The 101,159-nt window shown below is 46.9% G+C and overlaps 1 protein-coding gene and 1 long non-coding RNA gene across 10 annotated transcripts; both read right to left on the reverse strand.

The window, feature by feature from the left end:
• Positions 1-8,004: 8,004 nt before the first annotated feature.
• PHF2 (PHD finger protein 2) lies at positions 8,005-90,233 on the reverse strand. 5 transcript variants are annotated; one of them, XM_080625370.1, is made up of 22 exons: positions 90,009-90,233; positions 49,855-49,940; positions 44,826-44,940; positions 41,893-42,053; positions 39,198-39,339; positions 36,374-36,560; positions 35,973-36,135; positions 34,070-34,157; positions 33,334-33,440; positions 32,107-32,198; positions 30,721-30,810; positions 29,117-29,488; positions 28,167-28,286; positions 26,805-26,923; positions 25,971-26,149; positions 25,696-25,769; positions 23,763-23,920; positions 15,913-16,190; positions 14,302-14,397; positions 13,300-13,409; positions 11,843-12,104; positions 8,005-9,375 (listed from the first exon to the last, which is right to left on the reverse strand). In XM_080625370.1, exons 1-22 carry the CDS (start codon positions 90,104-90,106, stop codon positions 9,287-9,289), a joined length of 3,186 nt encoding a protein of 1,061 aa, XP_080481496.1. In that variant the 5' UTR covers positions 90,107-90,233; the 3' UTR covers positions 8,005-9,286. The 5 variants fall into 5 exon arrangements, with proteins under 5 accessions (XP_080481496.1, XP_080481495.1, XP_080481497.1 ...); XM_080625369.1 differs by having other exon boundaries at positions 35,955-36,135; XM_080625371.1 differs by lacking the exon at positions 14,302-14,397 and having other exon boundaries at positions 35,955-36,135.
• A 3,674-nt stretch (positions 90,234-93,907) lies between these two features.
• On the reverse strand, positions 93,908-100,055 carry LOC308225197. Of its 5 annotated transcripts, none has more exons than XR_013957684.1 (5): positions 99,629-100,055; positions 98,761-98,873; positions 98,290-98,395; positions 96,895-97,777; positions 93,908-95,956 (listed from the first exon to the last, which is right to left on the reverse strand). It is a non-coding gene; the product is annotated as an uncharacterized lncRNA (long non-coding RNA). The 5 variants fall into 5 exon arrangements; XR_013957685.1 differs by having other exon boundaries at positions 93,908-95,499; positions 95,881-97,777; XR_013957686.1 differs by having other exon boundaries at positions 93,908-94,910; positions 95,207-97,777.
• Positions 100,056-101,159: the final 1,104 nt, after the last annotated feature.

Consider the following 101,159-nt stretch of genomic DNA (forward strand, 5'->3'; position numbering starts at 1 on the left):
AGGCTGTCCAGGGCAGGGCTGCAGTCATCATCCCTGCAAGTGTTCACACACCATGGAGACGAGGCCTCAGTGCCATGGGTTAGTGGTGGCCTTGGCAGTGCTGGGGAATGGTGGGACTTGATCTTAAAGGTCTTTTCCACCCTGGTTGATTCTATGACTCTACGGTTGCAGCTGGAGATTCAGAAAAGCATTAATGAGCCTCATGGATTAAATCTGCTGCATACTAAGAGGGGCAAAAAGTCAGTTTACAGTGGTTTCCAAATGGCTCTCTGATAGACAAGCTACAACGAAAGTGTCTGGCAGCATAACAGTGTCTTGGAGAAACTGAGGCGTGTAGCTAGAGAAAAAGAAAAGTTTCCTTTGTCTCAGGAGCAGAAAAGTCACCTAATGTGATGAAGGTTTAATCCCTGCAGATGGGCTGGAGCCACAAAATCTTTTTTCTCTTCTCACTAGCATCTGTCAAAAAGTTGTCATCGCTGCTTATGCCAAATGCCGGACAGGGAACAATTTGTGTAAAACCTGTTCAAGATAACAAGCTCCTTAATAGCTGTAAGCAGCCAAGGTACACTTAGCTATGACAGTTTTCTTTCAGAGGGCTGGGGAGCTGTTATCAGCTGTGACAGGGCAGAACGGGTGGAATGTGGGGAACAAAAGCCTCACACAAAGGGAGCACTTTAGGGTTGGAGCATGTCTGGCTTCCTAGAGGCCACACAGTGACAGGGCATACGCTGAGATTCTCTAATTAATAATCTCATTCTCAGAGCAAGTTTTAAGTTATCCCTTGAGAGAAGTTAAAGGTTTGCACATTTTGAGGCAAAGTAATGAGGCTGGTGAGATTGAATTAAGAAAGTATGTTGAAAGGAGCTGTTACAGTCTTTAACCTTGGGCAAGGGACATGTAAACTGTACAGTATTAGTGCACTTTTTTATTGTATAACTTGTTCTGTGTCCTATTTTATGGGCTGCTCCAATAAATTTATACATAAATGCTGCTGGGAAATGTTCACCCCTTCTTCCCTTTCTACCTCCTCTGGACTAGGGCATCTGATATTCCATATTCTGCAGAGGTGTTTGTTTTCCAAACCAACCCACCAAATATGTTTTATGACAGCAATAAAATAAAGTGGCTATGTGGCTGGAACTGCTGAGAACAGCTAAGAAAGCAAAAAAAAATGGCCAGTGGAGGAAAGTTTTTGCTGGCAGCAAGTGCAAGGAGTCTAGATAAAGCAGGCTGGTGGGTCATCCAGCCTTCACAGCGAAGGTCTGTGTGATACATGGATGTAGGGACAGACTTGGTGCATTGGGCACTGCAACAACAGGATCACATCAGTCATTATCAGCAAGATTATAACCACCTAAGCAGCTACAGGGTGAAACTGTGTCAGTCATCACAGAGTCATAGAACGGTTTGTGTTGGAAAGGACCTTTAGATCATCCAGTTCCAACCCCCTGCTATGGGCAGGGACACCTTCCACTAGAGCAGCTTGCTCCAAGCCCCTGTGTCCAACCTGGCCTTGAACACTGCCAGGGATGGGGCAGCCACAGCTTCCTCGCGAAACCTGTGCCAGGGCCTCAGAACCATCACAGGGAAGAACTTCCTTTTACCCAACCTAAATCTCTCCTGTTTAAGTTTGAACCCATTCCCCCTTGTCATGGCCTCATCTTTAGGGTTCTCTATCCAAGGGAATGGGAAATAGAAAGGTGGCTTACTGGCAAGAGAGGCAGAAGTGAGTTCTCTGAACTTCCACATAAGATGGTTACAGCAGTGTGTCAAAGCTGAGCAGCTTCATCCAGCATTGTCTATTTGTCTCCACCACAGGTTATTGTTAGGCAGCAGTCTCTTAATCCAGCTGTAATTCCTCAGGATACAGTTTGCCTGAGAGAGCAAAGTAATTACAGATCTCAGACTTGTAAACTAGAGGTACAGTAAGAAAAAGTGTTGAGTGGTTTACCTATAAGCTTATCAGGTGCAGTTTGAAGAAAGCCCTCCCTGGCTGCGCACGGCAAGAAAGAGGCACTTAATCCATCTAACAGCTCTCATGACATTGATACACCAGCTCTTTCACTGCTGTGTTAAGGACCTCTTGAGTGTTCTGCTCATGTGTCACTGGATGCCATTATCCTAGGGTGTTACAGCCACCAGCACATAATGGGGAAACCAGTTAAATTATTACTGTGCATTCACGATGGCAATGCCTGGACCCTTTAGAGATTCTGCTGAGCAAGAAGCCATGCTTATGTTATTTACCCAGTCTATCACAGTGATGCACCTCACCTGCATGAAGTGCTTCACTGTCCCATGTGGTGTAGCGCTGCACCTTCTCCTTTGAGAAGTTCTTGCAGATGTTCCTACACAATAGCATCTTGTTTGTTCAACTCACTAGCAAGTGAGGGGGAGTATTGATCTGTCTGGGGCTGGAGGTACATCATGGTGTGACAAAATAAAGAGAAAGGGTAAAAAAGAGAGGGAGGGAAGGGATTTTTGGGGTCTGGAACTTCTTGGTAGGTCTGTGAGTAGCACCACATTAAAGAGGGGTCCAGCTCTGGGAAAGGGCCATTTGTTTCACAACACAAATGCTCCCTGAGATAGGTGTTCTCTGTAGTGCAAAGTGGACCAAGAATGAAGATGTGTGGGAGAGTCTACACCAATGGCCTCATGCTAGAAGTCCTGCAGCTGTGTTGAAGAAACCAACACCCAGACTTTGTACAACCTTCCTGACTGACCCATGAACAGGCTCTGCACAGCCGCATGGTGCTCACAGACCTCTGTGGCACAACAGTCTTTATGAAGTGATGGCAGGTTTTGTGTGACTATGAAGCAATATCTGCAGAAGAGCTGTGGTCTCAGAAGGGGTCTGGCCCATGATGCCCACTGCCTTCTCCCAGCTAATGGCCAAGAAGAAGTGATGAACACCATCATGGTACGGGCATAAGGCTCGTGTTCAGGCCAGTGTGAGGAGCTGAAGATGCCCTGGTGACCTCAGGAAGAAAGGGTGCATCATGTTTTCCTTGGGCTGCCAAAGAAAGCTTTTTAAAGAGTTAATGAAGGAATAGTGTAAACACAAAGCCTTTTAAGATGTGTCTCCTTGTCACTTAAGTGAGTGCTAAGTATTAATTTGATAAGAGTTGAAGGTGAGAGGAAGACTCACAGGTCTGCAAATGCCTGCCCATGTGCCACAGGGTGAGCCAAGGAGCGAGCCAAGCCCTGCCTGGCAGCTATAGGCTGTTATGTGCCTTTCTCCAAGAAGTGTGTCATGGAGCTAAATGTTTAGTAAATACAGTTAGCTGGGGGAAAGAGGTATGTGAAGTTTGACAGAAGAGTGGCCTGAAAATGGGCCTCAAAGTGCGTCTTCCCAGCAGACTGGAAACAGAAGGAAATCTAATTAATTATAATTATTACACTTTTAGGAGAAGAGGAGAAGCAGACTTGCTCTCATGATATACAGAGAACAACTTCAGAACTGTTTACACAAATGCTGTGAATTCTGCAGGGTGGGTACTACAAATCCATGTCAGATGTTAATGGAACGAACAGTGTCTGCAGTGCAGGATGGCACCGGGCCACTGCTGTAAGTAACAAACCCGCTCGCTGCAGTGCAGGCAGCGTCTGCCCCCACTAGAGATGAAAGATGAACGCAGGGTCTGTGAGACTAACGTAGGACTGTGCCAAATGTCCAGTTTTGAATGATTCTTGTCAGTTTAAAGACAGTAGAAACCCTTTAGACCTCATAGCAGCCCTCCAGTATCTGAAGAGGGCCTATAAGGATGCTGGGGAGGGACTCTTCATCAGGGACTGTAGTGACAGGACAAGGGGTAACGGTTTAAAACTTACACAGGGGAAGTTTAGATTGGATATAAGGAAGAAGTTCTTCACTATGAGGGTGATGAGGCACTGGAATGGGTTGCCCAAGGAAGCTGTGAATGCTCCATCCCTGGTGGTGTTCAAGGCCAGGTTGGACAGAGCCTTGGGTGGCATGGTTTAGTGCGAGGCGTCCCTGCCCATGGCAGGGGGGTAGGAACTGCATGATCTTAAGCTCCGTCCCAACCCCAACTATTCTATGATTCTATAAATGTTGTTAGTAATCATTCACCAGGAGAAGCCAACAGCTTTTTGCATAGATGTTTACAGAAAACACCTCACTAGCAATGGGATCCTTTGTATGCTGAGCATTAGATTTATGAATTTCCAGTTGCCAGCCACTGTAAAAGTAAAATGTAAGGTGTACTCACTGTCCCTCCTGCAGGGAGCTCCACATTGGCAAAAACAGGAATTGCCACTTATCTCACCTGAGTCAGCGGAAGTGCCCAATGCAGGACACTTTGACCATACTGATATAGCCAAAGGTGTTAGATGTCCTCAGCCAGCTTAACAGCAGTAAATGTGGAACACTCTGTGGCCTTTTCAAACACCTGTGGGGCATGTGAAGCATACCCATGCTGCGTGTGGAGCTGGGCAGGCAGAAGGAAGGCAGCAGGATCTCCGCACAGCAATGGTTTGGGGCCAAGCAGAGTAGCCAGGCAGAGGGGGCTAGTAGAGTCCAGGGGCTGCTAAAGGTATCTCACGCTGACTGCGTTGTACAGGCTGTATTCAGTTGTGCTTCCTCTGAGCCCTGCTGCAGAGCTCTCCTGAGGAGCTGGAGAGAGATCACACCTGTGCCAGACATCCTTTGTCTCTGCTGTCAGCATGAGGCTGCTGGGTTGATGGGACACATCAAGGCAGTCAGAGAGTAAGTTGGGCTGACCCCCATTTCCCGCTCTGTTCTCTGGTTTTTATATGACATTGTGTAGGATAAGGACTTGTCCTGCAGACCCTCCAGAGTTGTCCAAGAAGGGCTGGAGGAGCTGCCTGGACAGGGTCAGCAGCCTGTCTAGAGAGACAAAGACACTCATACTTCTACCAGCCATGTTAGTGAATGCCAGGATTATGCTCCACATCCCATCAGGTGGAGCATTAGAATATGACTGAAAGATACAGACTATCTGGGAGCACAGAGGAAGGGCAAAAACCATACAGGCAAAGGAAGCAATAACAATTCAGGAAACAGGCAAGAGCCTGGACAGAATCGCAGACTGAGGAATGACTCGTAACAAGCCCCTACATGTTCTTCCTAGGAATAAGTCTCAAAAAGCCAAGATAAACCAGGAAAAAATGGCAATAAGCTCCTAGCAAGCCAGGAGGCCAGCAAAGCAGTCCCTTCTGCAATGGAAATACCCAAGAAACAGCATCTGCATCAAACCCCGCTACTGGCTGTAAGGAAAGGTAAGAAATGCTTCAGAAAGTGTAATGACACTGTTCAAACTTCTGATGGCCACACTGCATGCACTGGAAACCACGCTGTCCTCCACTTAAAGCTGCTCATCTTGCTGCTATTTGGAGGTGTCGCAGGCACCCCAGGCCAGCAGGAACGACAGGCTGACCAGTGTTCATCAGCAGCAATGCACAGGGGCTGTACTGCCTATGGACAGCCCTGAGCCTGTGTTGCTGGAAAAGCCTCTGTGTGTGTGAACAAGGCCAGCCAGAGTTGTTGGTTAAGATGGAGCATCTGGGCTGTCCTCATCATGTTTTCTAAAGGTGTCAAAAAGGGACTGTGCAAAAGCCAGGATCCTCCCGGGTGAACCCACGTATGTAGGCAGGCAGGTCTTGCTCTGCATCGCCCCATGCCAGCCACTACTCCTGCCCCTACATGCCACTTCTGCTGTCCTCCCTGCTGCTTGAACTGATACCTCGTGTGACAGGATGAGAGCTGCAGCTCCGTGTTGGTTTGCCATAGCATGGTTTCCTCCGGGCTGCAGCAGCTACACTCTGTCATTGCTTTTTTGTGAGTGCTTTCTGCACACGCTGAAACAGAGCCTTGCAGTGACCTCCTCGGAGCGCTGGTACACCGGAATGAGCCACAGGGCATTCTGAGCTGCTGCAATAAGCCCGGTTAACAAAGGCCGTAGGTGTCACCCAGCCTTAGGAGGTGCTAGGCGTTTTATTACAACAGGTCCTGCTTTTTGGGCTGTGGCTGTTTCTGAACTGGGAACTCCCCCAGCTGGTGAACGTTTGCTATTACCATCAGCCACCTCCCCTCGGGTCCAAAATGTCTCTCTGAGGACATATTGCAAGATCAACCCCAAAAACTCACCAGCATCCAGAGATGTCCGGTCAGTCAGAGCGATGGTGTCTGTGGGATGATGTGCTGATGTAGCGTACCAAAGCAAGCGGTGCAGTAGCATAACTGTCTTGTCTGGTGTTTGGGAAAAGCAACAAGGTCAGCATGTGTCCACAGATGTCATACGCTTGGTGTGGTTTGTCCATCTCATGAAGTCTGAGCACTGAGGGATGCTGGATGGGAATGTGAGAAAATCCAAACCCCAGCAGCTGCAGGCACAGCAGTTTCTCCATCAGTGCTCAATCCCTCAATCCATGAGGGACCATCACACTCAAACTGCTTTGAAGTGTGACTTCAAGAGAACATAGCTACAAAACCCCCCCATGCCACACATTACAGGCCACCTACATATTCTTTTGGGCTTTGCACCTGAAAGAATCCATAACAGATCACTGACCACTCTCCACGGAGCCAAAACTCCTTCCGAACAGGAAAATGAAACAGCTTATTTTTTGGCTCTGCGTGAGCTTCTTACAAGGTCAGTGAGCCAGTGCAAGATGCTTGGTGGGAACACAAGGGCAGGAATCGGAAGGCAAAGGTGTGGGATGCAGGCAGGTCACATCCCTGCCTGCAGTGGTTTCCCCACTCTAGCAGGGAACTCACGGGTAGGAACTAGATGTGCCTGCAGCTCACTCTATCCAAGCTTTACCATTTTGGCTTGGGACTTTGTAAGGAGCTATTGGCCAACATCTGACCAAGTTCTGTGCTGGACGGCAGAGAGGATCAAACTGATTGTACTGTGCTGATACATCCACCTGGGGCCTGGTACCCTGTTCCCCACAGAAACATTCCCTGGGCTCCAGTATACACTTGTCATGCTGTCCTTGGCCAAAAGCTTACCCTTGGCTTAAAGTAACTTCTCAGCATTCCTTCAGACTCCTCAATCCAAACGGGTTGCCAGACCATTCCCCTGAGGAACACTCTTCATCCCTTGACCACATCTCACCACAGGGTGCCTGCTTGGAAAGCTGACATTTAACTGGAATAAGTTCTGCAATGCCTCGTACAGCACATAATAAAAGGCAACCACCCCTCCTGCATACACGTAACCTTTGTGCTTGCCTGCAGTGCATCAGAGATCTAGAAACCAGTGTGGATATTTAAGAGGCAGAGGCACCCAAGAAGGCAGCAATCACTTGACAACACACTCGACCTTTGGTCCTTAAAGAATTCCTTACAGTGAAGCTTCATCCAAAGGCAACCTGTTTGAAGAGATGTGGTCAGTGAAAAGTTCTGTATTATCCCATTGTGTCATTGCCACCAACATGACTCAGGTTTGAGGCCACATCACGCATACCTTTAGGCAGAGGACTCTACCAGGCTAACCCTGAGCCTGCTGGGGCTGTCAGCAGGGGTAATGGGTGACTCTCTGCAGGCATAATTGGCTCATGCCTCTTCCAGTATGATGTGGCCAAGAGCCAGGTAGCAGCCTAGGTGTGGGAGATGTGAATGGCTTTGTATTAGGAAAGAGAACTGCAGGAGCAGCAGCAGATGCACACATCTGTGTCCCTCTTGTGATTTACAAGAAGCATTTGGAAAACAGCCCCAGGGACAGGAGGGTCAGTCAGGAGAAATGATTCGAAGTAGATATGAGTGAAAGGTGAGGTATCTGATGTGTCAGTGGGTGAAAAAAAGGGGAAAGGTACCTGGTGACCTCCGAAGTGGAGAAAGGAAGCAGAGGGAAATGTGTGTGTATGCTTGTGAAAGGGAGGTGGATGGTAAGAGCAGTGCTTGGCGGTGGGCAGACGTGTCGGGGTGGCCCATGAGGTCCTACCAGGACACTCGAGGCCATGCCAAATCAGCCAGGGTTTCCTGTGGTGCTACAGCAAGCAGAGGACTCGGGACAGGTTTTGGGTGGCAGACAGGGCTCAGCATCCCGAGATGTGCCTGCAAAGAGGCAGCAGAGCCCCCCACCTGCCTGCTCCTGTGGAGGGAGCGGCCAAGCAGCGCAGGCTGCTATGGGGGCTGCCTGCCCACCCTGCCCACCCCAGGGACCCGGCTGCCTCTCTCCCAGCCACGCACTGCCCGTCGCCCACCCCACAAAAAGGCCAGGCCCAGGCGGTTGTGTACAAAACCTGAAATAGTTTACTTTGCTTTTTTCCCCTTTTTTTTTTTTCCTCTTTTTTTTTAAACTTTGCTCTAGGCTTACTTGAAGATTTTGTGAACTCGATACAAGAGCATTTGATATGAATCGGTAAATAAAACACCGTCATAGATAGATAGCCACGATAAACTTTGTTAGAAATGTACATGTCGCGAAAAAATAATAATACTAATAATAATAATCATAATAAAAAAAGCCGGCGCGACGCCCATGCCGGCGCGGGCCTCACCTCGCCTCCCGCGGGGGGCGCTGGTTCCGCGGGCGCCGCGCCCCGGTAATGTGTGTATATAAACAAAGCCCATAAGAAATGTACAAATATAAAAAGCTACAAACATTAATAAATTACATCGTCACAAAACACGGAAACACTCCACAAGGTGCTAGTAAAATAACTTCGTCTCCCTCCTCGTACAAGAAGTTACGCAAAGAGCTGGTACCGGCGGGCGGCGCCCCGGAGGGACTTTCCCCTTGTAAAAAACCGGCGGCGGTTATTCCAAAAGCTATGTACAAGCTACATTCTAGGAAAAGGGAGCCTCGGGAAGCGCAGCTGCACAGGGCGACGGAGGGGGTGCCTGAGAAACGCGCCCAACGCCTCAGCACAATGGCCGCTATAGCACAACGCCTCAGCACAACGGCCGCCATAGCACAAAGCCTCAGCACGAGGCCTCGGCCCAACTCCGGCCCCCGCCAGCCCCACGGCCCCGACGCGGCCCCGCAGCCCGGCCCGCTGCGCCCGCCCGCCGGGAGGGAAGGGGGGCGGCTTGGCGCGGCGCCTTAGCACCTCCCCCCGGCTCCGCCTGAGGGCCGGGCCCGGGGCCGGGGCCGGCGCCGGCGCTGGGCCGGGCCCGCCCGCTCTCCGCGGCAGGTTAGTATTAACTTTGCGGCTAGTCAGTCTCAGCGCTCTGAGAAAGGACATCTATATTAAAAAATATTTATAGCAGGATTCTGTACAGTCCGACCGCTGAAAGTTAACGGGGTGGTGGTGATGGTGGCCGAGAGCCCGGCGGCGGCTGCCCGCGGCCCCGCCGCTAGAGCAGCAGCTTCCCGTTCCGGTGGATCTTCAGGATCTTGCCGAGCCGCTGCTTGGCCGTGGCCATCCCCTTCTTCGTGCGCTTCCCTGGAAGGAGAGTGGGGCAGCAGCGTGAGGGCCCGCCCCGCACCGCCGCCCGCAACCGCTCCGCAACCAGCCCTGCCCGGCGCCGCCGGGGAGCCACCGTCCCTCCGCCATCGGCCAGCGCACCGCGGCGGGGCACGGACCTGGAGGCGGAGTCCCCCTGCGCGGGGTGGGGGCTCAGCTCATTCCTTCCAGCTGCAGCCCTGAGCCCTGTTGCGGCCCAGCACCCGGCCCAGCTCCCTGCTCATGGGTGACCTGTTTGCCCACAGGGTGACGGTCGGAGCCCAGCCATGCCAGCACCGTCCCGCTCTGCAGGGCTGCATACACACAACAAGGGCACCCTCAGCTCCTCACACCTAGCAGGCCATTACAGTACCCCCCAGGGATCTCTGAGCACCTCTATGGGAAATCTGTAGTCCAGGAATGCTGAGCTCGTGGGTCACCATGAGTCCTGCGCCAAGCACTGCCCTGAGCATGTCTGGTCCCTTGACCACTGCACTGAGACCAACCCACATACCATCGCAGCTCCACATTTCTATTTGCCCTTTCTTCCTCCAGTACTACTGAGACCACCTATGTCCACCCTGCCAGAAGGACACGGAAAAGACACACACACAGACAGGCACGGGCACACACACACTTACTTCCTACAGATTCAGGCTAGCACCAAGGCACTACAATACACCCAAAGCGGACAGTGTTCCTGTCCTCATGCTCATAAGCGGACATCACCACCACGAGCCCAGGCCCTTGCTCACAAGCTGTGTGCTTCAGTGAGGTCTGTGCTCCTTGTGTGCTGGTCCTGGGCAGCTGCTGCAGCTCCTCTCTGCTCACCAGCTGCAACCTTAGGGACAGAAGCTTCCCCGGTCACCAATGCACCCAGGACTGCTGGGCACACACAAACCCATACAGCCTGTTCTCTTCCCACCATGCTGCCATTGGCGCACCTGTGTGCGACACCTACAGGCACTCAGCTCCTCTCTGCTTCCCCATCTGCATTAAGTGCCCCAGCCTTGAAGACCATGACCGTGCGGGTGACACCTTCCATGGGAAGTTTCCTCTTTTCTCATCCTTTTGCCTCACTCGTTAAAACTGACAGACCTTCCCTGAGGAGGCCTTAGAGCCCCCTAATTCCTGCTTCATCCCACCAACTCCTTCCATAGTTCCTTCACTCCTAGTGATGCCCAATCTGGGGCGATCCCAGACTTGGGACTCTCCTGTGCTCCATGCAGAGAGACACCCTGAAGTCCCCTTGGTTCCCCCAGCTGTCCCAAGACTCTGCACAGGAGGCTCTGAAAGTGCTCTGCTCCCTGCAACATCAGCCACTTGCTTTCTTGGCACATGGCTCTTTCCCTCCTTTGAGGACTGAGCTATACCATGGGCAAGGTGTGATCAGGCTCCCTTCACGATGCCCTGACTCACCAACCAGACTGGGGTTTGGCTTCATTCAGCCCTCCTTTTCCCATCACATCTTCCACTGGCTTGGACCTGTTAGACTAATGCCACCATTTCACCACAAAGACATAATTCCAGGCAAATATGTTCATTCCACTCTGGTTCTGCAGACAGCCACAGGTATTACCAGCTCCTGGCAGGACCCTAGCACCTACCATGGGCAATGTACATCCTGTATGGCCTGTTCCAGCTGCTCTGGTGTTCTACAGTTTGTCAGGACACTGCTCTACTTCTGATGTGCCCCACTCAAACAGAGGGGAACACAGGAAACATCTGCCACATCGCCTGGCTCACATCAGGGACTCCCCAGTAGAATCACACCCTTAATCTTCACACTACGCAGTGCCTGTCCCACACCTGTCTCTGTCACGCTCGCTGAGCAAAGTTCAGGCAGAGAATAGGAGGTCCTAGCCCAGACTCCAGCACAGCCTCAGCTTTGTAACAGTTTCCCTACAGCAGACAAGCAGCGACCTCTTCCTCTCTCTTGGCTTTGGTTGTGCAGCTGTGTTACTCCCAGGGTTTGGTATTCCTCTGCTCCCTTGTGGCAACTCTCAAGACAAGTTTGCAGATGTGCACTGCTCTACATGTGCTGGGAGGATGTCCTCACAGGTTCTGGTGTACAACCACCACCCAACCACAGCAGAGCCTGACCTAGCCCTGGCAGAACAGCCTTCATGGATGTATCTTCCCCTGGACAAGCTTCGCCAGACAGGCTGGACTGCGATGTGACCATTGCAGGTGTCCTCAGGAGCCTCAGGGCATGCTCAGGAGTACTTCCTAGCACGGGATGCCTCACACCCTGCAACAAACAGCCCAGAAGCAAACACATATTTGGGCCCACAATGCCAGGACAGCCAAAGCCACGGGCCCTATCTCTGACCAGATCTGACCTACTGAAGCACTTGTACATACCCATGGCAGATACAACATGTGAGGTCCCTGCAAAAGGCATGGATTACACAACCAATTCACCCTTCCCCATTCCTACACGATAACTCCAGGCGTTTCCTGGTACCTTTGGTGGAGGCATTGTTCTGCGAGGATGATGAGGGTCTCCTCTGTGTGAGGAAAACACCGGGTGCCATCGGCTGCGATCCCCTGTTAGGTTGGGCGACCCCAAAGGTGCTGGCCCCTGCGGTGTACTCGTGATCTGTGAGGCTGCTGGCATGTGACTCCAGCTTCAGCTCTGGCGAGCTGCCTTCCTGAGCCGGTTTGTTCACGTTGTTGGCTGACAGCTTCTTTTTGGTATTTTTTTTCTTCTTGCCTTTTTGTTCCTCCTTTAAAATGACAAACATGAAGCTCAGATTAATCCCCAGAAGACCTTTAGCTACGGCAAGGGCCGGCGGCGTTGCTTAAGGTCCTGATACAACGAAAACCCATGAAGCTTGCCATGTACAAACTGCTCAGGGGCTGTTCCAACACCGTCTCGCTCACAGGTCTCTCTGCTGCAGGCAAACATTTGCCTTTATTGTCTTTCTTGACCTACGTGTGTGCTTTGTGCAGAGCCTCCTTGTTTGTCAACTCTGCACACACTGTAGCGAGCGGGAGCCAGCCAGGACCAAAACGACCCTGCCCCGGGAGAGCAGCGGGGTTTTGCATGGACAAATCTTTCGATGTTCCACAAAAACTGTCACCTCCTATCTTCAGGTATCTTCATACATTTTCATAACAGCACGGAGGACATTAAACATCCCACTGATTCCCAGACTCTGCTTCCTGCTAGGACATACATGTTATTTCCACCTGTAACTGCACTTATACATACATACCATGAGAACAGTGCTCTGCCACCATGTTGTTTCCCTTGCCTACTTTCAGTCCACTCCTTTATGAAACCCTGCTGCCATTCTTAAGAGCTCCTCTACTCAGCAGTACACACCACAGAAGCCCAACACCATCAAAACCTGCATCTCCAGCAGCTTGCCAAAGCGTCTCACCAGCCTTGCTCCAGCAGACCTGGTCACCTTCCTGCCTCATTTGTGGGGCCTGTGTGCATTGGGCACTTAGCATCTGAACTCTTCAGAGACCGGACACTCAGCAACACTCAAGAGTTCCTCAGTCGTTGCTAAACTGACCCACAGTTACCCACAGTTCACCAAGTCTTTGGAAGTTAATCCTTATGCTTCTCAGCAGCCAATTTCCACAGACAAGGCAATCACACCAGTCACACCAGATACACATCAATGTGCTGTTCATGCATGCTTCTTTCAGGCAGCCTCCTTCTGTCTTAGCCTGGTAGCTACGCTCGCTCATCCTTCTCTACACTTCCAACACGTCGCCTACTCTGAGCTGCAGCATTGTCATGTTGTGACATTGTTGGACTTTCATCACATCCCTGAGACTGCTAAGCCTTGTGTCACTGGCATGAGTAAACACTGGGGAGGGCTGACACTGCACTGCTACGGCAGCATGGCTGCTGCTAGGGAGAGGGCTTTTGTTTCCTGGTAGCTATGACTTCTGAAGCAGCCTCACCTGCTGTGACAACTTGGCTGCAGCAGCGGCGAGTCCAGTTTCAATGGAGGCGACTCTTGTGCCCTCTCGCACTGGTCTGTCTTGTCGAGGCACCGAGGGGCCAACTCGTGCTACAAGGAAAGCAGATGCAGGTGAGATGCGCAGAAGGTGCCTGTGAGAGCAGCGTTACCACCCACCTCCTGTGCAGGGAGGGCCAGGGATCCCGCAGCCTCTGCCCTTCCTTCCCCAGGACGCGTGCAAAGCCAGGAGGTGCCAACAGCCTCCAGTCACAGTGGCTTGGGGAGAAGCTGCCAATAAGGATGAAACACAGCTGAGCAACTTCACTGGCAGCTGCAGCTAAATGAAGCCAAAGCCATGGAGGTTTCTGCCTACACTACAGATATGAGCGACTCCAGCATCATTTCCAAATGGAAAGTGTTCACTGCCCCACGAGCTGCGGGTGGACATGCGTGCCACAAGCTGATGAGACATGGGCTGCTTGTCACACACACAGCAAGCTGCAGAGACCTCCTCGTTAGTGGGCACATCAAAGAGGTCTAAGGACCCCCTGGCCTGTCACTGACTCTGGTGTGCCGCAACAAAACCATCCCTCCAGACCACCAGCTTTGGCTGAACCTGGAGGACTATTCCCACACTCTCTCTCATTATTCTTTACACAGCCAACCCCTAAAAGCCCTGGTTATTCAGCTGTCCGGGGTTTCATGGCTACACCACTGCTAAGGTGGCCACCAACTGTTCCATCACCAAGAGCGCAAAGAAAAATAAACCAACAACCCACCAAGGAATGACATTTCCTGCCACCTGATTGACAGAGGAAGGCTAACACCGCTCGGCATGAGTCCCAGCACAGGCTGTCACCTCCCACTGTGCGGGGAAGGATTAATCCTTCACATGATAAAGAAATTGCCAGTTACGGTCTTACAATTTCCACACTCCTCGAAAAATGGCTGGTTTATTAGGGACCTGCACAACTTAGCCTGAGTCGGGGCAGGACAGACTTACCAGTTGGACTGTAAGGGGCATCATCTGAGCTTTTCCTTTTCTTTGATCGGGATTTGAAAACTGGATTATCTTCATCTGATTCAAGAGAAGGGTAAACTACAGCGGGAAACAAAGGCAATAGTTTCAGTGTAGGAAACAGCTCTACCCTTGCATCGAGGCCCACTTGTTCTGTGTGGGTGCAGTAACTACAGGCAGCACAGCTACAATAGCAAGGGCCCCAGAAATACCACTGAGTGGTGACACAGCTGCACCACTCAGGGAACTTCTACTCTCATGCACACACTACACCTGGGAGCTGCTGTCATTAAACTGTGACCAAGTACTTTCAGCCTAAACAGTGAAACTTCTCAGACAGCAAAAATCAGCTCTTCCTCTTGTCTGTGGAGCATCAGCACAGCTAGAAGAGACATGAACAGGTTTCCTTATCTCAAGCTAGACTGGTACTGAAGGCACATCAGCCAACCCCTTCATTCAGCACACAGCTTCCTGGCTCCTGTGACTCCTGCACCACGAGGCAGAGACAAATAAGACACAGTGCAAGTATCCAAAAGGTAAATGTGAACCATTCTGCCAAAGGACCCTTTACAGGCCTGTGGGATAAACTCCAACTGATCTCTCTAAATGTTGTCCTAACCTGGACTATGAAGTTTCTGCTTTCCTTTTCTTTTTTTTTCCACACACATTTGATTTTCTTGCTAGCTGCCATTTGTCACCTCACTTGTGATTTTGGCGTTGCTGTGGCACGTTCCAGCACCGCCAGTGCATGCAAGGGCACTCTAAATGGCTGGGCAGCCTTCTGCAACGTCACAGCATCTCCATCTCACCTTGGTGTCTCTGTTAGTAATGTGAAAAGACAAACTCCACTTTTCCAATCGTAACAAATGATTTCTGATGGCCCTGCTTGTCAGGGAGACTCAAACACACACACGGACTCTCCTGTTATGCAGTATAAACCTCTACCAACTTCTTGCTGTCTTTGGGACTTCAGATTTTCCAGCCCTTACCAGTCTTCACATTATTCCTTTTCTTCATTTCCTCACTTCTTTATACTCAAAAACACCCCTCCAGATTATTCTGGCAGAACTGATGTAACTGGTGCAAACTGGCTTTGTGCCCATTTCTGCTTCAGATGCTGGCATTCTCTGCCAGCACTCAAAACACCACTGGATCCCTTTTCCAAGTACAAATTCAACTTCTCACTCAGCTAGATATTTTATTGCCATTGTGTAGACAAAGACATTTCTGTCATAAGTACTAGTACCTGACACACATTTCTGGGACAGTTTCCTGTTTCTTGGCTGACTGCTGTGGTTTCAGTGGGCTTCCATGTTTCTTAAGACCGTCTGATTGTGACATGCCCCAAATACAGTCTGTCTGGATGGCCATGTCACCACTGGCTCTGGGGTCAGCCTACCCATCTTTACAGTGTTTGCTTAATTTTGCCATGCAGGTCTCTTGTTATTTGCACTCCTCCTTCCCAAAACACCCAGTGGATTCCAATGGGACAGAATGTGAGCAAGCGCATCATGAGAAACATGGGTGTATGTGCAAACATGCACAGGTATGTACATGCAGCCCCAGGCACACACTCAGGAGTTCATCTGTACTCACCATAGTCTGAATCTTTAAAACAGGCATCTAAGTGGTCCTGGTCCTCATCATAATCTTCTATGTCGATGTTGTTCTTTGTGCTTTTCTTCAGTAACCGTTTGCCGGTGTTTTTGTTGCTGCCACCACCCGTTTTTTTAGAGTTCTGTGTGGAGATGGAGTTATTCTTCGCCTGGTTGGTTCCCCACGATGGCTGGAGGCAGGACTCTGAGGACTGGAGGTTTGCCATGGATAGCATGCCCTGGATTGCTTCCTGCGTGCTGGGTGAGGCAGGTGGCTGACTGTGGGGAACAGTGAGAAACACAGGAGCTATCAGTGATTGCAGAAACACAGGAACCCCTCTCAAAACAGCTTACTCCATTTCCTGCACAGTGCTGCTAGGAGAGGTTTCCTGATTACTGCCTTTTGAGCAGCCAGACATAACCACAAGTGATTCTTATGCTACCAGCAGTATCCCAGTCATCCCATTAGCTTTTAGGGTGCTGCCCCAGAAGTAAGGAAGCTGGCATGCAATGGGCAGCTCCTGGGGGCTGTTGATGCTGGTGGGTGACAGCATCACCAGGGGTGAGGACAGGGGTCAGGTTGCTTTTCGTAGCCCAAACCAGCATTCATAGGATCACAAAGAATCATGGAATCCTTATGGTTGGAAGGGACCTCTTTAGATCATTCAGTCCAACCCTTTTCAAGGCAGGGCCACCAGGAGAAAGTTACACAGGCACGTGTCCAGGAGGGTTTAGAATGTCTCCAGCGAGGGAGACTCCACAACCCCCCTGGGCAGCCTGTTTAGTGCTCTGCCACCCTCAACAGAAGGAAGTTCTTCATGTTGAGATGAAACTTATGTTTTAGTTTATGGCCAATGCTCCTCGTCCTGTCACCGAAAGCTGGGAGAATAAAACTCCTTACCACCAATGTAGCATTAAGAAGCAGGCAGCAGCGCTGGGTGCTAGGTGGAATTTCCACAAATCAAGCACACCCAATGCTGATTTCATCCTTACATTTATACACAAAAATCACAAGGTAGTACACTCCCAGTTACAATGATTGGTTAGTGATTTACGTACAATTATAATATCTGCAGTGTCATTCTCTTCTGCTACTACGCTTGCGCAGAGGAAGGGTCTTCACTTGGGCAAGGGTCTTCTCGATCTGTGGGTGTGCTTTTTAGTATTATAATGAAGGCAGTTTACTTTAGGTCACCTTAAAAGTAAGTTTTGTTGCCAAGTTGGCCGGCCAGATTTCTGCCTTGCCAGGTTGTCACATAACTCATCCTATATACAATGGACTCTAGGTGCTTTGGTTATGCTCTAGAGAGTAAGGACTAAGGCGAGCATCTCACAGAGAACAGGGACTTGAAGCAACACAGCATCTAATTTCTAAGCTAACACAGCATCCCATGCTAACATAGAGGCTAACTTCTTAAATCAAGATGTTCTTATAGTTAACTGCTTCATAATCAAACACAAAATATAGAAAGATTCAATAAAACTTCAGATAATCTGCAACAGTCCTGTCGCTGGGCACCACTGGAAAGAGTCTGGCAACAACACAGTGTCTCTACAACGAGCTCTAAGGGCTTATGGGTCAGCACTGGAGGGGGATGCTGTGGTGGGCTTCTGTGACATGCTGCCAAGAGAGTAGAGGAAGAATCTGAAAATTGTAAGGAAGCTCATGATCATGGGCAACAGTTCACACTGGGGGATATTACCACTCCAGGATCTGCTGGAAGAGAATATGGTAGGCCAGGTTGGACAGAGCCTTAGGCGACACGGTCTACTGTGAGGTGTCCCTGCCCATCGCAGGGGGTTAGAACTGGATGATCTAAAGGTCCTTTCCAAACCAAACCATTCTATGATTCTATTGTGGGTCACAAACAACTGAAGAAATTTCTACAATGCATTGAGATGGTTTTCTGATGTGGGTGTGGGGGAGATTGATTATGGGAGATGCTGGAGAGACATGGACTGGATGGGGGGGCTGCAGGGTGGGTGAAAACCTTGCTTTCATGGAACTTGCTTTTTGGTATTTCAATGCCAGTCATCAACAGGCATAGCACATCTACTATGGGAAGAAACACATTCCTATGGAGCAGGCTGAGGTCAACAACATGTAAATTCTGACTGGCATCTATGCTTAGTGATGTGGAAAGCAAGCTCCCCACCACAGAGAACATAGAGGAATGATAATCTCCTCAGAGGAAGTCAGACATTAATTCTGTGGCAGGCAGAACACATCATCAAACGCTGCCAGAACTTTGGAGTTTGGGAAAAAAGTGAAATGCAAAATGCAAACACACCCCCCTCCCCCCCTTTGCTGTGGGAATGATATTTTTACAGTTGTGCAGCAGAAGCCACCAAGATACAGCATTTCCCAAGCAAATTAGCAGTACCACATTGCTTTCTCTTACTTGATTTTAACATAATCCACTTTAAACCATTACAGGACTCGGGGTAGAGTAATGTACAAGACATAATGGGAGTTTCTGGGCACTAATTGCATTAATAAATAATCCTGGAAATGAGTTAAGACTGGGGTTAGCAGCTAGAAACTCAATGAATAGAAGAACACTGAAATAGTTAGCAAAGAGACATTTTAATCCCTTCATTATCATGCCAGATGCTTTAACCTTCTCCCTGTCAAAGGCATATTTTGCACCATCTATAAGAAATTAACATATTTTCTTTCCAGATTTCCCCCCAACTGCTTTTGCAAACACCGACCTCTCAAAACACTGCAAACAGACCATCAAGTAGTGACCACTAAATCGGCAAATCAGAGAGGAACCGCCTAAAGCAACACAAACTTCAACAAGTAAATTGTGGAATATGATCAAAACCAGTGGTTCTGAGAGTCAGACCGCAGCCCGAATGTGTGGGAGAAATGTCTGGAAGAGACAGAGCTGTGCATGGGGCAAAGTGTTTCTCATTAGAGCATGTGCTTGTGCGTACTTCCATTAGAAGCACTGCAGCTTTCTAAGCCTGAAAGAATTCAGAAAGACCCAGGAAGCAATTTGTAAGCTCTGGAAGGACACATCCCCTTCCCACCGCTTCAGCAATGACTTCAAAACCAAAATTTTTATGGGAGTAAACTATCTGTGAGTTACAACTCTGACTTAGCAAACACTTGAAATAAATGGGGGAGCAGGAGCAAAGCATCTAGAGCACTTCTCAACGGTCTGTGGCTCTGTGACTTTTGAGCAACCTGCTCTAGTGGAAGGTGTCCCTGCCAGTGGCAGGGGGTTGGAACTGCGTGAGCTTTAAGGTCCCTTCCTACCCAAACCAGTCTGGGATTCTGCATGCCCTCCCTGTTAGGGATTTTATTCTTTCCTTTTACTCTTGTAAAGACAAGGGCACATGATTGACAGATTAGCTTACTGCAATAACTCTTCCCTGCCTAGCAAGCATCTGGTGGTTCTAGCTGCGTACAGTGCAGGAACTGAAGGAAGTTCACACTGGAAGCTGCCAGCTTCCCCTGCAACACCCAGCACTGCATGGTAAACCCCAGTGCAGCTGCTACATGGTCCACAGGTAAAAAAATTCACAGAATCCCAGACTGGTTTGAGTTGGAAGAGACCTTAAAGCTCACCCAGTTCCAACCCCTGCCACAGGCAGGGACACCTTCCACTAGAGCAGCTTGCTCCAAGCCCCTGTGTCCAACCTGGCCTTGAACACTGCCAGGGATGGGGCAGCCACAGCTTCTCTGGGCACCCTGTGCCAGCGCCTCAGCACCCTCACAGGGAAGAGCTTCTGCCTAAGAGCTCATCTCAGTCTCCCCTCTGTCCGGTTAAAGCCATTCCCCTTGTCCTGTCCCTACAGGCCCTTGTCCAAAGCCCCTCTCCAGGTTTCCTGTAGGCCCCCTTAGGTACTGGAAGGCTGCTGTAAGGTGTCCTGAGTCTCCTCTTTCCAAGGTTGATATATATTTTTTTATATATATATATACACAAGTACATACATATGCCTACCTTTTACTGCTTTACAAGTAGAGAAAGATGGAAATCACTGCTGAGAGTCAGACATGACCACATGGCATTACGTTGTGACACGGTAGGTTTGTATATCATATTTCTTCCATTTATTTCTTTTAAAAAGCATGTTATGGCCATTTAAAAAACCCAGCATAATTATGAAATGAAACATAGTCATTTCATTTATTGGGAGCTTTCTTCAATCAAGCTGCAACACACACTGCCAAAGCCTAATTGTTTATACAAGAGCCAAAATTGATATGACACGTTCCCACTGAACTACCACACAGAGTGTAGTAATTCATGCGGACTTTAGTTACGTGACTGCGTTAGTGACTTTGATTTCAGAAACCACAAAGTCTACAAATACACTGGCTCCAGAGCCCAGGCTGGAGGGAGGAAACTGAAAGGCCTGAGTTCTCCTCCATTACTGAGTGGCATTTTTAACCCATTGTAGACAGCAAAAGACACTTCCCAAGCAAGGAAGAGAATGAAGGCTGCATGGAGACCTCAGAGCAGCCTTCCAGTATCTGAAGGGGGTCTACTGAAGGGGGACTGTAGTGATAGGGCAAGGGGTGATGGGTTCAAACTGAAACAGGGGAAGTTCAGGTTAGATGTAAGGCAGAAGTTCTTCACTATGAGGATGGTGAGGCTCTGGTGCAGGGTGCCCAGAGAAGCTGTGGCTGCCCCATCCCTGGCAGTGTTCAAGGCCAGGTTTGACACAGGGGCTTGGAGCAAGCTGCTCTAGTGGAAGGTGCCCCTGCCTGTAGCAGGGCTTGGAACTGGATGAGCTTTAAGGTCCCTTCCAACCCAAACCAGTCTGGGATTCTGTAATATATAGCAACTCTGTTACTTGATTTAAAAATCATTGGCTTTTTCACTCCCATTAGGACTGAAAAGAGAACTCTTAGAGGAGACTCGGCACACACACCTTTGTTCAATACAGAGATGAGAATCCCAGTCACTGTGCTGCAGCGAGTTACAACACCCTGGTGTTGCTGCACAATGGCCAGATTGCCGTCACAGGGCTGCCTGGCACTCCACAACTGATGTACTCTGCACGAAGCCAGTCTGCATAACATGCTTTAATCTCTAAGCTGAGAAAGAGACAACTGCCTAATAAACTGAGAAGATTGAACCAAAAGATGTCTCTGGTTCAGAAACACTCCCTCCTTTTGATTTCTCTATAGCTCTGTCACCACACTGCGACCTTAAAAAATTCTATCTTCTCTCTGAACATCAAAAACCATATATATAAATATATATATATTTAAACTCACTGATAAAATTTGCTTCTATGGTTTCCTCTGGTAACTTATTCCATACGTTCCCCACTGACCACAAGGCACATCTTCTGGAATTCTCAGTTATGGCTTTTAGCTTCTCATCTTTCCCGGGTTTAGATAATATCTTCCTATCTGAGGGAACATTTTCATTCCATTTTAACAGGTCCTTTCATCTTTGCAAGCTGTGCTTTTCCTGGGTCACACCCCCAATAGCCAGCAAAGGCACAGCATGGGTGAGGACAGCACCAGTCTCTTTGTCCAGTTTGGTCTCAGCTCTCAGACCACTCCTACAGCTGTTTCTACTTCCTCCACATGTTCTGTGGCTTTTATAACCAAAGCAGACCTAGACAAAGCAAGGAGGAAACAGATACTGATACCACGGAACGTGGGATCTGGCTTTACTGCTCAAAGCAAACTGGTTTTGCTGTTTTGCACGTATAAAAAGGTGCGACACAACTCTTGCTCTCATGCACCATAGCATCACAATGGTTTGGGTTGGAAGGGACCTTACACCTCATCTAGTTCCAGCCCCCTGCCATGGGCAACATCTACTGTATGAGTCATGAGTAGGATAAATTCTGCCTCAAGCAGCTATCCCGGAAAACCAACACTGCTCGCAGCTCAGAAAGCCAGCTGTGTCCTGGGCTGCATCAAGAGGAGCGTGACCAGCAGGTCGAAGGAGGTGATCCTGCCCCTCTACTCTGCTCTCGTGAGACCTCACTTGGAGCATTGTGTGCAGTTCTGGTGTCCTCAACATAAAAAGGACATGGAACTGTTGGAACAAGTCCAGAGGAGGGCCACGAGGATGATCAGGGGGCTGGAGCACCTCCCATATGGAGACAGGCTGAGAAAGTTGGGGCTGTTCAGCCTGGAGAAGAGAAGGCTGCGTGGAGACCTCATAGCAGCCTTCCAGTATCTGAAGGGGGCCTACAGGGATGATGGAGAGGGACTCTTCATCAGGGACTGTAGCGACAGGACAAGGGTGATGGGTTCAAATTGAAACAGGGGAAGCTTAGATAGATATAAGGAAGAAGTTCTTTACTGTGAGGGTGGTGAGGCACTGGCACAGGTTGCCCAAGGAAGCTGTGAATGCTCCATCCCTGGCAGTGTTCAAGGCCAGGTTGGAAGGAGTCTTGGGGGACATGGTTTAGTGTGTGGTGTCCCTGCCTGTGGCAGGGGGTTGGATCTTGATGATATTAAGGACCTTTCTGACCCCAACCATTCTATGATTCTATGATATGCCTAGCCTGTCTGGTAAAGATGATTTTCAAATGAAGCACAGTCGAGATGGAACTGGCTTATTAAAAGGTCAGACAAGAACAGCCTTGCCACACATTTCACATGCCACATCTCCACCTGACTTGTCATTCTCACCTTCCAGGAGATAACTCCTTTGTTTGCACAACAGGCATAGTTAGAGGCTAGAAACTTGTGCCAGCAATCTACCCAGAGCTTCCAAACATACCAAGGCCGTGGCTCCTAAGGAGCAGTGGAAAATGCTTAGGTGAATACCTTTGGTCTTCTACAGGTGGGGGACAAATCATCCAGTTAAGATTGCAGCAGCAAAGATCTACTTCATTAGCAGACTACTAGGGAGGATAGGGCGTAAGATGTAGCAGTTCATGTCTGTGGTGCACAGAAGCCATAAACTCAGTTCCCAAAAGCCCTTCTTGGGGATTTGTTTGAGTTAAGCAAGACATTTCCATATGTGAAGAGTTCCACTAGCTTTTTTCAAAACAACATGAATGCTTCTGCTACCTAATTCTCTACCAGTAGTTTAAGATCTTAAAAAACTGGAGGTAGTGAACCCATCCATTTGTTTGGAGATGGGCCCAAACAAAATCCATGTTCCAGACGATCCTGCACTGCAGGATATGAGTCTAGGAACCGTATTTTCCAATTCTGTATTGCTTTTCACTCCTCACTGTTTGGATTACTAAGAGGTCTACTTCTGTCCCTTATTAACCACATTCCAAACCATCCAGTGCCAACATCAGTGTCTACCGACAAAGGTCCCATAGAAAACCCAACCAAGGCCAGACAAGCACTTCCATTTTAGGTATAGAAGTATCCATGAAAGAGTTTGGTGTTTTCCAAGCCATGTGTTTTGGTGGGGAGAAGAATGATGACCAGGGTGTGAAGGAGGTTAGACAATTACCTGTTTTCTTCTTGCAAACATTTGACATTGGGGCAACTGCACAGCACCTTATAATGCCTTATGAAGATTGCGAGCCATCTGGATGACTTTATTATTACAACATTACAACATTACTTAATTATTGCTACATTAAAAACCATTATTCATGCCCTCAAGCTGCATCCACTGAGTTCTCCCTTTCTTTTGAATGATTCATCTATTACGGTATTATTGCTAAAATGGATGTTCAACATTTGCAGATGGGAAATGCCTCTACATTACATCACCAAAATCTTTCCCATTCACTTTCCCACCTCTCCCTCCAGATCACAGGATAAAGGAAGAATTTCTGTACTGGATTAAAAAAAAAAAGCAGCTACTGAGGTGCAAAATTCATTCTCACACACAGAGCCACAAAAAAGCCTTTTCTGTTTATGGGTAAGAGGGAACACCATCCCTCGGTGCATACCTGTTGGTGTTATACTCCAAACCCCCAACTTCCTTGCTTGCCTGAAGAAGATCAAGAATTCCTGCTGAACTTCCAGTCTCTTTCTTTACTTTGGAATTGCGCCCTGGCTTTGCCTCTGTGTCAATGTGAAGCAAATCTTCATCTGACGAGTCATCACTCTGCAAAAACAAGGAACAGGTTCAAAAAAGTGGAAGTTACTCCCCAGCCTCCTGCTTCTCCAGAGACACAGGCCTGGCCTTTGCCATGTTCTTCCATTAAATAGAACAAAAGACCGAAAGACAAACAAAATCAGGTGCACAGTAAATGTCAGCTGCCTCGCAGCCCATATGCATGGCAGGATTTCTATCCCCTTCCAACCCTGAAGAACCAGCTGAGATCTGATCCTGCACATGGCATCAAACCACCATAAGGTGGCATTTCCAAGTACTGTGTTGCCTTCTCAGCCCCTGCTCCTGTTCTTGAGACCACGACCCATGTAGCAAGAGAAGTGAATGTGTAGCCATATGTCTGTCAGCCCAGATATGCATCAGGGCACAGGTCTGTATCTTGCAAAACTATTAACAGAGCCAGTTCAGACACAGGGACAGACCCACTTCTGGCATCACTACTGCAAGAGAACAGGGAGAACTGCCAGAGGAATGGGATAGCCACATAGAAACAGTGGCATCTGGGGCCTCTGAAGGAAGCTGCCTGCATCTCCTGTCTTTCTGGGCCTGCTACCTCTATGCACTGTAGTCTAGAGTATAACAGAACAACTTTTTTCCCCATTCCAGCCCTATTTTCAGGCCTCTAAAGAACCAGCCCTTACGCATAGCCTGCTCTGTCCTCTCCAGGGACTGGCCTCCGTCCTTTAGCTTCTGCACAGTGAGATACCAGCAGGTTTTACCCTGTTCTCTGTATACTGGTCTCCAGGCAACAACTACTAACTCAGGCAAGGAGGTCTGCACTTGCTCTTGAGTATCTCTGAGCCAAACCAGGATGAAAAGGGTTCTTAGGGTCAAACATTTCAGTCAGCTACTGTTCTGTGTTAACAATGTATTTTGCTTTTTCTGATTTATTCAGATATTATAATATGAATTTTTATTAATTTTTATTAATCACAGTTGGGCAAAACATAAAATTTAATGTCATTTAATTTCATATATTAAGCTTCCATGCTGATACAGAGCAAACTTCCATGTGTGCTGTTCAACTTCCTGAAGGCAAACTGTCAACAGGCACTTGACATTGCATGTAGAGGGACATGTAAAGTATCACGCTGTGTCCACAGCATTCTAGATGTAAACCCATAATGAGCAGAAGGAGACTCTGCTAGGTGATAGTAAACAAAACCTTTAATTGTCACATAATAGGTATTAAGGGCTTCTAGTAATGTGAAACGAGAGGTGACGTAAGTTCCATTGTATGAGTACTGGCGATTTCATCTGTCAAACATGAACATGGAAATTTAACGACCAGTATTTGAAGTGAGTGGAAACAGGAGAACAGACACAGGTTGAGAGTGCAGCCTGGGACAGCCCCTTGTGTCTATCAATCTGCAACATAACATCAAGCCAGCTATGACAGAAAACTCCTTCTGACCCTTCCAGTTCCTTCTTATGGTAAGGTAAGAAGGAACTTACCTTCTTCCTTCAGGAAAAAGGAAGTTCTTCCTTGCTCCTGTTGTTGTAGTGTTGGACAACTGTCATGGTCCCCACAAGCCTCCCACCAGGCCTGACCATGTACCAGCAGGTCAAGCCACAGCACCACATGACACTTATTCCTGGCAATGTCTGGCTGCCACCTATCCTGTGCAGGCTGTGACTGTGGAGTGAAGGAGGAGATGCCACAGCAGCCATAAGAAGGCTTTCCTCCTGCCATCACAGCCCTGCCGTGTGTACTGTTAGAGACATACAATGAGTGCTTCCTGTGATAGGTACAATAATAACCATACCTTGTATGATACTGACTCCACCTTTGGCTTCTTAACAGGAGTGTGCTGCAGAGTGTCTTTTTTATCTGACAAAACTGAATTAAAAACAAAAAGAGAAAGAAAGTCAGGGTTCTTTCCCCTTCAAAATCCAGCACTCCCAATCCACTTATACTGGACTGACAGTTAAGACACAGCTTATTTTGTTGTAAATCATACAGATTTTAAAACCTAGTTTTGGACAACCAATAACTAAGATTTTGTTGTACAGATACAGATAAAATAGGAAACATTCTTACAGGGCAGTTCTCTTTTTGTAGTGTTTTTCTTCCTCCTGATTGGAAACTCATCAATTTTTAGTTCACCATCATCTGACACATATTCATATTCATCGCGTACAGGTTTTGCTTTGTCTTCCTTAAAATTCTGCAGTGACCCAAACACACTGGTGTTCAGCTGGGGTTTGACTCCCTTTGAACTGAAAGGAAAGTAATTACAAATCAGTGACAACGCTCTGACTGGAAAACACCTTGTCAGTGAACTCGAGAAGACAGTGAGTATCTTTATGCAGAAATCTCAGGACACTTGGGTATGTTCCGAAGTGCCACAGGAACTCGAGTCAGTTTACAGACACATTTCTGAACCTAGAATTTGTATCTCAAAATATAATGCCCACTAGAGTGGCCTTGGCTGGCTTCAAATAAGCACTACATTGTTTAAAGCTGTCTCAAAGAATAGCGTGATTTGCATAATGCACGTGCAGCATGGAATTTTGGAATGCAGAGTTCATTTAACAGTCTCTTAAAATTGTACCATGAAGGATCTGCCCCAAAACCACTTAATATAACTTAACCAGTAAGAACCTGAAGTGCCAAAACTCAATGCTGAATGCTGAAGACACTATTCACAAGCAAACTACCAGCCTCAAAGATAGGTCTTTGGTGTTATGGCACATTAAGCTGGGTTCTAGGTAAAAGTTCTAGAGAAAAGGACTTTTTGTGCAAGTGTATTTTCTACACTGACCACCACAAAAGCAGATTTTCATCTTCTTGTATAAAAAACCATTATAAACCTAAATAATAACTTTTAAATCTGCTTTTTTAGTTGATGTGTATTGTCAGATTTTTACTTACCCAAGCAATTTCTTGTTAGAGAAAGAGAATGTAAATTTGTTGTCTTTATTTCCCAATAAAGGTGTCTTTTCTGATTTGTGTTCCTCTTCCATCTTTAGAAGTGAATCAGGTTTACTGTTCTGAAAGGAGAAAGACCCAAGCCAAAACAGTAAAATCAGTTAAATGCCTTGTTGTTACTTCAGATCCCTAGCTAACCTCAGAATCCACTCATCTGTATGAGGAGAATAATATGTTCCCCCAAATGTGGTGAGTGATAGAGGATTGTAGTCTTCCATAGACTAACATGGGTTTTAGTGAGGAACTTGTCCCCAGTCAGGAAGCACTTCAGCACCAGTTTAAGTAGTGCATGCCAGAAACATGATGGCAAGTATACATATTGCTCTCTTGAACTGGTACAGACTGAGGTCAAACACTAAACACACATTTTGTGGATCAGAGCAGGCACTAAGCATGCTGCTCAGCAGCATCGTGCCTGTGTGGGGAAGGACTGAATCCAGCACAGTGCCTACAACCTCCCAGATACAATTGGTGTTTTTTCCTAGGCTCCACCTGCTTCTTTCACACCTTCAGAAAAGCCTGAATGATGAATTTAATAAGTTAATATCAAAGTCATTCAGTGCAGTGGAAGCCTTTTATTATTTTTTTAAGCATCGCCTAGTACTTTCCTAAGCTGCACTGGCTGTAGAGTTAATTGGTACATATTGATCTGATCACATTAACTGTGACTAGTTTTACACAAAAATTTTAGATGTCTCTAATGTTAATGATTCATGATTCTTAGTAGCTTCCCCAGGTGAAAAAGCATGTGTTTTTGTTTTGTTTGGGGGGATTTGTTTGCACCTCTGTCATTAGAAGTTCAGAAAGCAGCTATTTCTGTAAGAAAGCCTCATGTCACCTTGTTTTAAATAGTACCTAGGGAAAAAATGTATTACTCTATGAATGAATTTTACTCACCCTACATTAGCCCTCCAGGAAGGCAAGCTTTAAATTCATGTGGCATAATTCAGATTTCATTAACTCTACTTATATGCCATCATTAGTTATTGACTTCTCTGGAACTACTCCAGACTGAAAGTAGTACCACTGTGTTAAAGTAAGAATCACAAGAGATCAGCACTGATAAATCTCACTATTTACAGTGTTCCCCCAGGCTTCCCCAAGGATGAGGATGGACAATTCAGCACATGCTTTGAAGAATCTGCCCCCCCCCGCCCCCCCAAGCAATGATTACTTCCCATTTTCTTTGGGAACTGAAAATTCATGCCTCATACTCTCTTGCTTAGTATGATTATTTCTCCACACTTCACCTATCACTTGACTTTCGTGGCAGAATCAGCAGCAGGATTTAACAGGAGACATTACCTTGTACTTCCATTTGGCTTCTGTTTTGCTTTTATTTTGCTCTCGAACTTCAAATTTCTCCACCTCATTCTGCTTAGTAGCAGTTTCCTTACTGGGAGCACTTAGAACGTTCTTTGCAGCCTGGGGAAAAAACCAGCATGCATCTCAATGAGGATGGAGTGCCAGCATGGTACAGAAACACACCTTTTAGCTGGATTAGAACATGAAAACTCCTGATTCGTTCTTTCTGAACCCAAATATGAGATTCAGTCAAAAACGGCTGAATGCAGAAGACTGAATGCATTTCTTCTTGACATACCAATGTACAGGAGTACTGTGATCTCCCTGCCTAGTGCTCCACAGGCAGGTTTCACAAACTGCACACAAACTCCTAGGAAATTCAGACGTGTTTTAGACAAAACTTACAGACACTTTTAACAAACAGTTTGCAACACATCACGCTGTCCGTGACTCAATGAAATCCTGGGCCCTGATGAAGTCAGCAGCAAAATTCAGGTTGAATTAAAGGACATCAAAATGAAACTTGTCTTACATGGGCAAAAATGGAAGAAAACTATTGTTTTATCTTCAGTCACTCATTCTAGACTAAAATCTTATGCAAGTAAGATGCTTTAGAAATTAGTTCCTTCATCTTTGATAACTGGTTATGGAACTGCGTGTGTGCGAATAACACCTGAAATAAGAATATAACGGTTCAAGGGGCAAAAAAAAAAAAGGCCATTAAAAATGTCTTTTCATTTTCACCTCACCTCAGTTTGGGCTGTTAACTGGCAGAAGTTTGCCAGATTCAGTTTGAATCATAGGTTTCTTGGAGGTTCCATTTCAAATGAGTATCATAGAATCCCAGACTGGTTTGGGCTGGAAGGGACTTGAAAACTCATCCAGTTCAAATCCCTAGAATTTATCTTTATTATGGCAGGAGAAAAGGGAGAAGTTAAAATGGGACCCACCTTCCCTTTCTTTGGCGTCTCGATCTTTGTCAAAGCCTCCTTTGTGTGTGCCTCCAGCAAGTCCAGATTGGGGATGGCTGGTGGGGGACTCTCTTTTGCCTTCTTTCCTTTCTTTTTCCCTTCTCCCTTAACTTTTGGTGTTTTGGGAGGCTTGGGGGGCTTGGGGGGTTTGGGGAGTTTGGGGGGTTTGGATGGCTTCAGTTGCTTGGGAGTTTTCACAGTTTTGGGAGTCTTTTTTTTCGGGAGCTTTTCCAGAGGCTGGGGTGGAGGCGTTGTTTGGATGGGTGACGGTGCCTCCTCCTTCTCCACAGGACACATCTCCTCGGCGTTGGTGTTGGCACTCGTGTCTACTTTGCTGGCTTTTGAAGCATTCTGGAGTTCAACACAAAATGGAAAGTCATTCAGACCCACCTGCCTCACTTTAGGTATTCACCTCACCCTGTCTTCCCTGGGGAAACAAACCCCAAAGATCCCATTTCCATAAACGGATAACGGCATTCCCGGGTCAGGCTGGCCAGGGAACAAAGACCACGTCACACAACAACGCACTGCTCACCGCTAATTCCCACCCCATGTTGCTCAAGCACAAGTTTGGCTTGGAGAAACTTGAGCAGCTTTGTAAGGAATGTCACTCTCACCAGGTTTTATGCCCAGGTAGGACTGTTAGATGGACTGCCCATACAAAATGAATGGCCTTTTGTTTAAAATGCTAACCAGCTTGAGTATTTAATTCAGATGTGATAAATGTAGCAGAATCATATTTCATGCCCTCAGGAAAAAGCAGCAGTAAAATAGCTGCCTAATTAAAGTTAATGCTGTCTGACTAATTAAAAAGAAATGATTTTCTGCTTAACTTGCCATTCTGACAATCAGAAAACTTCCATACCACATCAAAGAGGATAAAAGGACAAGATAGATTTCAATTTGCAGGTCTTTGGATACAGTTAGAAGGGGGGGAATGTAACACAATGTCCTCTTAAAACAACTGAACTAGCTATGGCCACCCTGCAATGTCACACAGAGGAGACCCACTTGCATGCAACCTCCTTTTTTGAGGGTTGATTTTTGGGGAGAGGTTGTTGCTATAATTATCACATTTCCCATAGTAATTCTCCTAGAAGCCAGCCAAGAGCTGGCTTCTTATTGGGACAATGTATAGAAGAATAGTTCCAAGTTCAGCCAGTGTCATAGACAAGACCATGAACATAAGGAAAGGGAAATCCTACATAGGGAGCATGATCATGGGGATAGTAACAATGTTCTATGAGTTCTATCATATTTTTGGGTAGGGAATAGCTAAGTGAAAGAATAAAAAAGGATGGAGGAGGGAGTGTGGCCAGTCCAGCTAGGAGAAGGTGGAGGAGAAAGGATGTATGACAGGCAGACACTGCGTAACGCTGAGGAGAAAGCAAACAGGAGCCCACAGCACGTGGCAAGTCAGCCTGAGACATGAGTCCTGAGCCATACATCCCCAGTGTGAAACCTCATATGAATTCCTTTAATGAAGAAAGCGGGGAAGAAGATTCATTTATTTCAATTCACCCATTTCATAGCCTGGGTTATTGAGAGGCCAATATAGTTAATATAATGAAAACAGCACAAACCTCACTTAATCTTATTTCTTTGGCAAGGTCCTTGATAAGTTGTGCTGGTTTGAAGTTTTCTGGTAGCTCATCTTCATGCTCTGCTAAAGCCTAAAACACAACAAAGCCAGATTCCTGTTTCTGTGCATGTTTTTTGCAAAAATATATAAAAAAGCTCTTTAAGTGACATGTGCATATTTTTCCTATGTACTGAAATCAATACTGAGTGCCTCAATAGTCCAGATAAGGAAAAAATACACCTTTTTTCCCCTTTCTGGATGTTAATGTAGTTGTCCTGAGAGAACAACAAAGTCAATAGTCTTTTTCAGATATTACTGCATTTTCACAACTGGAACACCACTTTGTTCACCCCTTAATATCAGATTCTGTGAAAAATTCCTTTTCTGCATCTACAAGGAGAGATTGTCTCAGGTTGGTGTCTTCAGTGAGCATAACAGGCATGTAATTCCTCAGCAGGGCACTTTGGGAGCTCCCTGGCAGGATTAACATTTGCATTCACATGTCGTGTTATAATATTCAAAGTTAAACTTTACCTAAGTGCCAACACAGTCTGACTTCCTTGGACTCACTACTGCTCATCTGCATGGCAAGTGGAAAAATAAACAGGGTGACAGGGAGAAGAGAGCTCGCACACTGGTTAATCCTTCTACTGGAACCAGGGAGCAATCCTGAATTCAGGCTTGAGCACTGTCTTTTTGCAGTAAGGAGCAGCCAAGTCCCAGACTACATTTAAACGTGGGACAGCCACTGAATGACCTAACTGTGTGCAGCAGTGTGTACTCAGCTGCTCATCCCTTCTTGAAATGTACGAAAATCCTGAAGCTGCTATTTCCCCTGGTCACGTTTTACGATTGAATGGCCTGTCTCCTGCAGCTAATTCCCCCAAGCTCGAGGAGCAACACATGCAAGAATAACACTTCTGCAATGGCTGCAGCAAGAAATTTAGCCTGCAAATCCCTTTAAGCCTTCTCTCCAACCCAGATGTATTTCCTGGCTCAGTTAACGTGTTGATTTGCAAGAACTGGGCACCCTGAGCACGCAAAAATGCAGGCATCTCTCTAGGCCCTGCTTGCATAAACAACCTCTGCTTAATTGACTTGGCACATGAAGAGGCTCAGAGTCAGGGGGACATCCATTCAGTATCCCTTGAGCTGTGTGCAGAGGTGACTTTTTAAAATCATCTCTTGTGGTACCATTTTTCATTGCTGTCTCTTCACGTGGCACTATGAAATCCCAGCTGTTGCCCTTCTTCCATGTTCTCCCAGTCCCTTCCCTTTGGGATTTCAGAATTAGCTGTTTTGCTATGGAGATACCATTTGTCCAGGCATTTGCTCTCTGTTCAGCGACTGGCAAATAGACAATATTAAAACAGGCTTCTTCTCCTACCTGTTTTTTAGTCCATGACCTGAAAGCACCATTGAGAATTTTTGCTCCTTGGAGTAAATGAGCAGGAGGCTGTTGCCCAGCTTTATGCAAACCTAAATAGAGGGAGAAAACAATGCCATTCAAGCACTGAGAGCTAAAGGTGTTTTACATAAAGTCTTTCATTTGAAAAAGTTTAACTGCAAAATCTAACTCTTTGAAAGCTGGTCACCACGAATGAATCCCTACTATAACTTGATGGTATATGGAGTATATTTACTGTGTCATAAATCCAACCCAGCCTTCCTACACTGTGTTCCTCTAAATTATGTCTACACTGGCAATCCTCCTGGTTCCTTTCTTGGTGCCGTACTCAAGCTAGCTTCCATGTTCACACATCCTAGGCTGTGGGAATAAAAAGGTACCATCAGTAGTTCTTTTATTCTGGCCAAAAAAGCAAATACCAATATGTGGAAACAAAGGGTATAGTGAGCAAAGCATCTCACTCGGGCATGAGTACAAGCTTGCCTGAACATCTCCCCTCACTCCAGTTTCTGCTGAGTAGGTCATAAAGGGGCCCCTTCCAGGCAGCAAGCAGAGGGACCCTTCACCTTGCTTATTAATTACACACATTTTTCTCATTATAAAAGGATCAGGTGGGTGCCGCAAGACATGTTTTTAGTAAGCAAAACAGAGGCAAAGAGCAAATCTGTGAAGAACACACACACGTGGATGATTTGGAAGATTTTGAATTTCATACGAAACTTTGCTTTAATTCCCAGTGTTTCCACTGGCCACATGGCTGGTGTTCTCCTGGCCCTATGTTTCTGTGACCTGCCCATGTACTTCAAGGGGGATCAGCAGGATGATGGGAGAAGGAAGTGCTGCTCTATGCCTAGGGCTGAAAGAGCCTGTAGTTCATGAGGTTAAAACAAGGAATGAACCCAGACTGGATAGGAAACTAACATCTAAAAAAGTGATATGACACTATTTCCTCTGTTTATAAAGAAGATGAAACCTTCCCTTAGGCACAGGTAAGAGGGACAGTTAAGGTCCTTCCTAGAGTGAGATGACAGTAGGTTAAGGGGAGAGCTGGACCAGACCAGCATGTTCTGCTGGTATGTTAAAAGTGTTTTTCAAGACTGGTTTTGGCCACCATCTTCTATGTGGCACATCAGCAGACATTAAGAGTAACTACTTTCAGGCCCCTAAAGCTAAGCAATTAAGGCAGGCAAAGAAATGCAGTTTTACCTTTGAATGTCTCCAGTAGGTGCTTGCCCATGTACCAACATGCAGTTTCGAAGTTTGGAAACTGGGTCAGACTGACAATTTTCAACCGTCTTTCTACTTCATATGCTCTGTAATACAAAGCCACATGAACTCAGAGCATAGCAGGGCACAAGTATGTCCCTCAGTGACACGCACCGCGCACAAATGCCTGAGGTTCATTTTGCAGTGCTTCATTTCTCTGTGCTGCTACCACGTATTCTGGCTTCAGACCAAAGCAAAACATAAAAGTAACACTGGGAAGAAACTGTGTGATACAGATGTTAGATAGTTTCATTGCATTATTTGTCCAGCATCAGTGAAGTGACTACTTATTGTCTTACAGTGGGCAAAGAGCCCAGCTGAGCTGGTGGGGGCTTATCCAGAGGGCAAATGGCATGTTCTAGGGTAAAACTGACAGGTTTTAACAGTTCTTCCTTCAGGATATGGACACATTGGGCCAAGCACCTCACATATCCTTCCATGAGATACGCAATGGGTGTAAAGACAGCTTGGAATAGCTCAGCACAGGAGAACACAGTCAAAGGGGACAAATGTGGATACACTTTCCAAAACTGCCCAAAAGACCTCCATCAGCGTTACTACCTGTGTAGTAGTAGCTACACAGTAGTAATGGTAGTGTGTAGGTTAATTAACAAGAGAGACAGTGGCCAATGTATTACAAAATGAACCTCCACCTAACTTTAGATACTTAGATTACCTCATCTGCATTTCAACACTTAGACTATGTAGAAAATGTCCTGCAAAGGCCAGGCAGTCTACAGGTGTTAGAGTTGCATAAATCCAACCTAAAAGAGAAAGAGTCCTGAGGGTAAAAACTGGAATGACAGTAACAAAGACTTCATTCACAACATGATGTTTATAACTCAGATTACTTCCTAGGTACCAATGCAGCTCTTCAATCCACAATCTGCACCAGAATCACAGATAGAGAACCACACAAAGTTGCCCCTTGTATGTTTTGCATGACAAAGGCCCAGCCCAGGGAGCTGCTACACACCCCTGCCTCCCAGTTCCAATCCCAGCACTGCCTTCAACTGTCAGATGGTGAGAGGGGACATTCTGCTCACACTGACATTACTTTCTTGTCACTGTGGAAAGCAGCAGCAGCAGCTACATAATGGTAGCTGCTTTCACATCACCATAAAAATCTGTGGCAGTTTCTGACACTAAATTTATTGTAGTGTCAGGAACAGGGTGTTTTTCCAAACATTTATTTTCATATAAAAATACACGCAAATTAATGAATCTTTTATATATTATGCATATAGTGAATCAAGTACAGCGAATCAAATCAGAGAATTAGTGAAAGGACTTTTTACAAGGGCCCGTAGGGACAGGACAAGGGGAATGGCTTTAACCTGCCCGAGGGGAGATTGAGATGAGCTCTTAGGCAGAAGCTCTTCCCTGTGAGGGTGCTGAGGCGCTGGCACAGGGTGCCCAGAGAAGCTGTGGCTGCCCCATCCCTGGCAGTGTTCAAGGCCAGGTTGGACACAGGGGCTTGGAGCAAGCTGCTCTAGTGGAAGGTGTCCCTGCTCATGGCAGGGGTTGGAACTGGGTGAGCTTTAAGGGCTCTTCCAACACAAACCATTCTTTGGTTCTGTGATTCTGTGATTCTGTGAATCCTTATAAATTGCTTGGTGTTTATTCCACCATCTGCTCCACATATGGTCACGAGAAAAATACCTGCTTTCCAGTTTTTTCAGTCAAAGTAAAATTCCAGTGTGTAAAAAGAATATACTCACACATAGACATATGGCACTACTTGATGCTGCCTCCAAATCACAAGTGCTAGTGCTCTTACTTACTCATGCTGCCTGGAAGCCTCTCTCAGGTTATGGATTGAGTGGGCAGTGCATCATTTAAAGGCAAATGCAGGGAAAGAAAATCCCTGTCCCAAACAGATCATAGTTTCAACAGGTAACAGACTGCTGGAAACAGCAATGCTGTTCATGGTCCATGGCGACAGGAAGGTGAGGAACAGGGGCAGGAGTATAAACTCTACATTGTCTTCTGATCAACTCCATATGCTCATAAAGACCCTCCCAGGAACAAAGAAGAACAAAATCCACCACCCCTAACCTGCAATGAAAGCCTGAGTCTACCAAATAATTCATAAAAATCTGTGAGGCCCAGGTTTCCTCTCTCAGGTGAAACCACACATGCACACTCACATTTCTGCAGGCACCTATAGTTCCTTTGTGTCATGAGGAACCAATGACCATGAAAAGGGTTTTGTGGGGGACTGTGGTCAGAAAGTAATTCTACATGAATCCTCTGTTAGACGGCAAAAAGAACCAATGTCATAGTTGGATGCAGAGGGAGAACTCATGAGTTACTGCAGCCCAGCTACACCAAGAGTAGAACACTACTTACTAGCTGTATTTTTTTAAAGGCTGCTGAAATATTCACAGAAAGCAGTAAAAGTTCTGGGGTTTTGTTGTTTTGGCTGGTTTTTTTACAAGCATATGAAATTATATTTCTACTGAGAATCTGAATTCATGCTTTGTCAGAGAAAATCATCAAATCACATCCCTCTAGCACTTTGGACACACCATTTCAGCAGCTTTAAGCAGAAACCTCACCTGCCACAGCCGGCTCACCTGATGGAATGAAGAGTGTCTGTCCTTGTTTAACTGTGCATTTGTAGCATTTATCTACTTGGTCTGCAAAAAACATCTCACTGTGGTTTGCTGCCGATTGCCAGCGTTCATAAAGAGAAATATTTGCAGAGGCTGGTTTGATGAGATAAAATATCTTTTCTCCCTGAATTAGAAAACATAAAATTAGCAACAAGCATCCGAACCAAACAATGCTGGCAGAGATACATGCACACACACAAGGATTAATCTAAATACATATACCTCTCTGCATATTACTTATGGATACAACAGGAATGAAGATTAAAAAGCCTCAGACCTGAAGTTTGAAGAGAATTTTAGGATGGTCTTTGCATATGAAGTTTAGCTCGTTGCTAGATACACTGCAAAAACATGGCCCTCACCTTCAGGACATGGTACCAGGCAGAAGCTCCTCCCGAGTCTATATGGAAATCTGTGTAGCTGTCCTTCACACAGATCAGGCAGTATTTGGTGACTTTTGGTTTAGCCAGAAGAGCATCATCAGGCCAATAGTTTTCCACCCAGGACAACTTCTTAACTATATCTGGAGGCTCTACAAAACTGGACATCCTTTACAGAGAAAATTGAAAACAAATGTGAGTACAAGGACCCTGATAGAACAAAAAGCAGAGTGTGACTCTAATGCTGGCACAGCAATCCTTGCGTGTCAGTGGGACTGCTCTGCCTTTAGAAAAGGTCTCAAATCTCTATTTACAGACAGAGATTTAAGGCTTTTAAAATCTGATAACTTAGCAACGATCCTTTGACCTTCTTTAGTAGCAGCATTTCTAATCAAGTCTATGCTGTTTGTGTTTTCCCAGTCCCTCCCTCTTGCCGTGTAGCTCAGTTACCAACAGGTCTGTGATCATGGTCACTTCTCCACCCCCTTCAGAGGAGGCAGTGAAACGTGTGTACCCCTACATAAATCTTAGAAAGTTTGCAAGTTAAGCTTCATATTAATAACAATAACATTAGCACTTAAGGAATAAATAAGTCTCAATCTGATGCTAGAAATCACAGTGATCTTTTTCATTAGACTGACTAAATTACATTAAAAACTCAGAAGGAAAAGGCCTAATCTGGGTTGATAATTTGAATATATTTAAAATATAACGTGTAATATCTTATCTAATTTATACACACGAACATACTTATTTACATTAAGCATATATTAATATTGTATGAAATTATGTATATAATTTATAAAATAGAAACATACAATTTATGTTTATATTAAATATGTAATATATACTATAAATCACCATTAAGACCATGTAGTGGCATAATGAACAGGCACTGAAAGTGTTTAATCCCAGAAAGTGCTAAATTTTATGTTTAAATAGCCCAAAATCTTGGACTAATATTTGCAGGGGGTGGAGGTTCACTGTTGGATGCTCTAAAATACCACGTCAGGAAGAGTATCTGCACTTCAAACTAAAATTAAATGCTCCCATGTGTCAGTTATGCTCACTGTCAACCACTGATAACAATAGCTCCATTTCAAATGGCAGGGAAAGATGGAGCAGTGCATTCAATTAAAGTGTCAGTGCCTATGTTAAGAAATAAAATATTTGCTCATTAATGTCTAAATCAGCAGGGGCTGAGTGACAGCTCCACCAGTCCTGCAGAACAAAAGACCTCCCAGTATTCTGGGATAATGGCTAAAAAAATCTCAACTGAAGATCTTGGTAATCCTTGAAGCCTGTAATTACAGGAGATGCTTTCTGCAGAAATGGGTGTGCTCTCCTAAAACACTAACTACAGGGCTAAAGGTAATGGCTTTCAAAATATGAGCTAGTCATTATTCATCAGCTTTCTTTTTAAGACCACTTGAAGTCTTTTCAATAAAATGGAATTCTCCCCACAACAACCATTCTTTATTTTTATATTGACTCTCATCATCTTCTGTGTAGCATTTTACATAAAGGAATCTCTTCCTTTTCTGATGCTGCCTTTCCAGAAGCACCAGCTCCCCAGAAGGACTGCAAGCACTGTAAAAATTATCTGCACAGTCGCACAAACTTCAACATGTCACAGATGCATCTCCCTACTTCTGGAATAAAAGCACAGCTCAGGTGATGAATACAGCTCTGTAAGGCATGAAGCAGTAACTTGAACTGTTAGGCATTTACATCAGCTAATTATAATATAAAGCATGAGGAGAATAACGGGCTTCCTATCATTGAGGACTGGTGACATTTTCATCTCCAGCACCACTACCTCTGGCTCACTGCACCAGTAAAGCACCTGGACCTCAAGTTCAGAGCTGATCTGTACTATCATCCCCTAACTGCTCACTGAGATCTCATCATCCCCACTTGTAACCTGCCATACAGGTTGCAGGCCAGCTCACAAAAGCACTGAAACTAAAACTGTAACACACAGTATAGGATTAGTGAACTATAATGATTTCAGTGACATGTTACACTATACCTAAAGCCACACCTCACCTACTTACTCATTCTGCTACTTTAAACGGCAGATTTCAGTAAACAACATCGGATGTACTCAATCCAGTGCTGTACAAGTAGGATGCGCACTGCTGTCCAATGCATTTTAACAAAGAATGCTCTGAGGAGATTGGCTGACCAAAGAATTTGTTGGTTGCCCAGAGAAGCTGTGGCTGCCCCATCCCTGGTGGTGTTCAAGGCCAGGCTGGACACAGGGGCTTGGAGCAACCTGCTCTAGTGGAAGGGGCCCCTGCCCGTTGCAGGGGGTTGGAACTGGATGAGCTTTAAGGCCCCTTCCAACCCAAACCAGTCTGGGATTCTGTGATCATACTTCTGTGGTCATCTCTGACTTCCTTTCTTTGGTCTTACCAGTAACTATCAAGTTTCATCTAAGTCCCTAATATTATCTGAGAAACAGACTCTTGCCATTCACTACCAGGGCAAGGCAGAGAATTCACTCCTGGAGCATCAAGTTACGTTCCAGTATACAGTTGCACTGAAATAACTATACCTATACTACTAGAGTTAAAATGAAACTGAAAAGTAACAGAATGTTCTGTTCTGCTGTGCCTTGTCTGAACTGGTTGCAGATGGATCATGCAGTGGAGAGTCAGAGTGACAAGAAGCCGCCATCCCAAGGTTAAACAGCACTTCCTAAACAAGAAACAACCAGAGATAGCAGAGGCTGCTCAGCCTCTCCCAGCTGAACCCAATCACATGCCCAGACACCACATGGTGCAGCAGGCTGGGCTCTTACCTCGTGTCCGAGAACTCCAGGTTGGTCACGTTGAGGACCCTTTTCCTGTTTGTGCTGTAGTAGTAATCCACAAATTCCTTGAGCTTCATCTTGCAGTCCTTCTGCTTGGTGACATCAGTGACATCAACACTCCTCTCTGGTCCTACAAATGAATTCAGTGAAAAACAGAGACTGAAGGGTAGCCTGACTTGCCCCATTTTGTGTGCTTGGGGGTGAGTTAACATCTCAAGAAACAGATCAATCTTTTGATTTTCTGATCTTCTTTGTATCTTACCTGTATACACGTATACATACATTATATATGTATACAAGCTGACAGAGGGGAGATTGAGATGAGCTCTTAGGCAGAAGCTCTTCCCTGTGAGGGTGCTGAGGCGCTGGCACAGGGTGCCGAGAGAAGCTGTGGCTGCCCCATTCCTGGCAGTGTTCAAGGCCAGGTTGGACACAGGGGCTTGGAGCAAGCTGCTCTAGTGGAAGGTGTCCCTGCCCGTGGCAGGAGGTTGGAACTGGATGAGCTTTAAGGTCCCTTCAACCCAAACCAGTCGGGGATTCTAGGATGTATCTCTAAAAGATGTGTATAAACATAAAACATGTATGCATAAAATAATGCTTTTGTATTCATGCCCCGACATACTTATTTCTGCAGTTTTTATCTTTAAAAGATTAATGTTATTTTGAATCTATTATATTCATTATGGATTTTATTTGCTTGGTGAATATTATATGCAAATAGCTGTATATCCACAGAGTAAGCCCTACCCACCATGCTGTGAAAGTCTTGTCATTGTAGATAGTATGTAACACTGCACAGGACATCTTGTGAAGGTGATTTTCCAAAATTGCAAGTTCTCTAATGCTGTATTTTACATTTTTACTTATGAATCTATAATTCAGAAGGAGTTTTGCAGGAAAATTCCCAATTTTTTTCCTGGTATTTCAGATGTGTCACAAAAAAATTGACTTTTTGTTATTTTACCCCAAATTACACCTATCAAAAATCCATCCTCTCCATATTAGAGTACAGAGAATCCTCTAGTACCTATACATTTCCTCTGACAGACCTTGCTGGATACAAATAACCAGTGTTAATACTAACAGTCGTAGTCAATTAATGAAATTGTACATTGCGCAAACCAGAGAACACATGGAGAAAGTCAGAGCTTTATAAAGAGAGCCCATTTCTAAGCACACTCTCTTATCCTTTTTGCATGAAAAGCATCTCTTCGGTCTTTCCTCCCTTCAGTTTTAATTGGCTGTATTTTTCCTCTCCCAATGTTTCATTCATAGCTTTTTTCACATTAGGAGAGGGAAAGCATTCCATTTGTTTTTCATGGAACACCAGAACAGTAATGATGCACTTGGCAGCCTCCTTTGTGGTGTTTTGTCCTCTGCTACTTTAGGTTGTTTCTAAAAGACATTCTAGGTCCAATGCAATAAACTACAAATCAGTGAGATAAATCCCTGCCTTGGAAATCCCATTCAAGCAAACTAACCCCATGGAGGTTGGACCAGTGCATATTTGTGCCATTCACTTTTAAATCTGGTGCCAGCTTCAGATTAAACAAGCTGTGTCCTTCCCTTCAGCTTTCAACTAACAGTTCTATTGGTAGGGTGGATTATTTCAGCTAGAGGCTAAAAGAAAGCCAGCAGATGCATAAGGAGCACATAGGTCATAAAAGAAAAACTGCTAAGTGTACCAGATGGGCAAGGAAAATATGTTTCTTGTAGAAGCAATGGGATAGAGATAACAATAAAGTCAGGGGTCTTGAATTCTCCTTTATTCGCAGTTATCTCACTGAACATGACTATAGATACAATCAAGAGCAGCAGTGGCTGGTGAGCACCCTCCAGCGTGGGGAACAGGTCAGTGGCAGGAGGATGGGGTGGTTAGCAGAGATAAAGGAGCTGTGAAATACAAACAGATACACTGGAGCTGGAGTCACGGCTCCATATGGATGATGCCTTGCCAGAAGACTGGAAGGAGACAGAATCAGACAGGAAGTGACACACAGGAGAAAGGACAAGAGACGAGATCACACATGCTAAAGGAAGCAGGATGTGGAGATAAAGAGAAGTGAAGAGCACTTCCATGGCTCTTGGCCAAGGGATGTCTTCCGAGGTGGGATGACGTGATGACTTGTGAGAAGATGCAGTACAATACCCTGCTCAGGGTGGAAACAGGAGAATGCCAAAACAAATCCAAATGACCATCAGCAATGAAAATAGCTCTGACATCAGTGTTAAAAACTGGCCTGCTTTTGCAGAGTGAGAGCCTCAGTCTACTAATTCCTTCCATACAAAGCGAAGTGGCAGTAATCAGTTAAGACTTGGCCTGAAGAAACTACTTTTTGATACTACTATGACTGTTTCTTTACTGCAGTGCTATGTACAGTGCAGTCTGGTTTGGTCTCACCATCAAGCTGATACAAGAAACAAGAATGAATCATAGAATCAAAGGACAGTTAGGGTTGGAAAGGACCCTAAGATCATTTAGTTCCAACCCCCCTGCCATGGACAGGGACACCTCACACAATTGATTAATAATTACAAGCTACCACCACATAACAAATATTGACATCAGCACATATCAAGACATAAACAATATTTTAAAGTACATTTTACAATTTTTTATACAAATATATGTATTTCTAAAAGCAGCTGAGCTCCAAACAGCACAATGCCACCAGATACCCACCGACATAGTTTTCAACATCGCTGACGTAGAAGGTGGGAGCAGGTACAGACAAACCCAGGCCATCTTTCTTTGGGACGAGGATGGGCTCTGCAAAGCCATTTTCTTCCAAATACTCTGTTGTTAGCTGGCTGCCTGGCACTTTCACCACTATATCTTCAGCACTGAAAAAGTAAAGACAGATTCCAAGGATGAGGGGTTTGGCATATTCTGCGTTACCTTACTGAAAGAAAGGGTTACAAGTAAGCAATCAGGTGCAAATAAGGTGCGTATGACAAAAGCCCAAAAGCCATTCACTGCAAAGCACACAGAGCACACTAAAATCATCCTGAACTGATTTGCTCAAGCCTCATGCACCAACTACTGGAAATTCCTAAAATAACAGCTTATGGTGAAAGACCATTTTCCTCAATTATCAACTATTGAGTTACCTGCGATGAATCTTAAAGAAATTTGTATTAAATGCTCCACTCTAAAGAAGGCAAAATCAAAAACCTTACAGAAGCTCAAACAAATTGCCCAAGAAATACTTTGCAAATAATTTTTAGGTAGTCAAAAAATTGCTCAGGAAATACTCTGCAGATCATTTTGAAGTAGCTGGGAGGGCTTCAAAGGGACGAAGGAACAGGCCACTCCATCAGTACACCAGCTGTTCGCACCAGCAGCTCGCAAGGGAAAGTCTGATTTCTAGATCTTTTCAAGAGTAAAACTCTTTGAATCCAGAGTGCAAAGTGACTGTCTATGAAGGACCATCAGTCCCAAAAGCACCCAATCCACGTGCTGTTTGACAGCTGGGCTCTAAAAACCAGGTGGCAGGCCATGGCTATGGCTGGGTGTGGTGGGAACAGCAAAACTGTGAGTGTCCACCCCAAAAAACACTACCTCCTGGGCAGGTAAGGCTAATACATGACTGCCATCTCCTGCAGCAGCTCTGAACTACAGCCCACATCTTCACATAGCACTAAAATCCAGCGGGAAAGGGGATGAGGCTGTGAGAGCCACTGTGGTGGCCGGCAAGCTCAGGCCTCTCCACCATCACCACTCTGTGAAGCCCAACCTGTAGTGAAGCCCCTGATGCCCTTTAGCTATAGGGGCTCCTCCTTCAACCCCACCACACAGGAGGAACCCCTCGCCCAGTGCCTGCTCAAGCCGTCCCTGTGGGGTTTGGCCCTGGAAGACAGGGTGGCCGGATGCAAATACGGATAAGCTGTAGAAAACCAACTTATTTCTGGCTCACCCCAGCTACAGTGAATTGGCAATGGCTGATGAGGAGGCAAAATTCATTAAAAGGAGTGTACCCCATTTGTGTGAGCACTGGCACCACACGCCAGCAACATGCATAAGCTGGAGGTTTTAAGGAGCCAGAAGCATACGATGATTTACCACTAAACCTCTGCACTTACTTTACAGTGTCCATGTATACCTTTTGTGCTTGTTTAAGCCTGATGTGCCATAGGATCTAACATGTAGTGGTAAAGAGAGATCAGTACCACAGCATCTAGTAATAATTGTGCTAAAATGGAGAGTTTGGTGCTGACACTGCAGCATGTGAACCATCAATTTAATTATTATTACTACTACTGTTACTACTCTGATGCTATCTTGGTATTAAACATTCAGGAGCGGAATTACATGAATAATATTTCCTGCCTTTTTGCTCTCTCCACTTTCCTTTTGATCCAAGCCTCACCCAGGGACTAACCGTGGGTTGTAATTTACTGTCATGTGCTGGGAATCAGCAATGATGTTTCTGTCTTCAGACTGAGACCCCCTTTTTCTGCTCATCACGTTCCAAGTGACGAGCGATGGGGTTTGCTCTGTGAACATCTGCAGATTTCATTCCTTTTCTTCAGAAGACAAAATATCTCAACAAGACTTTGTCTCACTTATGGCACAACTAAAGATGTCAGAGGCCTGAATCTTGCAGGTGCTCGTTCTGGCTATGGAGCCTTCTGTCTCAGAAACTTGAATTTGGCAGCAGAGTTTTCTTATGTGTATGTTTATGTGAGAAAGAAACAGAAATGGGGTCCACATTGGTGCTTTACAGTCTGGGAGTGACTCAAATGATACTGCAGAGGTGAGGGCAATCTCAGAGGCCACCCCAGGTCAAAGGAAAAGAAGGAAAGGAAATGAAAGGAAATGAAAAGGAAAAGGAAAAGGAAAGGAAAGAAAAAAGGAAAAGGAAAGGAAAGAGGAAAGGAAAGAGGAAAGGAAAGAGGAAAGGAAAGAGGAAAGGAAAGAGGAAAGGAAAGAGGAAAGGAAAAAGGAAAGGAAAAAGGAAAGGAAAAAGGAAAGGAAAAAGGAAAGGAAAAAGGAAAGGAAAAAGGAAAGGAAAAAGGAAAGGAAAAAGAAGGTTTGTGTTTACCAAGCACACTTTACCAGTCTCTAAGGATTCTTCTAAAATAATTAGTCGTTAATAATTCAAGATTTATTTGGCTAAGGCCTACATTAAAGAACCAGAAGAAAATCATCACTCTTACAAATGGCTGTGAAGCAGCCTAATAAAGTGTGGAACATGTCACCTAACAATTAGCACTATTCATTACCCCAAATAAGAGAGCCTTTGTCACTTCAGCAACTGAGGATGTCATTGTTCTTCTTTTCAAGATGGAGACACACTTCAGCACAACCATTAGTATTTCTGAGAACTGGATAATTCTATGCAATAAATTGGCTAATTTCTTATGCAAGCGAATGTTGTAGGGGCCAAACATGTTCTTGTCCTTGTCTTCACAAGTACTAGCTTCTATGGAAATCCACAGGAACGGGGCTCAACCAAGAGTAGATTTGAATATGGCTGCACAGATATAAAAAAGGGAAGAGCCTGGGACATCTGTAATAAAACAGTGTTCATTTAAACTTCTTTGTTCTGTACTGTGCAATGCTTTCAGCAAGGAGCAGCAGCAGCTTCAAAGGAAACGGGCTGAACAACCTACCTTGGAAAAGTACGACTTCGAAGCTCTTTTATGAAGACTTGGCTCCCGTTCTGCACAGGTTTAACCTCTGTCGTCTGTCCAGTATCATGTTTATGCCAATTTCTTTTCTTTTTCACTGAAAAAGAATGAATTGGACAGTGTTGTATGTTCAGGAGAAGATAATTATTAAGACATTTGAAGGAAGAAGTCTTCATTTCCTATGCGAGCAGAGAAGAGTGAACCCCCACTATGTTGCACTGCAAATTTTAATATTGCTCTCAGTTCACCATTAGACAATTATACGGTAGCCTGGAGATCTATTACAGACTGAACAGTGTTCGTTTTGTAACATAAGGGCAACCAGACGGGTAATTACTGAGCTGCACAGCTACCACAGGCTTTATGCAAACACAGGCTCTGGACATTCTGTACTTGCCAGACTACACACTTAATCCTTATCATGAAACTCTTAGAAAGCCACTTTTCTGCCTTCTCAATATGCAGTATAGATCTTTATGAACATATTTATCATGAATTACCTTAGTCTAAAGGCCTGTGCAGCAGTGGCAGATTTGACATCAATTCTGATGGGCTTTGGCTTACGCCCTGCACACGGCGTGCACATAAAGGAAAAAGAAATGAAAGGGAAAAAAAAGATGCAAGGGCACCATAAATGCAATTTTTAGAGCTGCTCTTATTCCTAGGTTTTGAAAGGCAAGCCAGGCTTAGGCCTTGAGGTGATGACAGCAGAAGGCCTCTTGACTGTGCTGCCAGGGGGTGACAGACATACAGGCAAGTTCTCATGGAAAAAGGGTCAGCTGGAATAAGCACAAATAAGTAAGTCAAATGTCAGTGTAGTTCTGCTTTGCCTCTTTGACAACCAGATAACACAGAGCAAGAAAAACTGGTCCAGCTTTTCCTTTTAGTCAGCACTTTCTCCCTCAGCTATTCCTCCTTCCACAGTCTGTCCAGACATGCTCATTTTGGTAGTAAATTGGGTTTTGTCCAAAGCCCGTATTTGTATAATTTCAAACCTCTGTTAGTAGAATTTTCGTGTATCGCATCTGACTTTTATTTTTTGTCCTTGTTTTACATCACATAATTCAGTATTACCTCCAAAATCAAGATTCCTTATGCTTTTCTTACTGTTCTAAACAGCCAGGAAAGAAACTGGACTCCTCAGTTTCCACGCATGGACAGCACACTCCTCACTCTTTGCACAGTCACGCTCAGATGGATCCACATACTTCTTCATTAAGAAAGGAATCTGGAGGCCACAGCTATAAGAAATGAGGTTCGGGAAAAACTTTGTTTTCCCAACCACAACCCTGGAATAACTCAAGTTAACCCATGAATCCATCCCAGGTTTTGCACAAAGCATGTTGGTTTTATTAGTTCCATGCAGCTCTCCAGCCTAGCTGGATATATTCATTAAAGCTGCTAGTTCTTTATCTTAATGACTCTCAGGCTTAGTGTATTAATTCAATGCTCCTGGTAACAAAGGAAACAAGCCCTACATGAATGCCAAACCTTCCTCCTCTCCTTCCCTTTCCAACGGCTGCCTCCTCCCCCCCCTCAGCAGATCCAAGCCAACACTGGGACTCTTAGCACAAGTCGCAGCGAAACAGGTGTCACTTGCCACACTGAAAATTAAAAAGCTTATCATATTAGTGTGTTCTTTTATTGCACTTCAGGTAGCACCAAGTGTCAAGAAATCAAAGTGGCAATTTGGTGCTGAATCGAGAAATTCATTGCAACTCTTCAGAAAGCACCAGAGAGCTATTTCTCAGCACAGAGCACTGGCAGGCTTCCACCTCTCCCATCCACCTCACTTCCACTTCTCACATTCACCTCTGATGCAACAGCAACAACGATGCTTCTGCCACCCAAAGGCTCCCCAGGAGGTGCTATCTCCCAAATGGCAGCAAGCTGTAGTCCATCATGCTACAGCAAACAGTCAATATTTGGCCTGTTTTCAGCCAATCTCTTTATGTTTCATCTTTACCATGAACATCACAGTACTCACTGAAGGCCCATTAACATGTGCAACCAATACAAGCTTTGGCCACAAAGGCCACTTTTTCTTAACTGATTACAGATTTCTTTCTCTGAAGAACTTTCTGATCCAAATCTGACCTTTGGAAAGTATAACCTGGTCCAAAAAAAGGGTTTTCTCCAGAAAACCCTTCAGAGAGGAGAGAGAGTGTATGTTTATGAAAACTGTGTCTCAAAATGACTAATTCTACACTTCAAAAGTATACTTACTATTTGGAATCATTATTCCAATATATTTATGAAGAAGGATACCTAGAAGCACCCTCTTAGTTCTCTATTGGTATATATTAAAGGTTGAAACTACTTATAAACAGTTACGGCCTTCCTTTGGTCTGTTTGCATCTATGTAACTTCACCGATTCCACAGAATGCCTCCTGATTTTCACTGCTGCAAACGAGACAGCAATCCAACTAAAACCACTTCAGATAGTGTTACAGAAATGAGCCAAGTCTGCCTCAACAAAACACATTTTATTTCAATGATGTCAGAAAATTTCACATCAATGTGTATAATTTTTCCCAAAGAGGAGTCCCTACAAATTTCCTTAAACCAAAATGGCTTCAAATGTCATATGACAGGAAGTAATCTTCTGCAATAGTAGTCACTAAGCCACATTGGTGAAGTGGAAAAATGTAAGAGGAGGAAAATGATTTTTAGATTTGACATCTGGAAAACATATATTGCGGAATGCGTGCTCCAGAAATACATGTGTATTTTTAAATCCAGGCGAGTTGCATAACAGACAATTGGTGTCTGTGTTTCCTTTTGCTAATCTTGCAACCATTAAATCCTACCAGTGAACTATTGGCTCTGGAACAACTCTTACTCATTTATTACAAAACTGATTGTGCTAGATAACTGGTTTAAATAGATATTGTACCAGTTAAGAAGCAAACGAAAGTGATCATCTTACAGGAGCCCCAATGGTGGGGAGCAAGATGCCCTGTATACAAATGCCTGATGATGAATTCATTAAGCCAAGCTGTTCCTGCCGTCGTTGAATCAGTCAACTTCCCTGGCCTATTGCACTCCGCAAGGAGGGGCTGCAGGATAACAGCCTCATTTGTCAACAGGATCCATAACTCTACAAATACGGATAAAGAGAACTGGATAGTGAAAAACCTTCTTAAAGTATCAGAACACAGTTGTAGATTCAATTCTCCTCATCTTAACTGGTGCAGTAAACTTGTGATCTTATTACTGAAACATCCATTTCTTGAATTCTAAGATACTGCAACACAGTTTTCACAGAACTGATATTCCTAATTATAAACTTTTGCTGCTTCTGTTTTTTTTCCCCTTCACACTGAAAAGTAGGTGCCTTGCATCATCCTTAATTCAAACCAAAGTGAAAGAAATCAAAGCATCAGACACATCTCAATGTTACACAAAACACGGGCTGGAAATCCTGCGCTGCTGCTTCTGCACCAGGTCAGTCACAGCCTGTGAGTATCTGCAGTTATATCCCCCTTGTCAACACAACCCATTCTAATTCCAAATAGGTCACTTGAAGATGATTTGTGGTTATTTTTTTGACGAATTTCCAGTGTTTGACAGAAATCTTCTAATAAAACATTGGAAAAACTGTCTTTTAAATCAGGGCCATATTGATTTTGTTAAGCCTCCCAAGGGTTTTTTGCAGCTTGCCCAATCTGTGGGTGCCCCTGCTTGGGTCCCACACCATCTGGGAGGCAGGAACTGCTGCAGGTCATTCAGGTTCCCAGTTCACACTTGATTTTGAGAAAGCCTTAGTGGAAAAATCATTCCTATTTTTGCCCCCCCAAATGAACATTTCTGACTCCTTCCCTTTTCCCCCAGAAATCTCTCACACTGTAACTTATAAGGCAGTGCACAAATACTTGCTTGGTTTTCAAATGACTGAATTTTAACACAGCAGAAGCCAGTTTCCAGCCATCCCTTATTTCACACTAACAAAGGAGCAATGTGATTTGTTTGGCTCCTGGAAGACGAGCACAGTGCTGCTCCTCGCTGTGTTGCTGTCAGGTTGCACAGCAGCGAGAACCTCTGCATCATTGTTGCTTATTTACAAGACATGGCTTTCAAGTAAAACATTTCATCTTTTACAGGGATTGTTCCCCACACACACACTCTATAATAGAAAGAATTACTGAATTAATCTGACCAAAGCAAACATCTTGCAGTTCTTTCCCAGACAAAACTTCCACTGAGATCAACTGTCACTTTTACTCAGGAGAACTTTTTCCTGTGAAAGAACTGCAAGAATTGGCACTCTCAGCGTATCCACAATTTTGACTGCCACTGAAATCACTACAGTTTTATATCCAGGCCAAGCATAACACACTATTTCTTACTCTTCTCATCCAAAGACAAAAACACCATGTAGTTCCCAAAGCTCACTGTATTACAATGAGATGTCCCTGTACAATTTTTCTAGTCCACAGTACTAAGTGCCTTCACAATTCTTCACCCATGTGAGGAAAGAAGCATCCTTAGGTTCAGAGGAGACATTAGAAAGAAGCTCTTCCCTGTGAGGGTGCTGAGGCGCTGGCACAGGGTGCCCAGAGAAGATGTGGCTGCCCCATCCCTGGCAGTGTTCAAGGCCAGGTTGGACACAGGGGCTTGGAGCAAGCTGCTCTAGTGGAAGGTGCCCCTGCCTGTAGCAGGGGTTGGAACTGGATGAGCTTTAAGGTCCCTCCGAACCCAAACCAGTCGGGGATTCTGTGAGCATTTTCATTGCTGGGACTAGGGACCAAAACTCGCCCAGGAAGGTGCCTTGCATCAGCTCACACACGCTGCCTGAGACCAGGCAGGGAGCCGCATCCAAAGCTCCACAATCCAGCCCATGGTTTTCTCCCCTTAACATCTTTTTTCACCTTACGGTTTGAATTCCATTATTTATGACACGCGATATTTAGGTGTGTCTTTCTGTAATGGGAAAAAAAAAACAACTCTATTGTTTAAACACAGAGAACCTGAACTGTGCCTGAGGACCAGCTGGGTTGCTGTACTTACAGGTAGACTTCCCGTGGGTTTTCTCACAATTTGGACAATGATAGATGTCGATATCTGGTGCCTCTTCTTCTTCAACACCCACACAGCTGGAATACATAAAGGCAAATATTACATTAGCTTGAGTCCACCTCCAAACATGCAAGCATAAAACTAATAGTGAATAAACCCAAAACCCAATAAGCACCTACTATGAAGCTATGCTGACTGCTCATGGCTATCTCAAAGAAAAGCTTAGGTGCTTTTCACACTAGTACAGTCAGACTGGAATTTTTGCATCCAGCATTCCTGATGTGATGCTAAAATAGCTGTCAGTCAGAAGCCCACTTCCAGCTCAGTGTGGACCTCCATTAAAATGTGGCAGAGAGTCATAAAGAATCTTTTTACCCAGGGAGACCATTTTGTACCTACATAAAGCTCTCCAAGCACCATCCCATGGAAACCTGATTAAGAAAACATCTTCCCCAAGCATGTACAGACAGATGCTAGGTATCAGAGCCTCCTGGCAAGGTATAGCATACGCAAGACTTCCATGGGTTCCATATGGAACCTCCATGGGAGGAGAAGAAGACACATAGCTCATAGCGCTTCTGGCTGCTAAGAAGATGGGTTGTACCATGGCAGCTGCTTGGAACACCCACCGAGATGATTCTGGATGGCACAAGATATGCAACAATACAGAGCAGCCCGCAGGCATGCCGATGAATGCCTCCAGAAACAGCACTGGGAAAAACAAAACCAAACTGCAAAGGAATGGAAGACCCAAGATAAGAAGTTGTTGTACAGCCAAAGCACCAAGCAGCCGGCCAAATAAACTCCAGCACAGCACTGCTCCTTTCAATGGGATTCAAAGAATTACAGAACCCCAGACTGGTTGGGTTGGAAGGGACCTTAAAGCTCATCCAGCTCCAACCCCTGCCACGGGCAGGGACACCTTCCACTAGAGCAGCTTGCTCCAAGCCCCTGTGTCCAACCTGGCCTTGAACACTGCCAGGGATGGGGCAGCCACAGCTTCTCTGGGCACCCTGTGCCAGCGCCTCAGCACCCTCACAGGGAAGATTCTGTTCCTGCTTGCTCAGTCTGACACAGCCCAGGCTGCAAGGCACATTTGCAGCACAGAGAAAGAGTTTCAGCTGGGTGCTGTGAGATACAGCCCTGGTGCCACAGCTCCATGAGAGCTCAACCAGGTGAGAGGATCCATGAGAGGCAATATAGGCAGCCTCACCTTAACCACCTGCACAAACAAGGGTAGATCTCACCGCAATAAGAGCTCTCCTGGAGTTTCTCTGCTTCACCACCTGAAATGCCTCTCAGTGCTCCTCAGATGACAGAAAACACCACTCCATCTCTTCTGCCAGAGAAGGGCTTTGGGCACTGGGCATGGCAATGCCACCTCCATGCATACGGTACTGTTCAGTCTCCTTGCATCCCGCCAGCAGCAAGAGTGGGAACTGGTGTGGGAAGATGAATTCAGGGTTTTTACCTGCTGGTTCTGACCCACAGGAAGCAGAGGAGAGGAATTCTGCTCCTCTCCCACTGGCAAGGCAACAGGGTAGGTCAGTTCTGCCAACATCTGACAGAATCTGTCAAACCCGTCTCACTGTGTTCAAGCTCCTTAGGACAATACCAAGTATCCAAGATTACAAACAAGATAAATAACTGGAGAAATTCATGGAGGTCAGATACACCAGCAATTGTTAAATATGATGGTCTAGATGCAGGAAGGCCCTAACCTCCCGGCTGCTGGCAGGCAGGAAGGTGTATGTTCACCTCCTCCCTGTTTCTTTAAGCCTTGTAAATCACTGCTGCCATGAACCTGCTTCCAGCTCCATGGAGCTCACAGCAATCTCGATGCCTGTACATGAGCATACACACAAACACGTGCATGTTTGGAACAGGAGGAGTAACTGTTAAAATAAACTGTGACCCCCTGTTTACAGAGGTGGGTCTTCTGAATCCAAGGCACACAGTGAAGTGTAACTGTACACATCAGGGCTACAAACCACAGATTGACTTGCTTTTAGAAAACAGCATCAACAAAATCCATGCTGAGTCTGCAACCAAGCTGGAAAAAGCCAAAAGCTCAGATATGGAAACAAATCTTTGTTATAACCATTGAAAATGTTTTGTCAAATGAGATTCTGCCAGAAACCTTTGTGGATATTTTCATCCCGTTGCAGCTGCCAGTGTGTGTATGCGACCCAGCTCCCTCCAAACCAAAGAGGACAGGGTGAGAGAAGCTCTGCAACCAAAGCCAGGGGAATTCTCATTTTCAGTGAGCTCAGGCTGTGAACAGGCTGGTAAACAGGACGTTATGCTGGAATTGTGTAAAAGCAACTGCAGATTCGGCTGGTGGCTTCTTTTATTCAACATTTACTTGAAAGAAGACAAAACAATTGGGTGTCCCTGGGCAGACAGCATGGAAAACTGAAGAGTAAGTCTGCAGACAGGAAAAATCATCCCAGAGACCCAGTCCTCAGCGTCAAGCACATACAGGCAGTAAAATACCAGATTAGAAAACTTAAACCCTGGCAGATCAGAGAGAGTGTAAGAAAACGTAGAGGATTCCTCTGCCCATAAAGCTGCGTCAGCTGCTTATGCCACTGGATTCAGCTTGTTGAGCTTCGTAAAGGTATGGATTAGGCTCTATACAAGGGCTTGAAAAGCCTATATTTAGCTAAAGTACAGGAGATGAGACCCTTGGGCGCTGCATGGGTTGCCATAGGAGGAGGGCTGAAGAGCCTGAGCAAAGGCTGCAGTGCGGTGGGAGCTATTGTCTGAGAGCAGGAACAAACATTCACCAGAACAAAATGGAAAAGTAAAAATAACTGACCTCAGACTCAAGTGGCCCTCTAAGAGATGCAGTCAACGTTTCCAACTGCCACATGGCTTCTGGATGAGGTTTGGCCATTTGCAGCTACTTGTAAGCAGAAGCTGCTACGCATATATGAAACTGCAATTACAAACTGTCCAGGCAATCACCCCACTGAAACACCTCAGGTGACCTGTGACTAAAATATGAACCAGCTCCAGGCTGTGCCCCCAGCAGAGCTTGAATCACCAGGTATTTACAGCAGCAGAACTGTTCGTGGGCTTCCACAGGAATACAGGCATACAGACTGGAATTTCCATAAGGACAGACTGACAGAGACAACCTCTTGAGAACATTTGTGCCAGGAGAAGAACAAGATTTTCAGTGAGGAGCGGTGCTCCTCAGGGGTCAGTGTTGGGACAGGCACTGTTCAACATCTTTGTCGGTGACATGGCCAGTGGCATCGAGCACCCTCAGCAGGTTTGCTGATGACACCAAGCTGTGTGGTACAGTCGACACCTTGGAGGGAAGGGATGGGATCCAGAGGGATATGGACAGGCTGGAGAGGTGGCAACATGTGAACATCATGGAGTTCAACAAGGCCAAGTGCAGGATCCTGCCCTTGGGTATGACCCATGGGGGTCCTTGTGCAATCCCAAGCACAAACACAGGCTGGGGGAGACTGGACTGAGAACAGAGCTGAGGAGAAGGACTTGGGGTACCTGATTGACAAGAAGCTCCCCATGACCCAGCTTCAGTGTGAGCTTGAGCCCAGAACCCCCCTGGTTCAGCCTGGAGAAGAGAAGGCTCCTGAAGGGGAGACCTTAGAGCAGCTCCAGTGCCTAAAGGGGCTACAGGAAACCTGGAGAGGGGCTTGGGACAAGGGCCTGTAGGGACAGGACAAGGGGGATGGCTTTAACCTGCCAGAGGAGAGACTGAGATGAGCTCTTAGGCAGAAGCTCTTCCCTGTGAGGGTGCTGAGGTGCTGGCACAGGGTGCCCAGAGAAGCTGTGGCTGCCCCATCCCTGGCAGTGTTCAAGGCCAGGTTGGACACAGGGGCTTGGAGCAAGCTGCTCTAGTGGAAGGTGTCCCTGCCCGTGGCAGGCGTTGGAACTGGGTGAGCTTTAAGATCCCTTCCAACACAAACCAGGCTGGGATTCTATGATTTCATGCTGGCTGTACTGGTTTTCTGTGACAAGATTTTGGTAGCAGGGGGGACATCAGCTCCTCAGCAGTGACCTATCCTCCAGCTGGTCTCCAGACATGTGAGAAACTGAATTTGAGAGCATGAGAAGCAGAAGGACACTGCCAACTTTGGCAGAAGCCTGTGCAGAGTCCTGAAGCCATCTCCTGCCTAATTTACAAATGTGTTTTTTCTCAGAGTAGTTAATTAACAATAGAACAGAATCAAAGCATTTCTCCAACTGAAGAAACCCAAGTCATCTGTAGCAGCGGAGCAGTGCTATCCTTACCCTCACCCCCAAATCTGAGCACAAATGGTGCTTTGTGTTTGGAATCGATGGGGTTTTTTCATGAGAACAATCCACTTTGGTCCCTCTTGTTCCTTTTTTCAGCCCCATTTGCCTGACAGAAACACAAACATAAAAAAAGACTCGAGCCAAGCATTTGACCCCCTACAAGGATCAAACGGGTCTGCTCGGCATCAGGCCACACGGATCCCAGGCAGCATCCTTGGAGCAGCCTCCCCGGCTGCAGCCAGCCCCACAGCCAGCTCTCAATACAAGCCCTGGATGCATTACCATTGACAGAGAAGAACTGGGAAAAGTTTCAGAAGCACTTTTGTGTGATTATTCAGATCTGCCAATGAGATAAAAAAGGACATAAGAGGCTCAGCAAAGGAACTACGAGGCAGAGCTTGCAAAGGGACGAGCAGGGAGCAGAGGCAGGAGGCAGAGCTGCGAGCAGCCTTGTGACCAACAGCCGAAGTGGATTTACTTGCTTCATTTGTACCAACAGTTCAAGAATACATTTCAAAAAGCCCCCAGACACCCCAAACCAGTGTGCTGATGGCCCAGCAAGATCCCACTCTGCTGCAAGGACTCACAAGTCAAGTCATGCATCACTTACACCCCATCAAGCTGTGAATGAGATGCTGAACATGTCCCCAGTGTGCGCACAAGGGCACAGCACAAGTGCTGGTGGCTTCCTCCTCGGAGGTGTGTGTCGTACAAAGTGGTGTCCTCTGATGAAGTATTTTCGGTGGGTGTCTCTGACTGTTAATTATCTCCAGCTGCTGCTTTTTAACTGTGTGACCAGAGAAGCTGTGGCTGCCCCATCCCTGGCAGTGTTCAAGGCCAGGTTGGACACAGGGGCTTGGAGCAAGCTGCTCTAACAGAAGGTGTCCCTGCCCGTGGCAGGGGTTGGAACTGGATGAGCTTTAAGCTCCCTTCCAGCCCAAACCAGTCTGGGATTCCATGATTCTGTAAAGCAGGAGAGCACAGGGTTGTGCTGATGGGCCCATTTCCCAGGGTGCTCACTGGGGTCTGTCAGGGCTGCCCAGGGCTGGCTGCTGGCTCACAAGCAGCAGCTGCTTCTCCCCAGCACATGAGGATAAAGCATCAAAGCCCCAGGTGGAGCAGCTATCCCAGTGCAGAAATGGTGTTTTTACAGGTAATAATGGTCATAATTAACCTCAGCTCATCCTTATTCCTTACCAACTGCTGTACTTTCTTGATGTGTCATTTATCAAGCATTGCACAATAAAGCTCTTCTTTAAGAACAAGGTGTCATTTGTAAGAAAGACACCCATCCGGTTTCAGGAGCCTCCGCCATCTGACAAAAACTACAGGTGCTGCAGGAGAATCAGAACTTCCAGCAGCAGAGACTCACGCTGAACGTTTTTAATGCTGGGGCAGTGTTAAGTGTCAGCATTTCTTGTGTCCGCATCACGGCATGTAGAAATGCAATGGCTAACACTGAGGACAAAATAATGTTACAAGAAAAGACAAAAAAAGGGGAAGAAGAAAGAAGGTGATTCTGTCCCTCTGCTCTGCTGCGACCCCCCTGCAGTCCTGTGTTCAGCTCTGGAGTCCTCAGTACAGGAAAGACTTGGACCTGTTGGAGAGGGTCCAGAGGAGGCCACAGAAATAATCAGAAGGCTTCTCTGCTATGAGGAAAGGCTGAGAGAGTTGGGGTTGTTCAGATGGAGAAGAGAAGGCTCCAGGGAGACCTTACTGTAGCCTTTTAACAGAGGGACTACAAGAAAGATGGGGAGAGACTTTTCAGCAGGGCCTGTTGCAACAGGATGAGGGTGACAGTTTTCAACTGAAAGAGGGGACAGTCAGGCTCGACTTGAGTAAGAAATTGTTTACAATGAGGGTGGTAAAACACTGGCACAGGTTGCCCAGGTGGATTTGCCATCCCTGGAGACATTCAGTGCCAGGCTGGACGTGGTTCTGAGCAACCTGATCTAGTTGAAGACGTCCCTGGTCATTGCATATAGTGGACAGCGAGTATTTCACATCACCTTGCATATGCTCACCCGCCAGTGCATTAAAAACATACATTTAGAGGGAAAGACCTGCTTTCCAAACCAACCTGTGTTTGTGTGGTCCCTGTTAGGAGCACAGCAGCTTCAGCAGTACATGAATGTCAAGGCAAGGGAAATCTGCACTGTTCACCACGGTGTTATGACTGTATTTGATCCCAAGAAAACTGCATCACTTGACTCAATCTCCCCCCCTGTAGAGCAGTGACACCAATTCCTGCCTGTTAGCCTCGGAGGTTCCTGTAGTACAATTAACAGGCATTTGCTCGGTGCTTTGGAGATGACAATCTGCGCAAGTGCTGGGTTGTGCTACCTACCCACAGAGCTTTTGCTTTAGATGCTTGACTCTACTGCATGTAAATGCTCCCATGAATTGACAAATAAATGTTTTCCTTGTGACTTCAGCCTTCCCTGGGCTTCCCAGCTCCAGCATCTACACAGTCACTTTTCTGAAACTATAATTTACATTTGGGTTTCCACAATGCTAGGCCCAGTGCTGGGGCTTGTTTAAAGCTAACGCTCTGGGTTTGAAACAGGACAAATTAGACTCTCCTTATAAAAATCTTGAAGAGGCTTCTTTCATTTTCTACCAGTTACTCAAGTACTCAATCCATTATTCAAGTTACTCAAACACCACCTGCACTTACGACTACCTGCCATGCCCATAAAGCCACAGAATCATCCAGGTACTCAGGGGCTGGAGGTACATCAGCATCCCAGAGCAGCCCTTAACCAGTCTTTCTCAAAACCCATATCCAAGCTCCAAGGAGGAAAAGGGCATGAACAGGACCGCTGCTGAAAGCATGGCGGGCTGCAAGGGATGCACTCCTTGCTCTTCAACTACACTTCTTGTCTGATAGGAAAAGCCTGGTCCCACCACCCCTTCCAGCACCCAAACACAGGGATGCGGCTCTCAGGGGTACAGGGTGGGATGTATCACCTTTTATACCTTACTTATTACTGGGTAATTCTTTGGGGCATGGCAATGTTGCCTACTTTTGCTCTTTGCAGTTTCACTGAAAGCTAATCGCTTGCTTATGAAGCAGGTGCCCTTTCCTTTTAGAAAGAGGAACAGAGTAAATCTGTTGCAGTCTGAGAACTGCCAACAGGATTGAATTACTGCAAGGAGCTGCTCTCTCTGCTTTTCCATCCCTGCACTTCAGCCAGCTGCACGAGTTTTGCTGTCTTGGGCAAACTTTGCTCTTTGGTTGACTGAACCACATTTTGCGACTCTTTCTCAAACCTGTCTGCAGTTGTGGTACGCAGAAGAGAATTAGCCCTTGGGGAGAAAGCAGGAATCACCTGACCTCTATAAAACTATGTGTAAAAGTGAGTGAAATCAGGACCTTGCTGAAAAACAAGTGTTATAGCCAACTAAGCCAGCTGTAGAACAAGTTTTAATTGCAAATGGCTGAGGGACTTCACGGATGTCACTGGCCAGCGCAGATGCTTGGCACCTCCTTGATTATCTCTTAGAGATAATAATCAATCTGACCTGCTTCCAGTGTGAAGATCCCCTCTCCGCAGTATATAGTGTATGGTCCACCTACATGTTTATCAGAGAGCCATATCTGCAAAAGGCTCAAAATAAATCTCAAACCCCAATGATGTGAGGTGATCAGCTGCTTGGGATGGGGGCCAGCTGTTCATGCTGAAAGCAGCAATGCACACTGAGCTCACCAGAGAGCAGAAATCACAGCCAGAGTCCTAAACACGTGGACTGAACATTCTTCAGAAGGTGCATCCCAAACTGCAAGGGGAGCTAAAGCAAAAGTAAGCGTAGAAACAACATGCACATTGGGAACCTGAATTATATCCAGAGAATTACAGATTTTACCTAATCAACAATATCCAGATTGTTCAAGCCTGAGTCATAAAACAAGTTTAATAACACTGGAAACAAATCATATTTAGCAACTGAGGCTAAAGGATCTATTTGCCTACAGTATAATAGTTTTGTCTCTATTACACTGAACACTATTAATGATAATCTGTCCTCAGTTGCTATTTGGTGATCAGGCTCGTTGTTTTGGAAAAAAACACCCTGCTGTTTGAGGGAGTTTTACCTGATACCTTCGCTGATGTCCCCAGTGATTTCTGTAATCTCAACTAAGTACAAAGGAAACAAAAGTTTTGACCACTCTGCAGAGAGTGACTATTTTAACACGGTTGCATGGGCATAATATGCAAAACTACTCCAGTGGTTTAGATGCATAAATCCCATTTTCAGCCTCTACCTACATTCAAAATTAATTCAAAAGGAATATTCTTTTAAGTTGATGGTATGAAGCCACTTGAAAGCCCAGGTCTGATTTTCATTAGCGGCATTCACACTCAGACGCCTCTGAGCCATATGTTAGTTACTATATATTACTAGTGAACGAACTGTTTTGATGCTTTACTAAACCACAGGTCCCAGAGAGAGGCAGAGGAGGAGCGCCACCACCGAGCGCCAGCACAATGCTCCATCTCTCGGTCTCAATCCTGATCCCTTTCAGGTTCCACAGAGTCAAGTTCCTTACAAAGCAGCATGGGTTTGGCTGCATTTTAGTTTCCTTCGATTGTGCAGTTGTATTTCAACTATGCACCAGATTCTGGATGTTGCTCTAGTCTTTCTGGGCTGCTCTTGGGTCACGAAGGACCAAACATTCGGCTTAATTGCTCAGCTGGGAATTCCTCCAGCACAGGGGAATGCCCGGCTGTCACAGACCCAGCCTGCATTACCTAATTTCATAACAGGTAACAGAAGTGCTCAGTAACATATCAAACAAGTCTAATTTAATTTTCCTTTCTTAAAAACATACAGTTCTCCCAAATGGAGTAACGCAGAGAGCCACGATCTTCACACATTTACATATGGAAAGAGGACTGGAGTCCTGGTGAGCTGTTACAAAAACATCTCTTTATCTCTTTAGTATCATGTTTAGCTAATGTAATTACTTCAAACTGGCTTCCCAGCCTTTGCTGGTCTGTGAAATTCTGCACATTTTCCTGATCATGGTCCTCCATGGAGCAAATTTGAGCCTGTTGACATCAGGCTTATTTTTCTTAGAGCAAGTGCCTGTTAAAACCAGCGATTTCCAGGGGTCCCTAGAACACACTGAATTAGAAGACTTTTTTTCTGCCACCTGCAGAAACTCAAGAAGACATGAAACAGTCTAGGTTTTGGCCAGCCAGTCTTGTAAGAAAGCAGGAGCAATTCAAAAGCTGTTTTCATTTAAAAAAACCACCAGTGACAACAACCATACTGGCACATTGGTTAAGGCACAAACACAACTACTCTCAGATGCCAGTGCCTGATCCCAACAGTGTCAATACACCCTTGACTGCTCATTCTGGATATTCACAGTGCTGCTGACATGACCCCACTGTAGAATAAAACTTCCCTGTCCAAATGAATACTCAGTAATTACCAGTAATCTGCCCCATTTAATTGACAACTTGATGGCTGTCAACAACTTGATGGTATTACAACTTGACATGGTAACACCATTTCTCCCTTAACAAACCATCCAGATTTGAAGTTAATAATTTCGCTATATTGGTTTCATTTCTGGTGCACCCAAGACTGTTTCTTTATTGCAGCAGCTGTCTGGGATTTGAACACAAGTCAATGCACAGTCCACACCTTCCTCCTGGCTTTGCTCTCTCGACTCTGCATGCCAAATTCCTCCTTGTTGCAGGAGCCAGCCAACATCACTGTTCTCATCCAGTTATCAAGAAAGCCTCCAGGAAGAGCCGAGACAGCATTTTACAAACATCAACTTGCATATGAATTCCATCCTACTGGTTCTGTATTTCAACCCGCACTGTACTTAGGAACCGCAAGTCTTTATATGAGGTGTTTAGTGTCAGAGAACATCACAGAAAAAGCAGGTTCTAGGTTTATGTTTGAGATTATTCCCAGAAAAGGCATTTTTTATTTGCACACTAGAAGTTTTGCCTCACCTAGGAGTTAAACTTGTGCAGTCATGATATGCACACACACACACAGACTTTATGACCCGCAGAGTGTCTTTGCACTGTAGTTACCAAGTGCAGTTACCTGGATGTCCTCCTGGCCTCGTCTGTGGGCACTGGACTTCAAGACCAGAGCTTCAATTGCTTATCTGCCGAGGCTGGAGTTAAATGACTCTCTTGGGTCTGCTCACAGGGTGCTACACAACTTGTTCACCTGCTAGAACAATACAGCCCCATTAGCAGACGCTCCACCGAGGCTCACAGAACCTCCTCCACCGGGTCCATCACCGGGGGGAGCACAGCATCCAGGGCAAACCCTGCCCTGACATTCAGGCTCTTGGTGGGGGTGGAGCAGGCAGATGGCTGTGCTGCACTGGGAGGTGAGGGTGGAAGCAGGAGGGAAACCACAGCCTGCTTATCTCTTTGGTAAAACTGCACGTGGCCCTTGTGCAGCTGCACCACTCGCACTACCCAAGCGAGCACAAGAGCCTGGCATCACAGTGAGCCCTGCTGTGTGCTCAGCTAGACTTATGCAAGCTCTGACCTGCGGTTCTGTTCCCTCCAGGAGCAATAACAAACTGTAAGCAGTGGCCAAATAACCTCCTGGAAGCAAGTACTGTTTAATTTAAATAAACCTCCCTCCAAACTGACCGTATGCCTCTTTCCCCAACTATTCCTACCCTAGAGTAGTCTCCAAGAAGCTTTCTCCACATGTAACCCGAAAACCACCACTGTTAACGCTCTTAAGAACATGTTTCAATGGGTTTAAAGTTCTTTTGATCTCTGAGTCCTCAGATGGCACAACACGGCCTGAGAGAAGGGTACTATGAGCAAACAGCTTGCCTCTTACTTTTCCAGGGAGCACTGGCGTGTGCCAGGGTGTCCACTCTCCCACAGCCTTCTCTGAAGGTAAATTACTACAGCTGCTGAAAAAATCTGGCAAGCAAAGAACTTCTTCTCACTTATTCATAAGATCATTAAAAGTAATTATTAATAAATCAATGCAGTTCCACTTCCCACCTGTCACAGTTTGGTCATACCAACCAGACACATTTAACTTTGAATATTGAGCATGTTTGAAATAACTGGTCAAAATCCACCAGTCTTCGAAGTTACTTTGGCATGTAAGGAGCCCACAGAACCACTAGGTATTCACTGAAAAGGTGAAACTCAGCTTTTACAGCCCTGACAGTAACAAGAGGATACAACTCCACTGCAAGTGGGTACCAAACCAATCCAAGACCCTGCCACTCCTCAGGGTTCATGCTCAGAAAAGCTTGGACTCTTGGAGACACAGTTAAGTTTCTGTATTTCCAAAGGCTAAATCCATTTCCTTTCCCATAGTACTCAAGACACCCAGTATTTCATCAGGAAAATACCAGGTTTTTAAAGATGGATGTTCACTAAATTGCTGGCAGCAATATAAACACCGTGGGTGCCCTTACAGAGAAACAACCACCTTTATCACGAGTAGCACCAGGAGCTCAACAGCCAGTCATGGGTTTCTCCATGCTCATTTCAACATGCTACAGGTCTAATTACTGCTACTAATTTTCAAACCATTCCCTTAAAATTATTGCTTTAATTTTCAAACCATTCCCTTAAAAAAAGCCAGGAAATGGTGATGGCCTTTCCTTAGGTATGTGTGCCAATGAATCATTCCACTCTGCAGCCTGTGCTGACTGAAGCCCCAGCTCAGTTTGGATTCAGGTAACTTCTTCAATGCCCCTGGCTTTGATATTAGGATGGGGTGACAAGGAATGGAGGCACAGCTTTGGCTGTCACCCCCTGCCACTGAACACCTGAGCAGCTCCTTAGTTCTGCACTTCATGAGAAGCTAAGAGGCAGAAAGACACCACTGTGCTTCTCTGAAGCAACAATAAATAGGTCATGCGACAAGCAGAGATGTAATCTCGCTCCCATTCTTGCTTTAAGCAAAACATGTAAATTTACAAAATGAAAACCATACCAAAGAGCCAGAAAGCCCCTGTAGAAGAGAAAATATCAGCATAAACAAACTGTGAAACATCCTTGTGCATGTTTCCTGATCCAGGAACGTAAACAGCAATTCACATGAAGAATTTGGGATGTGCATTTCCTGTTGAGCACTGACTTCTAGAGGCTGACACCAGCATCATGCACCACAGAAACAATTCCCAAAAAGGTCTGAAGTTACAATGCCTTGCAAAATGTAAGTTCACACAAGAATTTTAATCATATAATTCAATTTCTGCTCTTAGAGTCTATCTTCTTCTAAGCATGTGGGAGCTGAATCTGGATCTGCTTATGTCTTATTAATAGAAAGAAACCTAAATATTAAAATGAAATAAAAGAGGTAGAAGCATGCCAGCAATCCTGAGGCTGTTTTTCAAATATGCACAGATCTACTTCCCATCTTCTCATGATGGGATGTTTTAATCTGTGTCAAATACCTTTTTCCTGGGTTTCAGAGGAAGTTCTGTCCTTTTGGCAGAGTAATATTCAACCCAACATTTCCCTTCAGTTTACGTAGTATCTCTCTTGTTTTTTTTCTTTCAACTCACTCCAAGGCACTTTAGTTTCCAGAATAAAACTCTATAAATTTGGATCCTCTGACACCAACAGTGGAACTTGTCGAATTTACCACCTCTCCTCTCAGAAATAAAAAAGAATTAAAATAAATCACTTCTGTATGTAGCCACCACTGCAGACACAGCTATGTCCACCCATGTATAAACCTACACAGACAAAGAACATTTTCATACAACCATAGTCTTGACCCTGAACAGGCTCCATGAAGTCCACCAGAGAATTACTACAGATTACTACTGATCCCCTGGCAGGGTTCAAGGCCAGGTTGGATGGGGCTTGGAGCAACCTTCTCTACTGGAAGGTGTCCCTGCCCATGGCAGGGGGTTGGAACTGGATGAGCTTTAAGGGCCCTTCTAACCTAAACCAGTCTGGGATCCTATGAATACATCAGTTATTGATAAACTCACTCCTCAAGTCAAGCAGTCCTTCAGCACGTGCTCACCACTGATTTCAAACTGAAGCTGAAATGCAGTTCTGCAAGAAACTTTTGCCCAATTTGGGCGTTCAATTACAGCATTTTTCTACCAAGTAGGACTTGTACAAGGCATAACTCTCCAAGCAGCAACACTCAGATCTTTGCTTACAGCTCAGATGTGCTCCCCCACCTCTTAAATAATGGTACAGCAGGATTCGGAGGCTAAACATTGCAGATCATATTTAAGGAGAAAAATGAGTCTGCAGTACAATAATTCCACCAAGCTGGTCAAGATGCAAAGCTCTGCCACTGTGGTGTCAACTTCACTCCGTTAAAGCCCATACGATGTGTTGGCTGTGATGACTATCACACCCTAAGCCTCCTGTAAGACGTTCCCAGAGATCCATATAGGTCTATGTTACCACTTCGTTAAAGTAGTAGGTGAGGGTCCCAGAGGTCCATATAGGTCTATGTTATCTCTTTGTTAAAGCAATGTGTCCTTAGGTCTCTTTGGCTTGTAAGTGACTGACATTGTCATCAACTGAATTCCTGTAACCTCACTGAAACACTGTTCAGGGTGACAAAAGTTGGAGGTGGACCATTCACCTCCCACCATTGAAATCAATGCCTAAGGAGAAAACCTGACAGCTAGTGCTTCTTAAAATCAAGCAGTTCTGATATTAGCATGAAATTAAATGATAAAAGCAGAGATGTGCATCATCAACACTTTCCCAGATCCATAGAATTTCAGTCTCCAGGACTCTTAAGTACCAAGAATGCTATAATGCCATCTTCACTGCCCATCTGTATTATCCCCATTGGAACTTTATACATCTACAGGGATTTCTTTTGGGTTGGATTTTGTTACAGCATGAGGCTTAGCTCAACCAAGAAAACAATGATGTCTTCCTTCAGTCTTTATTTTCGGGCCTTGATGAACCACTGTGGTCATTTCTAGAGCTGATAAGAGGAAATGTGGTCTTGATCATAGAATCATGGACTGCTTTGGGTTGGGAGGGACCTTAAAGCTCATCCAGTTCCAACCCCCTGCCATGGGCAGGGACACCTTCCACTAGAGCAGGTTGCTCCAAGCCCCGTCCAACCTGGCCTTGAACACTGCCGAGGATCAAGACAACTGGGAACAAAGCAAATCCAAGGGTCCACCTGCAAGACTGGAATCTCAGACTGAAAGTTTCTCACAGCAAGCTGTGCTTCAGCCAGAGCAGTGCCATGGACTGTGATGCAGTCAATGGCCAGTTGCAGCACAGCACCAGTCCCTTACATGCTGTGCCTGCTAAGGGCCCCTGAGCCCATTACAAAAAGGTACAGCTGGTGAGTTTGGGCTTTGCCTTGTTATAAATAATAAGGTTACGTTTTCTTTATAGATCTTTTGATTTTTTCCTTCGGGAGACTCGCGAGGTTTAATGGCATTAATTCCTATTTGCCAACCTTGTCCATATAAATGAGGATGTTCATTAAATTAATGTTAAGCGATGAGCACTATAATTAGGACACATTTAAAATGCAGTGCATCTAAATCAAAGACTGGCCAAGATGTTCTCTTTCATATCAAGATATAATTCGAAGGAGGCTTACGGTTTAGTGTAAAATGAATGATATTTTCCAACAACCTCTTCTCACTGAGGCAACGTACAGACCAAGAAAACATATCAGAGACTGCATCTTTCCAGTTGACATTATTCATTCACTCTGGGGTATGACATCTTTCATTTGCTATTATATTAATATTGAATTTACTGTGCAATTTTTTGCCACTGACAGCAGTAAAGAAAGAAAGGAAGACAAAGAAACATGCAATATTGGGCTGCATGCAACTCATACAGTTGTGCTTTTGGGAAGCAAAATGTAACGTCACAGTTTTGATGAGCAGTTGTCCAGGTTACAGCACTTGTAGCTAATTTTATTTCACTAGGCACAAAGGCTCACTGAGGACACATCAGTCAGACACACCACCCTTGAGGAGCTATCAGCTAATGCAGATGTACGTACACAGGAGATGTCACAACTCCAAGCCAAAGGCCAATTCATTTCTGCACCATCCTTTGTGCTGTCCCATGGAGATACCTCAGCAGTACACCAAGCTGTCAGTGTTTCAGGCCAGACCATCCACAGTCACAGACTACTTGAGTTTTAGTCTTTGACTGCAGAAGTTGCTCCATGCAGCTCACTGAGTCATGCAGAAAATCACTGGCAGACTGAAGAAGCAAGTCCAGCTCTCCTAATTCCTAATGATGAAAGACAACACTCTCATAAGAATAGATCAACGACAAATAAAGCCAGGCTGAAAAGAAGGTTTCCGAGTAAGGAGTGGGTGAAAAGTGCCAGATCAGACTCTTTTTCCTCTTGTTATTTTATATCAAATCAAAATTCTCTTTCACATCCCTGTCATATACAGTAATTAAAGGCTACGAGATTGACCCCGATGTTCAGTCACGTATTCTAGCTGACTGCAATGTCTGTTATCTGGGTGACATCAAAGGCAACACCTTGAAGAGGTCACCTTTACCAGGGACAACACAGGGAGAACAGCTCATGCAGTTTTCTGCAGAGCAACATACTCCCATCTATATCCAAAATTCATCATCTTTCCACAACTGTATGATCAGAGCCTGATTCTGTTCTCAGCCCCACCAGGCTGCCATGTAGGACCATGCTAATGAAGGAAATCATCCAAATACAGCTTTAGATCTTACTATTCTACAGTTTCTTTCCCAAATTCATGTCCTATGTCCTTGAGTTTCTTTGCTTGACTGTTGCCCTCTCGCCTTGTCTCCTGGCAGCACCAGCCTGGGTTGAACCCTCTGCCATATGCAGGACTTGCATTCAGTGTAGGATATCTGTGGAGATAACCTGCTGCCATGCCAAGGATTCAGTGCTGACAGCAGGGCTCAGCCAAACACAGCTCATTTGGTGGAGAAGACGCTCAGCTCTGTGTGATTACAGCTGTTCTCATTCTTGTTCTGCCCCTTCTCCAGTTTGGATTTCCCAAAAGTAGATGGGAAATAAGCCAAGAGGGAAGGAACCAGAGAAAGGAGCAATGGTAAGAAGCAGAACAAAATAAAACTTAAGGAAAAAATTGCAAAGTGAGAGTGAATTAAAACCAAAAGGTCAAAAGTGCATTGAACAAATAAAACAAAAATAACCCTCCTCTCCAAATCACCCTCTTATTTTTCAATTTATTCCTTGTGTAACTCAACTGACAGAACTGGCACCAGTCCATCTGGCCACACATAGTAAGAAAACTTGCCTTTTTTCCCAGGCGACGTGGACATAGGGGAATGGCAGGGAGCCCAGCAGTGCTCATCGTGATCCGAGAGCTAGGTTATGAAGCCCAACCTGCCACCTGCAGACCACCCTGGTACCCACACCCTAAAAGCTCTGTGCTGTGCCCCAGCTCTGCACAAAGAATGTTGAGGAGGGCAACAGAGCCCTCCACCTGAAGGTGCAAGCTGGTAGCATGCAGGTGTGGAGAAAGGACTGGTTTGCAAACGTTTGTCCTCTGTTGCTTGGTTTCTCTCCCCTGTTCCTCTCACCAGTTCCCTTCTGTTCTTTGCACAGGGTTTTCCATTTCATCTTCAACTGATGTGCCAGGTGTTAGCTAACAACTGCAGAACAGACACCAGCCTGATGCCCACCCGCTTGGGGTGACAGCATCTCCGTTCCTCTGTTACAGAGTACAATGGAGATACACCTGAACAGACCATTAGTCTTCAGCACAGGAAAGACATGGACCTGTTGGAAAGGGTCCAGAAGAGGGCCACAGAAATGATCAGATGGAGCACCTCTCCTGTAAGGAATGGCTGAGAGAGCTGGTCTTGTTCAGCCTGGAGAAGAGAAGGCTCCTTAAGGGGAGACCTTATTGTGGCCTTTCAGTACTTAAAAAGGGCCTAGAAGAAAGACCTGGTGGCACTCAGCTCTGTGACCAACACAGCCTTCCTTCCACAGAGGGACCCACATAGGTCAAGATGCAGACACAGTAACGTCAATAACAGCAATGTGACAGGAGCCAGCAAGGAAAATCTGAACTGCCTCTTAAATAAGCAAAAGTGGCCTGATCCAAACTCCTTAGATCAGTAGGAATTTTCCACTAACACAAATATGTCAGTATTACCTGAAGTTTTACACAGCCGGCCCACAGATCAGCAACAGACTGAACACCTAAGGTGTTCGCTCCTCATAGACGTTCTCAGATGCAACTTTTCACATCCTTTAAAAGTTATGTTAAACAATACAGAGACACAGAGCTGGAGAGAGTCCAGCGCAGGGCGACTAAGATGATTAAGGGAGTGGAGCATCTCCCTTATGAGGAAAGGCTGAGGGAGCTGGGTCTCTAAGTTTGGAGAAGAGGAGACTGCGGGGGGACCTTATTAGTGTATATAAATATATAAAGGGGGAGTGTCACGAGGATGGAGCCAGGCTCTTCTCAGTGGCAAACAATGATAGGACAAGGGGTAATGGGTACAAACTGGAACACAAGAGGTTCCACTTAAACTTGAGAAGAAACTTCTTCTCAGTGAGGGTGACAGAACACCGGAACAGGCTGCCCAGGGGGGTTGTGGAGTCTCCTTCTCTGGAGACATTCAAAACCCGCCTGGACACATTCCTATGTAACCTTATTTAGGTGTTCCTGCTCTGGCAGGGGGATTGGACTAGGTGATCTTTTGAGGTCCCTTCCAATCTCTAACATACTGTGATACTGTGATACTGTGAACCCACACACACATACTTGTACCCCTAACAGTGGAAAAAGTAAATGGTACACATACTTGCAGGGTTTCATAAAGCTCTTCTCACACTTCAGTACAGATTCTTCATTTGTGACCTACAATCAGCAGAAACCTCGGAGCTTTCAGTGCAAGACTTTAACCGACATCCTGCTATGCATGCTGAGTTGGAGCAGAAACAACTCAGCTCCCAGGAATGACAGAGCAGGAAGGAGCCCGGCCAGTCACTCAAACAAATATTTTTGGAAGAGTAAATATGCTGAAGTGGAGCGTGTTGCCCTGGAATCTGAAGAGCGTTTCTGTTATGTATGGAGAAGCAGAGACTGTGCCTCTTTCAAGGACAGGTCATTTCATGCAATGGCAGTGATTTCAAATGACAGCCACTCTCTTCTGCTTTGTCCCAGGGAAAGCAGTAGCTTCATGGTCTTCAGCAAAGTACATCCCTGTGGTGGTTGTTACCAGTTTACTGCACAGACCAGCCTGGTGTTCACCTTACAGACATGATGCCTTCAAACCTGTCATCCTCACAGGATACTCCTGAAAGAGTCTCTTGTCAGTTAGAGAAACTCCTCACGCACTGTTCCCTGATGGCTGAGATCTAGAAAATAAATGGGGTAAATACTGAAGTTTTCCCACTGAAAGCTTTACATGAACAAAGAGCACTTGCAAGCTTAGTGCTGGTCCTGGGGCTCCTTTGGAGTTAACTCTTCGCTGGTTTAGCTGCAATAAATCAAAATGTGGATTCACACCTAAAATTGTCCTTTACCTTTCCTCCAGCTCCCAGCTCACTTCCAGGCTCCACAGGCAGCTCTCCAGGGAGCTTCAAATCCCGTCTATCTGCACACGCGCTTCAGAACTTCTTTGTGAAATTAGGTTTGATCCAAACAAGTCATTATTTATCAGCTGCAAATAATCATTAATGAAGTGTGCTCTCTGACAGATCCTGAGAGTCAAGTGCAGCAGTAACAGAATAACAGCAATGTATTTATGCTTAAACTGTGACAATTTATTTTCACATTGGAAGCCACAGGTTTAATTCTGCCCAGTGCAGAAGGGAGTAGGAAAGGGAATTGCCTTGGGGGGGAAAAATGCATCCTTGTATTGTATGACCAACAACATTCTGTGATAGTGTCTCAGCACTTTTTCCTTACTCAACATGTCACCTCTGCTATTCACCACTGCTCCATAAAAAGCTCCAGAATGCTGCCCATGCTGTCAAAATAGTTTTGTATTAGAGACACGTAACAAAACCAGCATAAACTGTTCTCCAGAAAGAAGCCTTCATTTGTTTTCATTAATAGCACACCTTCTGCATGAGTACAGGTCAAAATTGCTTGAGAAAGTGTCTATTATTAGCCAGTGCCTTTTGGTCCTCAGCAAAAGCAAACTGGTATTGTTGTATAAATGAAATATGACATATCTTGGGAACCAGGAGATCAATCAAACAGAAATACATGAAGTTTCTAGATCACTGCAATCTAAAGTTACTGCACAATCAAAATCTCTGCCAGTATCACACTGGTAAGTGGCCTACCTAGAACTGGTGCATACTAGCGACACATGTATTTTCCAAAGCTGAAAGTCAGAAACCCAAAAGCCAGCAATACCACACTGCTCAGTCCTTGAGACCCCACAGACTGAGGTCACAGTCTCAGGGTTTAATATCACACATCCATGATAGATCAGAAGTTTGGATACTTACAGCAATCCAGCCACCATGTATACAAGACCCTGCAGGCTACCGGCAGAAGACCAGTCTGAGAGACACCTGGAAGACATCAGCCCACCATGGCAGCAAACAGCACTGGGAACAATGCTTGATTTCACCCACAGGCTTTTTTTGCTGTCCTGAGGATTTGAAGATGAGAAGCATCCCTGCCAGGGATTCACCTTACACATTGTCAAGTGGGCAGCCCACCTTCCAGGGAGAGTCCTCAGGTTGCCTTCAAGGACACAAGGCAGAAGTGACACCACAAGCTGGACTAAAACCAAGAACTGAGGAGTGGGAGCTGGGTTCAGCTGAGCCAGATGAACTAATTAATTTCCCTTGTAAAGCAGCACTGCAACACAGAATCACAGAATGGTTTGGGTTGGAAACGACCTGAAGATCATCCAGTTCCAACCCTCCTGCCATCAACTAGGTTGATCTTCTAGGCTTTAAGATCATCAAGTCCAACTGCAGACAATTTAAGTACCACCTTGTAAACTATATTTCTTATTTCCTGTCCTCTACAATTCTTGGAATTAACTTCTATAAATAAGCACATACATAGCAGGAACTAAACTGTTATATAAAAATATAAATATAAATATACATATAAATACAAATATAAATATAATAATATTATATAAAAACCTTATAAATTGACTGCAGTCTTACTATGACCCTGTGATTTTGTTCCTTTTCCTGACATTAATGTTACTGCAAACACTTCTGCAACCATGGCCTGTTCCCACAGTGAAACCAGCCACACAATATCCACAACTTATTCAAACATCTGTAACACTGGCCTATTACAAACTCACATCTGCAATCCAGCAGATCCCTCAGCAAGTCTTCATTTTGTCACTTGTTCTCCAAACTCCTCACAGTATCTGGAGCAATGCCACTCCCTTGCAATGTGACCGTATCGGGACTAAACCTGACCACAACACAGCTGAGCTGGATGTGAACAGGGATATGGGACATGTTGCCATTGGAGATGTATGTTTGACTGCTCAGGTGGTCAGGATTTACTCCTGCTCTCGGCAGACATGCTGCCAGGACAGGCGTTAGACCTTAGTGGGATGTGGGCAGCCAGGGTGCCTGGAAGGTTTCCATTAGTATCTGTGATGCATCTCAAAGTAACTTGCTAGCTTTGGTAAGCAGCAGGAAGATTTCCAGTTGATCAGCTCTGCCAAGTGATTCAGAGACCAAAGTGAATTTAAAGGCAAACTCCAGGGAGCTGAAAGCAACATTCAAAAATATACATTAAGACACTCGCCACCCAAAACAGTGAACCAAAAAGCAGTGCTATTTATTTATAAAAGCTACCTTGTGCAATCCAAGAATGTTAGAATTATTAAGAAGATCATTAGCATGTGCAAATGCAATTCTACTTTCCCCTCCTTCCAGCAGTAAGCAAGAGACTTGTGCTTAAAGTGCTCAGTCCCTCCCCTCGCGCATATCTGCACTGCCAGCCCTCTGATGGGGCTGGGTGAGACCTAGGAATTTTGCAGCCTGAAGGCCAAGGGAACTTAACAGAAAGTTTAGACAAACAAATCCAATTGTTTGCAGTGAAAAACTTGTGTTCTCTCTCTGTGAACACTTGTTTCCTTTGAAGACACACAGATCACACCTTCAGCTGATGCAGATTGGCCCAGCTGCACTGCAGTCACCTATACCAGCCTCCACCCAGTATGAACTGGGTCCACTTCTTTTTCTTTTCCACTTGTTTAATTTCCCACCCCCAGTCCTTGCTGTATACACACAAACCCTTCCAGCATGCTTCTCCTGGCTGCAGAGGGGCCGGCAGAAAGGATGCACCATGGCTTGGTGAAATCTGATTTGCAACACCACCCAATGCCTTGCATGGAGACCTTAGAGCAGCTCCAGTGCCTAAAGGGGCTGCAGGAAACCTGGAGAGCGGCTTTGGACAAGGGCCTGTAGGGACAGGACAATGGGAATGGCTTTAACCTGCCAGAGGGGAGACTGAGATGAGCTCTTAGGCAGAAGCTCTTCCCTGTGAGGGTGCTGAGGCGCTGGCACAGGGTGCCCAGAGAAGCTGTGGCTGCCCCATCCCTGGCAGTGTTCAAGGCCAGGTTGGACACAGGGGCTTGGAGCAAGCTGCTCTGGTGGAAGGTGTCCCTGCCCGTGGCAGGGGTTGGAACTGGGTGAGCTTTAAGGGCCCTTGCAACACAAACCAGTCTGGGATTCTGTGATTCTCTTTCTGCATTGCAAGCTGTGGGTATGCAGGAGGAGGAGGGAGGAAAGAGAAGGACCTGCACCAGTGGCTACAAGTGTGTGTGCACTTGCTCCTTGGGCACAGCTAAAATATGCACAACAAGCCTTGCTGTATGAAAACTTGCCATGCTTGTCTGTGATTCTCAACACCCACATCTTCAGTAGCTTAAAGCTGTGCCTCAGGCTCATCACTGTCACTCTTGTTTCCTTTTAGGAAGTAATTTTCAGTTTCTGTGGATAGTTTCAGAGAAAATCTCCATGCCACTTGAACCACGAACCAGGGAAGAAACAGGGCTTTCTCCCACTGCTAAAAAGGAGTTCAGATAATTTTCCTGTGCACAGATAACAAAATGGGTTCGGATTTCAACTTGGATAGACACATCCACACTTACACGTACATCGGAAAAGGTGGGTTTGCAAATGATCAAGCTCTGAAGAGGGAAAACATGTTTTATCAGATGTTTTTAAGCTTAGTGAAATGAAATTATGTCTTTGCCTTCCTGTACCCCAGTCTGAGGGCTCATTTAGACAGAGCAATATGAGTAATTTTACTGCTGAGGTTACACTGGCATTCATCTTCTGAATTAAACATCTACATGGGAGGTCCATCAGGTCTGGTTTAGGCCTTCAGTTGCTTTAAGCTACATAAACACTTTAAAATAAAACAACTGATGACTGTCACAGCTCCTCTGCCTCTGAAGATACCACTCAAAAGGCTCAGAAAACAATTCTGCCTTGCTGAGACTAGAGTACTATTTTCACAAACTTTTAGTTGATAAATGAAAACAGCTTTTCAATTTTTTTTTTCAAATATTTCTGATTATAGACCTAATATGTTGTTAGATTTGTATTTGTTGTACATTTGTTGTGGGGGAAAAGTATATTTTTGTCTGGTCTTATATTAAGATTTCTCCTCCAGTTTTTATTCAGAAGTCTTCACTAAGTGTTAACAAATTAATTTGGTTTCCTCAGCTGTTGGAAGGCAATGGTTTTATTGATGTCCAGTAAAGTAACCAACTGCTATTGGAGAATTCCATTCGATTTTCAATAGATGTTCTCTGATAAATAGATGCGGGTGCTGAGGCGCTGGCACAGGGTGCCCAGAGAAGCTGTGGCTGCCCCATCCCTGGCAGTGTCCAAGGCCAGGTTGGACACAGGGGCTTGGAGCAAGCTGCTCTAGTGGAAGGTGTCCCTGCCCGTGGCAGAGCTTGCAACTGGATGAGCTTTAAGGTCCCTTCAACCCAAACCATTCCATCGGTCTATGATTTGTGCACAAACACGATCTTAGAAAAGGGACCACTTTACTTTGCCCACTCCATCACCAAGCCAGCCCCTCTTTAAACAAGGCATCAAATGCCGATTTCTGCAGCACTGTAATATGCAGAGAGAACCACTATATTAGGAAGGCAGAGTTTACCATGGTCCTTCTAACCCACCATCCACCACAGCAGGGATCTGGTCATTCTGTGTATCACACACAGTCACACGTGCTGAAGAGCACACTGGAGATGTGGGTGTACATGTGTGACCAAACTCCAGACAAATGCAAGTCAACATGTTCCAAACAACCTAAACAGCAACAAAGCCCCAGGCAACATCATTAACTTCGTACGACAACAACCACTTGTACTAAAATAGACATAAATACAATTCTGAGTACTGCATGAGTTTGCTTTGCTTTAATTGCTTTAATCCATTTATGTAACTTATTTTCAAATCTGAGGTCACTTGTAGTTTGCATAGGCATTGTTATGCTAAGATCTCACTAAAATACACTCCAATATTCAGATGGGTCTCATTTTCATTCACAGTGTCACTTTTATATATTCCTTATATATATATATATTTATTTATAAACACACAGCAGTCCTGATAGTACACTGGCATTCCCTTTTCATGCTCTATTTTTTATGGCAAACAACCTGAGCCAACTGTAATGCTCACAGGGGAAGCTTCAACCATGAATCAATGGTATAATGAGAAGGGGAGAAGGAAAGGGAATGATTTTCATTGTTCTATTTATGAAGAACCTGCTATATTAAAACTAATGACAATAGAAGATGGCTGAAGACAGCATCATGGAGATGGCACATCTTCTCCTTTGATAGAGCGGATAGCACATATGTCTCAGAATGATGGATAACATACAAGATAGAGGGGAAAAAGGAAAACCTGTACGTTTAGAAAGAAAAACATGGTAGTAGTATTTATATTATGCAGAGGCATAAAGCACATAGGTTTCCTAGAATCAGGCTTTCAGACTAATCATTGGGCTGGTATGAAATCAGGTCCTTTTCTGTCCGTGGACTCACAGCAATTTGCTCCACCTGGTAACTCAGCCCTAAATGCACACCAGCTAACCGGTACTACTGATCTCTCTCCTGGTCTTCAAATGGATTCATTTCACTTTTGGAAGCTGTATGATGTAACAGGTTGATGATTAAGGCATCAGTCAATGAGGCTGGATGATGGGGCTCTTTTGCTCCCCCTTGACTTTGGCAGAACCTCTATTTACTGAAACAGATATCATGGCACTGCTGCTACGTGGATTCTTTCTGTGGGCCGCATTGTTTGGGGTTCATCATTGATCAGCAGCAATTTCAGAGTACATACCCAAACATATCAACACCTATTTGCAGTAGTTGCTCGTTGCAGCAGTTGTTCTTTACAGGTTTCACAACAGCATCTCATCCAAAGACATGATGCCTTGCAAACACCAGTAGCCCATCAGGCACTGCAGCTGGGCAACATCCCAGGGATCTTCCAAGTGAATCCTAGAAAATTAATTCACTATAAATGAACATTACATTGCACAAAACTATTCTTTTAAGCTCTATTTAGGGAGTAAGTCTTAGAGCCAGACTCAGTGAACAGTGTTGCTATTAGGACACAGAGGTGAACTGGAGCTTACTCATGTGAGAAACACAGCTTGAGTGCAGCCAGGACTGCAGGGATGGGGATTCTGATTTCCCAAGGTGGGAGGAGAGGTTCACGCTCATTTTAACCCAGAAAGACATGGGGTGGGATTTACAAAACTGTTCAGCATGTGATGGTCTTATCAGAAGCCAGAAGGAACTGCTGCTCTCGCAGCTGCTCGTACAGAAGCAGAGCGACATCCAACACTTGTGAAAGTCACACCTATTGTGTAAAGCTGAAGTTTAAACAAACTTCCCAAGGAACACACAGATAGTCTATGCGGTAAGTTTGCCTAAACCAAAATGTAAGCTAAAGCAAAGAAACAGCAGGAAGCAGCAGGGGTTCTCAGGGCACCTGACAGACTCAAACCTCCCCTAAATACAGGGAGGAAAGAACTCCTAAATACAGTAAATTTCAGAACCTGATTTAACAATGAATTTTAAATGGAAATCAAGTTCCCTGATACTTTTTTGGGAAACACGTGGCCAACACAGCCCCAGGCTAGCACTGGCTGCTGCCAGCACTTCGACAGTGACACTGCTGAGGTTTCCCCAGTAAAAAGACCCAAAACAACAACAACAACAACAAAATCCTAAACACAACCCAAAGAAATCTCAGACAAACAAAACCCAAAACTGCCACCTGCATCCCCGGCTGCACCCCCACAGCATGAGCAGCAAGTCAAGGGAGGGAACTGTACCCCTCTGCTGTGCTCTGAGGAGACCGCCCCTGCAGTCCTGATCCAGCTCTGGGGCAGCAGCACAAGAGGGACGTGGAGCTGTTGGAGCGAGGACAGCAGAGGCCACAGAGATGCTGTGAGGGCTGGAGCAGCTCTGCTCTGGAGCCAGGCTGAGAGAGCTGGGCTGGGGCAGCCTGGAGAAGAGAAGGCTCCTGAAGGGGAGACCTTAGAGCAGCTCCACTGCCTAAAGGGGCTGCAGGAAACCTGGAGAGGGGCTTGGGACAAGGGCCTGTAGGGACAAGACAAGGGGAATGGCTTTAACCTGCCAGAGGGGAGACTGAGATGAGCTCTTAGGCAGAAGCTCTTCCCTGTGAGGGTGCTGAGGCGCTGGCACAGGGTGCCCAGAGAAGCTGTGGCTGCCCCATCCCTGGCAGCGTTCAAGGCCAGGCTGGACACAGGGGCTTGGAGCAAGCTGCTCTAGTGGAAGGTGTCCCTGCCTGTGGCAGGGGTTGGAACTGGATGAGCTTTGAGGGCCCTTCCAACTCCAACCAGTCTGGGATTCTGTGATTCTATGAAAACAGTATCTCAATGTAGGTCTTAGAAACTCTTAAAAAAAAGTTCCTATTCCTCCCTCCCCACTGTACCTGTTTACTCCTGTGTCTTTGTTTTTCTCATCTCTTTGTTCACTACCTGTTTGATAGTGCTGCAAAACCTGTCTTGGCCAGCCAGAATAGATAAAATCTTGTAATACTTTCTGCAGTCTGAATGGAAAGCAAAAGACAAGCTTCAAAAGTGGCCATAAGGTCACATTCATGGGCCACAATGGTCATCTTCTGGCAGTCAAACTAGTTTGAAGATGATGCTTTCCATCTGATGAGGGTTTAAAATTATGCTTTTCTTCTCTCTCCTTATCAAACCTTTTATGTGGGTTTGTGTCATTTAAATCAGAAAACATTCAAAAGTTCAAAAAGTAGATCTGAAAACACATATAAGAAATAATATTCAAAGCAAACTGTCTAAAACTGATTTTCGTAAGTTTCATATGATGCCAATACCAGGAAATAATATCAAAACACTAATTTGTTTCCAACAGGAAACACATGTTGCAGCCTCCTGTAATTTTTAGTCTACTTTCAAATCACTCCAAATGTGTTGGAAAGCGCAAACATCCCATTTGAGTAACTAATTTGGTCCAAACTGACACATTTCTTAATAACATGTTGTTTTGAACTGTGGAGGAGCACTAACAGGACCTAAAATACACAGCAGCACTCAGTGGCACTACTAAAGAAGGTGCTCTGGAGACTGCACATTGTTACGGGTGTGATGCTGCACTGCTGTAAATTGCTATTTGTTGTAAACTGCTATTTGCTTCAGTCTGCAAACCCACAAACACTGTACACAATTTATGGAGCAGACTTCCACTTACCAAAGAACTGTAAAATAATGTAATCACATTACATTTTGAGCTGTGGCTTAAATGTCTCCATGGACACAGTGAGTAGCTCTTAATTGTTCATACACCTGGAGCCTCTGGGTCTTTCAGCCTGCACCACCTAGCACATGGTACTGAGACTCTGCTATGCTTCCGCAAAGTCTTGGATGAAGTGTTGTTTTCTTTCTGATACATATTCCTGAGCACAATTAACATTAGATTTATGTTTAACATTATTCCTTAAAATTATAATTTTAAAATTATAATTTACAGATTGTGTGGCACATAGCAAGATGATACAATACTGGAACTCATATAGAAAAAGAGTAGGAAGATGCAAACTGTTACCAGTGGCACTTATTTCCAAAGCTACCTAAGTTATTATATGGGAATGGTTTTAAACTAAAAGAGGGAAGAGTCAGGCTGGACATGAGGAAGAAATTGCTTACAGTGTAGGTGGTAACACAGTGGCACAGGTTGCCCAGAGAGGTGGTGGATGCACCATTCCTGAAGATATTTAAGACCAGACTGGATGTGGTTCTGGGCAGCCTGCTCTAGTTGAAGATGTCCCTGCTCATTGCAGGGGGTTGGACTACATGAGCTTTGAAGGTGCCTTCCAATCCAAGCTATTCTGTGATTCTAATACATTTTCTCTTTTTCTCCAGACAACTTTTATGCCTTTTTACAAACATGACAAAATGTTAATATTGTTTCCCTTCTAGTGGCTCATCAACACAGAATTAGAGTTCAGCCTTGTTCTCCTCAAAGATAAAACCTTACCTAAACAGAGAACACTTTCAGTCCTCTCAGGCTGGGTTCCCCTCAGGTACTCCATCCTTCCTGAAGTGCCTGTGACACTCCCTGTGAAACTTCTGTCCCTTTGAAGACCCATTGTGCAACCAAGACCTAGGGCCCAGGAGGGAGCCACCCACTCTGATGTGTAATCTCAGTCTCCCCTCTGTCAGGTTAAAGCCATTCCCCTTGTCCTGTCCCTACAGGCCCTTGTCCAAAGCCCCTCTCCAGGTTTCCTGTAGCCCCTTTAGGCACTGGAGCTGCTCTAAGGTCTCCCCTTCAGGAGCCTTCTCTTCTCCAGGCTGCCCCAGCCCAGCTCTCTCAGCCTGGCTCCAGAGCAGAGCTGCTCCAGCCCTTGCAGCTTCTCCATGGCCTCCTCTGCACTCCCTCCAACAGCTCCATGTCCCTCTTGTGCTGCTGCCCCAGAGCTGGATCAGGACTGCAGGGGAGGTCTCCCCAGAGCACAGCAGAGGGGGAGAATCCCATCCCTGAGCTGCTGCTCACGCTCTGGGGGTGCAGCCCAGCACACGGGGGGGGTTCTGGGCCGCAAGTGCTATGATGTATGTGTGCATGCATGGTGTATGTATGGTGTATGTATGGTATGTCACCAGAGTCACCCTACGGACACCCATTTTCTTACCTACTCCCCACATGATACAGCTTGAAAACATCAAAAATTAATCTGAAATTCAAACATCTACAGCAATACCCATGTCACCCAACAAGGACCATGGACTGCGTTCAACTTGGAAATGGGAAGAATACAATCACATCACCTGTGAACCAGGTCATGGGGTTTTCCTGTTACAGTGAGCAGGGAAGGAAACACAGGAAGGAAGGAGGAAAACACAGCTGATGTCACCTAAGCTCTGAGTTACCTAAGAAGTAAAATCAGGTAACTTTTGCTGAGGAAAAACGAAACCCCAAATGAAATCCAAAAACCCCCAGAACAGCAAGCAAATGACATTACCCACATCTCTGACAGCAGCATTCCAGAAACTGCAACTTATACACAGATTTGTTGATTCAGATAGCACATACTACAAGAGCTAAATATTCTGACACACACTCCGTAAAATCACAGTGGATTGTCAGTTATCTGCTATGCCATATCACTGCCAAGCTGCAAAGGAGCGCAGCATGTTCAAGACACGCATTCTGCCTTGAAGATGCCAAATAACAAAGGAAGGCTCCATGCAATTACAAGTTTGCTGGGCTTCTGCAAAGTAGAAATCATGGAATGGTTTGTGTTGCAAGGAACCCTAAAGTTCATCCAGCTCCAACCCCTGCCACGGGTAATACTAACTCACGGTCCATGCACTCCAACAGCTGCTGTGGCCACAGCACCACCTTGGGCTCACCATAGAAGATGCCTGCTCATCCCTGAGCATGATGCTGGGTTGCTGGCTCTAAAGAAGTTAAATACATCATTATTTGGAAACCTAGAGAGTTGCTTACATGGGACCTGTTGGAGCAAGACCAGAGGAGGACAGGAGATGCTGTGAGGGCTGGAGCAGCTCTGCTCTGGAGCCAGGCTGAGAGAGCTGGGCTGGGGCAGCCTGGAGAAGAGAAGGCTCCTGAAGGGGAGACCTTAGAGCAGCTCCAGTGCCTAAAGCGGCTACAAGAAACCTGGAGAGGGGCTTTGGACAAGGGCCTGTAGGGACAGGACAAGGGGAATGGCTTTAACCTGCCAGAGGAGAGACTGAGATGAGCTCTTAGGCAGAAGCTCTTCCCTGTGAGGGTGCTGAGGCGCTGGCACAGGGTGCCCAGAGAAGCTGTGGCTGCCCCATCCCTGGCAGTGTTCAAGGCCAGGTTGGACACAGGGGCTTGCGGCAAGCTGCTCTAGTGGAAGGTGTCCCTGCCCGTGGCAGGGGCTGGCACTGCATGAGCTTTAAGGTCCCTCCCAACCCAAACCAGTCTGAGATCCTATGATTCACTCAGGTATCCAGCAGGATTCTTCACCACAACAGCATTCTTTGATTCCACATGAAATATTTCTGGTATAGGAACTCATATGCTTTGCCTATAGCAGTCTGTAAGTAGCTGGAGGTTCAAATGGTCTTGCTTCAACTAATTCCAGCCAATAAACTGCACATTTTGGCAAAAAAAAAAAAAAAAAAAAAAAAAAAAGAAAAAAAGGAAAGTACACCAGATACACTCTAATTTTACATTCCATAGCAACTGCTGCAATTGTATTTAAGGGTATTTAGTGATCATGAATGCAGAGAATGAAAATCAAAAATGGATACAGGGTGATCCAGGTGACGCTGTACTTGTTCAGACACAGGCCAAACAGCACTAGAAGTTTAAGCCCTTTTGCTTCCTCCTCCTGCCTCGATCCAGAGGTTTGGTGAGATGGTCAATAGAGGGGATTGAATATTGCTCATGTTCTGACTGTGGGGATTGTATTCCCCAATGACGATCACTGGCTGTTTCACGTGCTCCCACGTTATTCTATGTTCATCTAAAACCATAATGAAAACCATTTGCAGCCTTTGTTGTATCTGGCAGTAGAAGGCAGAGGCCTGTGTGGTGCCCAGCACTAGGAGCGCACAATGGGACACTGTTCAGCACCATCACAGGAGCAACACAGACCCAAGCTGGAGGGGTAAATCACAGCCACATGGCTCACACTTAATGAGTGTATTTTTATACACATGAGCAATAGCAAATGCATACTGTAACCATGTGTGCTCCATGTGCAAAGCCTTCCAAAACCAAAGATATCATTTGACCACCTAAGACCACTCTGCTGTCCGCACACAATGTAGACAAGGAGTCACTGTGCCAAAGGAGCAGAGGAAGATCTTTTTTTTTAGAACAATGAGTATACAGTTATTAGGGGCTTTTTTAAATCATTATAATTTGGCCATATCAAATCCAGCTTTTCCAGAAAAAAGAGTGGCACATACGACACAGGAACAATGTTCCTGCCAGTTTCCACATTTCCATCACCTTCCATTGAGGTGTTGACAGCAAAAAGGAGGTTTAACAAAAAATCACAACTAATGACTCCTTGCAGAAATATCTCACTTGGTTTTTTCACTAGTTACATCCTTTCAGCATGCCAGAGCATAGAATTACAGAATCAACGGGTTGGGAAAAAACCATTAAGCTCATCAAGTCCAACCTTTACCCCAGCACTGCCAAGGGCACCACTAACCCACATCACTAAGGGCCTCATGAAAACTTCAAGGAAACATGCTCACCCTGAGAGTAAATGTACACCATTTTTTTGCTGAAAGAGGAAAACACAACGAAATCCATAAGCCATTAAATACAAACAAAAAGACAACTGTAACTCCAACTGCTCTCACTTTACACAGTTCTAAATGATCACATTAACAACTGCAAATAGAAAATTTAAATATATTCTTGTTTTTACAATCCTAATTTCTTTTTTGGTCAAAATACACTTGCTTAACTTTCTGCTTTTCTCAACTACTTGCTAAAACTAACTGATAAGATACTAAAACTTCTGGATTATCCCATTAGAGGCCTGCACCAGTTAGCTGTGCCACTGTAAGCACACGAACACCACAGTGCAACTTGGTGTCCTCACGTCTGCTCAGGTCTGTAAAGACATTGCTAAGCCATGGCCTCATCAAGAGAAGTGTCACCGGTCATTCCTTTGGGATGTGCCTGGGAGGAAGCAAAGAGAGGAACTCCTTCCTGGTCTGCTGGCTGGGTGTCCTTCACACGTTGTCAGCCAACTCTACCCAAAGGCTCAACAGGAGGGGTTTGCACTCTCTGAGACCAGAGGAAAACCACCCCTCACCAGGCAGGACCCAGCCAGGGCTGGGATCCCAGGTCTGGAGAGCACCAAGCACCCAAGCGCAGCTGCAGCCTGATCCCATCACACTACCAGGGACCACGATCACAGGGACACCACTGTCCCTCAGAAAGTATTCTTCAGGAGGGGTTGAGCTACTCAGTCATTACATGGAGTGGGGGAAAAACCCCTCAGGAGCAAGTCCACATGACTGATTTTGTAAACTTTGCTAAACACTTTGTTATTGCCATTAAATTCCACATGGGTGGTATTCAGATGTAAGAAACAGCTAGGTAACATCCTAAAATAGATTGTGCATAATGCCCTAAAATAGATTGGGCACAGGCTTAGTTTTTTCAAATAAATATCTAGAAAGGAATTATTATCCGTATCACTCAGCAAGTATAAGATTTTCTAATACATACCCATATGACAGTGTTCCCAGCCACAGATAAGACGCATAAAATGGTTACTATGAAAAATCCAGTTGATTTTCACAAAAAAGCACCCTAGTGCTCCTACAGCACACCATTACGTCAGAGAGTCACAGACTGGTTTGGGCTGGAAGGCACTTAGAGCTCATCCAGCTCCAACCCTTGTCACAGGCAGGAACGCCTTCCCCTAGAGCAGGTTGCTCCAAGCCCCTGTGTCCAACCTGGCTTTGAGCACTGCCAGGGATGGGGCAGCCACAGCTTCTCTGGGCACCCTGTGCCAGCGCCTCAGCACCCTCACAGGGAAGAACTTCTGCCTAAGAGCTCATCTCAGTCTCCCCTCTGGCAGGTTAAAGCCATTCCCCTTTGTCCTGTCCCTGCCGGCCCTTATCAAAAGTCCCTTCATTATTTCCTTCATCCTAGAGCTATTCAGCAGTAAAGACAAAGCCCCAGAGAATCAATTCCCACTGATTTTTCTGTTCTGACGCTGCTTTAATTTATTGGATTAACAGCCAGCACCTGGTAATGGTGCAGTCCCACTACTACCGAAATGAACAGGCAGCACCTGGGTACTTGCAGGCCTGCTCACCAAACACAGTGGAGCTAAAGGTTCAGGCTGCTGAAGGGCACTCTTTAATTCATACTCTTTTTCTAATGTTCCTTTTTTATTAAACAAAAATTGTGCTTAATCTTCATAATATTTTATCCTTTCAGAGGCAAAATCTGTGCAAACCCCTCTTAAATTAAAAGAATCTTTACATACAACACCCTTCTGTCTTCTGTACATACTCTCAGGTACCAGTGCACCAAACAACATACTTGTAGGCCAGCTCTTCCCACATTACTGTCCACACTTAGTATTACTTAAGAGCTGTATTTTCTAAAGCGTACTTTAATTTGGAGAATAACTCCATGATTTCTGAGCTGACACATCAAAACCTCAATGTTCAGGCCAGCTAAGCACTCACGCTACTTAAACTCCTATTTGCATAAACTGAAGTAATCAGTTCTTTTCACAACTAGACTCAACGTCTTAGTTAAACACTTTTTCAAACTAAAACATCGAGGTGTTCTAAGGAGAAAGTTTAAATAGAAGACACCCAGGCACTGTAAACCTAGAGGTTTCTAAGAGTGATGCTCAGTCCTAGAGCAGAGAACTATTCAGAAGAAAAATGTCTGTTGGGCTTTGAAGCCAGCTTTGCAGACCTAGGTGCTGCATGGGCATCCATTGGAAACCCGTCCACTACTTGGGCAGTGGTTCAGAAGAGAACAGGAGACTCAGGAATTGGGAAGCTGATGCACTTTTTCCATGGATACCTAAACACAGAGCCTATCCTACCATTCTGGATTGAGCAGTGTGCCAAGTGCTTTTCCTGGGGATGTCAGCTTTACAATACCACCATGGAAAAGTGAAGGGTGAACTTCAATTTCCATGCAAGCTTCTTTTTTTTTAAGATTCAACCCTTTTAATCTTCACTCAGTACAGGCTTTCAACCCTTTAGCCTATTTTCTCTGCAGACACAACTGCAGATAAAACTTTGTATTTAGAAACCTGCTACCCAAATTGAGACTATACTTTTAACAAACACTTGCAAAGTATTCCTGCAGCTGCGATTGATACTGCAGTAGCCCAGGAGACTCTCTGAGGTCAACTGCAAGTTTTAATGGCATACTAAAACTCTGACATATTTTCCATTCTGAACCTCAAGCTCCTTCTCAGAGCACAAACGGATGTGAAATAGTAAGACAAGAAGTTGATTTAGCCATGCCAAAGGACAAGGAACACTAGGGCTGGCAACACGCAAAACCAACTTGCTTTACCATCCACCAGGCTCCCAGTGCTTGGGAAGTTGATGTCAATCATCACTGGGGGACCACACAACAGTGTGAGGCCACAAACCCAGTATCAGTTCTGGGACACGTGTGCCCCATGTTTTTACCTCTCTGCAGCCCCAAACATTTAAAAAGAACTTTTTAAAAAATATAAAATAGATCTAAAAGGAAAAATGCCTCTTAGGTTCTCTGAACAACTTTCAATTTATAGTGTAAATAATGCTATGCTACCGGAGGATTAAAATGGCAGTGATTTCAACCTGAAGACAAGAAGCATTTTAGCAGTCCTATCTGAAGTTCAAATCTTCTCCACATTCCACACTGACAACTCATATTTAATAAAATAAAGGAAAAAAACCCGTTGTTGTCTTGGTTTGTCTGGGTTGTGTTCCCTCCAAGGCAAACAATACCCACTGAAGTGTCCTTGTGGACACTTTATTGAGGATAACTGGCATGCTTCGTGGGCTCTGCAGAATCAGTTCTAACCAACTCGGCTTTCTCTTTTTGCTGGGATAGAGCAGAAGGGACAGCGTTCTGGTAGAGGTATTAGCAAAGCTCATTCACAGTAGCCGCTCTGGGCAATCCCCCAGCATATCCCTGAGTATAAATCTTCAGGAAAACATGGAATAATCTTAAATATTGAGTTATTGGAAGAACTTACACACAGTGTTCCTATGTGAACTCACACACGCTAAAGACAATCACGCTGGGCATGGTACAGTTAACCTGCATAACTCCCTCCACTGTGATAACACTAAGGAAAATAGAACCATAGTTTTAGGATTATCCTCATCTTAAAATTTTTGACAAATATGGCCACAGCTCGAGATTAGCCTATGGAAAAGAGAGGACTTCAGTGCTGCCATGCAAAACCAGGTCTCCATTAAATGGGATGATGCTGAACGCTCCAGTGGCAGGGCAGAATTTCCCCATACACAGTACTTCAGTTTTGCAGTGTAACAGACAAGTGCTTTTCCTAACCCAGCCAGAGATATCCTGAACACCAAGGCACCTGGATTAACTCCCATCATAGAACAGAATCATAGAATAGTTGGGGTTGGAAAGGACCTTAAGATCATTCAGTTCCAACCCCCCTGCCATGGGCAAGGACATCTCACACTAAACCATGTTACCCAAGGCTGTGTTCAACCTGGCCTTGAACATCCTAATCTTATGCTGCTGTGGTAACACCATGAAATACTTTCAGATAAGTAAAACTCTCGCACTTTTACTAAGTTACTTCAGCTGCACCTGGGACAATAAGTATCAAAGTTTAAATACTCATAGGGTGGAAAAACAAATACAAAAATACTTGTTACTTTATTTAGCAAGTAATTGTTTGATCCCACCCTACATCAACAGGTCCATGTGGTAAGAACTGGTAACAGAATATCCACGGCAGATAAAATAATTTACCTTCCTTCACCTACAGCTGCAATGAGTAACCAGGTACAGACTTCTAGTGGAACAAACACGTACAAAAGGACTTGCCTTGCTTGAACATCAGGTTCTGTCTGTGGAGACCCCCCCTGCAGTCCTGATCCAGCTCTGGGGCAGCAGCACAAGAGGGACGTGGAGCTGTTGGAGCGAGTGCGGAGGAGGCCATGGAGATGCTGCGAGGGCTGGAGCAGCTCTGCTCTGGAGCCAGGCTGAGAGAGCTGGGCTGGGGCAGCCTGGAGAAGAGAAGGCTCCTGAAGGGGAGACCTTAGAGCAGCTCCACTGCCTAAAGGGGCTGCAGGAAACCTGGAGAGGGGCTTGGGACAAGGGCCTGTAGGGACAGGACAAGCGGGAATGGCTTTAACCTGCCAGAGGGGAGACTGAGATGAGCTCTTAGGCAGAAGTTCTTCCCTGTGAGGGTGCTGAGGCACTGGCACAGGGTGCCCAGAGAAGCTGTGGCTGCCCCATCCCTGGCAGTGTTCAAGGCCAGGTTGGACACAGGGGCTTGGAGCAACCTGCTCTAGTGGAAGGTGTCCCTGCCCATGGCAGGGGTTGGAACTGGATGAGCTTTAAGGTTCCTTCTAACACAAACCTATCTGGGATTCTGTCATTCATTAACACTCCTGTAACAGATGAGATCCATGCAGACCTGTCGTTAAAACATGACCTGCTCCAACCCTCAGCAATTTACATCCCCTACCTGTCAGCAAACCGGCCCTTGTACTTGCAACGGCAGCAAAGAGACTGAGGAGCAAAGGGACTGGAGGTGTCCCTGGAGCTGGCAGCTCCTGAACCACACACAGACTCAGAGTGTGGCTGGCACTGTCACCAGAGCACAGTAGAAGGCATTGCTCTTCTCACAGCACAACCATAACATGCCTTGGTCATATCGCTCCACCAAGCCGATGGACTGTCTTGTCCCACGTCATCTAATGCAAGCCTGCATAGCAGATGACCCAGAAAACATCTCCTCCAGCCTTCAGCACAGCCAGTACAAGGCTGTTTGATCATCCAGGCCTACCGGTAAGGCAGCAGAGTGACTGGGCACCTGCTGATCCATCAGCACATGATGCAACTCCCTATTCCTCTTCTCCTGGCCTTCTCTAAGTACCAAAGAGCCATCTCACACATCAACAGGCTTTACAGCAGAGGGGCACCTACAACCCCAGCTACTGCTCTTGCCTGCAGTCCTGCCACTGGTCAACATGCAGGACAATGCCAGGAGCTCCCCTTCAGGAAGGGACCCAGGAGCTGGGGACATAACACAGACACGCTATGACAGAATGACTGAGGAGCCAGGAAAACAGAGAGCACTGAGGTTGGCTTTTTACAGCAAAGGTCTAGGAGCAGTTGAGATGTGTGGGATTTCATCAGACCAAAGAGCCACATCAAAGAACACAGGCTCCTCACAAAAAGAGGAGTCAAACCACCCCACTGTCTGCTTTAGCGCTATTTTCCTTTTGCCTATAAGATCATCTCCATCCTCTCCAGACGGAGCTTGCAGCTGCTTGTCTCGAGCTGCTCAGGCAAACGGGAAGCACAAAATGATGAAACTCAATGTAAGAAGAAGTCACAACCAGCATTCTGCAAACATGCTGGTGGCCTCATAGCTCAACACACTTCACGAACAGTATCCCAGGCTCTGTGGTGATGGGTAACACGGAATGTAAGAGAGGGATGCAGATAGCTTTTGGAAAGAAAAGGCCAGAGCCAGCAGTGACAGGTTCTTTACTCTTTCTTCTTATAGACCAGCAACACCACCACATGGGGAAGGCTACCAAAGTCCACTGACCTACAAAACCAGCGCAGATGCCTTATCTCTATCCACCAGGAGTATGAATCGATCCAGCCATACAGTCCAATGCAGCAACTTCACTGCGTGCAGGCCAACCACCACAATGATGGCAAGGGCCAGGCAAGAGCAGGGAGCACTCTGAGGTGACACCTCCCCAAACACACAGAGAGGGACTATCCAGACCTTCCTCAGGATTAACTCATGATTTCTACGGAAAGATCTAACACCATTTTGCAAGAGAAATCCTCTCCGAAAATGCTAATAAAAATGATCAGTGATATCTAAAAGCCCAGAAGAACCCCGAATCCATCCCTCTGGCACCCGTATTGGGAAGCAGCAGAGAGCAGTGAGCTCCAAACTGTAGTCAACAGCACGTCATCAAACCATTGGCAGTGGTATGGTGAGCACTAGTCCAAAAGCGATGGCTCCAACTCCCTGTTTCCAACTTCTAACCCACATTAAGTAAGTTTAACACACATCTGATTTTTTTAGGATGAAAACATTTACCATCAGAGCTGCTGAAGTTGCCACAGGGATGAGACCCAACTTCAGACACAAGGACACTGTGGCTGCCAAGTGAATAAAACCATGAAAAACATTTATTTCAATATCTGGAAACCTTGGTCAGAAAGGGAGCGTGAATATACCCAGAGCAGACATGACACCTTTTATTCTGAAACACACACTGTATGTCATGTTAAAAAGAGATACAAGTAGTAAATGATTAAAAAACTGGACAAGCCTCCTTAACAGTATGAGCCCTGCAAATCTGCATGGGTTTAGTTGCAGCAGTTTCCATATGAACACTGACACCACGAGTACTTTGAGTGTCTAAGAGAGGGACAGGACGATTTCATACAACTAAATCCTAACATTTATTTTTCTTTGTTGAATATTTCTGTGTTCACAGAACACCAAGAAAAGCAAACAGGGACATATATCCAGTGTTTTCTACTCAATCACTGCACAAACTTCTCCCATACGATTATCTGAGGTTCTGACACCGTCAGAGGGGTCCTTCTCCTCAGTTTTCTCTAGAATCAATCTCTGGATGCTTCCGTGAGCTAAGCAAAAAGGGGACAACACTCCTGCAACAGACCTACAACTCGATTCTGCCCCTGCACACCACAAAGTAAAACACCTTTGTGCACACGTAAGCCATTGACCCTGAGCTGCCCATGAAATGTTTTCTTGATCAGCTACAACTGATCTCTTTTCATCTGTTTTAATCAAAGTTCACCAGCGTATGCAGGCAGCTTAACTCCTTTTGCTGCTCCTCTTTTCACAAACCCACTCTACCACCACTTTGCATGAAAATCTTTATTTCTTCACATTCTTAAGTTTTCCAAGTTTCAAGCACGTCACATTTGAAGCTTCTCTCCAGCCTCTACATCAGCCTCACCCTCTCATCTGCACCCAAGTCTTAACTGACACACAGGCCAGCACAATTGCTTTAAGCCTCACGGCCAGAACCACATGTATAGAGCACCCAACACTGGCACTAGAACTATTTTGCTGCCAGTTTGCTGGCAGAACATCAACCCTAGCGACACAGCAAAGGTTCTTTAATGGTTTTGGGGGTGCAAGGGTAGTTTTGGGGAGTATCTGCAGCTGACCCAGGGCCTACTCGGCATCTGTGTGCTGCAGCGGCAGCAGACACTGCTTCTGGCCTTCACCTCCATCAACTGTTTTGAAACAACTGTCAGAGCCGCTTGGAATGAAAGAGTTACGACTTCACCTTCCTGAATACCTGTCATAAAAAGCTCTCATCCAGGTGGTTTGCCGGATTTTAATTCCACTTTTTGCACTTTCCATCACTCTCGGAGAACTGCCGCAGAGCCAGCAACCTGCCATTCTCCTCCCCGGCAGCCCGGAGCCCTGCCCCGCCGCCCTCCTCCTCACCTTCCCCTGGCCAAGGGGACCCCCGCCTGCCCGGGACTCGCCGCAGGACGGTGCCCAAGCGGCTGCCCGGGCGGTTCGGTGCATTTTAAAGTTCTCGGCTAGCCGGCCACCAACTTCCCCGTTTCTCAGAGGAAGACAATAATAACAACCGCGCTCCGAAGTTCCGCCCGGCCGCCCCAACTCCAGCGCGGCCGCACGCCCATTGTCTGCCGCGCCGGCGCTCCCGAGGGCGGTTTGGGGAGAAACGAGCCGAAAAGGAGAGTCCTCGCCCAGGCCCGCCCCGCTCCGGATCCCACTCCCCCGCCGCGGCTTCCCCCCCGCCCAGCGGCCGCCGCCGCTACGGCAGGCCCCGGCCTCGGCGGGCAGGGCCGGCGGCGGTGGTCGGGGGCAGCCGCCCCCTGTGAAGGGCCGCCGGCGTGCGGCAGAGATGCCGGCGGGGCGGGGGTGCCCTCCCCGGGCTCCGGGGCGGGCTCTGGCCGCGCGGGGTCTGCCCGGCCCGGCCCTCCCCGCCTCAGGGCAGGCGCTCGCCCCGCCCGGCCCCGGATTCCCTCGCCCGCCGCCCCTCCGCTGGAGCTGGGCCCCGCCGCGCTCCGCGCAGCCCTCGGCCCGCCCCGCCAAGGGTTAAGCCGCAGGGCTGGCGGCGATGGAAGCCCTGTCAGCGGGGAAACACCCCGGCTGCCCCCCGCTCCGCCCCGCGCCCGCCACCCCGGGGAGCCGCGGAGCACCGGGGGGAGGGGGGGGGTGCCCGGAATCCTCCCCGCGGCCCGGCCCGCAGCGCTGGAGCCCGCTGACACCCCGCACGCCGCCTCCCCGGCCCGCACCGGGTCCCGTGCGGGACCCCGGCTGCGAGAGCCCGGCGCCGCGGTGCCATCGCCCGGGCGGGCGGTGGGAGCGTCCCCTCCCCGAGCCCGCACAATGCCCCCCCCCCGCCCCGGTGACACCGGAGCCCCGCGCATTGGGGGGGGGGGGCGGCTTTGTGCGGGGAATCCCGCAAAATTGACAAAACACACACAAAAAAAATATCTCCAGCGGGGGAGAGCGATGGGAGCCGGGCAGTGGCTCCTCCTCCTGCTCCTGCTCTCCAAAAAGGCCTGTTGGAAAACTGCACACGGCGGCGGCTCCGCGCCCCGCGCTGCCCGGAGAGAAACGGCGGCGAAGGGCGGCGGGAGCGCGGCGGACGCGCGGGGAAAGGCCCGATGCCTTTGTGTTACCTGCCGTGGAACCAGTCCTTGCAGGCGTCGCACTCGATCATGAAGCGGGTTACGTCGTAGGGCAGCCTACAGATGCAATAGACGGGCACCGTCGCCATGTTAGCTCCCTCCCGAGCGCGGCGGGGCGCCCGGCGGAGCGGGACTGGCGGCGGCTGCTGCGCGGGGCTGCCTCGGCTGCTGCTCCCGCCGAGCGCCGGCGAGGGCGCCGAGCCCGGGCGCGGAGGGAAGGAGGAGAAGGGGGGGGGGGGGGGGCTGGAGAGTGGGAGGAGGGGGAGAAAACAAAATAAAGAGATAAAAAAATATCCGATAATGCAGTTACGGCTCCTCAAGGGCGGGCGGGCGCTGTCAGGAAAACAACAATGCCGCCGGGCTCCCCAAAGTTTGGCTGCATGGCTCCTTCGGCTCCGCGACGCCGGCCGGACCGGGGCTTTTTGTTGTTGTTGTTGTTAAATGATTATTATTCAAAATGTTTGGCGAAATGCGCTCCGTGGCGTGCCCCCTGGTGACAGTACAGTACCGAGCTCCTCATAAACACTCCGAAATGTGGCCCTTGCCTCGTAATGTCCTTACGTCAGCCTCCAACACCGCCGCGTTTCCTCCGCCGCGGCCGGGGCTCGGCGGGCGCGGGGGGCTCGGGGCGTCCGGGCGGGTTTATACCCCGAAGAGCGGTGCTGTATGAAGAGAGCGGCCCAGGCGCGGCTCTGCCCCCGGGATGGGGGCTGGCGGAGGGAGGACTCCAAGGGTCGTTATCGGGGGGTGATGCTACCGGGGTGATGCCAAACGTGTGCCCGCAAAAGCGAAGCGCAGGAGCCCTCCCTCTTCGAAGGGCGAGCCACCGCGGAGCAGGGACGCTGGAAAGTAGCTGTAAGTATGGTGCTGCCCCGCCGGCAGCAATAACTCCTGGGGCTGGGGTCCCGGTGGTAACGGCGGGCACGGGCCTGCGAATGCTCACGGGTGCTGATTTTCGTTAAGAAATAAAAATAATGACCTTCGTTTTAGTTGGTAGAATTGTATTGCTACTTACTGTTAAAGTTACTCACCTCTGCCCGTGGCAGCCCTTCCACCACTGCAAGCAGGGCTGCTGCCCTAAGCGGGTGAAAATCAGAGCATCACAGAATGGTTTGTGTTGGAAGGGTCCTTAAAGCTCATCCAGTTCCAACCCCTGCCACAGGCAGGGACACCTTCCACTAGAGCAGCTTGCTCCAAGCCCCTGTGTCCAACCTGGCCTTGAACACTGCCAGGGATGGGGCAGCCACAGCTTCTCTGGGCACCCTGTGCCAGTGCCTCAGCACCCTCACAGGGAAGAGCTTCTGCCTAAGAGCTCATCTCAATCTCCCCTCGGGCAGGTTAAAGCCATTCCCCTTGTCCTGTCCCTACAGGCCCTTGTCCAAAGTAAAACAAATAAATCATTGTGAAAAAATAAATCCCTCATGCCTATGAAGGACTAGAGCAGGAGGATACTGCCTGTGTGCTGCAAGGGACATGGAGACATGTAACATCCATGTACCCAGAACCCCCCCAACCCCACAGACACCAGCTTCCTCTCAGATGGAGATGGCACAGCAGCAGCAGCAGAAAAAAGAGGAACCCTCAAGTTCTTCTGCAGTGACATGGAGGATGCAGAACCTTGGTCCCCCTCAACAGTGAGATGCTGAAGGTGCTTAAAGTGATAGTCCTGTGGGGTGTTTAGGGAGCCGGTGTCCCAGGGGTGTTCAGTAGCCACTGGCATGCTTCCCTGAGAAGTGCTAGAGCTTCCTTCAAAGTGCAAACAAAGGGAATCCCAACAGAGATGTGATTTTAATTCCACTTACAATGGATTAGCATCTTGAATCCATCTCATTTGGAAACTTATTTATCTTAGAGCAGAAAATAAAGATGGACATTTCCTTCTTTCATCAGTCCACAGAAGTCCTCTGAAATCACATGTGGAGGACAAGGGGAATTCCAGGGGGCAAATAACACCAGTTCTATGATTTTCTATAGAGAGAAGGCCATCATTGGTGCAGCAGAACCTGTCTGGACAACTGGAGAGGGAATGTCCAAATTCTTTCCCTTGCCCACTGAATTGACCTGCCACAGAGGTGACTTCCAGCCAGTGTCAGCACGGAGCTGCGCTTGGAGCAGTGTCAGAAGTGGCACGCTCTGGCTCACCATGGGTGTTTCTGAGATGGAGATGACATTTCTGGCATAGCTCAAGGTGTGGTAGTGCAGCAGGAAGATCACAGCCCTGCTTTCCGCACCATGACTCTGTTGTTTTGAATGGCTCAGGATGCACAAAGGGGCCTATTTTCTTCATCATGCTGAGCAGCGTTAGTATCTGCTCTCTCAAAATGAGACCTCTTGTACGTTTAAATTGATCTAGCGTGGTTTTAATTGCTTGGAGCTTCAACTAGCAAGTTGAAGAGCAAGTCTAGGGAGTAAAACAGGATGAGGAGGAAAGGCTTGGGAACCATCACGGGAGTTGCACACACCTTTACAGAGTCCGCTCACTGCTCGTCAATGCCATCTACCAGCACCTCTCAGTGCAGGTTTAAAGAGAGCTTTCAGTGGGTTTGATGCCCTTTGGTACAGGACAGTCATAGGGAAATTCATTTTCATGCCTCTGCACACCCAAAATGCACCAAACTACAACTTGAAGCACTGCCTTCCCTTCATAAAACCAGTATTTTAAGGAGCATGGAAGCACTTGCAAGTGTAACAGCTCATCCACACCACATTCTGTGCCCAGTTCCCTCTCCCACTTGTTTTATGGGCTTCGATCACACCAAGTCCCTGTGATCCGTGAAGAATTTCATCCTCATCACCTTTCCTCAAGTCCCACCTGCATCTCCATGAAAACAGCCCCATTTCCAAAGCACCACCCAAAATTCCAGTGTCTCCAGTGCAGCTGCTGCTGAGCTGAACCCTCTTAATGCCACAGGGATTTTGATGAACACAATAAAGGGCAGCTGGGACATACAAAGGTGTAGCCAGATGCTCCTCTGAGAAGGAGCCAGCATGGTTTTGGGCTCCCTGTGGTTCCGCACTGCTCCTCGGGTGATGGCTACATCCAGCAGCAGAGCTGTGCTCACAGCATCAGGGTTTTCACTCCTGCGAAGTCAGTTGGGTTATCTGAAGCTATGATGGAACTTTTGGGGGCATTTAGATGACTCGGGAGCAGACGTCTCACCAACAGTGACATCCTGAGGTGGGCACTTGGGAAGAGCCTCCATCTGCTCCTTCGCTTTGAGCAGCTCACAACACCGAGCCCTCAGGTCCCACCTCTGGTGTGGTGCTCAGGGAGGGCTCAGGCATGGTCAGCAGTGCAGAGGGAAGGATTCCCAGCATTTTTTGAGCTTCCCAGTTTTTATTACCGTTTTGTAGTGTTCTACCCAAAGATTTCCTCTGCAGTGGTCTATATAAAGTCCTATTTTCTGCTGCCCTGTAGCTCTAGACACATTGTCCCTATAGTTATTTCCATGCTACTGTAGAGAAGTAAACCAAGTTACCTTTTCTCCCCTTGGCCCTGTCTTCTCTGTAAATGTTTGCAAGGAAGCCACCTATGAAACCCACCTTGTCACACCAGGGATCACTGAGCTGCAGCAAGAGCAGGGTCAGTAGATGACCACCTACATCCCTTCCAGTTTTCCCCTCTGACACAGAGTTCCTGTTGTTTGGACACCGCACCATACTGTTCCATTTTGGTTGGCATCAAACTGTGAGCAGCACCTAGCAGCCCTTGGCTGTCCTACAGGGACAGTAAACACAAAGAAGTGGTGGTTCAAATGCAGTAACAAAACATCCAAATAAACCCAACACCCCAATGCAGGACGAATACTGAGATGTGCAGTTGGGAACAAGGCTTTTGAGCATGTAAGCAGCACTTTTTATTTAAAATGGCTAAAGCCACGGAAGGAGACTGGTTTAAAAGGGCCTTTCATATAGCAAATGTTCAAAGACATAGTTAAATAATTTATTTTGCATTCTTAACTCTCAATGTAGTTTGCATTCGTCAGTCACATGTGCACCTTCTCACTTAGCGCTTCTCTCTTGCTTTGTATTTTGGCACACAATCCAGTGTCAGCTTCATTGGGCATCAGCGTCATACTGACACTGAAGTTCTGTTTAATGTTGGTCACCAGAACCTGTACAAGGTACACAGACATAAACCAGAACTGTGACCATCAGGTGTCAGTGAAAACGGATCAGTCTCTCTTGTGGGATTTTACATTTTCAGATCTTTTATTCTGTTTTTTAGGGAAATCAATTGTAATAACTCAGCAAACTCACGGTGTCCACTGTTCCATGCTACTGTATGGAACAGTACATGCTGCTGTGTTGTAGCCACAGGGACACACATGGAGAGAAGGCACGGGAGGAGGCAGGAGCACAGGGCAGGAGCCTGTCCTTGAGAAGCAGCCTGCAGCGCAGTAGGAAACAGTCGGTAACTCCACGCAGGCACCAGTTCCTCTTGGTGGGCATCAGGCAGTGTAACGTAGAGGTAAGCAAGTGGGCCAGAAGCCCTCTCTGCTAGTGGGCTCATAGTTTCTTCATGGTTCATCTTTGTCTTTATGTTTCTGTTTATCCAGGGGAGAAAAGGACCAAAAAGCACAAGTATGCACTTCCTGGAGGTGCGTGGATGAGCCCAGGGGTGCTCCTCGCACCAGATCGTTGCCCTAAGCAAGCAGCTGAAGGTGCAGTGCAGGTAGGTCTGAGCCTGAAACATTGATGTGGCATCTAATCTTGACAGTGTGTCCTGTGCTGTTTGTTCCACAGCTGGGTGGGCAGTCAAATAGTCCCGTATTAGAGCCTCAGGAGGCCTCGCAGCATCTCCAGGCTGTGCCTTGTGGCCTTTCAGGTCAGCAACAGCATCCATCAGTGGGTGCCTTCTGCAGGAAGCCAGCCTGACTTTGGCGCCCAGCACTGCCTCACAGAGGGACAATATTATATCATTATGTATATGTATATCATACAATATCATATTACCAAGATCTGGCAACCAAATCCTCCTACAACTTAATGACCACTGGGTACAGCAATATTTGTGAAGTGGGTTTTGGCTGTACATAAAGCAGCGAGATGACCATCACGTTTTAATCAAGCTCAGTGACAGAAGCAAATGCTGATTTCAGGACCAGCAGTGATTCCATTAAATGTGGTCCTGAAGCTCAAAGCCCACACGACAGGAGGGATCGTGCCAGCCACATCTTTTCACTCACCATTGCTATGAGTGCTCCAGGGCTTAGCTGGGGTTGGTCCCAGTTCAGATGGTGGCTGTGGTCAGGGAGCGCTGAGCGGCACAGTGGGACTGCTGTTACTTTGGGAGTCCTCCCTGTGGGCCCATCACGGCACTGGCTGGTTTGGAGAGAGCTCTGTGGAGACCCTCAGGCCTGTTGGGGTCCACTCCTTGGTCTCCTTAACCCACAGGAGCACCAACACTTGCTTGGGGTGGCATCCAGGGAACATCTGGTGATCAGAGGCCAGCATCCGCTGCAGCTGCAGCACCCAGAGCCTTTTGGTGCACGGATGTTACTGAATCAGCCTTACTTTGTGCTAGGTGCGCCAGGGCTAAAGCATGCGTATGTGCTCCAGGAGTTTTGCTGTTTCCCAGCATGGGTATTGTACTATCATAGAATCATACAATCCCAGACTGGTTTGGGTTGGAAGGGACCTTAAAGTTCATCCAGTTCCAACCCCCTGCCATGGACAGGGACACCTTCACTAGAGCAGGTTGCTCCAAGTCCTATCCAACCCAGCCTTACCCTCATCACTTGCTGTGTGTGTGTTTCATACACATGGGAAGATCACCAGTGCTCAGGGAGTGTTTTGATAAAGGTCGTGGGGAAAGAAAAGAGCACAGGAAGCTGTGTACTCGTGTACAAGTGCCACTCACCTGACTCCACCGCTCATCGCCACCAGCTCCTTCCCACAGGCACAAGCCGGTTAGGCTCGGCAGCCCTCTTCAGGCCCTGTGAGCAAGTGAAACGTCTGAAGCACCCGTTTCACATTCATTTACATGAAAAAATGCTAAAGCACCGAGATGCGATATTGCAGCACATCCCTCTCGTGCCATCTGCAGTTCTTGCCGCTTTCTTAAGTCCTGGTTAAACTCTTCTGTAGCAACAGCCAATGCAAGCAGTGCACGGCGCTGAGTCCGGGTCAGCAGGTACAGCACCTGCCGGCAAAGCGGAACAACCTCCACCACCGGTGGAGGAGCCAGCAGCGAGGGGCTGCCCCAGCACAGGCAGAGCAGCTGGGAGCAGCCCCGATGAGGAGACCCCCCTCAAAACCACCCTGCTGGGAAAGCAGCAGTGACACCTCTGCTCCTCCACTGCCAAGGCCCTGCTTCATCCCCCCCCCACTGCACCCAACATCGGAAACCCCAACATGCACCAGAGTCCCACAGGAATAGCCAAGTGAAGGCAAAGTGAAAAGCAGAGCATGGTCCCCAGGCAGGGCTGCAGGACAGAAGTGAATGGTAGAAAGAAGGGGAAAATATAATAGAATCAGGGAATGGTTTGTAAAGATCATCCAGTTCCAACCCCAGGGTTGCACTCAGAAAATTCATGAGTTGCTTCCCAATGCACCTTGAACCCTGTGTTCAGCTCTGGGCCCCTCACTACAAGAGAGACATTGAGGTGCTGGAGCAGGGACAGAGAAGGGCAATGGAGCTGGTGCAGGGCCTGGAGCACAGTGTGATGGGGAACGGCTGAGGGACCTGGGGGGTTCAGTCTGGAGAAGAGAAGGCTCAGGGGGGACCTGATCGCTCCCTACAACTGCCTGACAGGAGGATGGAGGCAGGAGGGGCTGGGCTCTGCTCCCAAGGAACAAGGGATGGGACAAGAGGAAACGGCCTCAAGCTGCACCAGGGCAGGTTTAGGATAGATATTAGGAAAAATTTCCTCACCAAAATGGTGCTCAGGCATTGGAACAGGCTGCCAAGGGCAGTGCTGGAGTCACCATCCATGGAAGTGTTCACACACCGTGGAGACGAGGCCTCAGTGCCATGGGTTAGTGGTGGCCTTGGCAGTGCTGGGGAACGGTTGGACTGTATGATCTTGAAGGTCATTTCCAACCTGGTTGATTTTGTGATTCTATGGTTCTATGCCAGGGTAAGCAGTCACCAGGGAAGCCAGGACAACTGGGATGGTGGCATGCACCAGGGAATCCAGTTCACCCTATAGCTGTCTTTGCATTCAAATATGCTATTATTTATTATTATTAATATGTTTAACTTTCTCATTAATAATCTGTTATTATAACAAAATATGTTAATATGTCTTATGTGTTTTAATAATCCTTTCTCTTACAGTTGGTTTATGAAGTGAGCCCTGCTAGGCTGCTTATCATTGCATCAGAGGACCAGGAGTCACTGACCAGGTACCAGGGCTGAGATGCAGCAAGGAGAACAACTGTCAGAAGAGAATCAGTTGCAGCCTTTGGAAATCAGCACTTGGTTGCCACATCTGGGAGGGAAATGGCATGTTCTAGGGGGGAGGGAAATTCCAGGCTCTGCTCCGGTCAGTGGCTTTCAGAAAATGCTATTTAAAAGCAGCTTTTGGCCACAGTCACTCAGGAGATGTGGCCACTCCTCTCATCATGTGCTCACAGGAGATGTGGTGTCTCATGCAAAATACCCTCTATAAATGTATGAGCCATTTGTAAGGGGTTTCATAACTTGGTGGTTGGACTCGCTTTGGGTTGGTTCCCACCCAGAATACACTGCACGCAGGAGCTGCCATCCCTCACACAGCAGAGCCCGAGCAGGGCGTTTTCTAGTCTGAAACTTCCTAAAGGAGGAAGGAGAATATCAGTGAAGCAGGATTAATCGTCAGACCAACATGGCTGACACAAAGCAAAAGGACGTTTGCACTGACGAGGTTTGCCAGAAATAACACTTGTGAAACTGAAGCTGAAAGGAACGGTAAATCCCACTGCTGAGACCTCACCCCAGACACAACCTCCGTGCGCCGGCTGGAAAGGCAGATGGAAACCTGGTGTCACCTGCACACCTCCAGCCCACCAGCAGCAGCAACTGGGCCTGTCCGCAGGCCAGGGCTCCTGCCCTCATCCTCTGCGGGAGGCTCTGGGCACACATGGGTGCTGTGTCTCTGGGCTGACACTCCTGGTAGCCGCCTGGCTCCAACACCAATCATGCAGCATTCTGTCAGCTGGCCCTCTACTCCTATCCCCTCCCATCCCATTCCATATCATCCCATCCGAACCCGTCCCGTCCCATCCCATCCTCTCCTGTCCCATCCCATCCCACCCCATCCGATCCCATCCCAGCAGTGGCACTCACACAGGTCCTTGTTCCTTTCCCTCGGTTCAGCTCTTTGCCTGTGTCCTTCACGCTCCGTGCTCAGTAGCGTCCCCAGCAGATGCTCCACACACCTGATAGTGGGTCCCTAAATGTGGTGTTTGGTTACAAACGCTGTAGCAGAGCCACTGTGAGTTAAGCTGAAGTTGTCAGCACTTCATGACAATCCTGTCCAGCTTTTACTTCATGTTTCTGGTTTTATCCTTCACTTGTGGTTTTGCAACTGCCATCGGCACATGTGAACAGTTGTGATTTCAACCAGGGCACACCTTCAGTCAGTTATCCCATAAAATACACTGGTAAGCCCCCAGGCCCAAATGCCAAACCACACACAGACTGCAATCCCATGGTACTGTCAGAAATACACCTTTTCCTGCCCAACCCCTGAATCCTCCTGGCATCAGCATCCTGTACTTGGGTATTAAATAAAAAGGCACAATATTTAGCTCTTACCTGCTGCTTCGCCATGAGAAATCAAAGTGCCCCGGAAGTGGCTCAGGAGCCTCTCACGCTCCTCCGCCTGGTCCAAGGAGAGAGATCTCAGTCCAAAACTCAGGACAGGGACCCTGCGCCACGGAGGGGACACGTGTTTGTCCTCAGCTGGGCTGTGCTGGTGCATGCTGCATCCTCTGGGTGCTTCCCCTGCATCCCCTCCTGCCCCTGCAGCCACAGGCTGGGCAGAGCACAGGCTCATGGATCAGGTCAAGGTCTATGATGTCGAGGCACGAGTGAGGGTCAGGCAGCAGCCACGCGCTGGGGGAGACCCGCGGCCCCTCTGGGTCTGGAAGAGGTCACTGCAGAGCAGCCACGGGCACTCACAATGGCCCAGAGGAACGGAGGGTGCAGCCCTCGCAACTCATCAGATAAGGAGTAAAAAGGGGTCACAAACAGCCCCCAGGCTCCGGGAAGCACCCAGAGCGGAGCAGAGCAGCACCCACAGGCTGGCAGGAATTACACACCCAGCATGGGCACTGCCACTGGCTTCGCTGAAGTTATCAAGCAGATTTAAAACACACTTTCTTTTAGGTAACGATGAACGCAAAACCACCTCCTTTTATTAATTTGTAGTAGTCCCGGTTAGAGATCGGGCTACTAAATCCTGCGAACGCACCCCGAGGGTTCCGGTGGCCATGGGGTGCATCCCTGCCATCACCCCGGCAGAGCTGCCGCGGCTGGGGCATTCCCCCACGGGGGGATGGACATCCCGGGGGCAGGGGGCACCAGCGGGACACTGGGAACCGTTCCTGCTGCACCCCACTTCGGGGGCAGCGGTACCCGGTGGGAGCCGGGCGAGGGGCAGCGAGTGCGGATCCCACCTTACCCCAGGGCTCTTCACCGGCTCTGAGCTGTCCGGACTCGGCTTGTTCTGAGGGCTTGGAAGAGTTACCCAGACCCGCACTGAGTTGCACAGACCTCAGCTGCCTCCTGCCGCTGGGGGACCGCACTCCTAAGCTCTGACCGCACCGAACAACGCGCCCCTGGTCCCACTTCCGGCAGCGCAGGACGGCGGCTGCGCTGCCCCCTTCCCGTCCTCGCTGCGACCCGGTGCGGGCTCCATCCTGCTCCCGGCGCTGGGCCCGCTCCTCGCGGGGGTCATCGCAACCTCCTGGTGCCGGGGCAGGAGCAGCGCGGGGCCGGCGGCCGCTGCAGGGCCCTGAGGCTCTCGCCGCTCCAGGGCTCCCCGGCGCGGGCCATGACGCGGCCGCCGCCAGAAACAGCAGCGCGCGCCGGACATAAAATGGTCGCGGCGCTTCCAGGCCGCGGTGGGAGGGGCTGGATCGCGCCGGCCTCATCCCGGCCCGCCCCCGGGGCTGAGCGCCGAGAGCCGGAACAGCGCCGCTCCGGGCCCTTGAGCCGTGAGCGCTGAGGCCGTGACCGACCCGGCCGCGCCGCAGGACGCTGAGGATCGGGGGTAAAACCAGCACCAGAAGGGACTGACTGCGGCACGCACGGACCGTTGAGAGCCGTCAACAACAGTTAAACAGGGAGGGCAGCCCAGGATTGATGCTGCAGCTGCCGGGAGCAGGGCTCTGCCTTCCCTTCTGATTCTAACTCTGTTCTTACTCTTATTCTATTCTTCCCTGTGAGGGTGCTGAGGCGCTGGCACAGGTTGCCCAGAGAAGCTGTGGCTGCCCCATCCCTGGCAGTGTTCAAGGCCAGGTTGGACACAGGGGCTTGGAGCAACCTGCTCTAGTGGAAGGGGTCCCTGCCCGTGGATGAGCTTTAAGGTCCCTTCCAACACAAACCTGTCTGGGATTCTGTGATCTATTCTGTTCCAAAAGCTATAATCTTTCTTACCAGGTTTCACTTTAGAAATAAAAATGCTCAGGTCTTGCAGAGCCCTTTAGCCATTATAAATACCAGTAAAAGCCCGACCCCCCACCCTTGGGCACCTACTGCAGACCTGCACCCGCAGGGGTGTGCTTGGACACCCAGACCTGCTGCACGGCGAGGAGCTGGCTTTGGTCTCCAAGGTCGCTGCCTGAGACCTGTTCCCGGGTCACTGACAGGAAGCCTTCAGCCACCCTGTTCCCCAGGAGCCGCCCCATGCAGCCCCCAGCATCCCGGCCCCTGCACGGACCGGCAGCGGATGGAGGGGACCGTGACCAAAGCAGAGCCCAGCACCAACACCCTGTGCGGTGCTGGTGCCCAACAGCCACTCACAGCATTGTCCGGGAGAGGCCCGCAGCCTGTCCACACATGAGGGACAGATGACTACAAAACGTTGACTAGCTTAATTAACACATTAAAAAGGTCCGTGTCACACAGTACAGCACAGAGCCTACTGCTGATGTACAACCTCAGGTGTGAAAGGTGTTCTTTGCGAGCCAACCCAGGGAAAACCTGTCATT

The sequence above is a fragment of the Psittacula echo genome, assembly GCF_963264785.1.
Source record: "Psittacula echo genome assembly, chromosome: 9".
NCBI classification, from domain to species: Eukaryota; Metazoa; Chordata; class Aves; order Psittaciformes; family Psittacidae; genus Psittacula; species Psittacula echo.

Bases quoted from the DNA above. Each gene is read 5' to 3' on its own strand.
- PHF2 (XM_080625369.1), bottom strand. From the start codon at position 90,106: ATGGCGACGGTGCCCGTCTATTGCATCTGTAGGCTGCCCTACGACGTA. The intron at 26,924-28,166 runs GTAATGTCTCCT...TTCTCCTTTCAG, and splicing joins AAGCCAAATGGAAGTACAAG to AACAGTAAACCTGATTCACT. The intron at 9,376-11,842 runs GTACCAGGAAAC...CTCTCCTTCCAG, and splicing joins GAACAATGCCTCCACCAAAG to GGAAGCGCACGAAGAAGGGG.